The sequence below is a fragment of the Callospermophilus lateralis genome, chromosome 10 (genome assembly GCF_048772815.1).
Source record: "Callospermophilus lateralis isolate mCalLat2 chromosome 10, mCalLat2.hap1, whole genome shotgun sequence".
Lineage (NCBI taxonomy): Eukaryota > Metazoa > Chordata > Mammalia > Rodentia > Sciuridae > Callospermophilus > Callospermophilus lateralis.
Window position 1 is genome coordinate 5380936 of NC_135314.1, and position 133028 is coordinate 5513963.

At 45.5% G+C, this 133028-nt stretch overlaps 1 protein-coding gene, 1 non-coding gene and 1 pseudogene across 2 annotated transcripts; 2 read left to right on the top strand and 1 right to left on the bottom strand.

The window, feature by feature from the left end:
- Positions 1 to 54191: 54191 nt before the first annotated feature.
- Positions 54192 to 106669, bottom strand: Sh3bgr (SH3 domain binding glutamate rich protein). The gene is made up of 8 exons (XM_076867898.1): positions 106529 to 106669; positions 97663 to 97848; positions 82378 to 82458; positions 65519 to 65593; positions 64844 to 64933; positions 61086 to 61115; positions 56500 to 56628; positions 54192 to 54621 (listed from the first exon to the last, which is right to left on the bottom strand). Exons 1-7 carry the CDS (start codon positions 106571 to 106573, stop codon positions 56533 to 56535), a joined length of 603 nt encoding a protein of 200 aa, XP_076724013.1. The 5' UTR covers positions 106574 to 106669; the 3' UTR covers positions 54192 to 54621; positions 56500 to 56532.
- Positions 66581 to 71124, top strand: LOC143408675 (large ribosomal subunit protein uL23 pseudogene; annotated as a pseudogene).
- Positions 82147 to 82249, top strand: LOC143409026 (U6 spliceosomal RNA). The gene has a single exon (XR_013092545.1). It is a non-coding gene; the product is annotated as a U6 spliceosomal RNA (small nuclear RNA).
- Positions 106670 to 133028: the final 26359 nt, after the last annotated feature.

The window sequence follows — 133028 nt, forward strand, 5'->3', positions numbered from 1 at the left end:
GCGGAGTGTGAGCGAGCTACAGTGACAAACACAGCTTGGTGGTGGCCCCAAACAGACACCAAGACCAGCGGAGCAGAAGACCCTGAGGCAACCCCACACTGACGTCATCTGACACCCCAAAAGGTGCCAAAAACATACGTGGGAGAAGAGACAGCTTTTTAATTAATGGTGCTGGGAAGACCAGATATTCAAACATCGAAGAAGGAAACTGGACCCCATCCCTCACCTTGCCCAAAAATCAACTCAAAATGGATGGAAGACCTAGGAATTAGATGAGACACACAGCAACGACTGGAAGAAAATGTAGGCCCAACACTGCAGGGAATTGGCACAGGAACTGACTTCCTCCTAAAGTGCAAGAAATAAAACCAAGAATCAAAAAGTGGGAAGGCATCAAATGAAAACCCTCTGCACAGCCAAGGACAGGAGCAGGAAGAGGGAGCCTACGCCTGGGAAAAGATCCTGGCCACCTGCTCCCGAGACAGGGGATTAAGGTCCTGAACACACACAGAACTCAGAAAACCTAATGCCCAAAACCCCAATTAATAAATGGGCAAAAGAACCAGACAGACACTTCCCAAAAGAAGAAACACAGTGGCCAACCAATCTAGGGAAAAAATGCTCAACGTCTGTAGCAATCAGCGAAATAAACTGAGATTCCGTCTCACTCCAGTCAGAATGGCAATGATCAAGAACACAAGCAATAACAAATCCTGGTGAGGGGGAGGGGGAAAGGTGCACTGTTGGTGGGACCGCCTACCACCACTTCGGAAAGCAGTGTGGAGATTGCTCCAAAACTACCACCGCACGACCACCAGCTATCCCACTCCTTAGCATACGTCAAAAAAACTAAAATCAGCCCATTACTGTAGCACTACAGTCCCGTCAAGGTTTGCAGCAGCTCATTCCACAATAGCCAAGTTAGGAACCAGCCCAGGTGCCCATCAACCGATGAGTGGCTTAAGGAAAGGTGGCATATATACACACTGGCATTTTACTCAGCCATAAAGCAGAATGACATTATGTCACTTGCTGGTAGCTAGAAGGAAATGGAGAGCATGCTAAGCAAAATAAACCAGCCTCCGTCAAGGGTCTAATGTTTTCTCTCCTATGGAAGCTAGACCAAAATAAAGGGGGAAATTAGAGGGAACCCCATGAAACAGAAGAGAGATCAGTCGAGCAGGGGAGGAAGGGGACTGAGAGGAGGAACCGTGGAATGAAACGGACGTTTGTGTCCCTATATAAATATACCACAGTGAATGGCACATTTACATGTGTCCATAATGCACTAAAGTAAAAAAAAAAAAAAAAAAAAAAAAAACTACAAACAAATGGGAGAAAGATGGGGGGATAGAGGAGAAGGGACAGAGCAGGGAGAAGAGAGGAAGGCCGAGCACTGAGGTGGAGCTCACCATAGTCCAGACACGTACGGTTACATCAAAATGAACCCGACAGCAGGCATCCCGCTAATGCACTATTAAAGGTTGTTGAAACAAAAAAAAATTTCCACAATGTGGCTCAAAACAATAAAGAGACAGAATGAGACCATTTGAAAACTGGAAAAGTAGAAAACAATCACATAATTAACCATAATGAATTCACATGGGAAAGATCAGGGGCAATCGGGAATAGTGACAAAGGGTAGGAGAGGCAGGGGGTCTGGAGGGGACTGGAGGGGACTGGAGGGGACGGGGGGGGGGGGGGACGGGGGGCACCAAGGATGCTCTACTGCTGCCTCGACTGTTAAAGGGAAGCAGAGTGGCGATACTGGGACTTACCAGAGCCGGGATGAGCTCCCCGTGGCTCGGCTGTTACTCTCTGACTGTTCCACAGGAAACTCTTTTATCATTTGAAAAAAATGACTTCAATGCCTCCAAGCTACACCCTGAATTTAAGGGCAACGTGAAACCTGACTGTACCTTGAAAACAACTTTTAATTAAATTATAGGAAAAACAAGTAGAGTCTCAATTCACCAATAATGGTGATCCAGGGTGCCCAGGCGCCTCCCTCTCCTCATACCCTCGGGACGCAGAAAAGCGTTTTAACCATGATGTCCAATAAACAAAGCTCTGTGAGGAAAACAAATAAAACTCACATAAAACAAAAAGCAAGGAAGGACAACTCACTTAAACTGTCTCCAAAAGACCAGCCAAACATGCCCTTTTTAAATATATCCGGCAGCGAGAGCTGAGCAAATATGCAGAAAGACCTCAGAGAGGCAGGCGTCAGTCACCTTCCTGGGGCTGTGACAAAACGCCCTACAAAATCAGCTTAAAGGGGGACATTTGGGCTTGGGGCTTTTGTTAATTCATTCTTTTTAGATATACACAACAATAGAGTGTATTTTGACACACCCACACACACACACACACACGGAGTACAGCTTACTCTAATTAGGATCCCATTCTTGTGTTTGTTCAGGGAGTTTCACTCAGGGTATATTCATTTAGGAACATAGGAAAATAATGTCCAGTTCATTCTACTGTCTTTCCTATTCTCATCCCCCTCGCTTCCCTTCATTCCCCTTTGTCTAATCCAATGAACTTCTATTCTTCCCTCCCCTCCCCACCTTATTGTGAATCAGCATCCACCTTTGGTTTGGGGGGAGTGGTTTATTTCACTTAGCGTGACAGTCTCCAGCTCCATCCATTTAGCAGCAAATGCCATGACTTCATTCTTCTTTAAGGCTGAGTAATATTCCATCATGTATATATATACCACATTTTCCACATTTTCCTTATCCATTCATCTGCTGAAGGGCATATAAGTTGGTTCCAGAACTTAGCTATTGTGAACTGAAGTGCTATAAATATTGATGTGGCTGCATCACTGCTGATTTTACGTCCTTTGGGTATAGACCAAGGAGTGGGATAGCTGGGTCAAATGATGGTTCCATTCCAAGTTTTCCAAGGAATCTCCATACTGTTTTCCAGAGTGGTGACAGTTTGCAGTCCCACCAGCAGTGTATGAGCGTGCCTTTTCCCCACATCCTCGCCAACACTTATTGTTGTCTGTATTCTTGATGAGCACCCTTCTGACTGGGGTGAGATGGAACCTCGTCATGGTCTCAGAGGTCTCAGCCCAGGGTCAGCAGGCTGCACGGCTTCTGAGTGAGGCACAACTCAACAGTGACAGCCTGTGGCAGAGGAGGCTGCAGACAGAGAGGAAAGGGCGGGGACAAGAAGTCCTCCAAGGACATGATCTTGTCTCCCACCAGGCCCTGCCTGGAAACTTTCCACCTCGGCCCAGGAGCACAGGCGAGGGAGCAGGCCTGTAGCACACGGCAATGTGCAGGATGAAGAAGTCACTCTGGAAAAAAACCAGACTCCCAGAGTGGACTGAAAGTGTTCACAGTAGCTGGGCACGGCGGCACACACCTATAATCCCAGCACCTCAGGAGGCTGAGGCAGGAGGATCGCGAGTTCAAAGCCAGATTCGGCAAAGGCAAGGCGCTGAGCAACTCAGTGAGACCCTGTCTAAATAAAATACAAAATAGGGCTGCGAGTGTGGCTCAGTGCCCCTGGTTCAATCCCTAGTATCCCTATCGGCATCAGATCAATATTGGCGCCGGATCATACTGGCATCGGATTCACCATTTGGGGGCGGGATCCATTTTATCTAGAGGTTCAAAGTGCCTGCTAAAGGATCCACCCCTCCCAGCTTAGACCCCTGAGCAGCTTGTGAGATTCCTCCGGCGGGCTATGGAGCTGCTCTGAGGGTGCTGCTCTCCCCGGGGGACAGCCTGGTGGGTTTGCCTCCTGTTACCGACAATAAATCTCTTGCGTGGGATTCCAGTGCGTGGCATGGTCCCTGGACTTTGCGTGGACTCTGTGAGTGTCTTTTGAGTCCCCCCCAAAAAAGTGTTCACAATAAATGATTTGCTACCAGGAGAAATTACAAACACAAAATCGGCAAAACAAGAGATGACAAGGGCACAGAACAAGCTTTCAAAGGGAGCTCGCAGAGTTCCAATGACAAAAACACCTCTGCAGAGTGAATAAATAAATGAGATACCCTCAGAAGCAACCAAGACACAGTTGCAACCCCAAGGAATGGCTTCCAGAAAGCACGGAAAAGCTGCGCTTCATGACAGAGACAGGGACCAAAGCGGAGAGGCCAGCCTGAACACTGTCCCTGGTGATCATTCTGCCGGGCCTCAAATGCCCTGGGCATAGCTTTCTGGCAAAGGCTTTTAAAACCAAGTTTGTTTGTTTGTTTAGTTCAATAAAACTAGTTTGTGTCTTCATTTTCCCACCTCATTCTTGTTCAAAAGCAATATTATTCGGCACAGTGAAGTGCTTGGACAACAGCAGGGAAGTACCAACAGCAGTGATAGCCAGGCCTTCGGTAGCCCTGCCGCGTGGCTGCAGATACTCAGAACCACCTGATCCTACAGCCACCCTGATGAAACAAGGGCTGCTAGAGAAATAAGTGACTTGCCCCAGGTTACATAGCAAGAGCCCGGGTGCAGCGGGATTTGAACCAGGCATCCCATTCCAAATCCTGACGCTCTTGATTATGACGTGAACATTTAGGGAATGAGAAAATGAATGATCAGCTTTCCTTTACCCAATTCAGACTCAAATTCTAGCTCTGTGTCTCCTACTGAGGATGTGGGATGATGGTCAGAATTAGACCAAAAATCCCGCTCGATTGATCCACTGAGCCTCATTACATGCTGCTCTATCTCCTGATCCTGCTTTTCCACTGAAGGCCACACGAGTTTGTCAAAATCTCTGTCATCCCCCTAACCTTTGGCTTCCCTTGGGACACAGGCTCCGGGAACCCCCTCCTTGCACAGGCAAAGTAAAGGGTAGTCAAAACCCAGGGGCAGCCAGACTCAAAGCTGATGGAGGCAAAGGCGAAGAGCCTGCCATTAGAAGGGCTGGGAGGAGCCCTTCCTGAGCGCCAGGAGGGCGCAGAAGGAAGAAAGGGAGAAAGGAGAAAATTCAACCCACAGCAGTGTCCACAGGAAGTTGCACGGCTGAGTTGCCTAATTCTGGGTGGGGCCAGGAGCAATGTTACAGGCTCCTGGTGGCTAACAAGTACAGCCAGGGAGGGGTGTGGTAGTCCATGGTCTGTCAGGTTCCATGAAGACCAACCCTAGTCAGCGTCCACAGCAACCATGTGATGCCACGCTATTTTGGATCAGCTCAACTTTGCAAATTGCTCCTCATAGCATTATTCTTTGTTGTTCCCCTTTACAAATAAAGCCACCTTTGAATGGTTGAGATGCCCCCTGCTGGGGTCGACTCTTGCAGAATAAGGAAACAGACACCGGTTCCAAGACCTCCTAATCAGTCATCTTTCTTTAGTTTTCAGAGCTTGGGACATCTGATGGGTTTTCAGATAACATCAAAGTGTGATCCTCCGAGGACTTAGTAATCACATTCTTCAATTAAAAGTGGAATAATGTTTAACTTGCGGGGAAATAACATGTTTACCTTAAAGAGTATAGGGACTGGCCTAGGATACAAAAGTCAAGTGATTATCATAAGATTTTCCAGCAGAAGAGAAAACAGACCCTGGATAATGAAGACCCCCTTAATATGCATCGTCTTGCCCAATGTCCACAACACCTCCCGAGAAAGCCCTTTGGTGTGTCTGAGCACCTGACAATAGTCTTGTCCATCTTCTCAGGAGCCAGCCCTTGAATAAACTGATTTCTTCCCATCAACTCAGCTCCCAAGTATTGGCTTCCGAGCAGGAAGTACCCAGACTGGGTCTGCTAACACCATTCACCTGGCAAGACAGGCTGATAAACACCACACAGCTTCTTAAGGCCATTGGAACTGGGATTCAAGACCAGGACCTAGTCCTGGCAGAAAACCAAGTCGAAATCCGATCAGAAACCCAGTACAACGGACAAGCATGCACAAGAGGCCAGCAGGCTCCCATGGGACACTAGTGCCTGGGCTCAGAGAAGCAGACAAAGTTCATGCCCAGGAAGAGACAGAGGGAGCCTCTGAAGCACTTCCAGGACCCTAGGTCTGAACCAGCACTTGTCCTGTGCCTGTAGCGGAGGGTGGGGACTGAGGGGGCAGGCTCCGCCTTGCTGAAAGAATGAGGACTGTCACCTTGGGCATGCCTGGTGACAGCAGGTATGCAGAATCTCACAACATTTGATACCAAAAGTGGTCCTTGTTTATTCAAAGCACCTACCTAAGATCTTACAAAAGAAGGAACACCTGGGCTTAAAGAACCTTTGCAAGGACAGGACTCAGTTTTTGAGGTGACAGTGTAGGGGAGTGTCTACTCTTAAGGATGTACATCCAGAAGTTACCTTCCTCGGGCCTCACACTGGAATCCCCAAACATCAGACTTTAATTATTTTTTATCTCCCATAAGGAAAAAAAAAAAGACTTGAGAAGGGGAAATGAAAGGAGACAGAAAACAGGCCTTAATGCATAGGCATTCCTTTAAGAAATGATATGAGATGTTCTCTTTTTGAAACCAAATTTACATATCACACACAGCTAATAAGAAAACACCACAAAAGATGGGGCATGTAGATGGAACATGCACAAGACTGTATGTGTAGGTGGCACTGGAGATGGAAGCCAGGGCCACCGAGCTGTCCCCTGCCCAAGACTATAAATCAATTGAAATTGATGGGATGATCAGCATACATTTACCCACTAAGGCAACTAATTATTTCCTACCTCTGTCAAACCCTGGAAAGAGCACCCGTGCCACACTCCAGCACTCACTCCCCAGACCTCTCCTTATTAAATCCTACTCCTCCCTCTCTATAACCCAGGGCAACAGAGGAACGAGGGAAACGTGGAAACGGGAGATGATGTTGACAAGAAGTCGCATATACATAGCAAAGACTCTTAAAGTTTGTCAGGAAGAATGAAAAATAATTTCACCACATCTGATTACTGCAGATTCGCTTTTGGAATTTCAAAGCTGAATGTCTTCCCCCAAAAGAAAAAAAAACTAAACAAAGAGTGAAACCGAAATAGGACAAGATGGGGGAAAGTTGCTCAAATATAATATTTCCTGCACGTATTTAACACGCATATGATATCTGTGCGTGTGCACGCAAATACACACACACCTAGTACAGATGTTGTAAAAAAAAAAAAAAATGCTGATTGCCAAACCTGAAGGTACCTCTCTGTACTGAGAAATGACCTAAGAGCCTTCCTTCCGTCCTCGCGCAGCCAGCACCCCTCCTGTCACTCCTGGGTGGAGAGATGGCTTCTCACCATCTTGCCTATCAGCCCTCACCGCCCCCACTCGCTCTGCAGGGCCGCCTGCCGCAGGCTGCGGGCTGACTCGGTTTCTAGGATTTGGTTATTCTTCCTAACTGCCCTTTCGCCCCAGTGCGATTCCTTAGTGGCCCACGTGAATTCGCAGGGTGGCCCACCCAGAGACCCAACTTCCCAGCGTGCGGCGCGAGGAGTGAGGACACTCCATCGGCGAACACCCGGCGACACCAAGTTCCATGACCTTTGGTCTGGAACATATTGTTTTCTCCCTGAATTAAAAAATGAAGAAGGGGCGCTGGACCGCGCCTGCAGGGCGCGGCCCCCGGGGCGCGCGGTCACCTGCGCCGGCCCCCACGCCCCCGCGGTCCCAGCGCGGCCCCCACCGGCCCGGTCCTACCGTGCGTGGGCATCCCCGCGGCCCGCGGCCCGGGCGCCCGGCGACCTCAGCGCCGCATCGCGGCCCGCGGAGGCAGGGGGCGCGCAGCCGGTCCGCGGCGCGCCGGTCCAGGCCCGGGATGGGTTGCGGCTCGGCGCGGCATTTAGGAGGTGGGCGGAGCGGCGCGGCGATGCGCACGGGAAATCTGATAGGTGAGGAGGCCGCGGGGGCGGGCGGGGGCGCTGCGGCGCGGGGAGGGGGCGCCTGGGTCCCGCGGCCGGCTGGCGTCGGCGGCCTGACCACCCAGTCCGAGCCTGGAGAGGCCGCGGCGGGAAGCGCATCTTTGACCGAGCGCCAGAAATTCACCTCGGCGCAACTGCTCGGGCCCCCCAGGCCGGTTCTTTGAGTTTGCCGTCCTGCCCTCCCAGGGGACAGTCCCAAAGTTAACTTCGACAATACTCCCGGTGCAGAGAAGGCTGCGGGTCCGTGCGTCTCCAGAACACCTCCCTCCCCACCGTCTCTTGGAACAGAGACGCTACTTCCATGCAAAAGGCTTGGCCTCTGAGCACAGCAGTCAAGGTCAAGTCACCGAGTGCGGCAGTAATTCCCGGGGACAACAGTGAAGGAGGCGCTATTGCCTGTCCCGTTTTACAGATGAGTAAAGAGAAACAAAGAAGTTAAGGTGCTGGTCCTGGGTCCCATGGCCACAGGCAGAGCCCAAACTGAAAACGAGTAGCCTGTGGGGAGGCGGTAGCAGAAGATGATGCCAACAGGACTCGGTCTTTCTCTGGCAGGAACAAATGCATATATTTTATACGTATATAGGTATGTATTCATATATATGTACATATACATGATATATTCTTTTTTTAAGAGTTGAGGACTTACCATCTGATACAGTGGTCATCAGCCAGGCCCCTGGTAAAATTCCCTGGGACCAATGCTCAGGCCCGTACGCCAAGCTAAATGAACGTGACTTATTTTCCATGATATCCTATCTTCAATAGCTTCAGATCAGTGCCAGTCCTTGTTTCTCAGAGACTAACATGTGATCAGTTTTGCACAAATAAAGTGGGTTCGTGATGCTGTGGGAATATAGCAAAAATTCAGGGAGATCAGAATCCATAGTCTAAAACATGTAGGCTCATTTCAGAGAAAGGATGAGGCCGGGGGAGGGGTCGAGAGGTGTCTGATGGGGAGGAAGGAGGGCTGTAGTAATGGTGCGGCAGAATCAGGAGCCCGATTATTAGACTCCCACGCCATTCGGCACCAGGCTTCCTACGGAAGCTGTTTCCTGGGGTAACCAAGCGTGCCTGGCAGTCACAGCTGAGCAGACCTAGCAGGGTGCAGCCTCTGGCAGGGAGGAGGTGAGGTTGCTGCCTTGGCACCCCTGACCTCTCCCTCCCAGACCCTCAAGGGGGCCCTCCTGCTGCCCTGTCCACCTGGCCTGCCTTCCCCAGTGCCTGTCAGCTACTGTTCACAGGACTTCTGGCAGCTGAGGGACTGTGACATGGCGCAGGACCCAGAGGAAAGAGCTCTGCTCTGAGGGGCAGGGTAGAGGGATCTCAGCGGGGAGCTCAGCAGCCTGGCATGGAGCTGCCAGATGAGAAGATGGGCAGGTGAGAGGCCCAGAATGCTGGAGGGGCCTTCCAGGCAGAGGGCAGCAGAGGCAAAGGCCTGCCTAGAACTCAGGGCTCCTGGCAGACAGCCCACCGTGGCAGAGATCAGGTTGGTCAGTGTGCACTGATTGCTCCTCCCAGTGAACCCCGGGAGATGAGCTAGCCTGGCCTGGTCCTCCAGACCCCTGCCCAGAAAGTGGCAGCATCCCAGCCGGGAGCCCGTGGCCTAAGCACTGGCACTGTGCTTGGATAAACTATGAGGTCAGGTGTGGACTACGGTGTTCCTGACACTCTGAGGTGGGTCTCACGTGCAGGCCATGCACACTGCACCCCTTCCCATGTGTCCCCAACCCTCCCCAGAGCCTGGTACCAATGACAATTGATCAAAATATCACGGAGACCCGGAATGGGATTCTCTACCCCAGCTCATTTGACACATTGGGCCAAATAGTTCTTGGCTGAGGGTCTGTTCTGAGCAAGGTAGGAAGCGCAGCAGCACCTTGGTCTCTTCTCACTATGCCAGGAGCATCCTCACATGTGCACACACAGGTTGCCACCACCAAAACCATCTGCCGAAACTCCCCTGGGGAGCAAATCATCCCCCACTGAGAACTGCTGCAGTGGAAAGGCTTGGGATCAGCGCCCCACAGAAGCCACAGGAAACGGGGGTCAAGCCTGCCCCACGGAAGTGGCCACTTATCAGGCTCCAAAGGCTACGCTTCCTGGCAGGTGCTGGTCAGGGTCCTCTGCGCACTTGAGCAGGCCCTGCTCCTTCCCAGCTCGAGACCTCTGCATGCCTCCTCCTCTCCCAGAAGGACTCTTGACTTAGACACCCACTGCTCCCTCCCTGACGCCGTGGCTGATGCCGCGCATGCTCCCACACCTTGTCACTCCCCGTCCCTTTGCTATGACTTGGATGTGATTGGTGGTTCCCCAAGGGTTCCAGTGTGGCAATGTTCAGAGGTGGTGGGACCTTTGAGAGGTGGGGCTTAGTGCAGAGGTAATGAGGTGACTGGGGGCACTGGGCTTGGGAGGGATTAATGCAGTTTCCAAAGGTTGTTATGAAAGAGCAAGACTACCCCTTCCCACTCTCCAGCTTCCTGTTTTGCCCAGTGATCGCGCACACATGTGCTCTCACCGTGACACCAACCACCAGGATGCCATACAACCAGGGCAGACCTCAACCAAGACAAAATGGATTTGCCACCTATCTTGGACTGTGAGCCTCCCAAACTGTAAGCTAAATGAACCTCTTTTCTTGATAAAGTACGCACCCTGGAATTTTGCTATAGCAATGGAAAGCGGATGAATACAGCCTTTAGCTTCCTTGTTCAATGCTGCTACCTACCACTCCAATGGACAGTTGCTTCTTTGTGCTTCTGTGTCCTCGGCCAAGGAAACTCGGGAGTGCACTTCCTAGCAGAGGCCTGGCTCATGTGAATGCCCAAGAAATGCTGGTTGAATCAGTACGTAGGGTAGTGTCCAGATTGCAGCCATTGTGCTGCAGATGGGTGGGTAGAGAGGACAGGGGCTCTTTGCATAATGTAGGCAGTGTGGAAAGGCACAGCTCGGGCCCTTCCTCCGGCTCCCGCCCCAGGCTAGTGGTCTCGGTATGTGTGAGGATGGGAGCGGGTGCTTGCCTGCTTCTCACTCATCTCAGGGGACTCAGGCACTGCTGGCCAGAAACCCCTGCTTTTCTGATTCAAGAACCTGGGTGGCACCACCAGTCCCAGCATCCTCGTGCAAACTTACTTAGAATGATCAGTGTTCCTCTGGAGCCTGGAAAGCGGTTTTCCCAGGGAACCACTATACTAATTAGAGTGATGCGCCTGGAAGGCTTTGGGGCCCACAGCAGTTCTCTGAACTGTTAAACAAAGCTCTCGGTGGAGCAAGGTGAAGGGTCCTGGGAACCGAGAGGTGGTAGCGGGAGAGGCTGCGGCTTGGAGCCTGCCCTGTGTGTCGCTGTGGTGTGGCCACCGCCCTGGGCCCTGTGAGGCACACAGCTGCTCATGGGGGACACCTGCCCGTGCAGGCTGACCCACCCCACATGCACAGGCTGACCCTTCCCTGCATTCCGTGCGTGGGGCTTCAGAGTACACCTGTGACCCCTGCCATCCCAAGAGGACTAGGGAAACATCATCGGCCACGTCTGGATGGCCCTCAGGCTTTATCCTACCAGGTGTTCCTGGTAGAGACCAGGTTGGCATGTGGGTGGCACCTCACTCCTATGTGTAGAAGAACCACACTGTACTAGGGAGGCTGAGCGTGAGGACTGCAAGTTCAAAGCCAGCCTCAGCAACTTAGGGAGGCCCTGAGCAACTTAGTGTGACCCTGTCTCAAACTGAAAAATAAAAAGGACTGGGGATGTAGCTCAGGGGTTAAGCTCCCCTGGGTTCAATCCCTGACTTAAAAAAAAAGAAGAAGAAGAAAAAAAAAAAAAAAAACCACACTGCCCACATGATGCAGTGGAAAAAACCCAGTGCTGAGGAGTTTTTGATGCATGGAGGTCAGATTCACACTTGAGGAGTTTTCTACTGTGAAGGAGACGTCCCTGTACCCATGGCTCTGCAGACAGCTGGAAAGAGGCACGCGGAAGAGAGACAGGGTCTGGGCCACTTGCAGGAGATGGTAATCATTTGAAGCAGCTACATTTTGAGGTGTTGGCTTCCCACGTTCATCATTCTTTGAGAGGGACACAGAAAAGGCAAACTCTTCTTTCTCCTCGGGAGCACACAGGGGCAGGAGAGAGAGCCACTCCACAGTAACTGACCTTGCCAGGCTCTGGACAGGGATGTAAGGGGTGTACGGAGACTTTCTTCCAGAGCCCCCTTCCCACCTGCTGCAGAGAGAGCACTCTGCAGCCTTAGAGCTCTGACCACAGTTGCTTCCACGTCCCTGGATCAGTGGAGACGGAAGTCCCCCTTCAGTTCTAACCAACCACATTGGTCACTGGGACCAATGTAGAGAGGAAGGTATGGGATGTGGGCACCAGGCAGCTCCCAGCACAGAGCTCTGGGCACCCTGAAAGACTTCTGCTTCCCACTGCAGATTTCCCCTTGTGGTTGGCTGGGCAGTGTGGGTGAGCAGGCGCAGGCCACCAAGTGGAGGGATCCATCAGCAATGCACCTTGCCCTTCAACGGGGACAGCTCACACCTCAACCCAGGGCTAGAGGGAGGAGCACACCATCTCTGCAGCCTGCAGACGTTATTATTTCACAGACAAAACTGAGAGCATCCCCAGTCTCCACTGGGGACAGAAGCCTGTGGCCCTTGTCACCCCAGTGTCCCAGGTCTGCAGTGGGACAGCAGGACATGTGCTCTGACTGAGCCTGGTGCTTGGTACACCCTTGGGCATGTCAGTACCGATCCCTCGGTGAAGGACCCAGAAGCACAGCAGTAGGAAGCAGGTGCCGAGGACAGAACCCGGTCGTGGCCGACTCCCCCAGCCCCGCCCTCCCCCCCCCACTCTGCCCCCACCCCCCCCACCCCCCCACCCCACCCCCCACCCCCCCCACCCCCGCTCTGCCATCCCCATGTCCTTGGCGGTCTCAGTTCCACGGCAGATGCAGGTTTTTGTTTTTGTTTGCTTGTTTGACACCCAGCCATGTGATCACCCCGCGATCACTTCTGCTTTTCAGTAGCAGTTTTCATCTCCACAATAAATAAAAAGTGCCGGCAGTGCTGGGAAACACTGTGGCGTGAAGTCTCTTTCCCACCGTAGGTTTCACTGGGAAACGCCTGGGGAAAGGTTTGCCAGAGACAGTTGGAGAAAAGTTACTTAAGTATCTTTTTAGAAGTAAAGGTAATGGTGTCAACAGGTGTCCTCGGTGTTTGACGTCCACTCACTCATTTGCTTCTCAATGCAGCTCTGGGAGGTGGGTGCTCTTGTACCCATTTTACAGATCAGAATCGGAGCCCCAGAGAGGTGAAATCACTGGTCCAGGTGAAGCCAGCCGGACAGAGAGGACGGGCATGGAGCTGGGGAGTGGGCACATCGCCTGCCTACCTACCGGCTTCCTCCCTCGCTTTCCACCACCATCAAATCTACAGCTCAGGGACAGCATCAGGCCCACGGGGCACCAGACGAGGGAGCAGAGCCGACTGTAGTTGGCAGAGATTTATTTCAAAGGAGGAAACCCCTACAGCCATAATTAGCCACTGTGCTGGAAGCCAGATGAAATGCCTTTTAAAAAAAGAGAAGGAACTAATTACCCTACTTTCATCTGATGCAAAACATCAAGAAATAGGGTGAAAAGCAACAGAAAAGTGAACTGGAGACCAGGTAAAAATGGAAAAGGAAGACGAACACAGAAATGGGTGTGGGTGCGGTCCTCTCCACAGGGCTGGGGGCGCCCCGGGGGCTCTCTCCCGTGGCCCTCCACACTGTCCTCTTTATGAACCTACAACGTGACTTTCAAAGGTTTGCACAGTTTGTGTGTACAAAAGCCAGTCCCTCGATATTCAAAATCCATGTAGCAAAAAATCACGAAACCACACTGGGCACGGTGGCACACGCCTGTCATCCCAGCAGCTCTGGAGGCTGAGCCAGGAGGATCACATGTTCAAAGCCAGCCTCAGCAAAAGGGAGGCAACTCAGGGAGACCCTGTCTCTAAATAAAATTCAAAATAGGGCTGGGATGTGACTCAGTGGTCATGTCCCCTGAGTTCAATCCCTGGTACCCCCTTCCGCTCACACACACACACACAAAAAAAAAAACAGCATCCCAGGTCTCACGACCGAACCTGGGGAGACCCTGTCTGGACAGTGTTCTGCCACCGGCCTTCTCAGAGCCTTAGCTGTGAGCTGTGCATGCCCTGGCAGGGCGTGAGGATGTCACCTTTCCCTGACCAGTCTCATGCTGAAATGCGTTTTTTAGAGAAAGTGCCATATGGTAATGTTTCCGGAACCCACTTTGGGTCGTGGTGTTCTAAAACCAGATGTTTATCTGAAACACACGAGCCCGGGTTCAGGGCCTCTGCTCTCCCTGCCCTTACCTGGGATCTGTTTGGCATCGCGACACTCAAGTTCATGATCTCAGACAAGCTTCCTGGGGCCTCGGGAACCTGAGGGGGAAGCCCTGCACACAGCTGGGTTTTTGACGTTCCTGGAGCCACACCCCACTGTCCCCAGAAAACAACCGGTGGCTTGGAAATAAGTGTTTTCAGCAAAGCCAGGTACTGTGTCGTGTTTTTCAGGGACTGGGTCCCTCTCTCCCTGGCCCAGGAGGACCCCCATTCCTTGGCCCCTCTGTACTGCCTGCAGCCAGCAGCCCCCGGGGCACAGTGTCAGAGGCCCTGCCCAGGACACCGCAGGGGGAAGAGCCGTGCAAAGGCTGACTGTCCCCACCAGAGCCCAGGGTGAAAGACGGCACAGGTGCGGGCCTGTGGCCACAAGCCACAGCTCCTGCCCCAGTCAGGCGTGCACCCTGTCACCCCAGGCCCCACGCCTCCTCCTGACGGCGTCTCCTCAGGCCTGGGCACGCCGGGCGACCCTGACAGTGGCACTGCCTCCCTGTGAGGCTTCTAACCGTCACCAAGGCACAGAGCTGGGCAGGGGGCAGGGCGAGGGGTGGGAAGCACAGAAGGGGACGGGGCACTTCCCGCCAGCACCCCCACCGGCCAGAGCTCCCGCTGCTGCCTGGCTGGAGGCATCACCACCACCCACATGGTCCACCCTGACCCCAGCAGAATCCTGACGTCCCCTCACTCCCTCCCCAGGACAGCCGTCCTCGCCCAGCGTGTGTTTGGAGTCCAGCTGCCTTTAACCCAGCCCAGGCCTCACCGCCTGCTGAAGGATACTCTGCCGCTCCCAGGACTGGCCTCCCTTCTGGGCTCCGCTTTAGAAGGTTCTGTCTAATTAGGCCAGGGCCTTCCTTCAACCCATGATTCCGCCACCAGAGGCACACCCACGGAAGACGTCCACCTGCAGTTGCTCCCTAGCTCTCCTCTGCCGAGCTGGTCTCGTCACCAGCTCTGCCCACAGTCCACTGTTTGTGACACACCACTCTGTCACTATTTACTCCTGTCCGACCCTGTCTGTCCTTTCCCAGGTCCCTGGAATACTCCCATTCAGCTATCAAAACCCGTATTGCGTGCCACCTTCTCTCCCTGGCTCAGTTGGTGGCTGTCCTTGGGGCCCATGTGGCCCTGCCCCGCAGCAGGATTCACCACACTGCACTGTGGGGGCTACTCCATCAGCTCACGTGTCTGCCACCCCACTCAGGGGAAGGGACCTCCGTCACCTATGTCCCCAACTGTTGCGTGGCATCATTACCAGGTAGGTGTTAACCAGAGCCCACAGGGGGCCGAGGTCATCCCTGCCCGTGTGCAGTGCTCCCCGGAAGCCCGCCCTTGGCATCGTGTAGACTCCTCTTTGTGTTCTTTGGTTTTTCTGCCCCTCGGCTGGGAACTGCCAGCCTCAGTCATCCGGAGGGTTACGTGCAGAAGGAGGAGCTCCCAGCTGGGTGGTGCTGGTAAACCCGAAGCTGTGAGATGAGACTAGATTCCCTGCTTCGCCACTTTCCTCTGGGTTCTTGTCTCACAGATCTTGAAGACCACGGACCCTCACAGAAGGCAAGCGTAAACGGAGCAGGGTTTATTTAAGTGCCCTGCGGGAGGGGGCCTGAAAGCAGAAAGACCCATTTTGGAGTGCCAGCTTAGGAGATGGTGTACGGTTCCGGGCAGAGCGTGGAGCAAAAGCCGTGGTCAGCCGGTGTTGACAAGGCACCCTGACACCACCCAGGTTCACCTCCACCCTCCGTAATGTACCCAACCTCCTCCCATCTGGGATCACCCCCACTTTCCCTTTTCAACCTCTGGGACCAAGGAGTTGGCTGGAGGTGTTCCCGAAGGTGAGCCTTTTACATCTGGAATAGGCCTTGGGCTCTAGGGAACGTGTCACCCTGAATGCACCAGATCTCCTCTGAAGCAGGCCTTGGAGGTGCTCGGGAATGTGCCTCCTGGTTAGCCCCCAGGATGGTTGTACAGGGCCCGTCATCCTGACTGTCTGGCCCTTTTACTGTCTATGACTTTATCCTCATCCTCGGGGACTTGGGACAGGTGCGTTCCAATAGAGGGCAGAGGCTGAGGGTACCTGGGACAGCTGCCTCTGCCCTCAAGGGAGCTCCAGTAGTCCTAGGGGCAGCTGGCAGGACCTCAGGGAGGGTGCCAGGGACAGGGGCCCGGGCGGCGAGCTGAGTCTCTGGCTTTATCATCTCACTTCAGCCCAGGCCCTGGTCACGTGGAAGGACCCTGGGAGAGGGTAGAGCCTCTGAGTGATCTTGGCTCGCTGATCTGCTGAAAAAGCAGCACTGTGTGACGAGCACGTCAGCAGCCCTCCTGTGGGGCTTCAGACAAACAAGGCAGGCCCCTCTGTGTTCAAGCGTGTCCTGAAGGAAGTATTGCCAGACGTCAAAGAGCTCCTTGTGTAAGAAAGCGCAGCGCCACGCAGTCAGTGTAGAATGTTCTAGAAGGAGCTGAACCACCCGAGTTAATAAGTCCAGAAAGCCTAGGAAAACGAACAATGGGCAGGTGGGGCTCTGCGGAGCACATGTCTCGTGGGTGGAGGGTGGTGTGACTCACCTGGGTCCCCAGTGGGGTGATAACCAGCACTCGCCACACCAAAGGCATCCTGAATCTTTAAAAAAGCGATCATAAAAAAAAAAAAAATTCATCTTATTTTATAATGTGAGAAAATGGTTTAAGCAGTTAATGGCTAGAATTTCAAATCTCTATAAACACTATAAATTTCATGACAATCTATTTATTTATTTTTTTGGTGATTATAATGGCTGTTCTGGTATGCCCAGTTTCCCCACTAACTTCCTCTGCCCGATTCTTCCTATGGGACAAGCAAAGACAGAGCCCTCGTTTCCGTAGTCTTTGTGCTTGGCCTGACTCAAGAGCACCTAAAACATTGGAATCAAGGATGCACTTTGGGGTGTCCTCTGGAATCACCCAGGGCTCCCACCTCAGGTCTGCTGCTCCCACTGAACCCCAGTTGAGGGTTAAATCCCCTGCCACAAATCCTGCCTGGCTCCGCCACCTGCCAGTCATTCCACCAAGCCACGGTGCCTGATGAGGCAGAGCCAGGGAACTCAGAGCACCTCCTGGATTAAGTGTTGCTGTGTGTGGGCACAGTGCTGGGCCCCGGGGCTGGGGATGTGTGTCCTGGTGGTCCTTGAGAAACGAGCGTCCCCACCCACGGAGCGCAAGAGTGAGAAGGGAGGAGGGCCAGAAGGTGCAAATCAGGGCTCCAAAGAGCTCGGTAATGCCAGGAAGGGAGCAGCCAGAGGATTGGCCCCCAGGCTCTGCCCGTGGAGACCTACCTCCCTCCCTCCCGCACGGGGCTGGACAGGGAGTCCCTCCTGCCTCCTCTCCACCAGCCGGACTCTGACTCATCTGCCCTCTTGAGCCCAGCCTGACCTCTGTGCCTCTGGGACTCTGGTCACCAGCAAGCTCAGCCCTGTGGCTTCCCCTCAGGACCAAGTGAGGCAACCTTGTCCCCACCTGGACTGTGGAGATGGGGGCATAGTCACAGAGATGAGGGCGTCACATGGAGGGCAGATGTGGAGGAGTTTGAATAGAGCCACAGGCTGGTGCTAGGGCTGCCCGGGCTGCTTAAGGAACAAACTAACTGCTCACAGTTCTGGAAGCTAGAGGTCAGCAGTGGACGTGGCAGCAGGACTGCTTTCTTCCGAGGCCTCTGTTAAAAGGTAAATGGAGGCACAATAATATTTTTTTAGTTGCAGATGGGTACAATACCTTAATTTGATTTCTTGATTTTTATGTCATGCTGAGGATCAAACCCAGTGCCTCCAACGTGTTAGGCGAATGCTCTGCCACTGAGCTACAACCCCAACCCCACAATAAAATTTTAAGAGTTTATTTGAAGCCAGATGTGGTGGCACACACCTGTAAACCCCACAACTCGGAAGGCTGAGGCAGGAGGATCACAAGTTCAAGGCCAGCCTCGGCAACTTAAGGAGAGCCTGTCTCTACATGATAAAAAATAAAAGGGCTGGGGAAGTGGCTCAGTGGTAAAGTGCTCCTAGTTCTATTGCCAGTACAAGGGGGAAAAAAATAGTTTCTCTGAGCAAACAGCAATTCATAAATCAGGCAGCTCCAAACAAGAAGTGGCAGAGGGACACAGCCCAGTGAGGCCTCCTACGTGGTTTCCGTCTTACTTGACTTGCAACATAAGTCAAGGCTGATACTAAAGAAAAGTGGACCTGAGAACTAACGGGCAGAAACCGCTGCCTACCATAACTGGGGACTCCCGGCAGAGAGACAACCGGGCCACTGCACAACTGCAGCCGGCTGTGTGGTGGCTGGGGCTGCCTGGTGACCCACAGACACCAGCTCCACCAACGCCACACGTGTTTAGGAGGCACTGAGGAGCCTGCACACCACATGGAGACAGCTGAGGCCTGCCGGGCCCAGAGGACAACGTGAGCGCCTCCGCTCAGCCATCGGGAGGAGAGCTGCTCCGCAGGCGGCCGGGAAAGCCGAACCTTGCAGGGCAGGTGGAGTCCTCCCTGAGTGGACACAGAGGACAAGCCCTCCAGGTGCAGATCAGGGTGCACACGGCATGCAGTGGGGGCTGGAGGTGGGCGTCACTTGGTCCTGAGGACCACGGCTCTGCTGAGCCCACACATCCATGTGCTGGAAGAGAAGGGAACACAAGAGGCCTCAGGAAGAGAGGGAGCCGGAGCTCATGGGACGGCCCTTGCAGGACTCCTGGAAGAGGCGGGTGTGATGGGCGGCCCCACAGCAGCACTGAAAGGCCGCGGGCAAGGGAGTGACCACCTGAGTTCTGCATCCCCGGTGCTGGAAGGGTAGCCAGGCCTGTGGCCTGTGTCAGCGTCCCCAAAAGCCAAAGGAACGTGCCAGAGCAGCAGGCTGGCCCCCGACCTGTGATCCAGCGGAGAGACTGTCTCCGTGTCTTGGCTGGGGCACTTGGTACAGACAAGTACCAGGGACTGGTGGCTTCAACAGTGCACTTAATTCTACAGTTCTGGAGGCCTTCTGGGTTTAGGGTCAGGGTTAGGGTTAGGGTTAGGGTTGTTGGCGTCAGGGTTAGAGAGCTCTCAGGTTCAGACTGCTCTCTGAGCTCCGTAGCAGGGCCCCTCCATATCTACCCCACACATGTCACACAGAACTAACCAACGTCTTCATAATAGCTGCCATTCTGACTGGAGTGAGATGATATCTTAGGGTAGTTTGATTTGCATTTCTCTAATTGTGAGAGATAACAAACATTTTTTCATATATTTGTTAATTGATTGTATATCCTCTTCTGAGAAGTGTCTGTTCATGTCCTTGTTCCATTTATTGATTGGGTTATTTGTTTTTTTGGTGCTTAGCTTTTTGAGTTCTTTATATATCCTAGAGATTAGTGCTCTATCTGATGTGTGAGGGATAAAAACAACAATAAGTGTTGGTGAGGATGTGGGGGGGAAAGCACACTCATACATTGCTGGTGGGACTGCAAATTGGTGCAGCCAATGTGGAAAACAGCATGGAACCACCATTTGATCCAGCTATCCTACTCCTCGGTCTATACGCAAAGGATTTAAAAACAGCATACTACAGGGACACAGCCACATCAATGTTTATAGCAGCACAATTCCCAGTAGCTAAACTGTGGAACCAACTAGATGAATGGATTAAAAAATGTGGCATATATACACAATGGAATACTACTCAGCAATAAAAGAGAATGAAACCATGGCATTTGCAGGTAAATGGGTGGTGTTGGAGAAGATAATGCTAAGTGAAGTTAGCCAATTCCGAAAAAACATATGCCAAATGATATAAGGTGACTGACCCATAATGGGGTAGGGAGGGGGAGCATGAGAGGAACAGACAAACTCTAGATAGGGCATAGGGATGGGAGGGGAAGGGAGGGGGCAGGGGGTTAGCAATGATGGTGGAATGTGGCGGACATCATCATCCAAAGTACATGTATGAAGACATGAATTGGTGTCAACATACTTTGTATACAACCAGAGATAAGAAAAACTGTGCTCTATATGTGTAATAAGAATTGTAATGCATTCCACTGTCACGTATTTGAAAAATAAAATCAATTAAATATCTTTAAAATAAATAAGTAAACATTTATTTATTTATTTTAAAGTATTTAATTGGCTCACTTCACTTAGCATTATATATGTGTGTATATGAACTAACCAATGTCCCAGCTTCCCAGGGACCCCCATGCTGGTGGCTTAGGGACTTGGCCCACTGGCAGTTACCCGCAGTGGCCAGCAGGGGCAGCAGCAGCAGACACTTCTTGAGAAGTGGGCCGCTGTCCGGTCCCTCTGCAGGGTGCCCTTACGTTGTCATTGGAAACACAGACAAGAACAGGGGGAGCTTATCACTGGTCTTCCCTCCAATCCATCCACTTTAAAGAGGGTGCAGGCTGCAGGCCGTCAAGACAGCGGGCATCAACCAGGACTGAGTCCATTTCTGCTCAGATCCCATCACCCCGGGTCGGCCACAGGGTCTGAAGGCTGAGTGGCTCTCTTCTGATTGGAATCCCTTCTCCCTCAGAGACCAGCCTGTGGCCACCGAGCCGCTGAGACTGCTCTCTCCCAGATCCCCCACAAGCCATCCCTGGAGCCTGGAGTTCCCTGACTGTACCCTCCCATGGCAAGAAGCCAGCCTGAGCCGTCCTCCTCGGCGTTGTCTGGGCATCCAGCGGCCGGGTCCAGCGCTGACTAGGTGCACCGCAATGCTCAGCCCCAAACAGAGCCGCTTAGAGTTACAGATGTGTGAATATTACACTCTCCCCTTGATAAAGTGCAGGGAGTGTCGGTGGAGATAAGAATTTTTCAACCACCAAAGGAGATGAAATAAATATGGGTACCAGTAAAGTGGGAGGAGCCCTGTACGAAAGTCTAAAGGCAAGTCCCCTCCATAATGAGTTCACGGCCTTGGGCAAACCCTGGCCCATTCTCAGACCTCAGGGTGGGGCACAGACATAGGCCCTGCCCACAGTGGTCCTCTGCAGGTGATGAGCGAGAGGATGAATGAGCACATACAGGACAGGACGAGATGCGGGGCACAGGTACTGAAACTCAGGCCAGGGGGATTTAGATCCTTCACTGCTCACTAAAAACCTAAGAGGAACCACAACATACCGAGAGGAAGCAGAAAGGACAGAGGGACTGGCTTTCTCTCAGAAGACAGTGCAAATTGAGACCTGTCCTTCCGCTGGGGATCAGTGCCATGTGGAAGCCAGCCTCGTGCAAATGCCCTGGGGTCCTTGGGGTCTTGGTGAAAAGCCAAGTTCAGGGATTCCCACTTCCTTAGTAAGAGAACTATTTGCTCTTCTTTCTTTCTTTCTTCTTTTTTTTTTTCTTTTCTTTCTTAAAAAAAAAGTGTGTCCTGGATGCTCTCATGTGATAACATCTGAGAAGATAAACACGGATGAAAAGCTTCTAAATTTTAAATGAACTTGTACCTCCTGTTTCACAAGGGCCTCTGCACGTAAAATTTGCTCAAGATCAAAACACACAAGAGCAAGACACTTGCCCGGGACACTCGCTGCTGGGGGCGCCTGTTTGCAGAGCCCTTCTGCGGAGATTTCTGCTCCCCACCTAGAATCCTGGTGGAGTACAAATGTCCTGAACCCTGTCCAGAGAGTTGACTTTGAAGCTATTTTTCTGGCTCAGAGAATCTATATGACTTTAAGGAGTATATATGAACTTCAAGCCTTTGTTTTTTTGTCTGTCAACTGGGGTAATACTGATTCCACACTAATACAGAATAAGCAGTAGGCCATTTAGAACTTACTAATAGGCTTACTGTGCAGATTGAACCCCAAAATATAAGCAAAATGCCTGGGGTCCTCCTCTGAGCACCAATAACAAAACCCACCTGACACCATCAGTATAACTTAGAATTTTATATCAAAATAGTCACCAGGGAGCTGGGGTGTGGCTCAGCGGGAGACCACTTGCCTCGCACGTGTGAGGCACTGGGTTCCATCCTCAGCACCACATAAAAATAAAGGTTTCACTCTTCCCTCATAAATACTTTAAAACGATAATAATAATCACCAGGCCCATCAAGTTCCTCCACGGCCTGCTCCCTGGACTCGCATGGAAACCACGCTTTCTCTTTCTGTCCTTTTGACAGTCATTTTCAAGTCTGGCGAGGTGTGCGTGGCGGAGTCCCCAGCTCACCAGATCTCCCCCATGCTCCTGTGGACTCCTGTCACTGCCCGTCCATGGCATGGCTGCGGCATTCCCTCTCATCTTTATTTACTGTCCCAAACTCGTCTCGTGATTCTTATGGCTTCCTAGAGACTGGGCTTCCTTTAGCAGTCTTTTCTGGGGAAGTCTGCTAGTTTCCATTTTATCCATCTGCAAATGTCTCTCTTGGGTGCTCACTCTTCAGTGATCCTGAGCTGGGTCTAGGATTCCAGGTGGATGGTTAGTCTCTCTCGGGCATTTGGAAATGCTTCCAATATGGCACAGACGTTGTAGACCCGGATGTGAATTCAGAGCCTCTGGGACCCGGCCTGGCTCTGTCCGTTAGTATCTGACTTCAACAAGGGACTCAAGTCTCTGTGCCTCGAGTCCTCGTTGGCAACCTGGGAAATGAAATCGGTCCACATCTCCCCGAGTTGTGACAATTGAATGACATCATTCATGTAAAGCACCCAGATCACAATAACGCCCTAAACCCCTCTGCCTTCTGCCTTGGCAGCTGCGGCGAAGTCCAAGGGCATCCAACGTGCGTTCTTTTCTGGGAGACCTGACGCTGCCCCTTGCCAACTCAGGGTCCTTGTCTTCTTGTCTGGGGCTTCATTCCCCTGTTTCCAGCTGTTGGCTTAATTTTTTTAACCTCTACTTTATGTATTTACTTCTCTGTGGTGCTGAGGATGGAACCCAGGGCCTGGCCCGTGCTAGGCAAGCACTCTAGCTGAGCCCAGGCCCTGCTGGCTTATTTTCACGTATATGCCTTGTGTCCAGAAGGTAAGGATTCGTTTCCTTCGTTGAGATGAGAAGATGCTCAGCCATTTTTCTTTCAACATTTGCCTCTATTTCCTCCATTATCTCTCTCTGGAAGTGCCATAAAATAACTGAGGGCCTCTCTCTCTCTCTCTCCTAAGGAATAGTTTCTAGTCCCTTTGTTAATTTTTTTTGCCTCACTCAAGTTTTAACTTCAGCGGCTTCATTGTCCAGTTATAGAAGTTCTATTTGGTTATTTTGCAAATCTTCCAGTTTTTTCATGTCTTTTCATCTTCGCATGCTTCGTTTTCTTTTTTCTTTGTCCTTGATCTTTTTTGGCTGAGTGCTTCATTGTGTGGAACTGTTCTTTCCCTGGGGTCTGGGGGGTTGGTCTTGCATGGTGGGTGTATGCCCACTGACATTCCTGCTATGAATTGATCCCATGTGCCTTTTGTCCTTTGGATGGTGACCTTGGTTCAAAGGGGCTCTACTCCAATCATGCCATGCAGTCTGACTGGAGGATGTGTCCCCAAAAAGCAGTCTACTTCTGCCTGACACCCCACAGGTGGGGCCTCCGGGAGGTGACAAGGTGGTGAGGTCGAGGGTGACATTTATACACGAGGGAGTCTTATTCAGCCATGGAAACGAGTTTATGTCATCTGCAGGAAAATGAATAGAGCCGTCATGGATCATCATGTTAGGGAAGTGAGTCCAACCCAGAAAGAGAAGCAGCACCTGTCTTCTCCCACGTGGAAGCTAGTGGGGAGGGAACCCATCATGCAAGTAGGAGAGAGCCCACCGGAGTGGTAGAGGGGGTTGGTGGGGCAAAGGGTGGCACTGGGGAGTGAGATTGACCAAACTCTGTTATATGCATGTGCCAATATGCCACCAGGAAACCCGCCATTCTGTGTGATTAACTGCACAAATTAAAATGTGATTTAATAAAACAGAACTGAGGGAAGGACTTGGGAATGGGAGGCATGGCACGAATGATTGGTTAATTTTTGTTTTTAAGATTAAGCAAATGAAAGTATGTTTGTGTGCTTCCGAGCTGAGAAGGAGATGAGAAATCAGGGTGCAGGACAGGAAGGGGTGACCTTCCCAGCTACATCCTTGACCAGGTGAATCTGTGTACTCCAGGAGCTCAGCCGGGTCTCCCCTGCCACAGAAGAGAAGCAGAGGGTGTAGGCACCCACACTGGCCGGTGCGTGTGTGCAGCAGAGGTCTGGAAAGATCCTCTACATTTTCCATGAGGAAGGAGAGTGAGGCTGGAGGAGAGGACGAGGGGAACCAGGGGACCATCCCCTAGCAGGAGGGACGTGACCTGAAGGAGAGCGTTAGTGGCTGCTGAGTTTCACGGTCATGAATCTAGGCGAGACCCCAGTGTGGTCACTTCTCCCGCCCACCTGTCAGAGCTCAGGCAAGCAGATGTGGCCACTGCCTTCCACGCAGCTCCCAGGCTGAGGGCTTGGGAAGTGAGCAGAGGAAACGGAGCACAGGAGGAGACCAGGACCGGAACACACAAGCAGGCGACCCTGACATGTGACTTCAACCAAGTGAGGAGGGGTAGTGGCTTCAAACCCAAGGGGACCTGGACAAACCCTCCAGCTGCACTGGCTTTTCATTGACTGTAAAAATCACCAGCTTTGGAGCCACACAGATGGGCAATGTGTCACAGCCTCCCAGTAGCTCCCTGGAGGGCACCCCAACATGTGGCCTGGGGGACTGAGGAATGTCTGCTGAGGAGGGATGAGGCTGCTGTCCAGGGACCTGACCACTTTTGTCAAAACCACCGACTTCACAGGGTTGTGCAGATGAGCGGCTTCTTTGGCACCAGATGAGCGGCTTCTTTGGCACCAGGAAGCTGAGGGCTCCACCCTCGGATCACGCAGATGCTGAGCATGGGTCCCCGCAGAGCCGTGAAGATTGATCCTAGTACACAGACCACCAGGAGGTCACCGTCCCCACGCTTCAGAAGGCCCTGCACCCCTAACCCATAAACATCCCCTAACCCGCCTTGAGGAGGTGGACTGGGGGTTCGGGACCCCTTTTCCAAGCTTGACCACCTTTGGAACACATGACTCTGCCAAATTTCCCACTTCAGTGAGAGGCACACCACACAGCAGGCAGGATGGGACTGGTTCAGTCACAGCTGCAGGGAAGACAGGGACAGGGACAGGGAGTGGGATCAGTAATTTGTGTGCAGGTTCTTGAAGGATCAGCCCGGCAGAGTCCTGATACTGTGATAGCCAAGCCAAAATGACTCCATTTTGTTTTGTGACTCCATTTTGTAAAACAACCAGGCCAAGTAGAAGGGTCATGACTGGGGCAAGATATTCTTTTCCTTTTGCTATAGAAACCTTTAAGAACACGGAACTACCTAACGGGGCATTGTTTCTGTAACTAGGGTAATGGGGCTCTGTTTCTGTAACTGGGGTGACTGGGCTAACTGTGATTGACTAAGCGTCCTTTCGCCTGACTGCACTGTCCCGCTTCTGTAACTTGGCTTGCTTGCATTTGGACCCCCAAATGTCCATTTTTCGGTTTTCAGGCTTATAAGGAGCGCCCTTGCAATTGTTTGGGGCTGATCAGGGGAACAGTCAGCCGCCACCAGAGTGCTTCAATAAAGGCTTGATTCTATTACATGTGAGTGGTCTGGAAGTCAGTTTATGAAACCCCGGGACGGAACTTTAACTACAACAATACCACAGAAACGGAAGAAAAATCCAGGAGATGGTGGGCAGGGATGGGGACATGCAGCCAAGACTGAAGAGGAATCACATGTTAGTAATGACAAAGCCCAGGGCAGGGCTAGAAAGTTTCAGTAGAACCACCTGTGATGTTGGAAATAACCTCATCTACAGCAGCCAAAATGGCAGCCTGGAGCCACTAGCACTTGAAATTGTAGCTGGTACAACTAAGAAGCCAAATGTTCACCTACTCTTAATTGTAATTTGGTTAAACCTCAATAGCCCCAAGTGGCTGGTGACTACCATATTGGGCAGAGCAGGTCTGGGTTCTTATGCACCATTTGGATGTGGGGTTTGGGGATGAAGAGGGAGGATCTTTGAAAGAGAGGGATTCAGGGAACTAGAAAAATCCTAGCTGGAAGAATCAACTGTATGTACTGAAGTCACAAGGGATTAAGCTGGATCCCTGATGGAGAGTGACCCTGAGCCAGGAGACAAAGTCACGGAGAAAAGGGGCGTCAGGAGAGAACGGCAATGAGAGGAAGAGAAGCAGGGAGTCTGTCGACAGGAGCCTCAGAGCTGGGGGGGTTGGATGGCTCCAGGACGGAAGGTAAGAGCAGGAGGGGCTCCAGGTCCAGAGGTGTCTCCCAGAAAGCACCCCGGAAATGGCCAAGGACTGGGGCAGGAATGGGAAAGCAGAGAACCGGGGTGCCCGCACTCCTGCGGATTAGGAATGAAGAGTGCAGTCCCTGGAACTCAGGGCACCAGGCGGTGACAAAGGTGGATAAAAGGGCCAGACTGAGTCATGGTGGACTCCGGCCAGCACATGTGCAGCCTGGGGTGCTGGGGCATGGACAAGGGGGGTGCCCTCACACCCCTGCAGAGGAGGGGAGAGACCTAGAGGGGGAGCCCCACCCCCAGCCCAGGACTGAGCCCCCTGGAAACCCTCTCTGATGGAGAAAAGGCGCCCGAGGAGGTGCGCTCCCCTCTGGACGCGGGAATACCCTGACCCCTGTTAGAGGAGGCGAAATCAAGGCTCCGTGGGAGAAGAAACTTCCACTGGAAGCAATAAAGCTGTATTCCCCTGTGCTCACCTGTAACGCCATCCACTGCGATAACATTCCAGTTAAGTGCTGTGGGGACTTGGTAAAAAGATCTATAAAGAGTTAGGTCGACGTCTTAAAGGCCAAGTGAAGTAGGACCTTTGTCCCACTAGGCCTTGAGACACACCTCACAGTCACGGGGATGGAACGGCTGTGTGAGCTGGTGTGGTGGCATGGGCCTGCAGTCCCAGCTCCGAGGAGGCTGAAGCAGGAGGACCGCCTGAGCCCAGGAGCTTGAGAGCCGCCGGACCACATAGCAAGACTCTGTCTCCAAAGTTAAAAACGAGGCAGTTTACATGGTACAGAAAAATGTGCCAAGGAGACAGAAGACAGAGTGCTGGGCGAACCTGTGCCTAGAAAGGGGTCTAACCCAGCAAAGATAGTAAGGCCTGTAAGGAAAGAGGGGAAGACAGTGTGGGAAAAGCCGCATCAATTAAAATATAATTGTTCTTCATCGTCCATAAATATTGGCAAGCTACAGATAAGCTCAACACTAACACGAGAAAGGGAGGACTACAAAGTTTTCAGAAAGAGATAAGAGAGAATATCTTCGTGGATTTGCAGGTAGGGTGGGGCTTCTCAAACAAAATTTCAAATCTAGAAAGATATTAATAAATTTGATTCTGTGAAAATGGAGGGTTTGTGTTTGAAAAGCTCACAGAAGACCAAAATGATCCCTGGCAGGCAGGAGGGGGGCTCCGCGGCAAGGCGAAGCAACATGGTACAGAAAGGTAGCGAAGGGATCCCCAAGAACCCACAAGAAAACACCAGCAACCCAATAGTTCCATGAGCCCAAGCAGTGTGCCAAGGAGCAGGCTACAGAAAGCTGTGTGGCTCCGAAGAAATGCTCAGACTCATTAGCACTCAGAGACACGCAGATTAATGCCACAGCAAATCATTTACACCTATTAGCCTGGCACACACTCAAAAGCCGGCTGGGGCCAAGAGTTGGCAGGATGTGGGAATATGGAACCAGGCCTGCTGGTGGGAGGCAAGGCCAGGGCCACTCTGGAGCAGTCTGGCCAGCTCAGCCTAATTAAGTCTCAGCACCCCTAGGACCCAGCAGCTCTGATACGGAAATAGAAATGTTTGCACAGCCCCTCATGGAGACATGGCGGACGCTCATGGCAGCTCTATGTGCAGCACAGGAGCTCAAGACATCCAGCGTCCCCCAGTGGGAGAGAGGACAATGGAGTGCTTCTCTGCAGGAAGCCACTGGGAGCAACCACAGATTAGCTGCACACATTAACACACATGGGTCTGACTTATCGCTTATTGAAAAAAAGGAACAGATTCATGAGGCAATAATTTGGTCCTTATTTTTTTTTTTTTACTTTTTTTATGACAGCAGAATGTATTACAATTCTTACTACACATATAGAGCACAATTTTTATATCTCTAGTTGTATACAAAGTATATTCACACCAATTTGTGTCTTCATACATGTACTTTGGATAATGATGTCTATTGCATTCCACCATCATTTATAACCCCGAGCCCCCTTCCTTCCCCTCCCACCCCTCTCCCTATCTAGAGTTCGTCTATTCCTCCCATCCTCCCACTTCCTATTCCACCATGAATCAGCCTCCTTATATCAAAGAAAACATTCAGCATTTGATTTGGGGGGATTGGCTAACTTCACTTAGCATTATCTTCTCTAACTGCATCCATTTACCTGCAAATGCCATGGTTTTTTCTCATTTATTGCTGAGTAATATTCCATTGTGTATATATGCCACATTTTTTATCCATTCATCTAACTGAAGGGCATCTAGATTGGCTCCACAGTTTAACTATTGTGAATTGTGCTGCTATAAGCATTGATGTGGCTGTGTCCCTGTAGAATGCTTTTTTAAGTCCTTTGGGTATAGACCGAGGAGAGGGATAGCTGGGTCAAATGATGGTTCCATTCCCAATTTTCCACGAAATCTCCATACTGCTTTCCATAATGGCTGCACCAATTTGCAGTCCCAATAGCAGTGTATGAGTGTACCTTTTCCCCCACATCCTTGCTAACACTTACAGCTCAGTTGATAGAGTGCTTGCCTTGCATGCACAAAGCCCTGGGTTCAATTCCTAGCACCACTAAAGAAAGAAAGAAAAAAAGTTACTGGTCCTTATATTTTTTAAATGACTACAAAACAATGATCCCCATTTTGTAAGAGCATGTAACAAAATGATAGACATTTAATTGAAGGTTACCAGGAGGGGAGGCAGTAGAGCAAGCAGGGCCCTGGGCTCAGCCTGACTCCCGGTGAGACTCAGCAAGTTCCCTAGGCTGGAGGCCATCTGGTAATGAGCTCAACGGGCTTCAGAGGCCATAAGGAAGGAGCACAGGAAAGGAAGCTCGAGGCAGCCCTGCCCAAAGGCAGCCCTGGAGAAGTTTATAAGTGCAAATATAAGTGTTACTGATATAAAGGGAATTAGATAATAAAATAGAAGGCGTGTTTGCACAAAGCAGTACTGAAAATGTGCCAAGAACTCGGGAGGGTGACTAAGTCAACCTTCAGAACCTGATGTCCAAGTGGGAATGAGAGAGAAGAGGAAGGGAAGGGTCGGAGGTGGGAAGAGGAAGGAGATCGATAGGTGAATCGGGTGGAGAAGGCAGCACATTCATGGAGCTGAAAGGAGCCCGCTCTGCAGGCAGGATGCCCTCAGTGAGCACAGATGACATCCTGAAGGTTTCCTCAAGGCTGGGGACGAGAACCAAACTCAGATTTCAGCACAGCAGGTCTCCTCCCATGGCAACAGGCGATTCTGATTGTTCGCGGGTCAGAAGCCCAGCAGTCACCCCTCCGTAGGAGAGCTCGGGGCATCCTGTCTCGGGACATGGAGGTGGTGCTGCCACACCTAAAGTTGTTGTCCAGCCGGGGGCCCTGCAGGTGCCAGCAAGCGCCCGCGGCTGAGTTACACCCCCAGCCCACACGACTTGCCTTTATCCTTTGCCAAAGGTGGCAAATACCATAAGGCCCTCCGCAGACCGGGGTGGGTAAAACCAAGAGCTGAGCCAGTGTGCAGCCACCACCCATGGTGCTGAGCTGCTGGCTGCCTTTCAACACCACCATTGAGGGGACATTCCACGGTGTGGCAGAGAACCTCAATGGACCTCAGAGGAGGACGAGGCCAAGTCGGGTATCTTTAATGTGCCCCCCCCAGGTCACCCAGCCTTCTCCCCCTGGTTCTCTGCCCTAGGGAGTTTGAGTTCTGAAGGGTCACTCACACACAGGCACCTGGTGACCAACGAGCTCCCTTGCTCTGTGGTTTCAAGACTAACTCACCAATGGACACCCCCTCCCCCAAGCAGGGGACCAAAAGCAGGAAGAACATGTAGCCCTGCCCCCCCCCCGCAAGGGGGGCTTTGGTCCCTGCTGTCTATCAGGCTCCTCTGGGGGTCGCTCCCCCCTCCTGACCTTTGGCCCTCAGGTGATAAGGGCTGCTTCCCCTCTGGGCTCTCCCTGTGACTGCAGTAACCCCTGCAGCTCCCCTATCCCCCCATCCCATCCTGCTGTGCTTGTGGGTCCCGAATTCGAGTGTGCTGTCTACTTCCTGTCAGGACCTTGATCCTGGTGCCCTGTGGGTACGGTAAGATCCAACCACCTCTGCTTCTATGATAGGGTCCTTATGCAGGTTCTTTCTATGATATTTTTTAAAGAAACACCTATATTTCTAATCATTTTGCTGTGTATACTGAGCAGGCCTCTTTTCTAAGCTCTTAAGGGTATTAAAGCTTTCTTTATTGAGCATTTACTATATTCCAAGAGCTCCGTCAGACACTGCAGGTGCACTTTCTTCCCAGGACTCCAGTAGATAGATCCTGTTGCCACCGCATTTTACGCATAAGGAAGCGGAGGCTCATGGCCAGCATTGCCCTCAGTCAGCGGCCTGCTCATCTAGGGGAAGTGTTGGAGAATCTTGGATGAAGGGCTTTACTGCCTTTGTGTCAGCATTTTGTAGGGAGTTTTGCTGGGCATCATGTTCCTCATCAAATGGCTCCAGGGGCTTGTGGGACAAGGTCAGACTTCAGCCTCAACACGTCAGCCCTGCACGCGCAGCTCTTGGGTGGCCCGGTGTTGAAAAGCAGTCTACCTTTGCCTGAAGTTTGGAGATCTTTTGCCTTAGTTGGCAAAGTAGATTTAATAAGCACCTCCCCCAAAAATCCATGTCCACTTGGAATGTTAAAATGTGAGCTGTATTTGAGCTGGGCACAGGGGCACACACCTGGGATCCCAGCCACTCAAGGCAAGTTCAAGTCCAGCCTCGACAACTTAGTGAAAACCTGTCTCAGAATAAAAAATAAAAAAGGCTGGGGATGTAGCTCAGGGGTAGAGCACTCACCTAGCACACACAAGGCCCTGGGTTCAATCCCCAGGAAACAATAATAATAATTATTATTATTATTATTGTGCAGGTATAACTAAGCTAAAGAGCTCAAAATGAGAAATCCCTGTTGTAGGGCTGGCACTAACCCAGGGTCTGGTGCTCCTAGAGGAGGAGGTGAGGAGACACAGACAGGAAGTTCATCAAGGTGGGGCCAGAGACCAGAGTGATGCTGGCACGTCTGGGGGACACCTGAGGCCACCAGAGGAAGGACCCTCCTGGAGCCCGGGCAGGGGGCCCTAGAACCGTGAGAGAACACATTTTGCTGTTTTAAGTCACCAGGCTTTTGGCGATGTATTACCGGGAAACTGACCAAGCTGATCAATCGACCCAGCACCAGCCTGCCTGACCAACACCGTCACTCCCCACCGGAAGCAAACGGTCAGTCCCAGAGAATAGCACAAGGAAAGCTCCAGAGATCCGCCAAGGAGGATGTGCGTTTGTGACCCCTCATCCCATGCTCAGCAGAGGTGAGCCCGCGGGGTCCCTGGCCAGTCCTAACGGGCACCCGGGGCTGACCCAACAGCTTCCAGGGCAAGGGGCGGGGGACACTGTGGTACTGCTGCCTCTGCACCTGTGCTTCTGCTTTTCACCCAGGAGATGGTCTGCAGAAAACTCAGGGGCTGGACCCAGCAGCACTTGCCCTGTCGCTGGGACCACCAGGCCAGGTCACAGGACACTTGGCGCATCAAGTGGGGTGTGTGTCCTTTGAGTAGGGCTGATAGCACAGCGGGAAGCAGTACCAGCATTGCGGTATGTGTGTGTGTGTGTGTGTGTGTGTGTGTGTGTGTGTGTGTGTGACAGATATATATATATATATATATATATATATATATATATATATATATCTGTCTTCCTGAAATGTCATAGGGCCATAAAGTGAGGGCAGCAGCCATTGTTCTTTAATGGCCCAACTGCCACCACTAAAAGCCCAGGTCAGGACACTCCTTGCTAGTTAATGACTCTGCTGATCCCATAAGCTATAAAGGGTTGATGATTGAACTCCATAACCCTTTGGAACTCTTGCATGAGGGGGGAAAAAAACACCTTAACCAAACTCAGAGAGCACATGCCAAGTGATTCAGGTTTTTTGAAATGCTTGACCATGTAAATAAGAGCCCGTTTCTTCACTGTACAAAGAACCTTCACAAACCAGCAAGGAACCGCCCCAGGTGGGAAGAACCAGCCCTGGAAACCTTAGTGCCCACAAAACGGCCGATAAGCATGGGAAAAGACCGTAAACTGGCTCGCAATTAAAGACACTAAGACAAAAATAATGAGTTACTTTCAATATTGGCAAATTTTAAAATTTAAGCATGGGAAACAGGAGTTCGCTCACTCACTGTGGACTAGAATACAAGAACATCCGAGGAAGGATTCGGTTCCATACATTTTAAGAACACAAATTAACACTGCTTAAATCCTTAAAATATTGTGGAAAAATTTACCTTCTGGATCTCTGCATAAATCACAATACTGTCTGTACAAAAATATTCAGGATAGCATTATTTGTAATAGGTAATAAGTACAATCTACCCCCAAGATGTATATAGTACAAGTCTGGAGATATCAGCTTAGTAATGCTATCTGGGTTTTCAGAAGAATAAGAAAACTCTGTAGATGCTCTGTGGAAAGACTGTCTCCATGTTGGACAGATTCGCATACAGAGACAGGAAAAGAGAGGAGGGAGGGAGAGAGAGAGACCACTGGCATCTGCAGCCCCAGCAGCTCTGGAGAGGCCCCGGGGGGGCCCCCCAGCTGGGACCTCGGAAGGTTTAGCACCCTAATAATGCTTCACCAAGTTAATTACCCCTCCCAAGTTGCTCAGGGCAACTCTTCACCAACTGATATGGCCCCGGGATGAGGGAGACAGTGCTACAGCCCAGAACCCCCACAGGTCCCCACAACTGCCCTGTGCCAGCACACAGGGAACTGGCCTGATTCGCAGAGATAGGACGGAGTGGGGCACAGAAGCACCGGAAGGCAATTAGAGGCCCCCAAACCCCATCAGGAGCACTGGGCCTGGTGGAACCAGGGCTTTCTGGGCACCCGGAGCCCTGCTGAGCACTGAGGCTGCATCTTCCCAGGCTCCTCCCCTCACCCTGCCCAGTGAGTCCAGCTCTCTTCACCAGAGGCTTGCTCAAGGTCACACAGCTGTGGAGCAGAGAGCCAGGGAGCCCTGCTGTTGGAGGCTGGATGTAAAACCACACAAGCCCCTGGCAGATCTCGCCTCTGTGGCTTTAAGGAACCAAAAACCAAGCCACCCACTGGAAGATGCCACCCAAACTTCAACTGCTTTATTCTTGACCTGAAGATCCCCCCAAGAAGCTCTGCCTTTGGATCCCCGTGACCACAGCTCAGGGGGGTCCAGAACCAGGGTGGGGATGGGCCTAGACCTGGTCCACAATCCCCTAGGCTTGGAGATCCTCCTTGGCATCCCTCTTCCCTGGGTCAGACCCAGCCAGGCAGCAGCCAAAGGAACTGGTTCACCTCAAGCAAAGGGCGGCTGGTAGAAGTGTCCAGATGCACACTCCTTCAGAGGGAAGAGAAGGGCCGTCCATCCCCAGGGCAGGATGCGGCTGAGTCTAGAAGTTTGTACCAACATCTGAACAACGTCATCCACCAGCCAAGAGTCGGGTGGCTCTCACTGTGACTCCAGTTCTTCAAACACATTCTATGCTGAGGCAACATTTTCCAAAGAAATACCTGCAGGGCCTGATTAGCTCAGCCATAACTGAGCCATCCAGTGGAGTCCTATGTGCAGGAAGCCATGCTAACTGTGACTGTCACAGTGCCCTAAGACCCAACATGAATTATCTCCTTTAATTCTCACAACTCTACAAAGTATAACTTTATCCCTGTTCAAGAACTAAAGAATCACCCCCAAAAAGGTGGAACATGCTTGGAAAATGAAGAGAGCGAGATCACAAAGCCTGGGATTTTTACCATCACAACCTCCAATGCAGCTGCTGACCTAAACTGTCACTAAACCTCCCAACCAGGCATTCCCCCTTCCCTAGAACCTTCCTGCCTGGAGCCTCTGTTTGGGCTCACTACTTCCAGGCCCAGACAACCTGGGATCACTTTGTCTTGAATTTTTAAGATTCAATGACTTATCAGTTGACAGCATCCCTGGCAAGATGACTGTTGTGACAGCTTCAGAGACCATGCATCTTGTGTGTGTGTGTGTGTGTGTGTGTGTGTGTGTGTGTGTGTGCATGTTTGGGGAGTGCTGGGGATTGAACCCAGGGCCTTGTGCATGCGAGGCAGGCCCTCCACCAACTGAGCTATGACCCCAGAGACCATGCACCTGGAAGCAACGTGCCGTTTACCTCCCGCTTCATTTCTGTGCAGGAAGCAGATGGCAAAGCCAGCAGCTAACCAGCAGCAGCACCGTGCTCTAGCCATAAGGGTGGCTCTGAGACAGGCTCCCAGGACAGGGCAGCTCTTATACTCTTCCAGACACCCCAGCCGCTCTGGTCACCGGGCCCTTTGAAGAACATGTAGAGAGAGACGACCCGGAGCTCGGAAGGCGCCGTGCAGGAGCCTGCAGCTGCAGCGAGGGCTCAGCCAAGGACAGGAGGCCCAAGTTACAGGGACATTCGCCAGCCTTGCCTGCATCTCATTCATCTGTTCACAAAACAATTTTTTGCTGGGAAGGGGCCACTTACATTCTCCCTGGTGAGTCCTCGGCCTGAAGGTCTGCCGTGGCCACTGCCACACCAGCGGCTTTCCTGCGCCCTCTTGAATACAGTAGAGGCTTTGTTGTGAGAATTAGCCTCCCAGCCAAGTGCAAAGGCTCGGGAGCCACTTGGTTGATGGCGATGCTGTTACCATGGTTACCAGGCTCGCCCTCTGCGGTGGGTCCATGCACCTCGCCATGAAAGCTTGGACTGGGGGGGCGGGGGCGGTGGAATACAGCTTCAGTTTGAGCCACATGCTAATAAGTTGGCCTGTCTGGCCAGTTGTTGATGTCGAATATAAAACAATCCTTTTGGAAAAGGAAAGAGATATGAAAAGAGAACTTTGGCAAAGCCATCTCTAACTACTAACCCTCAGATCTTTATTTTGTTGTTGTTATTGTTTGGAGGCTTTGGGGGTCTTTTAGTAGTGCTGGAGTTTGAACCCAGGATCCCACACATGTTGGGCAAGTGCTCTCCACTGAGCTACACCTCCAAACCCTTTTATTTTTTGACCAGGCTGACCTTGAACTTGTGTCTTCCTGCCTCAACACCCTAAGTCTCTGAGATCGCATGTCCCCCTGCCCCACCCACGTGGGTTTTTAAATTCAGTGACACAGCTCATCAGGGGAAGTGGGTGCTTCCTGTAGACCTTTGTGAAGAAAGTTTGTTTCTTGGTTTGTAGTCACACAGTCTTTGTTGGTTTTATTCTGAAATTCAAAACCACAACCCTCTGACCCTGGAAAGTCCTTGAGCAGAGTGTGGCCTCCCAGGGTCACGCAGAGAGTTTTGCTCTGTGAATGGAATTTGTGCCTCTACCCAGATACTCTGCAGTATTTGTCTACTTCATGTCCTGCCAGGATAATCCTGTGACAGGTTACTTAGATAAGAAAACTATCCAAACCTGAATCACTGATACAACAAGGTAAAATAAAGGTGACCGATTGAAAGCCACAGTTTACATTTAATAGACATAAATTATTTTTGAGATCAGAGTCTCTCAAGATGAAGTACAGCTGCACCTTCTCCGGCCCTGAAGGGAAGCAGTGATCTTGGGGGGATAGTAGATCCCTTAATAGCCCAGGACAGGTCTCCGAGAGTCTGCAGAACCTGGGCCCTGTAGAGCCGAGCTGGGCAGAGCCTGTGCAGAGAGAACCACGGGCCCTGGGTGAGGACCAGGGCCTGGGCTCATTGCAGAGGAAAGCCACCCAACCTGCATGCACACAGCCTGAGGCCAGGGCAGTTCGTATTTGCCCTGGAATTTAACAGGACCTGCAGGAAGCCCTGAGGGCTCGTCCACACCAAGGAGGAAACAGTACCTTCTCTGTGCCCTGATGTCCAGATAAGCAGATATCAAGGAGTCAGGAGCACCAGCTTTGAGGCCCAGGAAGCGTGGGGCCCAACCACAGCCCTCTGCTAGTCATGAGAACTTAGGGAACAGGCACCGTGGCTGGCTGTCATGGTAAAGCAGGCTCAATGACACCGCTGAGCCACCGTGGGTGGAGGGATCCACACGGTGTTGGATGGTAGACACTGAGTGAGTGGTCGCTACGATGACAGTGAGGAGGAGAAAGGAGAGGAAGAACAGACAGGAGAGAGAAAAGCAGAGAAAGAGAAAGAGGAGGGGGAGAAGGGGGAGAAAGGAGAGGTAGAGGGAGGAGGAGCCAAGGAGGCGGAGGAGGAGAGAGAGAGATGGAGGAGAAGGAGCCCTGAGCAGGAGGAGAGAAAGAGGAGGGAGGGAGAGGAAGGGGGAGTGGTGCAGAGTGGTGTGGCTATTTTGGATCAACACTTACAACATCCTGCTGTGTGCTATCAGGGACAGGGAGAATGAGCCGTGAGCTTTCCGCATGGCATGCTCTGGGTTCAAATCCTGACTCCAACATGGAGACACTCGCGGCCCCTGACATCTCTACCCGTTCCACAATGTACCACTGGGCCTTCCCTGCAGACCAAATTCACTTCTTTTTTTTTTTAATTTGGTTATTTTTTTTCTTTTTTTAAAAATTTTTAGTTTTGATTTGCTATATATGACAACAAAATTCATATTACACATACAGAGCACAATTTTTTATATCTCTGGTTGTACACAAAGTAGAGTCACGTCCTTCATGTCTTCTTACATGTGCTTAGGGTAATGATGACCATCACATTACACCACCTTTCCTACCCCTGTGCCCCTCCCTTCCCTTTTCCCCTTTGCCCTATCTGGATTTCATTTAATCCTCCCACTCTCCCCCACCCCCAGCATATTATGGATCAGCATCTTTAAATCAGAGAAACCATTCAGCCTTTGTTTTTTTGGGATTGGCTTACTTCACTTAGATTTATATTCTCCAGCTTCATCCATTTACCTGCAAATGCCATGATTTTATTCTCTTTTATTGCTGAATAATATTCCATTGTGTATAAATGTCACATTTTCTTTATCCATTCATCCCTGAAGGGCATCTAGGTTGGTTCCACAATTAATCTATTGTGAATTGTGCTGCAATAAATATTGATGTGGCTGTGTCCCTGTAGAATGCTGTTTTTAAGTCCTTTGGGTATTGACTCAGGAGTGGGATAGCTAGTGCAAGAATTAATATCAAGAATCAATAAATGGGATGGATTCAAACTAAAAAGTTTCTTCTCAGCGAAAGAAACAATCAGTGAGGTGAAAAGAGAGCCTATTAATTGGGAACAAATTCTTACTACATGCACGTCAGATAGAGCCCTAATCTCTAGGACACATAAAGAACTCAAAAATGTTAACACCAAAAAACACATAACCCAATCAATAAATGGGCCAAGGAATTGAACAGACACTTCTCAGAAGAAGATATACAATCAATGAACAAATACATTAAAAAATGTTCATTATCTCTCGCAATTAAAGAAATGCAAATCAAAACTAGTCTAAGATTTCATCTCACTCCAGTCAGAAGGGCAGCTATTAAGAACACAAACCACAGTAAGTGTTGGCGCGGACGTGGGGAAAAGGCACACTCACACACTGCTGGCAGGACTCAAATTGGTGCAGACAATATGGAAAGCAGAATAGAGATTCCTTGGAAAACTGGGAATAGAACCAGATTCACTTCTTATCACTGGACTAGAAGAAAGACTCTGCCGACCACCTCCCACTCAAATAGGAATGTGACATAGGAGACCAGGCTCCAGCCTGGGGTGGCTGCCACACGGCCACCTTCCCGCATCCCCTCTTAGTCTCTGCGGAACAGTCTTCCTGCTCTAGAGACCGTTCCCCAGAGCATGGCCAAGAAGAGGGCCTCAGAGGCTGGCGCGTTGCCCAGGGTTACTCACAGCCACTTAGCCACCACCTCACAAAACCAGTCCCTCCAAGTGCCACCGACCCACAACAGGCAGTAGAATTAGGAGCCATAGGAAATATCTGAGGTGAGGAAAAATCCACCATCACCAAGATCTCTGCCTGCTGAGCAGAGCCTGGGAGCAAGGAGTGAAGATCACCAGATAAACAAGACTCAGGGGAACAAAGGCCTCCATCCCAATGTTTTTTTTTTTTGTTGTTGTTGTTGTTGTTCTTTGTAGATATACATGACAGTAGAGTATATTTTGATATTACTACACATACATAGAGTATAACTTATTCTAATTAGGATGCTATTCTTGTGGTTGTACATGACGTGGAGCCACACTTGTCGAGTATTCAAACACAAGGCTGGGAAAGTTATGTCCAGTTCATTCCACTGTCTTTCCTATTCTCACACCCCCTCCCTTTCCTTCATTCCCTTTGTCTAATCTGATGGACTTCGAATCTTCCCTCCCCTCCCACCTATTGTATGTTAGCATCCCCATACCAGAGAGAACATTCAGCGTTAGTATTTGGGGACTGGCTTATTTCATTAGCATGAGAGTCTCCAGTTCCATCCATTTACCAGCAAATGCCATCATGACATCTTCTTTATGCTGAGTAATATTCCAGTGTGTATTTATACCACATTAAACCAAGAACAAGGTTATTTCCCTGATGACAAGAGCGGGTAACATTGCCACTTTAAGAATTTGGAGTGGCAGATCCAACTGTGAGTGTGTCTTTATATGTGTATATGCACACTCTCAGCATTTGAAGTACAGCCCACAGATTGCTAGAGACCAAGCCTCACTTCTCACACATATCCAACATTGTCTCCAGTGAAGACACCAACTAGCCAGGAGAAGAAAACGCTGTAGCCGTTCACAGCCTCCCATTTAACTTGAAGTTAGAGAACAACACCTGGGTATTAGCCAAAATTTTAGCAAGGAGCTCATAGTTTAGTTCAATCATTTTACAGTTTGCTTTCATCAGATAGCATTTAAGTTCCTGGGTACACTGTAGGCACGGCTGCATCAGAATCCCCATGTGCCTAAGGTCCTTATAGCCGTGATGATGCTGCCTGGATGTACCCATGGCTTTTCATCCATGCTTGGCTACCCCAAGGTGTGGGAACCTCTTCAGAGACGGCCTCCTGCCCACTCCAGCAGAACCCCTAACTATCTTTGTGTCTCCCAAGCAAAGCATTTCAACCTCATCTTGTTCCCAAGGTCTAAGATCTAGTACAATCTGTGCTTCGAGTACATTGGCCGTGTCTCTTGCCTTCTGTGTCCTGATACCTGGACATCTAGGACCTTGCAGGCCCTGGAGGGACTGCTCCTGTCCCGGGGGTGGTCTGCAATGTGCCTGAGAGCGTGCTGTTCCAATGCGAGCCCTCACCAGTCCCCCGGCTCTCACACTCCAGACCTCCGTCCCCTCACTCCAGGGCTGGGTCCAAACCACCAGGGACAATCCAAGCCCCAGAACGTGCTGGAATGACACACCAGCCAGTCCTGCGCTGCTCACCCCCTCTCCCGTTCCTTCCCACAGAGCCTGCCTCCCCTGCCTCCCTGCCTCCTGCCAGCCCTGTGCCCCTTGTGTGGCCTTCCTCTTGGGAACAGTAGTCCCTGTCATTTCAGGGGCCCGATCTGCTGATGGCGTGAGCCTTGAGTTTCCTATTTATGCTCTATTTTAAAACCTCAGAGAAGGAGATTTTTCCTGAAGCAAAGAAAGTGAAAGTTAGAGCAGTGGTGGGAGGGACGACACAGCTGTGGGCAAAGCTGCCCAGGGAGGGTGTGCAGGTGAGAGCGGCTCCCTCACCCGAGCCGCAGGGGGCGCGCGGCTCTCCATCCAAACCTGGCCCCACAAGCCGCCTTGTGTCAGTCTCCTGGCTTCCCCTAGAGGTCCTGGTGGCTCTAGCTGCCTCCTGACTTTTTCAGGCCAGCCCTGGGGTTATGAGTTAAGAGGGCGACATGGCTTCCACACTAACACATGAGCTGCCAGGACACGCTACCGGGAGAGCCGGGGAGGCCAGGGAGGGCGGCGCTGAGGGGTCGGCGTCTCCAGCACACTGAAGGACGAGGCTTTCCAGGGCATGGAGATGAGCAGGAGCTTCCAGAAAAGGGGATCGCAGGGACAAAGGCTCAGAGGCAGGAGAGAACAGGGGACACACACACAGGCCTCGCGTGGCTGCGTGACGGGGATGCAGGGGGAGCGTGGTGGGAGGAAGGGCCTGGGACTCAGAGCCCCGGGGGTCCAGGGAGGAGCCTGGGCTCTGGCTGAGTGCCAGGCAGGCAGCAGGGTCGCAAGCGCCACGAGGCATGGGATTGGCTGTGGCTGGTGGCAGTGGAGTGAGGTGGGCAGGAAGGGAGAAGAGGCCCTCAGACAAGATGCCCCTCCCCTCTGGCCTGGGTGCAGCATCAGGCCCAGCTGGGAGTGCGACCTTTTGGTATCCATTTTTGATTGACAGCTCTGCCATCAACTCTATTTAACCTAGACACTCGTCAAGACCACGGGAACAAGGCAGGGAGCCAAGTGGGACACCCCAGGACTCAGCAGTCCAAATTCAGCCGCGAGACTACTTCAAAAAAGATCCATGTTAAAGGGTGTTCTTCAGCTTTCCTATCCTTAATGGGTCTCTTCTTTCCTTCCTTCCTTCCTTCCTTCCTTCCTTCCTTCCTTCCTTCCTTCCTTCCTTTCTTTCTTTCTTTCACTTAAATTTATTTCAAACAAATGAATGAAATTACATCACACTCCACAAAGCCTGTCTCTTCCTCTTCCTGTCCTGGCATTTTCTGAATGAAGTTCCCCAGGCTTCTGTCCTTGAGCCCTGTGTGTTCTTTTGATTCAAAATACAACCTCATCAAGGAAACAGTCATGGCGAGGAGCCGCGGGTTGAAGATTTAAAGTCCAGGGCTCAGACTCTGAGGCCCTGCGGTGCGTCCTGCCCGGGAGAGCTGCCCACCTCTGTGCTAAGTCCACACCAGGCCCTGGGCGCCGCCTGCTGCCCTCTGACTGCACGGGTAGCAGGGCAAGGCCACAGATCCAAGCTCAGGCCGACGCTTGCTTTTCAGGTGGTCAGCCTCTGCTGGCTTCACTCCTTGCTATTTTAAATCAGCTGCTCCTTAGAGATAGAAAACAGGAAGACATGGAGCAGGCCGCATCCCACAGAAGGAGGAGGAGGAGGAGGAGGAGGAGGAGGAGGAGGAGCGGACGGAGAGGGGGCAAGAAGGAGAAAGAAGACAGGTGGGCGGAGCTGAAGTCAACCTGCTCAAAGTCAAGTGACTCTAAGGAACAAGGAAGCGCCTCTGGAATCCACAGGAGCATCTCAAGAAAGCAACACCCCGCACTGAGGAATCCACAAGAATCCGTCTGAAGCCTGGGACAGTGGCCCGCACACAGGGGACACTCTGCACCTATTAGCTCGTTTAACAGTAACAATGAGGAAACACATATCATCTTACCCACTTCACAGAGGAGAAAACTGAGGCCTGGAGAAGTTGTATGACCTGCCTTGTTTCACCAGGAACCAACCGTGCCAGGAAAGGGGCAGAGATGAATCAGACTTGAAGCCCGTCAGACCCCAAAATCACTGCTCATAACAGTTACATTATCATGTGTACTAGGCCGCAGCATGATCACAGTAGGAGTCCAGAATACCACTCCAAAATACAGCTCCAGGAAACCAGAACATGTCACCCCAAGATATGCCTTTTTGGCAAAAGGATTATTTTGAGAAACTGCAGTCACCGGAGAAGCTCTGAAAACCCAAGGAAACCCCCTCTCCAAGGGAAACCACCCACCGAGGGCCCGTCCCTCATGAGCGTCCATCCCTGTACAGGGAGGGGAGCAGACTCAGTCGCTGCACTCTTACCAATGGGGCAGGCACAGCCCGGCAGCAACCCCTCATTTGCTGCCTGGTTTGGGCCCTCCCCACAAATGCGCCCACAACACCCGCTTCTTGTTTTAGCTGAAGGTGGTCTTTAAGCCTGAACTCAAAGCCAGCTCTTCAGGGTCTGCTCGTTTCTCTGGGTATCTCCCATGTACACATGAGGTCCACGCATTGGCTTTTCTCTTGTTAATCTGTCTGTTGCTAGAGGAGTCGTCCCAACTAAGAACTACGGAGAGCAGGGAGAAACTTATCATCTCCCCTACTCCAGAAAAACTTAGGAATAGACTTTGGCTGAAATGCTTATGCTCCAAGAATGTGTATGAATCATGAAGAAAGATTGAAATGGCTTCTTCTAATACTAGAAAGTAGATAAGAATATGATGACGAGATTATTTTCTGCCTTTTGTTTTTATCGTTGTTTGTTTTGGTTTGGAGTTTATTGTTTTGTTTGTTTGTTTGCTATCACAGATTAAACCCAGGTGCACTCTACCATGGAACTACATCCCCAACCCTTTTTACTTTTTTTTTTTTTTTTTTGGTACTGTCAATTGAACTCGGTGGCCCTTAAGGTCCACATCCCCAGCCCTTTTTTGGTATTTTATTTAGAAACAGGGTCTCACTGAGTTTCTTTGGGCCTCACTAAGTTGCTAAGGTTGACTTTGAACTCGCCATCCTCCTGTCTCAGCCTCCCAAGCCGCTGAGATTGCACCACCACACCTGACCCTACTTTTGCCTTTTTGAGAGCCTTTTTGTTCCAGGCCCAGGCTACAACTTGCGATTCTCCTATCTCGGCCTCCCTAATAGCTGGGGTTACAAGTGTGTGCCACCACACCCAGCTTGTAAACTCTCAAGATAACTTACAGAGTTTTAAAGATAACATGTCCATTTAAAATCCAAAGTATTTAAAATCTGTGTCCTGAGGCCCACCAGGGAGACTGGATGGTGGCCAAGACTTTGGAACAGGGTCTTGGGAGTCTCTGCAGAGACGGATACTAATCCTTTCATTGCTGGCTCATGAGATGACAGAGGACAGTGTCCCAGGGAGGAGCCTGGACAGCACGCTACTCACCCGTGGAAATAGAAATATGTTGAAATGTTGCTGACTAACGTGGATACACGGGTGCACCTGCTGAGCACCAGCCCCTCCAGCCCCCGTCACTACTGCAGTGCTGAGCACCATGCTAACCTGTGTGCCCACTGCCCCGAGTTCCACACCCACTTGGAGGGATGAAGAGAGACCAAGGTCTAAAGAGTATTGGAACCCAGGAGGTTCCTGCTCTCCGAGAGTCCCACAGCTCAAGAAACAGGCTCCAGAAGAGCCTGTGGGTCTTGTGGAAGGTGGTTTGTGCGTCACACACAGCCCGCTGGTCAGCCTAAATTCCCACGAGACGGCATTGATTCTTGAACAGCAAAAGGTTGACATCATGGAAACTGTAGGTAAATGTTTTTAATCCAGATGGTGATTTTCTGCTTTCTTTCTTGGGTGGGGAGAGGTGGGAGGATGTTGGGATGGAGCCCGGGTCTCACGCATGCTAGAGGGCAAGCATTGTACCACTGAGCTACATCCCAGGCCGGGCTCTCTAACTTCCAACAGTGAAGGGTACAACAGAGCAGGCAGTGTTCCGAGTAAGGACTGACCCTCAGGCTTTGCCACTGCAGGATCTGACCACTTCCCTGGCCAGAGAGGCTCTCCCAGCACACACACACACACACACACACACCCTCACACATGTTCATGGGAGAAGTTAAGATTCCCCACAAATCTAGTCAGCTGTTTGGGTGTGCAGCTTGACTCTTTTAACTTGACTTGTTTTAACTCTGTTTTCAGCAACAAAGACAAAGACAACAGGAAGGAATCAATCTGGCCCGTGGCATTAAAGAGAGGGTCTGGGTCCTAGTCCCAAGGCCCATTGGCTGCGTGCTCCTTGGCAGGCAACTGAAGTCTTCTAAACCAGTACCTCTCCAGCTAGAAATAAAATTCTGTAAAAATAGCATTTATGCCTTACAGTTGTTAAACAGATTAAATGCCATCAGCCCCGTGTGTCCCCAGATTCAACCAATGGCCATCAAATTGTTCAGGAAAAACATTGCCTCTGCGCTGAACCTACCCAGACTCTTTCTTGCCATTGAGCTCTGAACAACCCAGCACACCACACAGTGTTCACATCACATTCAGTATCCCAAGTGTCTAGAGATGATTTAGAGTATTCAGGAAGATGTTGGGGAGGGGGGTGGGGTATGTCCATTTTAGTTAAGGGACTTCGAAATCCAGGGATTTTAGGATCCCCAGGGCTCCTGGAACAAACCCCCATGGAAATGACAGTAAAGAGAAACCTCTTAAGGAGCACCTAGCACATGATAGATATTCAGTATTTAGTCCCTTCTCTGAGCAAGAGGTTCCTTTGAACTTTGGCTTAAGTCACAAAAATGAATGGAATGTGATTCTGTCCTCAAACACCTATCCTCTCAATTCTCTACTTGGTATTTCTCCTGAGAAATAAAAAGATAATTATGCACCCAAAAAAAAAAAAAAAAAGTCTTTTCTGCAGATGTTTGTGACAGTTTTATTCCAAATACCCACAAATTGGTATGGATCGCCTAAAAATAAAAATGGATATCAGTAGAGGAAGAGGACCCAGGGAAGGTGGTAAGGAGGGGGCAGAGGCCGGGCTGGGGGTGTGGCTCAAGCGGTAGCGCGCTCGCCTGGCATGCGTGCGGCCCGGGTTCGATCCTCAGCACCACATACAAACAAAGATGTTGTGTCCGCCAATAACTAAAAAATAAATATTAAAAAAAAAAAAAAAGAAGGGGCAGGGGAGTGATACTGACCAAATCATACCGTTCTATTGTGCGCATGTACAAATACCAACAACCAGTCCGTCAGTATGTACAACATCATGCACCAGTGAAAATGTGGGAAAATAACTAAAGAAGAACCTTGAAGAATAAAAAGAAAGCTGGAGGCAACTCGAATGTCCGTCAACAGCATGTAAAAAAACAAACTTTAATAACTCTGTTTTCAGCAACAAAAAGGAACAAGCTACTGTACCAGCAATACCATGGATAAACCTCAGAAACGCTCTATGCAGGGAAGAAAGTCAGCCACAAAAAAGTGAAAAAATCTAATCTAGAATGTGAGAAAACTGAGGATGAGTGGAGGCAGGGATTCAGTGCAAGGGAGAAGAGGGCTGTGAGTTAAGGTTATGATTCAAGTCCCTTGCCGTTCAGGGTCCGGGTAACTGCAATTGGAACAGTCTCCCTCTGTCTATTTTTTGCACTGGGGATCCTTTTGAAAAAATGCATTCAAAAAAGTTAAAAGCCACAGGCCCCAAGGAGAGGCTGACTGTGGATGTGATCCGTGCCGTGAAATGGACCTCCACATGGAGCTGAGATGCACACAGCAATCCGTCTGGAACAAGCGAAGATGTGGGTGGCATGGACCAGAAGGCACTGCATGTGTGACATTCCAGCGACAGTGTGTGTGTGATTGCTGCGTAACAAGTCACTCCACCCAAGAGCACGTTCACTGGCTCATGATGCCGTTTGGGCACCGCTCAGCAGGGACAGCCTGTCTCTGCTCCCCTCAGTGTCACTGGGGTGGCTCAGACACTGGAGGCCGGGGTCACCTGAAATCTCATCACTCACAGTTCTGCTTGGTGGGAGTGTCCACTGGAATCCCACGGACACCTCTCCAAGGACCTGGGCTTGCTCACCACATGGTGGTCGGGCCCAAGCTCAGGCGCTCTGGGAGAGGAACAGGGGACTGCACTGCATTCCTAACCTCATCCACATTATAGACACTGGGAGAAAGTCACTGAGGCCAGCCATTATGGAGGGAAAGGAACTAAACAGCACCTTTTCACAGCAGTTTCACAGACTATGGGCACACAAGAACCCCACAGGGGGAAGGAGCTCCCTTTGAAGGTAAGTGAGAGGAAACAAGAGAAAATGAGACACTGTGGAATCCAGTTACCAGGCCGTGATCGTCACTCTGCTGGGCCACAGTACCCAGAAATCTGGTCAAACATGGTTCCAGATGCTTCTGTGAAAATGTGTTGCAGACGAGATCAGCCGTTAAACCAGCAGATCTCCCTCCAGGGTGACTCCATCCAATCAGTGGAAGGCCTCATAGAAAAAGATGGCTCTCCCTGCAGAAGAGGGAATTCTGTTGGCAGATGGCCTTGGACCTTGGGGCGACATCAACCTTGTCCTGGCCTCCAGTCTTCCAGCCTCCCTGCTGACTTTGAACTCGACAGCCTCCTCAGTCACATGAACCAATTCCTGAAAATGTCTTCCTTTCTAGATATGTGTAGATTTAATATAATTGATGATATATGTCACACTATATAGCTCCTTATATAGAAAACCAATAAGATGTGTGCATATATGTGTATGCAAAATACAGAATACATCGTATATATTGTTATACGTTCACGTATGTAGAGAGACACATCCTGGTCTGTTACTTTGGAGAACCTCAGTTGATACATAGGGTGTGGGGAGTCGGGTAGCCTGGAAAGAGGAACTAAAGAGAATGCCAAAAAAGTAACAGAAAAAGACAAATACCAATAAGTAAAACAGGCAAATATATGAAAAGTCAATTGTCAAAGAAGGAGAATATCACAAACACACAATAAGCAAAAAGTACTCGACCTCCTTAGTAATTAAAGAAATACATATTGAAATGATAATAAAATATGTATTATCTCTCAAGTAAACAAAGGCATTAAAAGAATAGTGAAGGCAAATTAAAACTTTTACCCAAGAAATATGTACATGCCTTTTAATCTTGCAATAATTCTGCCTCTGGAAGTTCCCTCTGAGGAATTAATCAAGAACATAAAGAAATTTTTCATTATAGAGACATTCTCTGAGGCACGGTGTATAACCTCAAAAAGCCAATCTAAATATCCAATAGTTAAGAAATGTTTTAAAATTTCTGGTTCACGCAAACAATAGACTGTTATATAGTTATTAAATGTGATGTTGCTGGTTCAATGTACAGCCTTGGATGAGAGAAAAGTAAAATCTCAAAGCAATGTTTCTAAACAGGGGCAATTGGAACAGTCTCCCTCTGTCTATTTTTTGTACTAGGGATCCTTTTGAAAAAATGCATTCAAAAAGTTAAAAGCCACAGGCCCGAAGGAGGAGCTGACTGTGGAAGTGATCCGTGTCGTGAAATGGACTCCACATGGAGCTGAGATGCACACAGCATTTTAGCATGATTACATCTAGAAAAATGATAGCAAAGCACATTAAAATTATATCCATGGTTGTTCCTGGGCAGAGAGATTATGGGCTTTGTTTACCTTTTTACTTAACTATATTTTCTTTTTAAAAGTATGAATATAAATTAGTTTTGTCATAAGAAAAAAAAATTAAGAAAGCGCCAAATTTTCAAGAACAATGTCTGAAAGAATAGATATATTAACAGAGATATTGACACCAAGAAGAAAAATTGCTTTGGACTTAAGAAGTGAGCTAAATGCTCGGCTCACTGAGCTTGAGGCATCTGCAGGGGAGACAGCTAGCAGGTACTTTGGACTTTGTGTGTAGTGGGGTGCCTCCTGAGCCTGTGCCCTGGAAACTCCCCAGCACCTGCACATAAGGCCACCCCTCAGTCTTATTTGATTTTTATGGTCATACCTCCAAACTATTTTCATATTTTAAAATTACCACTATACCCATTAAACAACAATGGTCCCTGGCAACCAACATGGCTATTCTGTCTCTAATGTGACCATTCTAGGTAGCTCAGATAATGAAATCATACAGTATTTTTCCTATAATAGCTGTCTTCTTTCACTTGGATGATGTCCTCAAGGTACACATGTGGGAACGTCTGAAAGAATTTCCTTCTTTTTCGAGACTGAATATACAGATAGACTACATTTTGCTTATCCATTCATCCACTGATGGACATTTGGGTTTCTTCCACATCTTAGCTATTGTGAAAAAATGCTGCTAACAACCTGGGAATACTCTTTGATACCCTGCCTTCGATATATTTTTTTTTTTTTTTTAGAGAGAGAGAGAAAGAGAGAGAATTTTTTTAATATTTATTTTTTAGTTTTCGGCAGACACAACATCTTCGTTTGTATGTGGTGCTGAGGATCAAACCCCGGGCCGCACGCGTGCCAGGCGAGCACGCTACCGCTTGAGCCACATCCCCAGCCCCTGCCTTCGATTCTTTTAGGTCTATACCCAGAAGTGGAGTTGCTGGACCATATGAAAATTCCATTTTTAGTTTTTTTGGAACTTCCATATTGTTCTCCACAGCTGCTGGACCACTACCATTCCCAGGAACAGCGCACAAGATCCCAGTGTTTCTGCATCCTCAACAATGCTTATCATTATTTATAGCAGCCATCCTAATGGGGAAAGGTGGAGATCACCTTTTTCTAAAAGGTGGACAGAGGGAGGCCCCATTCTTTGCAACAGTTTGTGTAATACACACAGGACTAGAGAACCATCAGAATTTGTAACAAAACTATAAAAATGAAAGCAATTGCCAAAAGAGAAAATACAGATGGAAAAGAATAGAGAGCCATGGACTGGCCCTGCAGAAATTTATTGAGAGGGTGAAAAGAGAAAGAAAAGGCAGAGAAGCAATGAACAGTGAGGCAGGAAAATAAAGCCTCACAGAAACTGAGTGTATGAGTGTCCTGGTGCTGCTGAAACAAAGAACCCCAGACCAAGTGGCTTAAAATGTATTCTTGGACACCTCCAGAGGCTAACAGTTTAAAATCAAAGTGTCCAGCAGGACCATGCTCCCTCTGAGACTGACGGGAATCCTTCCTGCCTCTTCTAGTTCCCAGTGGTGCCCAGCAGTCTGTGGTGTTCCTCGTCTTGCTCCTGCACCACCCAGTCACGGCCTCCATCATCACCTGGCCATCCTCCCAAAGCCTCTCACTTCACACAGATTCTTCTCTCCTTAGAAGGACACCAGTCGTATTGAGATAAAGGCCACCCTAACAACCTCATTTTAGCATGATCACATAGGCAAAGACTCTGATTCCAAACACAGTCATAATCACGTGCCAGGGGTTGGGATTCAACACTTCTCTTTAGGGAACACCATTCAACCCATAATACCAAGAAGCAGCTTTAAGAATGTGTGTGGAATGCTGCAGAGAGAACCTGGGAGGGGCACTGGGCACCAAGACAGCGGTCAGGTAGCAAGAGGTACGTCCAGTCCGTGAACTCTCAGGAGCCATTTTAAGTATGGTTTGAATATTACCAGCAAATCTGTAATGAATTCTACAATGCATTGTTAAGTGAGAAAAAGCAAAATACAGAGAAGTCTCATAACAACACTCTCATTTTGAAAAATAAATAAATGTCTCCTGGGTAAGAAAAGAAGTAACCAAAAAACAATGTTTAGAAGTGCCCACCACCAAAATATATAATGTGTGTCATGTGCTTAAAACTCTGAGCACGTGCATGTGTGTGTGTGTGTGTGTGTGTGTGAGAGAGAGAGAGAGAGAGTGGGTGTGAGTGTGTATGTGTGCATGTGTGAGTGTGTGAGAGAGTGTGTGTGTTTGTGTGTGTGCATACACACTGAAGGAAACTAATGATACTTTATCTGGGTGATAGAACTTCAGATTTTTTAAATTTAATCTGAATTGATTAAATGTTTCAAAGTACTGTATTTTTTGTTTTTTATTGATTTTGTTATTTTTTTAAATACACGACAACAGTGGAATGCATTACAATCCTTATTACACATATAGAGCACAATTTTTCGTATCTCTGTATATAAAGTGAGTTCACGACAAAGTACTGTATTTTAATTTACCTTCTTTTACAGTAAATGACACTCAACTCTTTATCACTTATTTCCTGGTGATCCTTGAGTTAACATTCATCTACATAACTTAGGGTGACTGTCACTTTAACTTGATCTACAACTTCAAACACCTAATGGCCTGGGTGCACACATCTCATTAACATATATTTAAATCTTATTTCCTCAAGATGAGAACCCTTTGGGGATGTTTTAACATTTGCTATGATCCAAGATTTGAGCTCATTCTTATCAAAACAACTGCCTCTTCTAACTGTTTTGATATCTGTGGAGTATGTACACTAACATTAGCTCTAAGTACATCATGAAATTTAAAAGGGGGTTTGGTGAATGAATGAAGTCTTGCCTAAATAGATATGCTTATTCCAGATTCCCATAAGGTATAATATCTCATCTCTTTAAGTACATCTCAGTTGTAGCTCAGCCATTTCCAGGATGCGTGACCTTACACAAGCTCTCAAGTCCCCTGCCCCAGGTCCCACTCTGTCAAGTGAGGATGGTATCCACCTCCCGGGTTATTCTATTTTAACCCTGTGAAATCCTTGCTACAGATTCTGACTCACAGAAGGTGCAGAATCAACGTTACGAATAAAACAAACAAGAAATATAGTAGCCTGACTAACCCTAACCAGCAGCTAGGTTCACAAGAGTCCATGGTGATAAGGCTTTATGTTCCTGTGCTGGCAAGATCCAGGAACTGCAACCTAGATGCCAATCAACAGATGAATGGATGAAGAAATTGTGGTATATACACACAAAGTACCTACACAAATTACTCAGCCATAAAGAAGAATGACTTTATGGCATTTGTCAGTAAATGAGTGGATCTGGAGACTACCATGCTAAGTAAAATAAGCCTATCCCAAAAAAACAAAGGTCAAATGTTTTCTCTGATATGTGGAAGCTAACTCACAATAAGGCAGTGGTGGGGAAGGGGGGAGAAGAATAGAAGAACGGATTAGACAAAGGGGAATGAAGAGGAGGAGAGATGGAAACAGGGAAGACAGTGGAAAGACACTGACACGGCTCCCCTCATATGTGAGTACACCACAGTAAGTCTCAACATTGAGTACATCCACAAGACTGGGGTCATAATGAGATGAGATACATTTCATGAGTGTATAATTTTATCAGAATGGACTATACTGTCATATATAACTAAAAAGAATCAATAAAAAAAATTTTAAAAATAAGAAAGGAGAAAAGCAGAATCAATGATTTAAATATATATATATATATACCCAGGCACTGAGTCTCCAAACTGTAGACTTGAAAGGGATCCCCCCAAGTGAGGCCCACATGCCTTCCACGCTACTCCCACCAGAGCCCTCCAACTCAAATTCCTACCCACACAGGAGAATGCTACCACATCTGGACAGTGCAGATGACCCAACACTCTAGTGCACTATAAATATTTGCAACTCCATTTCTCTATTTGCAAGAACCTCCCATAGGCTGGGGATATAGCTTAGTTGGTAGAGTGCTTACCTTGCTCGCACAAAGGCCCTGGGTTTAATCCCCAGCAGCAGCATCACCACCACCCAAAAAAAAAGAAAGGCAGAAATTCCTTCCAAACCAAAGTGGCAAAAATATCAAGCACCCCAGAAAAACCAAGGAATGTTCTGGCTAGAATCATGACTATATTTCCAAATATTTGGACATATGTTCTATTGAGACTAAAAGGTTGGGGACAGGGAAGAACAATCAAAGTCTTCAATAATCGTGGCTGTTTATACTTCTACGTTAAGACAGGACCATTTACAGAAGAACTTGTATCTTTATCAAACATGCAATCAACATGCAATCCACTGTTGGCTAAGTTTAGACTGCTGCGTGATGTTAAGGTGGTGCCACTTCAAACAATCATTTGCCCATTTTTAAAGCTTTTAAGAATGCACAACACTTGGCCAGAAGCAAATTATGGAATTCTCTTAAATCATAAATTATACACTAATCAATGCACCAATTGAGGTGGTGGGGCTTTTGTTTTTCCTCTGTCTGGCTGATAGATCCCTTCGGCCCAACCTTTGATTTCAATCTGCAGTTCCAAGATGACAGACACACAAGGCCAAGGCCTTGGGACCATGACACCACACCCAGAAGTTTGTCTTTGTCTCCACCTAATGGTCGCTCTGCGTTATTACAAGCACTTGAGCCACTGACCACCACTCCTGCAGGCTGGAAAGGGTGAAGAAAACATTGCTAAGGCTGCCCCAGGATCCTTTGCAGGCAGTACAGTTCCTTTTCTTCCTGAACCTTCACACTTAGTCAAGAAAACTAAGAACAAACCACCCCAATGCATGTCCTATATCCTTGCCCGGAAGGAAGATTCCAGTCCAAAAAAACAGAGGAACTGGGAAGGGGACCAGCCTACAGAAAGGGTCACATATGGATCTAGCTAGGGAACATGCACTGGAGATTTTTGGTGTTGCTTTTCTAATTTAAAAAAAAATTACTTTGAAGGCTCAAGCATCCTTTAGACGAACAAATCAAATGCCAAACTTCCTCTAGGAGATTTCAATTATAATAGAATTATTCCATTTCTCTATATTTCATTCTTTTCTCCTTTTTTTTTTTTTCTTTCAAAGTGATTTACTCGCTCACTGAGGCTTTGAATTTCTTCTGCATATCCATAATGCTGCTCAGGTTCTAGAAGCTTCCTATCTAGAGAAAGCAGGCAGATTCTGAACAATATTTTGAGATCAAACAAGTCATATTTGCAGTGTTCCTCACTGTACCCCTGGATCCACTGGCCACAGCAGGTTAGCATGGTGGGCAAGACCAACATGAGAAAAGACTTGAGGCTCTTCTTGGTTTATTACTGACCTAAATGAGTCTGCCTTTCAATAACACTTTAAGGAAAAATGAAGTGTGAATGAATTTTTAAAAAAAAAACTCTCCTAGAAAGTTAATTTTCTGGCTTACAAGCAACAATGTAAGAAAAAATTCAGTTTAATTAAGTGGCATGGTTTGTTATCTTTACTTACTATTGGCATAAATACTTATTTTCACTTAAAAATATAAGAACTAAGAGGGAAATTGGCACCAAGCCAAATCTAGCCCATCCTACTTCACCATGACAGAGCTAAAAGTCAATCCATGCAACAAAAAGCTCAAGAACCATTTGTTTGTGGAGTTGTTGTTTAAAAATATATGCAAGTTTTCTCATGACCTTAAATTAAAATATATATATATATATGCGCAGGTTTTTTAAACAGGACATACTTTAGTGCGATGAAATAAAATAGAATTTAATTTTAATTCTATTACTTTCCATGTCACTATAGTCTTTCACCTTATTTTTAGCAAAAGAAGAAATGTTTTTAAAGCAGACAATTTCAACAATTTGAACAAAATAACCTTAATTCTCTTCCAAACGTCTAGTTACTAGGGTAACAAGCAAAGAGCTATTTTCCTGAGTCCCTGAGTCCACATGCCTTCTGTAACCATGCAGTACATTCCCAAATGACACCTAAGATCCAGCAGCAAGATCCACAGGCAGGTTCAAAAGGGGAAACGTTTCTGGCCACTCAAGAGAAACTGCCACCGCGATCACGAGATAGGGAAACAGCTCAGCCAGGAGACCCTGCTCTGCTGACGTACAGTAGCAACGTGTGCTGAAAGAAAAATTCAGGGCACAGGGCATATGCAAAGAGGAGGGGCTCATCACAATCCTAGAAGAAAGAAAAGTGTCCACAGTGACCTAAGGTGGGCAGGTGAACAGAGAAATGCCATCCAACCTACCTGCTGCACAGTCACAGGGGCCAGACCAGCCGTTGGAACACACACATCTGGCGGTGGGAGGCTAAACTACAGGATAGGCTCCCCTTGAGGCAGCCCTGGCTGCAAATCAGCAGACAGCAGGAGAAACAGAAGCAGCTGTTCCCTGCAGCTCAGAAACGTGCACGACTTGGTCCCTACAATCATCCCCACACATGTCAATGGGACAGTTAGACAAGCTTCAAAGACAATGCACACAGCAGTTTGTACAACCCAATATATGACGTAACAAAATAGTCAGTGCAGTTTGAAAACATGGACCAAATAATCAATGCAACAAAAAACCTTCATCCCAGTGCAGACAGGATTTAGGCTCAGTAACAGACACACTGAATTCAAGCACCCACAGGAGGACTGCGAATAAAGGAACAACAGGCTGAGATGTTGGCTATCAATCTTTATTTATGACAGTTCTCTGGGAAGCCTTGCATTTTCAAAGCTAATCTCAGATAGTAGCGTAAGCCATGTACAACAAAATCTTCTGCTGGAACACAAAGAGAAGTTAGTTCTAGTCCCTAAAATCATTTTTTTTCAGAGTATTAATAAGAAGGTCTATTCGTGCATGCAGAAAAAGTTAAGCCAAGGCCAAGAACATCAGGCAAAGCACATGAAAGTATGCATACATCATCTTCACATTTAATTCCATATGATATGATTAAGTAGATACTCATGTACATCAACCATGTCAGAAGTACAAGTCCTCCACGAACCCCGGGCATCCTGGGACAGGTATGCTAGCTTTGGGCCAAAACACTTCATGGGGTTTATGGGGAGACATTTGAAATGTTGCTTCTCGGTGTGGGTTTTCTAAAAGAAAAGAGAAATATCAGGGAGAAGACTGTTAAAGAGACAGAGAGTGTTTACCACCACCTCCATTATACAAAACACATTACATTCCATGTATGTATTATATATCAAAATGCATTCTACTGTCATGTATGACTAAAAAAAAATAAATAAAAATTTAAAAATGGAAAAAAAAAAGTATTGCCTTCATTCTATAAACCACCACTTGGCATTTGTTCCCCAGCACAAGAAGAGGAAAATAAGTTTTGCTCATGGAAAATCAAGCCCAGGCTTCTATCCTCTCTCTGAGGAACCCCCTATATCACACCGTACGCAAGACAAGGTCTCCAATTAGTTTCCCCAAGTGTTCAGGGAAAACAGAAAGATTGAATTTAGAGCCTGATCCTGTAATTTACTCATTGCTATGCTTATCCAAAATTCAACTCTTCAAATAAAATATAAACTACCTGGCTGGGCACAGCGCCATGCCTCTATAATCCCAGCTACTCAGGAGGCTGAGGCAGGAGGACCACATGCTCAAGGCCAGCCTTCACAACTTGGCAAGCTACTCTCATCAGCTCTAAGATGCCCTAAAAATATGTTTTTTAAAATTAACTTCTTACTTGCAGGAAAATTAGGATGAAATAAAAAAAATAAAAAATGACTGGGGATATACTTCCACGATACAGAGCCCCTGAAGTTAATCTCCAGTACCAGAAAAAAAGAAATTATGTGTATACATATATCTATGTCTCTCTCTCTCTCTCTCTCTCTCTCTCTCTCTCTCTCTCTCTCTCTCTCTCTCGTCTATCTGTGAGTTATGAAACATGTTTTTCCTAAAGCCAAATGGTTTGCAGAATGCCTGATCACATCGCCATGTCACATTTTAAGAAACGTGATGGAATCTGCCTGGATTCCGGGGTGAAGTTTAAGGTGCTGCCAGGTTCACATCTTCCCTTCCAGGTAGTTCAATCTCACAAAAGACTGCTGTGGGCCAGATTCCAAACTAGCACCCATCAGAGGAACAGGCAAACTGTGCTAGACACAGCTGCACAGTTTGAATTTTTTTTTTGAATTGGCCTATAAAACCATCTGTCTGCACTAAGGATTCTCTCAGCTGCGCCACTTCACATTCAGTATCTTTTACAACAATCACAGTAAAATTGCATAATTTTTAAAGACCTTTACAAGCAGAGGGGATGCAGTGGATTCTCACAGCACTTGTGAGCCCCCTGCCATGGATTTTGCTTCCGGTAGAAGACCCTAGCACACTTTCATTTCCTACCACTCTGAAGGTAGAATTTCATAAACTTACCACTTTACTTTTTTTTTTTCAAAAATGGATCCCATTTCATTCCTTAGAAATTGAATCACTACGGATAAAAAAGCCAATTAGTTGTCCTTAAAGAAGAGACCTGTATGTCCCCAACATGAAAGAAATCAGCTGGGGAAACTTCAACCCCAGACTAGATTCGGTGTGTAGTTTAAGTGGATTATAAAATTTTAATGGTCCAATAAGAGACTGTGACAGCTATGCTCACCAGATCCAAGATGCCCTAAAAATATGTGTTTTTTAAATTAACTTCTTACTTGCAGGCCCAGACCAGCAGGGGCGTGGGCGCCAGAACCCAGGCAGCACTGGCCCTGGGCCGCCTGGCGCGTGCGGCCCAGTGGAGGCAGAGAGGCCCCGTGGAGGCAGAGAGGCCCCGTGGAGGCAGAGAGGTGTGTGCACACGGCTCTGCCCCGTGTCCTCCTGCCAATCCCAGCCGCGTGCCCAGAGCGCCAGCCCCACAGCTGCAGAAGGGCCTTGCAGAGGATGGCTTTGGGCTGGGACCCACGCCCCTCCTGTCACCCCTGAGGTGTGCAGATGCCTCTGACAGGCCAGGACTCCGGAGTTACCTGGGAGAGTCGAAGAACTAGGCAGGAAAAGGCCTAAGAGTCTTCTTCTTCTCCGGGCTCCTCTTCTCCCGCCTCAGCTTCCTCTTGCTCTGCTTCCCCTTCTGCTCCCTCCTTCGTTACGTCTGCGGCCTTATTTCAACAAAAATCATGTTATTACTGAGAAGCATTAGGGACCAAGACAACAATGAAAAAAAGTAAGGCAAAATCTTAAACTGGAGTTGTGGGCTTCCCAACGACACAGACACTGGCACCCATCACACACACACACACACACACACACACACACCACATACACACACAAACCACACACACACTAACCACACACACTGCCAGCAAAAACACACTGAAATATCATTCTTGTAAACACAGACTCCTTAATTTGCAGAAAAGTACATTGCTCTAAGGGATTGTGATTTCTCTCAAGCCCATGTAGACATCTGTCTCATCAAATTGCTTTAAAAATTCAGAAAGGCTACAGTTGGAAGAACAAAATACAAGAATTTCAGAAAATAGAACTTTGTCAGAAAGGACTAGTTACATTTTGTTATAACATGCTAATTTCTTCAACCCAAAGCTACCAACAGCCTACACATACATAAGACCTAGAATTACTTCTAAGTTAATGGGATGGTTTTTGTCTCCTTTTTAGATATCAAAAATAGCATTTTCAAAAACAAGCTTGCCTAGCAAGAGAGATACAAAAGAATAATTATTGGAAAGATATAAATAATGAAAAATCATGGTGTAGAATAAGCTAGAAATAATCTTTAGGTCCAAAATAGGGCTATCTTTGATATATTAAAAATAATAATGAATCAGCTTTATATTTATTGCCTCTGCAAAATACAGATATTGAAAAAGTAGATTACAAACAACCAATATTTGATAGTTATATATGTGCGTGTGCATGTGTTTGTGTGTGTGTAGCTAGTGGTTATTTCTAAGTAATGGAACTTTAAGCTTTTTTTATTGCCTCCCTTTATCTGCATTTCCTAAATTTTCTATAAAGATTGTAAATTATTTTGTAGTTTCAAAAACCAACAAAAGTTTGGTTTTTTTTTTGTTTTTTTGTTTTTTTTTTTTTTGTTTTTTTATTTTTTGCCATTTGGGACTGTCTTTAATATTGGTGACCTGCACTGAAACACCTAGACAACACACGTGCCTTTTGTGAATCATTCTCTCTACCCTTGAGTTTGCAATTTTAATGTAGTTCTCTGGTTAGCACTTTAAAATGATTAATCCTTAAGTGTCCAAGAATAATGTCCTTAAAACTCTTGATTAAAACCTAAGTAGCTGAGACTTGGGAAATAACGGGGAATGGTGTAGGAGAAGGGAGAATCTGAGCATGTCACTTCGGACCTAACAAGGCAGTTCTCCAAACTGATTCGTCCAGACATCAACTGTTACGTGCCGGTGACATTAGTGTTTAAACTTCCACATTCCAGATTCCAGGTCACAAATTGCAGCTTCAGCAAGCAGGCGCTGAAGAAGAATTGTGGTGCCTCCTCCTCTAATCAGGTGCATCCCCTCCACATTCATCAGTGACATAAAACAGCATCACCACGATGTTCCCCCCCACCCAGGGCCTAGGAGGATGTGCAACAAAATCTCTGAGGAAAAAAGATCTCTTGGGAGGTTTCAACAAAGCAGGAACAGATGGGAAGAGAGGATTCCCATGGGAAAACTTAAAACTGAATTTAGAGCTAGTGAAGAGTTGGGTTGGGTTGGGTTGGGTTTTTGTTTTGTCTGTTTACCAACCATAAGCTCCTAATATAAAATAAATGTTATAGTCTGTGAAACTAAATGAACTTTTAACAGCAGGAACTCTAGTAATCAACTTCAACTTGACCACACATCAAGTTATATAGGACAAATGATCTCAATCCAGTGGCTCTCCGACTTGCTTGGGCATCAAGATCACCTCCAGGGCTTGCTAGAACACTGCTCCACCTCAGTGCCTGACCCAGTGGATCTGGGGTGGGGCCTGAAAGTGTACACAGTGGTCCCCTCTGATCTGCAGGCAGTGCTCCCAGACCCTGGTGGGTGTGTGCAACCTCAGGTAGCAGCCAGTCCTGTATTCACTGTTCAGTGCCTTTCTGTCTTAGCTCATCATTTGCCTGTGGCTGTAACTTTTGCAGCTTGATGTGTGGCCACAAAGCTAGATTAATTTTTCTTTCCTTGTTCACAATTCACAGATAGAAAGTTCTGTTCCTCCAGCAGAGCTTAGTAACCTAGGCATATGATTTTTTCTCTTTCCTTATTAAGTCAAGAACTTTCACCTTTTCACTTAAGCACTTTATGATTGCTCTTTGGCCTAAACAAATTGCTAACCTCATCACTCTTAAGCTTTGGAGACATTATAAAATAAAATAAGGGTCTCTTGAACACAAGCACTGCAGTACCTTAACAGTTGATGTAACCGGATGACTGCTAAGTGACTGTCAGGGAGGTAAGATGCACATTGTGGATGCACCAGACAAACGTAAGATTCATAAGAAAGACAGCACAAGATTTTATCAACTCACTCAGAATAGTACACAATTTAAAACTTGTGAATTGTTTGTTTCTGGAATTTTCCATGTAGTATTTTTTGGACTGCAATGACAATGGATAACTGAAACTAAAGAGATTGAAACTCTGGACAAAGTCAACCATTGCATTTCTAAAGGTGCTGTTGCTGGTCTGGGGTCCCCATTTTGAGAACCTCTGCTATGGTTTGTATTCTCTAAAATAACATGTGAGCAGAGAACAATAACATTCATTCTAGTAGAGTTAGCACCAACATCAACCAAACCTGCATTTATCTGAATTGGTCATTTGTTCCCACATTTGTGTGTACAATTTATAACCTTATCATAATTCAACAACTTCAGCAATAATATGGAAATTAATTAAATAGGAGTAGGGAAAGAACTTTTTTATTATGTGGATTGAATGGAATACTTTGGAAAGACTCAATACATGTAAATCACCTTTAAAAATCTGTCATTTTAGGCGCTAATAAAGCCTGGAGTAGCAGGAAGTAATCATAAAATCTTTGTGAACCTAAATGGCTTTGCACACAGCTTTAAATTTCTGCTCTATTTTAAAGAAACTGAAACTAGAATTCCCTGAGAGACCAATGAATATGATTATGTTAGAAATACAATAGGACCTGCTAATCTCTGCATTCTTATTTAAAGAAAAAAGTCCTTGTTCTAATTGGTAAACAATTACTGAATTGTGCCCTAAATACACACATACAAATGTATACCTCTAATTAAAGTCAGTGTTTATGGCCTCCATGTTTTTGACATTTCTACTCTAATTCCTCAATTGGACAACCTCCAACCCCAGACATGGACCAGGAATTTCTCCCCTGTGCCTGGGATATGGTTGTGGCTCCCCTCTACAAACAATAATGTGCAATCACATGTCACAGAAGACAGACGTCCTTATACAGTTTGCCCTTAATGGCTTTCAAATATTGCCTTATCATTTTTCTTTCAATGTTTCAATTGCACTTGACAGTTCTATCCTCAGTACTCCTGATTTTTCATACTTTCTCCTTATTTTATACAATTCTTAATCTTCTCTCTTTGTGAAACTTTATTCTCTTCTATTTTAGTTGTTCTTTAGGCGGTGTCCTAAAGCATGACATTAGGGTTTCCAAGTGACACAATGTCCAGACACTTGATGATAAACAGCTGTTTAAAACTGCAGGTCAAGGTAACTCAGACAGAGACCTGCAGTATAAGTACTAAAATCAAGACTCAACATTATGTGCCCCCTTGACATCGGGTGAAGGCAAGACAGCTCAAATGACCTCAGCATTCGTCCCCGCCACACACTCACTCTGCTCCTGCAGACTTCATAAATAAGGGGACGTACTCTTCTGCTGCAGTCTCTCCCTCTTCTTCCTTAGGTCCATGAATTAACAGCCTGGATTAACAGCCCCGCACACAAGGGCCAGGTGCAGTGCCTGCCTACCCTCTAGCATTAGTCAACACACCAACTCCGACCTCCTGTGGCACCCACACCTTAGACACTGGAAAGCTAACTCCCAGGGCCTGCTCATCTGCCCTACTCCCAAGCCTGGCCCTGCACTGCCTGTGTCCTCTCCTCCAGTATGTGTGGGCACCTGGCTAACAGACGCTCACTGCAGGGTCCAGTACCTGCTGTTACATGTCCATCCCCATAGCACAGGGCAGGAAGCCCTCCCTCCTCAACAGGATGAACAGGAGGCCATCCACACCACCACCAGCACTGGGCAAGCTGCATGCACCACGCTGTCCAACAGGGTGGGAAAGGGCAAGATGAGAACGACTCTCCGCCCAGCGTCCTGGCCCGGCCCAGCCTGACCTCTGGACCTCTCATGGAGGCTAGAGAGGTTCCTCGGGCAGGTCCTGTTTCTCAGTCCACCTCCCTCATGTGAACTCACCTCCAACCTACTTCCCTTCTCAGCAGGTCACCAGCGGTTTTTCTGACTGTGGGGTTACACCATCTCCCTTATTTATGAAGGACAAGGGGACAGAGCTTCGACTCTGTCACCTAAAAATGTTTGTATCAAGCTGATGACACACAACTGTTGAAGGTGATGGACGTACCTCTTCTGCTGCGGTCTCTCCCTCTTCTTCCTTAGGTCCGTGAATCAAAGTGAAGGAAAAAATATAAATTCAAGTAAGTTTTAAGTTGAATCTCAAAATTGGGCAAATTATATTAAAATAGAAGCCCATCAAAATGAGCAACACATTCATTAATTCATGAAATATATAAGCAGTAAAGGCATGTTCACTGGGAGATCTCTACTGATTTCAGGTCATATTTCAAATTATTGAAACATTATGAGCTTAAAGATATTTTTCCATTAATCAAACTCCTTGACAAAACACAGTGGAGTAGTGGTGCTGCTTACTAATACGTACAGTTCTGTCTGCAGAACTCCTACAGAAGCACACCAGCGACTGCAGAGCTGGTTGGTAAATTCAAACCATATATGCAAGTGACCTAAAAATTTTAACAAAAATATGTCTCTTCTGCCTTCTGCCCTACAAGTATGCTTTTGTTTCAGTTTGAACCGATGAATAAAAACAGACCAAAAACTTTTTCTCTATAAGAACAAAATGATAGCATTTCTGAACCACTTAGTATTTAAACACTGATTTCCGGTTGAAGAAACTTGCGAGGGAAGAGAAGGTGGCATCACCAAAGACTCAGGCCCAACCTCACCAGCCCTTCTCTGGACAGATGAGGGTCCTGAGGCCATAGAGTCATTACCAAAGTCCCAGGACAAGTAGGTGGCATGATCAGGAGGCACTCCAGGTCTCCTGATTACTAATGTAGTGTCCTCCTCTTCTACCAGGCAGCCTCTCGGGGCCAGTAACAGAAAGAGCAAAATCACAGAGGGCAACTTATAGAGTATCCAGGACACTGCCACGTCGGCTGGGCCAGCCTCACGTTTGGGGCCAGTTCTAGAACAGACCTCCAGATCTCAGGGAGAGGCAGAGAACGCTAGTGCCTGACACAGCGGCCAAAGCTGAGTCAGACCAAGAGGATGGCTCAGCACCGGGGATCTCCACACCAGCCTCTATGTTAAGCACCCGTGGCGACATGTCAAGTGTCTGTGCAACAGTCACATCCAGGAATAGCGTCCAGCGTCTGCTGAGGCACCCAGGCGCTGCCGACAGGGCATTTGTGGGTTGCAGCCCTTGATGCCGCCTACTCCTGCTGGTGTCTCGTCCCTCCTGCCAGGTCTGCCAGCTTTGCTCACCTGGCTGCTGACAGGAGCCCCTGTGTGACCCTCAACCCTCGGTCGGTCATCCTCATATCCATCTGTTCTCCACACTGTGGCCACAGAGTTGGTCCAGACAACAAACCTCCTGTGCTGGCCTCATGTTTGGCAATGTGCATCACAAGAGGATCCAGATATCTTAGAAGAAGTCCTCTGCCCCTGGCTCCCCCCTCCAGCCTCCCCCTCCAGCCTCCTCCTCCACCTCGCCCCTCCACCTCACCACTCCCCACTCTCCCTTTCAGCCATACTTTCTCACATGGCCCCCAACAGGACAGGACACTGCTCAAAATGACCCTTGCAAGGCAGACTTTCCAGCCTGAGACTGAGTTAGGGACCCTCTTATCAGCTCCCACAAACACCATTTACTCATCTGTCTCCTGGTGGTCTGCAAGCCCTGGGTCATGACCTGTGTCTGTTCATTTTTGGACCTCCAGTGCCCGCCACTGTTTGGAACCAAGAGAAAGCCCCCTCAGTGTGAGTAAAGTGACTGGCCCGGTTCCTCGGCCACTAACTCTTGGCTCTCAAAGCACAGTCATTTTCTTCTTGTCTAAAGAGGACCAAAGTTCTGGTTTAATCTGACCTGGTTAAAAAAACTTTTAAGGGAAGAGAGGACAGGGTCACCAAAAATTCAATCAGGCCCAGCCTCACCAGCAGCACAGAACTATCGATTATTGTAGAGCTTTACAATTTCCTAAATCCAGTTATTTTTATTAACTGCATCCAGCTGAAACAATATATTATTAAAAGTAGGGGCACCCTTCGAACTGGCTGGGGGGGCAGTCAGGGTCCTACAGGAATAACTACTAGTCTCGACTGTTACAGGTAAACTGGCAGCAATACTAGGGACCTGGCACTCTTTACCAATATTTAAATGAGCTTTATTTTTTGAAAATTATGTTAAGTAGAGAAAGGAACTGATCACAGAACTGATAGAAATAGCTTCAAAAGGTCAAGTGAGCTGTAAAGGGCTTTGGATGTTCTCATCTCGGGCTCTGCCAGAACAGACGCTGGTGGGGGCAGGGCTCTGCTGTCTCACAGCCCCTCCCGGCCCCTGGAGTTCTGCTTAGCCTGGGACTGCACCACTCCATCTGGTCAGCTCACAGAACGTGGAGTGGGGGCTGGCCGTGGGCTCCTGGAGAGCCCAGCAGGCACAAGCCCTGGGTCCCTTCTCCAGTCCCCCCACACAAAAAAAATGTGTTGGATGAATGCATGTATGTGTTGCTACTCCTACCTCTGACCCCATAGGATGGGGTGGGATATATTAATTTAATAAATAAAAATAACCAACGACTAGCCTCAGCTCACAAAATTAGAAAATATCAGAATTCAGCGGATGGTTCTCTGTGGTCAAGGCATGAACTGACCTTTATGGTTGGCAAATAACTATACTGACAACAGCATTTTTTAAAAGAGAACTGTAATCACCAGGTCAATTAAGCCAACCTCGAAGAGCTGGAGTCTCTGTGAGCTGTTAATGTGGGAAGCACACAACAGAAACAGCACCTCGTTGTTCTGAGAAGGCCTCCAGGGAGCTTCGGGAGAGGGACGTCTCAGGACCTTCCTCCTGCAGCAGCTATTTTTGCTGGGAACCTGGCCAGGGACCAGGCTGCTGGTGGCGGGTAGCCAGATGGAGGCCAGGTGTCAGTGGTGGTGAGTGTCAGGAAGAGGTGGGGAGGAGGGAGCAGGCCTGAGGGGGCAGCCGGGTTCAGAGGGCCAGGAGGGGCAGCAGCCGCTCTCGACCTGGCCCAGCCTCAGGCCAGGGAGCCCACCAGGGTGTTCAGGTAGGACCTCTGGGAGTGGCAAAGAATGAACCTCCAAATAATGTTACCTTACAATAAAATAATTTCACCTTGATAAATGCCAAACCCAAATGTGGACAAGTTACTACATTCCCCACATTTTAGAAAGTTCTCATGATGTCCCCCTGAAATTCTAGAGGGAAGCTCACCCCGAGGCCCGCACCCTGCCTCAGCTGCACTAGGCTCCATCTACAGCCATGGCCACCCAAGTCACATGTCCTGAATTCCTCAAATAAGTGTCCTATGTGGTCCCCCATTATCTGCTCTAAGCCCCCACCCCCACTCCCCATCCCATTAGCTCTGACAAGGAAACCTGTGCCTTAGATTTGCTGGGACCTTCTATTCCCTTGATTGGACCTGAATTGAGTTTCAGCTTTCTCCCAAGGCCCCCTTTTATTCTCAAGTTCCTCTAGGTACCCCACAAATGCACCCCACCTTGGCTCTTAAGGAGATATATGGTAGGAGCAGGAGCTAAGGATGTTCATTTGACCGAGGACAGGGACCCAACCCACCCTCACAACACAACACAGGATCAAAGCCTTGACCGGCTGGCGACCTCCAGGCCTGCTGCAGGGTCCTTGTCAGCCACTCCGCACCTGGTCCCCAGTGGCCAGCACTGGAATGAAAATGGCCTGCTTCCTCCCAGCTCCACACTCAGCTCTGCACTAGCCACTGTGTTCCCAGAGTGCAGCACAATTCCTGCTCCAGGCAGAGCCCAGTAAGAAAAGGGCAGGACTGAATCCAAAGACAGACCCACAAAGAGGCAAGCCCTCACCTTCTCCGGGGACTCGGGGAGCTCGCCCGCACCTTCAGCGCCCTCTCCTGGTGCCTCGCTTTCTCCGCTTTCTTCAGTCTTCTCTGTCCCCTGGTCATAAGAGAGGCCCAGCGTATCACTGATCTTAGGTAAGCACCTGAGGAAAATCCAGGCCACCCCCAATGCGGTTTTCTTATTTAAATCACAATACAGAAATGAAGCAGAGAGTCCTCCTAGTCAGGAGATCACTTCGCTGCGAGAGCATGGGCTCACCAAACACCAACACTGCTGGCTGGGTCTGTGGGCAAAAGTCGAAAGACTGATGGACGTTACAGTAATAAGCTGCCTGAGGAAGGAGTCTCAATTCACCGGTTTAAGGATCATGAAGATAACAGGTATACAGATGGATTGATATAATCAGGTGGACAGGTGGACAAGATGGAAAATGGATGGATGGATGGATGAATGGACAGGTGGATGGACAGGTGGATGATATATATGATGGATGGATGGATAAATAGATGGGTGGATGATGGATAGACTGATATGATGGATGGATGGATGGATGTACAGATATGATGGATGGATAGATGATAGACAGGTAGACAGACACAGAGAAACATTAAGACCAAGCAGCCATTCTGAGGACACTGGCATGGGAGAAGATGGTTCCATATAACAGCCCACAGCCCTTACCTCTGCTGTGCTCTCTGCCTCTCCCACTACATCACCATTGGGAAGGGAAGACGCTTCCTCCGGTGATTTTGCCACCTGCATCATATAAATTGAGAACATTTCAGAATTTTCTTGAAGACTATAACTTCATTTCAATGTCTTTTAACTCTTTAAGTTATATTTATCTGCATCCTTCATTTTATTCACAGCAATGACACTTTGGCCTGAGGAGGTAGGATGGTCATTACCACACTTGCTTCAGAGATAAGAAAATAAAGGCAGAAAATGTCATATCACAAGTTAGGGACAGGCCTAGATCTACACCTCCTACTTGGTGCTGTATTATGAAGTGGTTCCCAGCCTTTTGAAATATCAGGTTATTTTTATTAGAAACACACTTGGAGCTCATAGAACAACAAGCCATATACATACCTGCCATTCCCACCCTCCTAAGATAACCAGTGTTCAGGGAAAGGGAGGAGCTGCAGAATGAAATTGATAAAATCATGCTGCAAGCATATAGGAATACGCCACAGTGAATTCCACCTGTGTGTATATCCATAAGGTACCAATTTAAATAAACAAATAAACAAAAGGAACAGCAGGAGAGTAGAGGAGGGGAATCGGTGGGAGGGAAGAGGGAAGGGAAGGCCCTGGGGACTGAGCTGGAGTAAACTGCCTTCCGTGCCTGTGTGGCTGTGTCAAAATGAGCCCCACTGTTATGGGGAACTATAATGCACTTATAGCAGTATTTTTAGATGAAAATTTCCCAAATTTGGTGAAAGATATACATTCACAGAATCAATAAGAATAAATACAGGGCTGGGGCTGGGGCTGAGGCTCATGATAGAGTGCTTGCCTGGCATGCATGGGGCACTGGGTTCAATCCTCAGTACCCCGTAAAAATAAAATAAAGGTATTGTGCCCACCTACAACTAAGCACACACAAAAAAAAAAAAAAAAAGAAAGAAAGAAAAAGAAAAAGAAATAAGTACAAAGAAACCAGGTTCAGAATATCATAACCACATGGCTGCAAATGCAGGATAAATGGAAAGTCTTGAGAGCAGCAAGAGAAAACCACAAATGACGGCCAGGGAACAGGACTTCCAGTCATCATGGCTCACCAGAAACTATGCAGACAGGAAGGCAGAAGGGAAAAAACACTTGGAAGGTGCTGTCGGGAAAATAAGTAACTGTCGACTAAGAATTCTGTGTCCTGTGAAAAAGCCCCTCAAGAATGAGAGCAAAACCAAGACAATTCAGGTAAAGAAAGCCACAAGCTCGGGCGGCAGCCTGCTCCACAGGCAGGGCCACGGGGCGCAAGGACACCATCAGGATGAAAAGAAACTTCCCTGTCTCCGCATCAGAAATGAAAAGCATCTGGGAAACAGAAACGCTTCTCTTTCCTCCTGCTTCCTTTAAAATACACAGGACTGCTTGATGCAAAAACACAATATTTAACAGAGGGGAAGGGAGGCATCAGTGGGCCACACAGAAAGATGGGGAGCAGTAAGTGGGCATCGCCGTGGCGGTGCTTCTTCCTGATACCTGAAGTGTCATAATATTAACCTAACTAGGCTGTGAGACAGCACGAATTTACGTTATAACACCAGAAGAACCACCACAAGTGTGCCAAGCTAGAAAGACAATGCACAAATTAAAAGCGAACTCTGAAATACAGCCAAATAACCCAAAAGAAATAACACAAAAAAAGTAAAATGGAAGAATATAACAAGGCACAAATAGGAAGCTAAAATTAAGTGGCAAATCTAAACACAGTCACAACATCAGGTGTGGTGGTGCAAGCCTATCATCCCAATGACTCGGGAGGCTGAAGCAGGAGGATAGCAAGTTCAAGGCCAGCCTCAGCAACCTTTTCTAAAAATAAAACAAGACCCTTTCTCAAAATAAAACAGATGGGATGTAGCTCAGTGATAGAGCACCCATGGGTTTGTCCCAGTACTGCAAAAAATAAATAAATAAACAATCAAACACAGCTATGTCAATGATTATTGAAGTGCTCAGAAACCAAATATGCCAATTGTCAAAATGAATAAAAGTGCACAAAACCTAACCTCTGTTGTCTCCAGAAGACACGCTATGAAAACAAAGACACCGGTAGGTTGAAAGTATACAGATGGTGGGGCTAGGATTGTGGCTCAGTGGCAGAGCACTTGCCTGGCATGTGTGAGGCTCTGGGTTTGATCCTAAGCACCACATAAAAATAAATAAATAAAATAAAAATGTGTGTCTACCTACAACTAAAAAATAAATTTTTAAAAAAAAGTATATAGATGGAAAAAATATGCCATGCAGACAATAAACCTAAGAAATCTGGAATAGCTTTACTTATGCACAATCCAGATATAGACAATACTACAGAGACAAAGAGGCATACACCAAACACAAAAGAGCCAGTCCGTCAGGAAGCCATAAAAACCATAAATATTAATATGCCGAACAACAGGGCTTTAAAATACATGAAGTATAAATTGACAGGATTAAAGGGAGAAACAGAAAATGCACAATCAGAGTCAGGGATCTTAACACCCTCTCGTCGATTGTAGAACAACAGTGTAAAACTCCAAACTGTCTTTCCCCGCCTAAGAATTTTAGCCTTTTCAGATGTATTAGAACAACTAATAGAGTTGGCCCAATTCCTCTGCTGCGTTGATCCAAGGCAGCCCGGCTGTCTTCCCTTAGTGTTCCCTTTCCTCATTTCTACTGGAGTAAGTATTTTCCCAGCTCTGCCCCAGCCTTGTGAACATAAATGTTCTGGAAGGCTTTTCTATCCCAGTGTTCACCTCCTGTTCAAAATGGTCATCATTAAACTAATCCCGCATCCCAATCAAATATGGTCCCCACCCAGAGGCTTCACCTGCCCACCCCAATTGAGATGAGCCCTCCAGGGCACCTACATCCCCTTTCGTTTCTGCTTTTCTGCAGTCCAAAAAACGACATCCTCAGTGTGAATATCTCACAGATCTCACAGATCCCCTTCCAAAATTCTTGTATTTTTCTATTATGTCTTTTCATTTATAGAAGTAGTCTTGACATCGGCAAAGTACTAAATTCACTTGGGAGCTCCCTATGGGAGGTTTTCTCCTAACTGACCTTGGATGTGGCATTTCCTAGTTCTAACAGCTGCCCAGTGCTTCTAGGGTGCAGCCAGGTGGAGGCTAGCTGCCAGGATCTACCCTCCTCCCTGCTCCTCATGAGCGAGGTCAGCTCCCAAGGGCTGCTCTGCCCAGCAACAGGCACCTCTGTTGACCACTGCTGGGACCAATGGCGGGATGGAGGGGGATCGAGAGGGTTCCACCTCCAGGCTGCTCCAAATCAGTGCCCAGGCCCCTCCTGCAGCTGGGACACGCCTCCTGAGGGCCTACCAAACCCTCAGCACCACTCTGCCTTTGCCAGTGTCAAGGAAGACGCATCTCAGTTGAGGTGAGCAGTTGAAGCCTCTTGTTCTTCTGGAACTCCTACTACTCACACAGCAGGTCCTGCACCTGACTGCAGACTGGCCTTTCCCCATGATTCATCTCTCCTTGCTTTATGTCAAGGTGGATATACTTCTCCTTCGGTTCTTCCTGGGCCATAACATGGGCATCTGTGATCTATTGCTCATCTACTCTGGTTCAAATTAACAAATTCCAGAACACATTTTTGTGCTGCAAATCCATCTCTCTGATGCGTCACACCCAGCGTTCACCGTTGTCTCCTGCTTCTGCCATTTGTACTATCAGTCCAAGACATCTGAACGCTCTGGTTAGCATGGCTTCCTTTAGGTGCCTGGGAATCACTGCATTTATTTAGATAGTTTGCCATTTGTCAAAACTGCTTTCGACAGGAAATCAATAATCATATCATAAATTAGTATTGAAACTTTTAATCACAAATCACTTTGGGCCATAAATCACATTGCCTCAAAATATCACTGTGTCCTTCTCGTCAGACGGAGATGTGACCTCAGAGAGGGATTTGAAAGTTCTTGTGAGTGATAATGGTTCAGCTGTTGGGAACATTATTAGGACTTCATGAGGTGGCTCCATGGGGACAGCACTTGCTGGAACATAAAAAAATGCTGAGACTGAGCCGTCACCCCACCAGCATCCTGTAAATGCCATGCTTCAACATTGCTATGACTGCTTATCTCTGCCAGCGAGGGGAATCTAATTACACACAGACCTGGATGCTTTCCCCTGCCATCTTGACAATGTTCCCCCAGTAAAATAACACAGGAAGACACCCCTCCCAGCACCGCTCTCCTAATATCAGACACCCATGGTACAATTATCAGTCATAGTTACTCATTTTAAATGTTAACCAGGTCACAGGTCTTCTTCTTTAATTTGAATCTAGCATATCTCAGGTCGGTGCTTTTCATTTGGGGAGTCCATTACCTACTTTTATTTTTTAATACACAGACATTCAGAGCCTGCTCCAGCCACACTGCATCTCATTATGACCTATTCCTTCCAAATGCTTGGTATCTTTGTGACACATTATGTCTCTGAGTAATTTGATATTTCCTCTGAGTTCATTCATTCTTAAGAAACTAGATACAGTGTTTGTGTGTTCTTTGAATATAGGCTCAATGATTAGGTTCATAACTCATTTTTCTAAAACTTCTTTGGATTGACATCGTTGTTTTGTTTACATGCCACAGAGACAACCAAATTTTCTCATCTAGAGCATTATTCTTTTCTAACTCTAAAGTCTTTTCCTTTTAAAAATCATCAGTAATAGCCTTTTCACCAAGATGGCGCCAAAAGTAAGAAGGAAGCTCCTGCCCCTCCTAAAGCTGAAGTCAAAGCAAAACCTTTGAAAGCCAAGAAAGCAGTGTTGAAGGGTGTCCACAGTCACAAAAAGAAGAAGATCAGCACGTCACCTACCTTCCGGCGACCCAAGACATTGCAGCTCCGGAGGCAGCCCAAATATCCTCCTCGGAAGAGCGCCCCCAGGGGAAACAAGCTTGACCACTATGCCATCATCAAATTCCCTCTGACCACTGAGTCAGCCATGAAGAAGACTGAAGACAACAACACACTGTGTTTATTGTGGATGTCAAGGCAAACAAACACCAGATCAAACAAGCTATAAAGAAGCTCTATGACAAAGGGAGAGAGAAGGGAAATTGCATGGAAATGGAAGGAGACCCTCATTGTTACACAAAATTATATATAAGAGGAAGTGAGGGGAAAGGGAAAAAAAAAAACAAGGGAGAGAAATGAATTACAGTAGATGGGGTAGAGAGAAGATGAGAGGGGAGGGGAGGGGAGGGAGGATAGTAGGGGATAGGAAAGGCAGCAGAATACAACAGACACTAGTATGGCAGTATGTATAAAAGTGGATGTGTAACCGATGTGATTCTGCAATCTGTATACGGGGTAAAAATGGGAGTTCATAACCCACTTGAACCAAATGTATGAAATATGATATGTCAAGAGCTTTGTAATGTTTTGAACAACTAATAATAAAAAAATAAAGAAAGAAAGAAGAAGCTCTATGACATTGATGTGGCCAAGGTTAACACCCTGATCAGGCCTAATGGAGAGAAAAAGGCATATGTTCGACTGGCTCCTGATTATGATGCATTGGACGTCGCCAACAAAATTGGGATTATTTAAACAAAGTCCAGCTGTAAATATAATTTCTTTTTTCCAACAAAAATAAATAAATAAATAAAAATTTTTAAAAAATAAAAATCATCAGTAATAAATAAACCACACCCATTTTAAGTCTTTTATCATCTAAGATGTTTTCCTTAGCTTGTTTTACTTTGATACTTCCCTGGAAGTTTTCTGTGATTGGCTACAGGTGTGAATGTTTCCTCTCCCGGGAAGAATGACAGCTCAGAGCCCTGCAGGAAAGGATCAGGTGGCAGGTACCTTGGATATAAGTTTGTGAGGGTGTCACATAAAGAACGTGGGGACCACACCAGAGGAAGCGTGACAAGCCCAGCACACTAAGAGCAGATGGGCCCCCGAGACCACTACCCCAAGACCCTGGGGAATAAGAATCAGTCACTCAGATCTAAATGAAGCGATGATAAGTGGGAGGAGTTTTTGTTTGGAATATTGCTGGTGTTATTTTAATGCTCAATTTTCTGGATATGTAAATCAAAATGAAACATATGACATCTTATTCTCCCTGCCGAACCCTATGGAATTCAAAATTTTTTATTGACTCTACTTGTCGAATTGGAATACATTTTATGTTTTGTGGCAGTACAGTTATTTGCATAGCTTTAATAGGAATCTGTTTTCCTGCTTGCCAGGGCATAACTTAAAACCCTGCTTATGCAACCAAGGCTCTTCCTGAAATAGCATATCAAGAAGGGTGTTCATTTGATCAGCTGTGAACAGGCGCTTTTAAAGAATGGAGGTAAACTTTATGGAGCAAACACTAGCTTTCAAAGCTTCCTGGGAAGCCTTGCCTGGTACTTGACCTGGGGCAGCCCGCTGGAGACAAGGAGATTTTTCTAAAAGCAATAATGCTGCTTACAACACTCTGTATCATTTTCTAGGTATGTGTTTCTGCATAATTGTCAGGAGTTCCTCCATGTGACCTAGCAAGATGATTTACCCTCACTGACTCTTCTCTACAGTGTGGTTTATGACAATATGACACTGGGACAAGCCATAGCATCTTCATAAATCAAGTGTCCGCCTTTCCAAGGGCACCTGAAGTACCTTCCCAAGTGAACACCTGTAACCCTGAGCCACGCTAACAGCAGCAAGTTCAGCACAGGCTGCGCTGTGATCGGAGGGACATCTCCAGACAAGTCACCTCCGCCCCTGTGCTTCATGATCCTCCTCTGAGGAAAGAAGAATCTGGACTAGACAGCCTCTGAGGTCCCTCTAGGCTGGGTTTCATCCTTTGGCCACCCCTTTCTTCCCTGTGAAGAGAATTCCATGAAATACCACGACTCCAAGTACAAATCAGGATGGGAGCAAAGACTGAGATCACTGCAATAACATGGAACCAGGAAGCAGAGGCCATCATGTTAATTGAAATAAGCCAGGCACCTAAAGACAATGCCTCGTGATCTTACGCAGGAGAAATTTTTTAAAGTAGGTCTCATAGAAATTGAGAGTAGAACAATGGTTTCCAGATGCTGGGAAAAGGAGGAGTGAGGGAGGGACGGTCAGAGGTTGACCATTGGGAACTTAGTTAAAGTGAAGACAGGAGCAGGAAGTCCTGGGGTGCTGCTCACAAGGGGCTGGCTGTAGACAGTGATAACACACTGCACATTTCAAAAAGCCCCAAGAAGGGAGTTTGAGTGTTCTCACCATAAAGAAATGACACATATGTTTAGCCTGATTTAAACATTACACAATGTACTGAAATATCACAGGGGCTGGGGCTGGGGCTCAGTGGTAGAGCATTTGCCTCGCATGTGTGAGGCCCTGGGTTCAATCCTCAGCACCACATAAAAATAAATAAAGATATATTGTGTCCACTTACAACTAAAAAAAAAAGATTTAAAAAAACAGAAATATCATAGGTATCCCATAAAAATTGTCAGAGGAAAAAAAAGATATTAAAAGAAAATGGGAGGGGAGAGGCTAGGGCTATAGCTCAGTGGCAGAGCGCTTGCCTAGCACATGTGAGGCCCTGGGTTCAATCCTCAGCACCACATACAAATGAATAAATAGAAAAAAAAGGTATTTTTTTTTAAATGGGGTATACAACCAGAGATAGGGAAAATTGTGCTCTATATGTCTAATATGAATGGTAATGCATTCTGCTGACACATATAACAAATTAAAATTTTTAAAAGTACTTTCCAGAAAAAAAGGAAAATGGGATAAGATGAATCACAGCAGAGAATGAGATGGATTTGCATGCATTAGTACGGATAGGTCTCAAAACATAGGCTGTTTTTTTTTTTTTTTAAAAAAGGCAAGTTGCAATAAAACTGTCCTACCAACAACTTGAAGAATGGTGCTTAACAGCTCTGGAGTGTTTCACTGACTTGGTTTGTCAATCTTTGCCTCCAGTCTCAGGGTTGAGCCCCTGCTCTGAGTTGTGAACTGCACATGGCTCTGAGGGTGTAAACTCGGTCCCATATCCGGTGTCTTTCTCTAACAACGTCTACACTGCTGTCTTGAGTCGTAGGCTCTGCAAAACACAAACCACTCTGCACTGAGCTGTGTGAACAGAAGTTTGGGGAGTGGAAGGCCCAGTGCAGGACTGCTCCTGCCTCCTTCACTTGCCTGGCTCTGGTCTTCACCCACCTGAGACCCCAGGTTCTATCAAAAGCTCCGCATCCTACCCCGAGGAGGACCCCCCTGCATGGCCACATGCTCTTGGATCCCACTGTCTTCCAGGCCTTCCCTCTTCCCAGAGTGCCTTCACTGTCTTTCTGCCTACTTAGCTCCTGCTAGATCTTCAAGTATCAAGCAAAATTCAGACTCTTTTAAGATACTCTCTTAGACCATTTCTTGTCACTGTAACGGAATAGTGGAGACTTGGTATTTTATAAAGGATGGAGACTTATTTGGGCTCAAAGTTTTAAAGGCTGGGAAGTCCAGCAGCGTGAAGTCAGCTGGACCTCTGGCTGCTTCAACTCATGGCAGGAAGAGACGGGCAAGCAGGCACATGCAGAAAGGAAAAAATGGGGTGGAAGTAGCTCCGTTTTATAACCCTGCCCTAGAGGTGGTTAATCCAGTGCCACAGGAATAGAGCTCACTCTGAGAGAAAGGCATTTGTCCTTCTTAGCAATCTAATAGCCCCTTGCAGGCCCCACTCCCACACCACCACAATGGCAATCAGATTTCAGCATGAGTTCTGCAAAGGACAGGCCACCGTCGAGCCACAGTGGAGGCTGCTCTGAAGCCTGAGATTGGCAGCAGTCTATGTTCACATTCATGCAGACAGCTGTTACCTCTACTGTAGGTGCTGACACAGAGCTCACCCCTCAACCATAAAACCCACGGTCAGCTGGGCCAATGTCCAGCCAGCATGTGCTCAAATAAATATTCCTGAAAGAACAAATTATTAAAGAAACTGCAGGACACCTGGCAGGTGAGACTGTGTACTTCACATTCACAGCACAGCAGATGGTGCAAGGTGTTGTGGGTCAGCAGGGGTGATGCTGGGTGTGACTACTCTGTTAATCAATAGAGCAATAGATCTCTGTTATAAAGATCAGTCTCCCCTTTGAATCTGAAAATGATATTGGGGTTGGGTGGAGTGACTTTTTCTAGCATAGGAAATTTATTCAGTTCACCCCCCCAAAAAAATGCATCTAATGCCTTTTACCAAAAGAAGAAATACAAATGGCCAACAAATACATGAAAAAATGTTCACAATATTAGCAATTAGGGAAATGCAAATCAAAACTCTACTGAGATTTCATCTCACATCAGTCAGAATGACAGTAATCAAGAACACAATAAATGGTGGAAAGGATTTGGACAAAAGGAACATTTGACATTGTTGGTGGAACTAAATTACTACAATCACTGTAGAAGTCAGTATGGAAATTCCTCAAAAGTCTAGACATGGAACCACCATATGACACAGCTATACCACTCCTAGGTATTTGTCCTAAGAATCAAAGTAATCAAACAACAGTGATACATACCCATGTTTATAGCAGAACAATTCACAATACCAAACTATGGAACCAGCCTAGGTGTCCATCAATGGACGAATGGATAAAGAAAGTGTGGTGCATATACACAATGGAATTTTATTCAGCCATAAATGAGAATGAAATTACAGCATTTGCAAGAAAATGGATGGAACTAGAGACCATCATGTTAAGCAAAATAATTCAACTCAGAAGATATGTTTTCTCTCATATATGGAAGCTAGAGAGGGAAAAGGAGAACAAAGTTGGGGTAGATGTACTAAAAATCAAAGGGAGATCAATAGAGGAAAGGGTTCATGGGGTGGGAGGTGGGGAGGGAGGGGGGGAGTGCTGAGGAGTCGTGTTGGCCAAATTATATTGCTCTATCGTGTGCATGCCCAAATATGTAACAACAAATCTCACCACTGTGTACAACTATAATGCACCAATAAAATAAGTGGGAAAAAATATATGTATTTAATAGAATCAGAGTTTAGAAAAATAATGAATTTATCTGACAAAAACAGAAAGCTAATTAATAAGAAAACATCCAGAGAAAACAAAGAGTTCTCAAGAAGTAAAAATATGATAGGAGAGATGAAAAAATAATAACAGAGGGAAGAAAAAGGGAATATCCCAGAAGGTAGAAAAGACACAGAAAATGGGAGACTGAAGATAATTAGAGGATTGATCCAAGAGGTCCAACATTCAAACAAGAACACTTCCAAAAAGGAAAAATGACCCCCCCCCAGAAAGACTCCCCAAACATTCATTTTCTAGAACTGAGGGAGAAGAATTTCCAGAATGAGGCCCAGTATACCCAGGACCCATCAGGCATCTCATCTGCAACCTCAAAACGAAAAAGAGGGCCCCAAACCTCCCAGAACTGGGGAAAACTAAAACGGACAGGTACAAAGGATGAGGAGGCAGACTGCACCAGGCTCCTCGCAGCAGCTCTGGACGCAGGGGTCACATGGGCAGCCCCTGCATGGCCCTCCGCACCCCAGCAAACTGTGAAGGAAAGCAGGGACGCTGCAGCATGTTCTGACCAGGGACAAGTGAGCAGGGCCTCCTGTTTTTATAAAAATGCTACAGGACTCTGACCTTGACATATTATACTTGCATTAATTTGATAGAAAATCAATTCTGCGGCTGGGATTATAGCTCAGCAGTAGAGCACTTGCCTCACACATGTGAGGTCCTGACTTGGATCCTCAGCAACACATAAAATATAAATAAGTAAATAAACAAACAAACAAACAAATAGAAGCTATAGTGTCCATCTTCAATTAAAAAATATTTTTTAAAAATAAATTTTAATATTTAAAAGACTGTCTTTTCAGAGATAAATAAAAATACATATTGCCAGGGCTGGAGATACTATGAAGCTAGTATCACCCTGATACCAAAACCAGGCAGAGACACATCAAGGAAAGAAATTTTCAGACCAATATCCCTGATGAACATTGATGCAGAAATTCTCAATAAAATTCTGGCAAAGCACATACAAAAACATATTTTTTTAAAAAATAGTGCACCAAGATCAAGTGGAGTTCATTCCAGGAATGTAAGGTTGATGCAACATACAGAAATCAATAAATATAATTCATCTTATCAACAGACTTATAGATAAGAATCTTATGATTATATCAATTGATGCAGAGAAAGCATTTGACAAAATACAGCACCCTTTCATGTTCAAAACACCAGATAAACTAGGGATAATAGGATATACCTCAACATTGTAAAAGCTATGCTAAACCCAAGGCCAACATCATTCTAAATGGAGAAAAACTGGAAGCATTCCCTCTAAAAACTGGAACAATTCAACAGGGATGCCCTCTTTCACCACTTCTATTCAACACAGACCTTGAAACTCTAGCCAAAGCAATTAGATAAAAGAAATTGAAGGGCTATGTATAGGAAAAGAAGAACTCAGACTATCATTATTTGCTGATGATATGATTCTATACTTAGAGGATCCAAAAAACTCTACCAGAAAACTTCTAGAATTAATTAATGGATTCAGCAAAGTAGCAGGATATATAATCAATACCCATAAATCAAATACATTTCTATATATCAGGGATGCATCCTCTGAAAGAGAAATCAGGAAAACTACTCCAGTCACAATAGCCTCAAAAAGTAAAATAAAATACTTGGGAATCAACTTAACAAATGAGGTAAAAGACCTCTACAATGAAAAATACAGAACACTAAAGAAATAAATTGAAGAAGACCTTGGATGATGGAAAGATCTCCTATGCTCTTGGATAGGCAAAATTAATATTGTCAAAAGGCCATACTACCCAAAGTGCTGTACAGAGTCAATGCGATTCCAATTAAAATCCCAATGTCATTCCTTATAGAAATAGAAAAAGAAATCATGAAATTCATTGAAAAAATAAGAGACTCAGCCATCCTTAGCAAGAAAAGTGAAGCAGAAAGCACCACAATACCAGACCTTAAACTATACTACAAAGCTATAGTAATTAAGTAGCATGATATTGGCACCAAAATAGACATGTAGACCAATGGTACAGAATAAAAGACACAGAGACAAACCCACATAAATACAGTTATCTCATTCTAGGCAAAGATGCCAAAAATATACAGTGGAAAAAAAGCTAGCCTCTTCAACAAATGGCATTGGGAGAATGGAAATCCATATGTAGCAAAATGAAAATAAACCCCTATCTCTCACCATGCAGAAAACTCAACTCAGAGTGGATCAAGGACCTAAGAATTAGTCCAGAGACCCTGTACCTAACAGAGAAAAAAGTAGGTCCGAATCTTCATCATGTCAGATTGGGCCCTAACTTCCTTAACAAGACTCCTAAAACACAAGAAATAAAATCAAGAATTAATAAATGGGATGAACTCAAACTAAAAAGCTTCTTCTCAGCAAAAGAAACAATCAATGAGGTGAACAGAGAGCCCATATCTTGGGAGCAAATTTTTGCCACACACACATCCGATAGAGCACTTATCTCCAGGATACATAAAGAACTCAAAAAACTTACCACCAAAAAAACAACCCAATCAATAAATGGGCTAAGGAGCTGAACAGACACTTCTCAGAAGAAGATATACACTCAATCAACAAATATATAAAAAACATGTTCAACATCTCTGGTAATTAGAGAAATGCAAATCAAAACTACTCTGAGATTTCATCTTACTCCAATCAGAATGGCAGCTATTAAGAATACAAACAACAATAAGTGTTGGAGAGGATGTGGGGGAAAAGGCATACTCATACATTGCTGGTGGGACTGCAAATTGTTGCAGCCAATATGGAAAGCAGTATGGAGATTCCTTAGAAAATTTGGAATGGAACCATCATTTTACCTAGTCATCCCACTCCTCAGTCTATGCCCAAAGGACTTAAAATCAGCATACTATATATGGTAAGGCAGCCACATCAATGTTCATAGCAGCTGAATTCACAATAGCTAAACTGTGGAAGCAACCTAGAGGCCCTTCAACAGATAAATGGATAAAGAGACTGTGGTATATATATACACAATGGAATATTACTCAGCATTAAAAGAGAATAAAATTATGGCATTTGCAGGTAAATGGATGGAGTTGGAGAATATAATGCTAAGTGAAGGAAGCCAATCCCAAAAAAACCAAAGGCTAAACGTTCTCTCTGATAAGTGAAAGCTGATCTATAATGGGAAGCGGGAAGCATGGGAAAAATGGAAGAACTTTGATTGGGCAAAGGGGAGGGAGAGGAAGGAAGGTACCTAGAGGCAGGGTGCCTGGGGGCAGGAAAGATGGTGGAATGAGATGGACATCATTACCCTAGCTACATGTATGACTGCACATAGGGTATGAGGCTACATCGTGCACACCATAGAAATGTAAAGTTGTGCTGCAATTGTGTACAATGAATCAAAATGCATTCTGCTATCATATATACCTAATTAAAATAAATAAATTAAAGATATTGTGTCCATCTGCAACTAAAAATATTTTTTTAATTTATTTTTTAGAAGGAGTTGGATACAGTACCTTTATTTCACTTATTTATTTTATATGATGATGAGGATCGAACCCAGGGCCTCACACATGCTAGACAAGCACTCTACCACTGAGCCACAATCCCAGACCCTAAAAAATATTTTTTTAATTCTTTTTTTAAATATTTATTTTTTAATTGGATACAATATCTTTATTATTTTTATGTGATGCTGCGGATCGAGCCCACATGCTAGGCGAGCACTCTACCACTGAGCCACAATCCCAGTCCCAAAAAATATTTTTAAAAAATTAATTTTACTACTTAAAAGAGAGTCTTTTCAGAGAAAAATTAAAATACATATTTCTGGGGCTGGGGATACAGCTCAGTTGGTAGAGTGCTTGCCTTACATGCACAAGGCCCTGGGATCTAATGCCCAGCACCAATATATATATATATATATATATATATATATATATATATATATATATATATATATATATATATATATTTCGCCTGTTAGGTAGGAGGAATAAGTTCAAGAGATCTATTGTTCAACATGATGTCCACAGTAAATGAAAATATTATATTTTGAAAATCACTAAAGGATTAGATTTTAATTGTTCTCACCACAAATAAAATGATAAGTATGTGAGGTGATGTGTATGTAAATTAGCTCAATTTAGCCATTCTACAATGTAAACATTTCAAAACATCCTGTGTTTTTTTTTAAAGAAAGAGTGAGAGAGAGAGAGAGAGTGAGAATTTTTTAATATTTATTTTTTAGTTTTCGGCAGACACAACATCTTTGTTTGTATGTGGTGCTGAGGATCGAACCCCGGCCACACGCATGCCAGGTGAGCGCGCTACCGCTTGAGCCACATCCCCAGCCCTCAAAACATCCTGTTGTATATAATAAATATTAATTTGTCAATAAAAAATATAAAATATCAAAAAAATACATGCTGAGTTACAAAACCATACTTAAGATGAAAATTCATCAGACTAAATTCCCTTCATAGCATAATAAAATCAAAAGCAATTTTTAAAAATAGAACCTAATGTTCTCAGATCAAGGAGATTAAACACACTCATCTCTGAACAGTGAGGTTGATCTACCATGGCATAGTAGGATAAATAGTATAATCCTCTGACGGAACAATTTGGTGGCTCATTTCAAATCCATAATAATATTTATGCACTTTGTCTCACTAAAAGGGTTACTGGGGATTTATCCTAAGGAAATACCCCAAAAGAAAGAACACTATTTCCCTGCCACAATCACTGCAGAGTTATTTATAATTTAAAAAATCAAAGGTTCAAAATTATAAGCAGAGAACAGAAAATTATGTTTCATTTACACAATAAAGTGTTTTACAAACTATTTAAACAATAGTATGAGCTTGTAATTGCATAAACAAATTTATGATACATCAATAAGTAAAAATAAAAATTATAGGAATGAATAAGCCAATTATGATACAATGTGATAGAGTATTTGAGGAAAGTTTTAAGTGTCATGAAGATTAGAGCCATACCATAAAAAAAAGAAAGAAAGAAATCCTAATGCTATTAAAAAAAAAAGATAATAGGAAGAAGAAACATTGCAAAGGGAAGAAATGCAGAAATGTGGTTCCTGGGATTGGCCGTGAGTAGGGAGAGAATGCATTTTTCTACTCTGACTCTCTCCCTTTGAATCTAGGTGCAGAAGGTGGCTCTGAGAATTTGACCTATGACCTAAGGCTTAAAAAAAAAAACTTTCTTTTCAAAGTTTTGCCACTTTTTTTTTTTTTGTTTTGTTTTTTGTTTGTTTGTTTGTACCAGGTATTGAACCCAGGGGCGCTTAACCACTGAGCCACATCCCAACCCCTTTTATATTTTATTTAGAGACAGGGTCTTGCTGAGTTGCTTAGGGCCTTGCTAAATTGTTGAAGCTGGCTTTGAACTGACGATCCTCCTGCCTCTGCCTCCCAAGCCACTGGGATTAAAGATGCACACCACCATGCCTGGCCTTGTCACATTATTATTGACCTGGGACAGCAAAGTCACTTTGTTTAGAAAACCCTCTAACAGGCCTTTGGACATAAACCAGACTCTCCCTGGAGTCTGGGAAGTGGTGGGAATATGGGAGATAGATGGCTATTGAGAGAGAGAACCTGGCAGAGAGGAGAAGGGAGAACCATCTAGAAGGAAGAGAGGAGAGGGGAAGCCAGTTCTGGTGGCAGGCAGGCACCAGAGGGACTCTCGAACTTCCCAAGTGGGAACTGAATTCAGTGAATGAGTCTTGGCTGAGGCCAGGGGAGCAGTGGCCACCCCCACCCAGGTGAAATGGGCAATCCACACAGGACATCCAGATGGTGGCCACTAGAGTGATTTCCTATTTAATTATATGTGTTCAAAGATGAGACGACACTCAAGGAAACAACCTGATGGGACAGGATCTGGCTTGTGCTTGAGTCTAGCTCTTGCTTTTCCCTTGTTTATCCACTAAAAAGCAAGTTCAGAGCAATTTTTTTTTTTAAAGAGAGAGTGAGAGAGAGAGAGAGAGTGAGAATTTTTTAATATTTATTTTTTAGTTTTTGGCGGACACAACATCTTTGTTTGTATGTGGTGCTGAGGATCAAACCCAGGCCGCACACATGCCAGGCGAGCACACTACCACTTGAGCCACATCCCCAGCCCAAGTTCAGAGCATTTTAAGTAGAAATGATTAACCTAAGGGCATCTATTATTATGAAATTAACATAAGCTATATGAGAAGCAAATTCATGACAAAATAATTTCATAAACACAAGCTATGAATTCTTAGTTTCACATATTTTATGAATACACTTAAGATTATTTTTTGTTTTTTGGTTTTGGTTTTGGTTTTGCAGTGCTGGATCAAACCCAGGGCCTCACAAATGCCCGGTATGCTCTCTAGCACTGAACTGTATCCTCAGCCCTAACATTTCTTAAGTTTCTTAAGTTTTATAAAATTTACTATAAAATGGTGAGAACATCAAAAATATAAAAAGCATAACTTCATTTTAGCAAATATTCTGCATTATCACTAAGGGAAAGAATCTCTCAGAATATGGTATGCTACAATCATGTTAGCTCTTGCTTTGGCAACACATATACCCAAACAGAAACAATATAGAAAAGACTAGCATGGTCTCCGTAGGAGGCTGACAGGCAAATTCATGAAGCATTTCATAAATTTCACAAAATTTGGAAAACTTTTGTGATTTTGTAATTTGAAGATCACCATTTACTAACCGGTGTTGTTTGCCGATTTCTGTCTTCCTTTATCATACCCTGCACTGAGCCCCAATAGGGGACCAAGCTTACCTTTGAGCCCGGAGGGGGAGCCAAGCCAAGGAAGGAATAGATAATATTCTCTTCTTTTGCAGAGAAGAAGGAGTCAAAATCCTGGAAACAAAGAAAGGAAATGTTTAAACCCACTGTACACTGTGAGCCAATATATTGACATAAATGTGTCCTTTTAATTTATTATCGTTAGTTAGAAACTAAAATATAAGGTTATCCCAGATTGCTTTGTCAAAGATGACTAAGCCCAAAAGTTAAGAAATTTAAGCATAAACTTTACATCTGCTTTCACACAGATGTGCCAATATAGCACAGTGAAAATTCACACACACACACACACACACACACACACACACACTCACATACACAACTGTATGCTCAGGAATTGCTGGCAGGATTCAAGTACATACAGTAAGTGGCTTTTCCAAAAGTCTTACATCTTTAACTGGTTTAGTTCTCACTTACTTGTAGCTTTGGACCCCAATCAGTCTCGACAGACCACACAGGATTTTCCTCCTGCTACCATGGGGCTCTGAGAGCCCAGACCCAACCCTTGGCCCCAGACTGAAATCTGATGCTTGTGAAGCTGCACCCACCCAGGCCCCAGCAGGGTCAGTCCTTGGCGCAGGCCCAGCCCTGCACCTACTCTCCAGCAATGGGATTGTCAGTAGCTCAGAGGAGGTTTTCAGTGATTAAAACATAAAAGATACCCTCCAGACTGCTTTAGTTCTACCATCTTTGTCATCAGGGCCGAGATGCCATCTCAGCAGCATGGCAGAAGGACTCAAAGTCCCAACAGGACAGGGCTCAACCAGCTCGGCTACAGCTTTGCCTACCCCACTCTTACGGTGTGTCAGGAAGCTTACAGCCAAATCCCCACCACGGTTAGAGGGAAGAAACTGTTACATATTCCTGTGTATTCATCTCTTCCAAAGCGCTGTCACTCTCACTCAATTCTTTTATACTGAATGCACTTTTGGGAACTGCCTCCATTCTTGGTTGAAGGGAATAGAGTATCGTAGTGGCCTCCAGCCCCACCCACCAAGCCCCAACCTGCGTGCTGGTGAGTGCACTGGCTGGAACTGTGGCCCGAGGCAGGGCTTATGTACCAACTACAGTTACTCTGACCTGAAGATTTGGGTGTTTGAGGCATTAAGGTAGGAGCCTTAGCTGTCCATGTAATTGTCATTGATATGTCTGGAACCACGAACTACAATGACAGTAATCGTGGAACTCTGTTTCTGAAAACACTAACAGCTGAACGCCTGCAAGGAGAATTTTGTGCTGTTGCAGTTGTGGCTGATGACATGGAGTTCAGAGCACGTGTTCTCACCCTCAGCAGCGCCTATGTACAGCGCTTCCCGTGAGGCGAGGGGCAGACAGGGTTTCAGAAGAGGAAACAGATGTTCTCCATCCTGGTATATCCCAAGAGGTCCTAAGTGACATGTATACACCAAGGCCTAAAAAGCCACTAATTAATGATGTCATCATCTGTCCTATCTGGGGAGATTCTTGGTATCCAGAAGTTTTTTAAATAAACTCTCTTCTCAATTCTTTGTATCCAGAGTTTTTTTCTTTTAATAAACTCTCTTCTCAGAAGTATGATGTGTCTAGTGCTGATGGTCAACCAATAAGAAAGCATTGTCTCAAAATGCATCACCCCCTTGGAGGTGCTGCGGATACCCAGGATGAAGAGTGGAAGAAACCAGACATCAGGATGACAGAGTACACAGACATCTATACGCCAGAGCCAGGGGGACCAAAATTGTCCTGGGACAAAGCTCAGGAGGCAGGAAGTGATTTGAAAGAGCTGGGGAAAGCCAGGCATGGTGGTGCACACCTATAATCCTAGCAGCTTGGGAGGCTAAGGCAGGAGGATCACAAGTCTGAGCTACTTAGTGAGGCCCTAAGCAATTTAGAAAGACCCTGTCTCAAAATAAAATATAAAATGGATGTGGATCAGTAACTCAGCACCCCTGGGTTCAATCCCTGATACCAAAAAAAAAAAAAAAGAGAGAGAGAGAGAGAGAGAGAGTGAGCTGGGAAGCAAGAGATTTAGAAAAGTACACTGATACAGGCAGGACGTAGAATCCAAGGTGCCCTGAAATGAGCAGGCCCAGGGTGCAGACCCTCAAGCCCTGACACTTGTGATGAGCAGACGTGAGGTGCCTGATAGCAGCCAGTGACCGAAGGTGCAGTCTGGCTTTCTGGTCACCCTCAGGAGCAAATGGGAAGATATCTCCTGATGAAGGCAGGTTGAAGAAGCTTAAAAACTCCACAGGGAGGACAGGCCATCTGATTGTGAAATGTGCCAGAGCCCACTGGACGAACACCTGACAGCCCACCTGACAGTGGTGCATGTCCCCAGACACCACTGATCAGCATCTCAAGACGGAAGGAAGCATGGAAGAAGCCACAGTGGTTTCCATGCCATCCATGCTCATGCCCCAGGACCAGACAAGAGGTCCAGAGGGAAAAGCCCTGTGTGGCCCCCGCACTGAAGCACTTGCCAAGGCTTCTGACCCAAACAGCACAGGGACCACAAGCTCAGTGAAAAGAAGCAAGTTCCCAGGGCCATCCAGGGACAACCCCAGGCAGAGCAGCAGTCAGAAAGAGCCCGTCACTAGAACAAGGGGAAGGAGCGCTGAGTTGCTCAACGCCATTGCCAAGGCTGGCTTTGAACTTGTGATCCTCCTGCCTCAGCCTCCGGAGCTGCTGGGATTACAGGCCTGCACCACGGTGCCCGGCTCGCTGTTCTGTTTTTAACTCCTCTGCACTCACCATGCTGGCCAGCACGCTGTGCCAAGTAATTGCTGAGGAAATTGATTTCATGTGACTGTCATCAAAACTGTTTTAATAACTGAATAAAAGCACTGCCCATAGATACAGAAAACATTGGTGGGTGGTCGATCAAGAACACGGCACAACTGGGAAATGCAGAATGGTATCAAAGTTATATTTGACTTGTCAATGTTTTACGTCACTAGTTTTCATAGTTTTGTCAACAAATCATAATTTCCTCACTGAGGTGTTTCTTTGTACATTTTTTCTCTCCTCTTTTTTTTAAAGCCAGGCATGGTGGCACACTACTGGAATCTCAGCTAATCAGGAGGCTGAGGCAAGAGGATGGCAAGTTTGAGGCCAACCTGAGCAACTCAATAAGACCCTGTCTCAAAATAAAAAACCAAGAGAACTGGAAATCTAGCTCAGCAGTTCAGCATCCCTGGGTTCAATCCCCAGTGCCTGGAAACATTACTTTTAACTGACAGATAAAAATTGTACATATTTATGGGTTCCAGTGGGACATTTCAATTACATATAAACAACGTGTAATGCTCAGATCAGGATAACTGGTATATCTGTCACCTCAAACAGTCATCATTTCTTGGTTGGGAACATCCTCACTACCATTAACTAGCACAGTGGCAATCGCCTCTAGTCCCAGCTATTCAGAGGCTGAGACAGGGGGATCGCTTGAGCCCAGGAGTTTAAAGGCAGCATGGGCAACATGGCAAAACCCCATCAAAAAGAAAAGGGAAATAAGGGAACAGAAAAGGGAAGAGAGGGAAGGAAAATGCCATTAAGCTGTCAACCGTACTTACCCTACTGGCTATGGAACACGGGAAATTATTCCTTCTGACCAACTCACCCCTGTACCCATGATCCTCCTTCTCCACACCTCCCCCACCCCTCCCAGCCTCTGGAAACCACTGTTGTCACTACTGTGAGGTCTCTGTCCATGCTGGCGGCCCCTGTGTCTACCCTGAAAGCTGCAGTCACATACCAAAGGCGAGCACACCCACCAGGATGCGGGAGGTCTAGGGGCTGAGATGCTAGGTCCCCCTTACTTGGGGCACTGCTACTGTGCCCCAGCAGGGACCTGTGGAGTGGACCAGAGAGAAGCAGGGTAGAAAAGGCTCTCAGAGACACAATTCTCACATGTGCAACAATTCTAAGACTTTCTGGATCTAAAAAACCCTTGATTGATTTTGAAATTGGATTCGTGTTTAGACTCAGAATTAGGGCATGAATAGAAACGCTTCTTCAGATGCATTTATGCAGATAAACAATGTCATCAGGCTTTTGGGCTCTCCGAGACTCATCTCTAAAGCAGATGTGCCGGGCATGGTGGCGCACACCTGTATTCCCAGCAGCTCAGGAGGCTGAGACAGGAGGATTGCGAGTTCAAAGCCAGCCTCAGCAATTTAGCAAGGCCCAAAGCAACTCAGTGAGATTCTGACTCTAAATAAAATATTTTTTTAAAAAGGGCTGCGGATGTGGCTCAGTGCCCCTGTGTTCAATCCCCAATACCAAAAAAAGAGAGAGAGAGAGAGAGAGAGAGAGATCAAGTATTTCAAGTAAAAGCAAACAGCTGTATATGGGAGGCAGTCTCGCTGAATGACTGGCATTCTCCTTCCCGTGATCAGAAGAGGCTCTGTCAGTCACTTTAGTAGTGACCTAGACATTGACTGCCCCATCCTCGAGGTAGCGGAATGTGTTTTCCTTTATGCATAGGCGCGCCTTCCTGCAACCCCATGGATCGAGCTACACTCACCTGTTCCTTTGTGATATTACCCCCTTGCCCTGTTTGGGATAGAATGTTGCATGGAAACGCCCTTTGTGTGTCCCCTTCTCTTGCTCTGCCTTTGGGTGTGGCCTTCCTAGATGTCAGTCAACCTGCTGACAGTGGACATCATGAAGCTAGACTCTGCCCCCTGAACCCTGACCACTTGCCTCATTTGAGTGGCTTCTCCTCAGTAAAAGGGGTCAGCAAGTGCTCTCTTGCTCTCTTTTTCTTTGGATCCTTAAGGTCAGAGGAGCCGTCACAGGACCCAAAGAAAAAAGTTTCTCTGTCTCTTGTGTGGTTACTTTGTGCAGCCCACTCCCCTGGAGTGACCCTGAGTATTTTTGTCATGAGGAACACGACAGCTTTACTTCTTTTGCACATTGGATGAAAATAATTTTCATTGGCAACAATCATTAGACTCTTCACCAGTATTAAAGACAGTCAGACCAAATGTTTGTTTTTGAGGTATATTCCATCACTGAGTATAGTTTTAAATAGAAGTTGCCCTTTTTAGCAGTAAATCAGAATTGTAAGCCCTGTTCCCATTTTAACATACTAAATATTCTTTTAACCATTTCTTCAGGAATATATTGAAATTCCAACAATAGTATGAGTTGTGTTCTATAATGAAGTGTCACTCAATTATTTTAAGATATCCGTAATTATAGAAAATTCAACTTTCAAAATTTATTTCTGGTTGCTAGGGGTTTTTTTTTTTACATAAAAAAGAATTTCGTTTGGTAACTTGTTGCAGTAACACCTATCATTACCCTGTAGAAAAATTCTGTTTTTTAAATTGGTACCTATGTTAACCCCAGATCATAGGACAAAGATGCTACCTTTTAAGAAATGTATTTATTAATAAAATATTTAGCTTTGTTTAAAATTAATTTCTTTCCTCCATTCCTTCTGTATAGAGACTGGTCCTATCCCTGTGTCTGCCCACTGGTATTGGAAGGAAGGCTGGCTGCTCTTACTGGCTGTTTGAACCACAGCAAAGGAAAAGCGGTTAACATTTTTCCCACAGCTACTACAACAAACCATACTTTGAGCTTTCATTTTCTATATAAAAGAAAATGTACTTCCTATTTTTCATACCTTTATTTTATTTATTTATTTATATGTGGTGCTGAGGATCGAACCTAGGACCTTGCAGGTGCCAGGTGAACGCTCTATCGCTGAGCCACAACCCCAACCCCACTTCTATTTTTTTAGGGAAAGATTACATGAGACAATGCACTAGTACTAAGGAAATGTGAAAAAGAAATAGATACCATTTTCCAAAAATTCCACAGATAGAAGATCTGACAACTTCTCTAGCTTGCAGCTAAGTAAGGTCTTCTCATGGTTGAGTGAACTGTCTTTTGCTTCAATTTAGGGCCATGCAACTTCTTCAGAATTTTGTGGGGATGAAGAACAAGTGGTATTGTCTTCTGACTTGATGCTGGCCCACCAGGAAACCCTGAGTGTAAAAGGGCTTTGACTTCCGGTTCTGCTAACATGGAAGACCAGATGCCCCGAACACTGTCTCAAGAAAACAACTTTTTTTAAGCCAGATTTAGGGGAAAAGTACAAATACGTTGCTGAGCTGGCACAAAAGGAAGGATGGCAGCCATTCAAGAGTATAAGCAGAGCTCACCACCCAAAGGGCAGGCCCCACCTTCCCAGAGCCAACCAGGGAGGGGGAGGGGAGGGAGCCAGAGCCAGCAGGTGGGGAGTGTGTGAGACACGCTCACACACACTCCCTTACCCTTGCACACACCCACACACACTCACACGCTTCACACATGCATACTCATTGATACAGACCACACACTCATATCTATTCACACACCTACACTCACATGTTCACAATTACACTCACACTCACGATCACATACATCCACACACTCATACACTTATGCCCATACTCACACCACACACACACACACACACACACACACACACAACACTGTTGTCATCGCATGATAGGAGGAGTAGCACAGGGCATTTCACACACATACACACTCAGACACACACACACCCACATTCACACACAACACTGCTGTCACTGTGTTAGCGGTAGCAGCAGCAGACCATATGGGTGGGTGGGCACCAGGAGCTGGGTGGGCACCTTGGCCCCACAGTGTCCCTCCAGCACCCTCTAAGACAAAGCTTGGCCCTGCGCTCACAGTAAAGGAGGACACCACCGAGGATCCTGCTCCACCATGACAGGGGAGGGATCAACACTTGGAGTTAGAGCACAGAAGCAATAAATCAATAAATCAGTGACTGGCCACCAAGATTAAAAAAGAAGCAGCATTCCCCAGCTGAGTTAGGAGGCCAGCCTATTCCTCCGGACACCAGAATCAGAAAGACTATGACTGCACACGATTCCCTTCAAACACGGAGACAAAGAAACCGAGCTAGATTACTAGCCCAAACCTGCCACATGCAGAAAGTCAGCACATTACAACCAAGCCGAGTTTCATCAGAAACAAAACGATTTAACACCAGAAATCCACGGGTATAGTTCATTCCATTTATAGATTATAAAGGATAAACTATTTAGATACAAAGAAAAAACTATCAGTAAGACTGAATATCTATTCTCAGTAGGTGTTGATGTTTTAGTAAACTAAGTGCAGTGTTTAGATCTTAAATGTGCCCCAAACACCAGGAGGTAAAGGCTTAGGCCCCAGCTCAGCACTATCCAGAAGTGGTAGGAATTTTAAGAGGTGGGACCCAGAGGGAGGTCTTCCAGTCATTAGGGGTGTGCCCTTGACGGGGAGAGTGTGACCCAGCCCCTCTTCTACGGCTCTTGCCCATCATGGCCATGACGTAAGCAGTTCACTCCACCGGCACTCCCTGCCATGATATGATGCTTTGCTGGTGGTCCAAAAGCAACAGGGCCAACTGGCCATGGACTGAAACCTCTGAAACTCGGAACCAAAATACTTTTTAAGCTTATTATCTCAGGTATTCTGTTACAGTAATAAAACGGTGACTAACACACTAGGGAAGTAATCTGATAAAGGCAAGCTATACAAAACTTTATAAAAAACAATCATACCTAATGGGGAAATACTGAAAACATTCTTCAAAATGAAAAACAAGTCCTATTATGATCATTTCTGTTCAATATTATTTTTAAAACCCCTCTTTAGTATAGTAGGCCAAGAAATGAAGGGAATAATTGTAAAGAGATAAACAAAATTGCCCTTAAATAATATATATACTTATTTATTTACATATGTATTTACTAATCTACAGATGAATTATTGCAGCTAAGAGTTTAGCAAGGTTGCTGGATAGAAATATTAATATGAATTTTTTTTTGTACTGGAGATGGAACCCTGGGGCATTCAACCACTGAGCCACTGTTTTGTATTTTATCTAGAGACAGGGTCTCCCTGGGTTGCTTAGGGCCTCGCTAAGTTGCTGAGGCTGGCTTTGAACTCGCAATCCTCCTGTCTCAGCTTCCCCGGCCACTGGGATTACAGGCATGTGCCACCACTCCTCACTGAAATGTTGTTTTTATATAGCAACAATCAGGAATAAAATGTAATTTGAAAAAAAAAAGAGATGGCATAAAAAATGTGAAGTGCCTCAAAAAAAATGAGAAAATGTCAACATTACAGAAGATATAAATAAGTGATGCTACATAGACATGCCCTTGGATTGGATATGTCTGTAAGTATCCTAAATACCAATTCTTCTCAAATTGATCTTCTGAAGTATAGATTCAATACTTTTTCAATCAAAATTCCAGCAGGAACCAAACAAGATAATCTAAAATGACAAGGCAAAGAGCTAAGAATAACAAAGACAGGCAGAAGAATTGGGTGGCAAGTCTCATTTAAATTTATGATCATCAAGACAGATTGCATTAGAGCATAAACAGACATAATGTTCAGGAATAGGCAATATGCAATATGAAAATGATTATGACAAAGTTAGTATTGCAAATACATAAAAATAGATGGATTGTGGGTTTTTTTCTTTTCTTTTTTTTTTTTTTTTCTTTTTTTTGCTGGTGGTGGTGGGGATTGAACCCAGGGCCTTGTGCATGCAAAGCAAGCACTTTACCAACTGAGCTATATTCCCAGCACCAGGATGCATTGTTTAATAAATGTGGAAATGGGAAGGATGGGGTAGAGCTCAGTAATAGGGTCTTCCCTAGCATGCAGAGGACCTGGGTTCCTTCCCCAGCACAGAAAAAAAAAAATGTGGATGAGACAAATGGTCATCCAGATTTAAAATTGCGGTTACATTTCTACTTCATGCCACTCACAAAGAATACTAATTTTAAGTCCACTGAAGAAGTAAATATAAAACCAAAAATTATCAAAATTTAGAAAACAGTCCAGGAGAACATAATTTTGGTTTCAAGTTAGAAAAGAGTCAAAAGGCGAGCCGTGAGCAAAGAGAAGACGTGTGCAGCACACAGGCAACAGGAGACACGCTGCACAGAGAAGCTCTGCCCGTGGCAAGCGAAAGTCAAAACATACCAAAGCTACACAGAAGGGGACATGGAATAAGACACATGGCTGCTCACTCCTTAGTAACCAAGGAAATCAAAGCCACTCCACACCAACCAGGTTTCCAACAATGTCAAAGCTGGACAGTGCTACCCGTGGCGAAGGCATGAAGTGCTGTGACTCTGACCCACTGCTGGTGGGAGTGCGTCTGGCACATCTGGCAGATCCAGCTAAGAAAACACCTGAAACCATCTATCAAGGCCAAGCATGCGGTAGCAACGACCCAGAGGACACACTCCTACTAAAGGACCAAGAGAAACACGTCACCAGCAGCACTGTAGAACAGGCTTGTGTAACAGGTGTAACAGCCAAAAGCTAGAAAGCACACCAGGAGCCTCTCCAGAGCAGAGACAACGAAGAAACCAACCACTAAGAAACACAGAGGCACTTTAAAGTATGTGGGGGAAAGAAAATGGCCAAAGAACACCCAGAGTATGAGTGTGTGTGTGTGTATAAAATTCAAAACTAAATAATACATCCTTTAGGTGTGCACACCTGGGAGACAGAGGAAAGGAAGGGAAGGCAGACACACAGTCCCTCGAGTGGCCACATCTGCAGAGGGAGGGGAACGCCAGGGGCCTAGGGAATTCAGTGGGCCTCTACATTTTTGATGACATCACATTTCAACTGAGTAATGTGTTTTTTTGTTTTTTGTCTGTTTCTTGGTACCGGGAATTGAATTCAGGGGCACTTAACCACTGAGCCACATCCCCAGCCTTATTTTGTATTTTATTTAGAGACAGGGTCTTGTTAAGTTGCTTGACACAATATCTTTATTTTATTTTTATGTGGGCTGAGGATCGAACCCAGTGCCTCACCCATGCTAGGCAAGTGCTCTACCACTTGAACCACAACCCCAGCCCAGCACCTTGCTTTTGCTGAGACTGGCTTTGAACTCACAATCCTCCTGCCTCAGCCTCCAGAGCCACTGGGATTACAGACATGCACCACCACACCAGGCTGTCTCATTTTTCTTCAAACTACATGTTTTTATCATAGATGGTAAATTTCAAAATAAATTCTTAAGAACATAAAATCATTTGTTCAGTAACAATTGTATGCTGAGCAGCCCTCTCCCCACCCTAATTGGACATGCTTTCTGTCCTCCTTACGTCCCTGATGCACAGTGATGCTCCCCTCTCAGCTCAACGGCTGCCTTGGAGCCAGGGAGGCATACCAGCCCTTTCCTGGACTAAGGGTGCGGATTGTGACACACATCTGCTACTTACAGCAGTCCTCCCTGCAAGGTGACCTGCCCCTGACGGTGCCTGCTTAACTCCTCCTGTCCCCCTTCTACAACAGTTGTCTGCCTCAGCTCCCAGATAATAAATATCCTCATCTGTTCTGCTGAGAGGAGCAGGAGTTCAAACGCAGGGCACAATGATATTCAGGATTCTCCCTGACATCCAGTCCCCACATGTCCCTGGGACAGAGAAATCCACCACTTGTCCCTGAGTCTCCTTCCTCTGATGCACCATCAGCCATGGCACATGACTGACAAAGAATCCTCAGGAATCAGAGATACAACTTATAGTAGTTATTCTTATGGTATCTACTCCAATCATGTGGAAGGACCCATCAACGGACTCTCCAGATTTATGCCATTTGAAACCTGACATAGCCTTCGAAACTTCTGAGTCTCCTTTTAAAATGTGAACCAATAATACAAATAATCACTTTCACTTACTTTCTGAAACCAGAGCCCTCTGCTTCATTAGTTAACTTTGTTAAGAGTAGCCACATATTGCAGAAAAGCAAACTTAACAAAAGTCTCTCTTAAGAAAAACTACTGTGTTAGTTAGTTTCCCATCACTATAGCAAAAATAGCTGAAATGACCACCTTGGAAAAGAAAAGAGCAAAGTTTTAGAGGTTCTAGTCCATGACTAATTGGCCCCATTGCTTTGGGTCTGTGACAAGGTAAGACATCACGGCAGGAATGTGGTGCAGAGGAAAAAACCCTCACCTCCTGGCCAGGAAGCCAAAGAGAGGAAGAGGAAGGGGCTAGGGTCCCACTGTCCCCTGCAAAGTGTCTCCAGTGACCTCAAGACCCCTCACTAGGCCCCACCTCTTAAAGTTCCTACCACCTCCCAAGAGCACCACGCTGGAGAGCAAGCCTTTAACACACAGCTCCTCAGGGACATTCCAGATGCAGATCACAGCAGCTACTGAGACCTCCCCAGAGGCAGGACTGAAAAGAACCTACGAAAGTTGAATAAAATAATTTGCAAACTCACTGGATACATATTAGTAATAGGAAAACAGATTTTAAAAATGGAAGTCATTATTTGGGATAATTTTCTTCTTCACAATTAAATCTTTTTAAATGCTAGACCACAGCAAAATGGGATAAGAGATGTCTTTGAGATTTTATTTTTATAGCACAGAATAACTGCAGAACTTTTACCCTAGTAGTTAATATAGACAGAAAGTTGTATGCTTCAATAATGTCTCTATGTAAGAGTCAAAATCTTAAAGGACATTTCAAAATCAAAAGTAAGAAATTTTAAATCCTAGCTTCACTGGGAAAGTATTAGAAGAAAACATCAAATTCTTCTAATTTAAATGAAATGTTTATTTGGTAATTTTAGAGTACATAAAGCTTTCTAAACAAAATTTAAAGTATGGAACCCATACAGAAAAAAATGATAATATATTTGTCTATATGAAACATTTAAAAGTTCTGCATTACAAAAAATGCCCCTTTAAAATTTCTTATTTAAAATATAAATAAGAAATGTGAGTGAAATGTTCACTAGATCTATGGTAATCAAGGGGCTATTTTCCTTGATATATGAAGAAACTTATAAAAACTAGTACACATAGTCTATAGCGCAATAGAAAAAGGACAAAAAATATATACAGGAAAGTCACAGAAAAATCTCAAGTAACTGATAAACAAATTAAAAAAGATGTTCAACTTCATCCATAAAGAATGAAACCTGACGGGCTGGGGCTGGGGCTCAGCGGTGGAGCCCTCACTTAGCACATGTGGGGCCCTGGGTTCCATCCTCAGCACCACATAAAAATAAATAAACAAAGGTATTGTGTCCAATTACAACTAAAAAAAAAAAAAAAAAAAATATATATATATATATATATATATATATATATATATATATATAAAAAAGAATGAAACCTGAACCAAAGCAGCAAGAACCAATTTTTCATCTACCGCAGAGCCGCAGCCCCAGCCCTGTAGAAGTGTTTTTAACGGCACAAGACTGAAGACAACGCGAATGCTCTCCATTAGAGGGCTGAGCCAAAAATTTATGACATGCATAAAGAAAAACTTACAGCCATAAAACTAAGGAGCATGTGCAGCTCTGCAGTGACCCCCAAGTACAGTTATTAACTGAACAAAACAGAGTGTAGATAGCATATCCCCTTTTTGAGGTGATAGACAATTGGTGTTTGTTTGTTTGTTTGTTTGTTTTGCAGTGCTGGGAATTGAATCCAGGGCCTTGAGCATTTTAGGCAACCACTCTACCACTGAATCACACCTCTAGTCAACAACTGTTAACTATACACAGAAAATTTCTGGAAAAGTCAAACAAGAAATCGCCAACATTTGGGGCCTCAAAGCAAGATCACACTGAGAATTTTCCTGTACAAAATGAAAACTCAGGGCCCTGGGTTCAAACCTTGCTAAGAATTTCAAGACATGGCAGCAGAGCATTAAACCAGGCACAGAACTTCATGAACACGGGCACCATGAGACATGCTGATGGCAGCCTACGGAGCCAACCTGGCTCAGGGGAAGGCAGCTAGAGTGACATGGTCAGAAAGGGCAGAGGAATCATTCTCACTAGAGACCCTTTTGAACCATATTAAGTTATCAGCATGTGCCTGTGCTGTGCTGATTTTCCAATCATTAAAAGAAATTACTTTAGAAAAAATAAAACTAAATTGTTTACCACTATCTCGCGCGCGCACACACACACACACACACACACACACACCAAAAACAGCCCTCATTATCCCTTTCTTATCTAATAAGAGGAACAATCCTAGAAATGTAGGTGAGGAAGAGGCAGGGTGGGGTGTGAGGTGGAACAGATGGGCTCTTCCTCTGGAGGAATTGTGCTGCAGCTGGGAAGCCCCAGGTTAGACCCACAGGGAAGTTGAACTGGACATACATTCCCTTCAGTGTGCACTGAGCACATTAAGACTGTCTAAAAACATCCTGTGCCCACAAGACGAGGAGCTCAGCTGTATATAAGTCCATCCAGCCCCACACAGGCTAACAGCATCCCCCACACATTCACATCCACCGGCACCTCAGAAAGTGCGCACGTGTTTGCAGTTGTCATCAGTCACGATTAAGGGCAAGTCCTACTCCACTGATGCTGTCCCTACAGGAAGGCTGTTGAAGACACAGAGGCCTCACGGAGACTTGATGTGAGGATGGAGGCAGGGCTGGGAGCCCCATCTCCCCAGCCAAGGAGGGACAAGGACTGCTCACAAAGGCAGGAGCTGGGAGAGACAGAGGCAGACTGTCCCGCAGACTTGCAGAATGAACCAACCAGCAGCAACATCTGGATCAAACTCCTGGCCTCCAGAACTGCAGGGAATACATCTCTATTGTCTAAGCCACCAGCCTTGGGCCACTTTGCTACAGGAAACTAACATAAGCCCCACAAACCAAACAATTTGTGCTTCAAGTCAGAGGTGTGAAGACCTTCTGTGAAAAGCCAGACGATGAACACTTGTCTCACTGCTGTGCAAACCTGTCCTGGTGCGAAATCATCTGTGGGCAATTGGCAAGTGAATTCCTGTGGATGTGTTCCACCAAAACTGCCCTTACTGAAACTGACAGCGGCAGAATGTGGCCCTCACCCGCTTGATGACAGGTGGTTTCGATGAAAAGCGTGATAAAGAAAACCTACACCAAGAACCAGCAGCTCTATGCAGCATGAGGAGAAGAGGGGTTCAGATGCCTACCCTGGCTCCAGCTCCCAGAAGCAGCACACTCTGAACAGCCTCCTCCACTAGGCAGACCTTGTCCCCATCCAAGAAGTGACCGAGGTGGCTTAGAGGTAATTTCCAGTCCTCACATTCTAAAGTCCTTTGATTTGTTAAGTGTTCCTTTTCAATAATTCGATTTATTAAGCACAACCTGTATACTCTGATTACAGTTTATTTTCTGAAATAAACTATTAATGTATAAAATAAAATTGCTATTAAAAATCAAAATGTTCCAAACAGTTTTTAAACTAACTATATTCACACAAATTTTTCTGTTACCTACAGTAAGGTTGCAGTTCTATAAATCCCATCTTTATAAAAGTGGAAACTTTTATAAAATGCATATGGGTGCACTGCCGCAGTCTGGCTGGGCACAAAATCAGGAGTCACTCAAGCAGGAACAAACTTTATTTCTGAAACTCCCGCCAATGCCACGCATGCTCCAGGGAAATATGCCGAACCGCACACCCAGCGTTCTCCCAGGCCACACTATACCAACCGGAAAAATCCCTCCTCCGGAAATCCCTCCTATCACATTTCCCCAACCAATGGGAACTCTCCGGGAGTCCGCTAGCGCTCCAAAGTAGCAGGCTGAGGCAGACAGCAGGGGTCTAATATCCAATTGAATACAGATCTTAACATAATCATATCATCTCAATGGCTTGCTGGCGTCACCTTTCAACCAAAAATGCCATGCATCATTCCTACTTGGCTATGGCTCTCAGCAGTGCACACTTATCAAAGTAAGATAGAATTCCTTCTAACTAAATGCACATTTTAGTAGAATGAATTGGACATCACTTTCCCACGTTCATAAATGAATACAAGACCAGTGAAACTCCACATCATGTGCAACCACAAGAATGGGACCCTACCTAGAGTAAGTTACACTCCATGTTTGCATAATATATCAAAACACACTCTACTGTCATGGACATCTAAAAAGAACAAATAAAATTTTTAAAAGCTTCAGAAAATAAATGTACATTCTGTTTGAAAAAATGACCTCAATTCTTCAAAATTAAATAAGGAACCTAAAATAACCCGAAAAACCTTCTGAATCATCATGCATGCTATTGTTTCTACCATTTTCTAACTCAGTCTTAAATATGGATTGTTCACAGTGGATCTGACACTAGGCAGTGGTTGGTAGAAATAGACGGTGAATTGACCATTGGGAATTGACCGTTGACCATTGAATGATTTCTGATAAACACGCACAAAGAAGGATTTCCACAAATCCAAATACTCACCCCACAATACTGCTCTTCATTGAAGATCTGGGGAGGCAAAGGAATCCCATTCTGAGGTTTTTTCTCCCCAGGAACATTCTCTCTCATCCATCGCCTGTTGTCTTCGTCTCCAGCTATGTCTAATTCCTTAAAGTCGATTTTATTCGCCTCCAAAAAGCCCACCACTTCTTGCTGTTTCTTCCTAATCTGGTCAAGAGTAGTGAAAAATATTTTTAAATTGTTTTTTAAAAAATATTTTGATGATGTTTACCTAAAATAAATCCTTTCTCTAGCTACCCAGACAACACCAATCATTTTATAAAGTATTGAAATGAGGAAAACCAAAAATCACACCTCTGCATTATAAAGGATCCATGGTGACTGTTTAAATATTGAGGTTTTAATATCATCAATGTTTAAGTCATTGTCTAATCAACCTAACCGGAACAGAGGTGTTCTCATATCTCTCATTTGCTGTATTTCAAAATACTTATAACTCAAAGCTTGAAATAGCCAAAACCATAAACAAAAATTAGCTAGGAAGAGACCTGAATGGGAAAAGAGGAAAGAGAATACGGGGGCTCGGTGGCTCAGTGGCAGAGCGCTTGCCTAGCACTGGTGAGGCCCTGGGTTCAATCTTCAGTACCACATAAAAATAAATGAATAAAATAAAGCTATTTTTAAAAAATAAAATGGAAAAAAAGATAATTTACTATGAAATGCAAAATCACACATTCTACACTAACGTGCATTTCGTTCAAAGTTATGAAAACAGGAGTGTGAGTCACACTGAGCTGGAAGTAACATTAGAAATGATACCAGAAATTGAAAAGCCCATGTGGAGCTGGCTGGAGGGCAGAAGGCAGGACAGAAAAGCTGGAGTATGTTTCTCCCAGCCCATGAAAAGGTGGCGCAAAAGAGTGATGCTTTTCTCCCACCCTGTGGGACACGCTGTTCTCTAACACTGGTGTGCAATAACTGTGTCTCCCAGCAGCTATTTCTTGTCAATGTGGCCATCTTTAAAGATCAGAGCTCCTTCCCCATAAGTAATTACGACTATTTCTCTCTTCAGTCTGAGAAGTCACTCCCAGAAATGAACGATACCATTTTTTATGAACACTGTAAATAAATTACAGCTGACTCTGTGGACCCCATTTTAAGAACCCCAGGCATAAACCTCCAGCAAGGGAGATCAATTGACAGTTATCAGCTCTACTCTGCACAAGATGCTGTGCCAAGCCCTTCTGGTAAAAAGATTCTTAAACTGCTTATTTAGGAGGAAAAAAAGTACAGAACTAATTTGTACACTGTAGATGTAGAACACACTCAAGATACTACAGAGGCATAAATATGGTCACTTTTTAAAGGAAGATTAACATTTAAGTATGAATTTTCTTTGACACAAAAATATCTAATATCTGAATTTTTGTAAAAGTCTTCTGAATAGACTATTATCTCATAATGAAAACAAGTCATTAAAACTGTTTTATAGGACACAAGGGCTCCTCATCACCTTCATGTGAGTTGTTTATCAGCAGGAATAAATTTGGAGGATTCGAAATAAATGAAGTAAAAGATGAGGTAAATCCAAACCTGTTTTTGTCTAAGCCAAAATCCTTTCTTAAAGACCTATATACCTGTCCCCCCTCAAAAAAAAAGAAAAAGAAAAAAACACCAATTTTATTTTTTCTTGCCAACAATGAAGGACTATCAATGACTCCTGGATGGTGTACTCCTTATTTAATACAAGAAAAGTAAGGCACATATAGATGCTTAAGCCCTGGAATAAAATCACCACTAAAACAAATTATACAAAGTATCATAAAATAATTTGTATACAGAATTTGTTTGGGATGGTCATTTGATTTTACATATAGTAATATAAAATATAGATGAATAGTAAATAATATTTTTTAATTATTAGAAAGTAAACATATACAAATTATATATAAATTGTCATGTATAAATTACACATATAAATGTGCATTTATATGTGTAATCCTGCGTTTAATTTTTCATTAATATCTGTACCATCAACATAATAAAGATATTTGGACTAAAAACATTACATTGATAAATTAAAGGCTGCTATTAGCTACAGCACAATACCTACAAGCACTAAGACACGAGCCAAGGTAGATTTCAGTTGGGGACAAGCATGGAAAAAAATTGAGAGAAAGTGTTAAACAAAGGAATTCCTTTTAACCTATCTGTATAAGAAGTCTGGAGACTCCTGAGTGACCCCCCTAAGGACAGGGAGGGAGCTGCCCCTACCTGCCTCTGGGCTGCAGTGACCCTGACCTTCTCCTCTGCAGGGAAACTGTGCTCCAAGCTCCACGGCTTCACAGCTGGATTTTGGGATATTACAAAATCCCATTGGACCTGATGACAGGTTGTTAGTCTAAATCATTATTTTAATTAATTATATTCTCCGTACATCCTTTCCAGCCTGTCCATAATTGTGCCATTTTATGAATATCCCTCAGATATTTTCAGAGATAACTTTGCTGTTTGAAAAGTAGAGATGTCTTCACTTTAGGCAAGTTTGCTTTTAATAAAACACACAGAAGGCAATCTCCTTTACCCAGACCCTGCCTGCCCTTCATCTGAAACCCCCTCGCCAACATTATCTCCCTGATATTTTACCCCGTGATTCCTGAGTAGGTGAAGCATTTCCAAAAGTCCTGGCTTCCACTTCTCCAAGAAAGGCGATGCATGGAGTAGATGAAGGGGCAACCATGCTCACTGTCCTCCGCAGGACCAGCAAGGGCCTCCAGGAAAGTTAAGTGACAGGCAGAAACAGCACTCTGCACTAAGTGCCATTTCTTAGTACCCAGTCCCCGCTCCCCCAAAAACAAGAAGAAACTTGAACTGTTTGGCTCCAGACTCCCTAAACACCATTTAAACTGGCTCATGAGGCTAATAGGAGCACTGGAGTTGTGCCTGGGCTGGCAACCTCTGGAGAAGGGTCTAGCTCAAGCTAGGAGGGATAAGGGGAAGGGGAACACGTGGGGCCACCTGGCTGGCTCTGTCCCGTCTCCCACAGCCCAATGCCCTGCCTCTAGGGTGGGGTCCCTCTCCCCGAAGGTCCCTGATGGAGGAGCCCCAGCAGCCTTCCCAAAGTGGGGCTCTTCTCATACAGCCTCCTGAGCTGACCCCAGAGGCACAGCATCATCCCAGAGGGCTCCTCCCCATCACTGCCTCTAGGGGCTCACTATTGGGCCATGAGCACAGCAGTTCAAGAGTTGTCACCATGGACCCTCTCTCCCTTTCCACTTCTCTCCACCCTTCAGAGTGCCATGGTGCTGAGAGCCATTAGCCAAGTAGGTATGACAATTTCCTTGCCAGCATACCCCATGTTGCTTACAGGAAGGACTCGTGGTAAAATGGACTTGCTTTGGACATTTTGCAGTGACATTGCATGTAAGGTGACCTTACTCAAGGACCAGGGAGGATCCGGGTTTAGGGCGGATCAGGGTTTAAGGCTCTCCTTGGATTTAGGGCGTTCCCGGTTTAGGACAGTCCGGGTTTAGGGCAGTTCCAGGTTTAAGATTATTCCTGCTGGGAATAGGGCGTATCCTGCTGCCTGAGTTCCCCTTGAATTCTCCCGGGATTCAGAGAGTATTTGGGAGGCAGAGGAGGTGGATTTGGGCAGAGAACGTGGATTTCCCCAGAACGTGTTTGTAGAAGGCCGGTGTGAGTTCGGGAATAAAGAATTGCTATTTGAATCTACAAGCTGTGTGGTGGCTCGTGATTTTGTGCCCAGCCAGACTGCGGCATTTGGTGGCCCGTACGGGGAACATCTGAAGCTTAGAGGTAAGTGAAATTTCTCGCCCCTGAGGGAAGGCAAAAGAATGGGTGACCATTTCAAAAAACAATGTGCTCTTGTTTTGATTTATTTTGTTTTTATTTCAAGTTGCCTATTCCTAGAACTTTCTCAGGCAAACTGGAGAAAATGGTTGACTCAAGGTTTGAAGTTGTTTACCCCCGAGGAAGAAAAAATTGTTAGAAGAAGGAGGCACCCCAGTAAGACCAAGAACAGTTAAGGCATATGTTGATACAATACAAAAATGTAGCCCATGGCTTTTTAAAGACGAGTTATTAAGTATTTCAGTGGGACCATCATGGTATCCTGTAGAAGGGTTTTTCTTCAACAAGAAAGAGATGGCTAGTTCTGTTTACTACAATTGTCTAAGATCTTGGTTTTTACAGACATCTGATTAATTTACAAAGCTAAAGTGTTAAAATATCAACCACTAAATATGAAATCAAGTACTCTTTACTTATTAAGTTACATAAGGTAATATATTTAAACATTATGTGTGTTTTCATAAATTGGTAAATGGAAAAAAATGTTTAATATTGCTTTGGTCTGTGTCTTTGCCGAAACAAGGTTACTAAGTGTTAGATTCTATCATGTGTAATTTATATACAAAGAGTATAAGAAGTTTCAGTTGGGTTTCAATTATAGTATTATAGTACCATAAAAAAACATGAAAGTATTTCATCTTATTAAAGTGGAGTAATTAGTCTAAATCAGAAATTTTATGAGTTGTCTCAGAATATGAATTTATAAAAAGGGGTAATGGCTAGAAAAGAGATATTTAAAGATTGAAAATGTGAAAATATATTTTAATATGGAAGGTTAAAAGAAAAAGAAATGTTTCTAGATGAGATAATCTCTGTGTGGTAAAGTAAAAAGTTGTACCATGGGCCGATGCTGGTTCCACAGGCTGTGCCATCTGTCCTGGGTAGCAGCTTTCAGGACCCGGGGATACCTGGGGCCAGTGTCATTACTTGAAGCCTTTAGCAGAGGCTGAGAGCACTGTGTTCCTAGCATGTCACATGTACTCATAAGAAAGGTCTGTTCTCCGTCCTGAAGACTTCTGCCACCACAAGTCAGCTAATGTGCTGGAGCCATCTGACTGCGGCACCTCTTCCTGCCACTCGCTTGGCACCTCCTGCCTATTGTCTTGTACAGTTAGGAGCCTTTCCAATGAGGTCACTGTACTGTAGTAAAAAGCCCGCTGAGTTTGAGTCACAAAAGCCTGCGTTGCCATCCCAGATAGACCAGAAAGTGGCTATCCAAGCAAGAACTCAGGTCTGTAATTTCCTCACCTGAGTGTGGGGAGCCATTCTCACACGTGACTGGGTGACTCCCGGTTTGGGTCTGAGGCTTCTGGCTGTGTCGGAGCTTTCCCGGCCCTCTCCTGATGAGAGAACCCGTCCGTGTGGGGGTGTGACTGACCACTGACCCCCGGGGCCCAATCACTGACCCTGACCTTGGAGTGCGGCCCCCCTTCAACCTTCATTGGATGGAATTCTCCCCTGAATTTCTTGTTCCCCAATAAAAGGCTACTCCCTGGCGTGCTCCCTCCCTCTCTCTCCTGCTAGCCCTGAGTAATCCTTGCTGCCCTACCGGGCAGTTAAACATGGAAACCAGAGAGGGGAGCTGTCTCGGACCTGGTCATAGAAAAAGGTAACTGAGTCTGTGTGTTTATTTTGATCTCACTAGCTAACTTTTATGCCAAGAACCTCATTAATGAAACCAATGCACTGGCCGCATGGTGGACCTGAGAATTGGGGTGACTTGGAAAATCCTTGAGGGGTGCTGCTGGTGGATCTAGTAAGATGACACATGGAAAAGCACCGAGTACTGCAGGTGTCACACCAAGGCTCCATGAGTCAATGAATTTTCCAAGGTTTACACCCAGATCGATCTAATTCAAGAGCCGTGTTTCTCCCACCGTATTTGCACTATTGATTTAGATGCAGATTAAAAAACCCAGGAGTCCCCTGGAAGATCTACCCTTAAAGACCATGATTCCAGGGACTGTGCACCTTGGAAATAGTAGGGAAAATCCTCTCTCCTTTTGTCCCCATGCCCCACCGAGGCCAAGACCTTCAACAAGAGAAGAGGTCACACAAGAAGACACCCGCCTTCTGCTTCCCCATCATCCATAACCCAAACCCCTTCAGGATGTGATAAAGCATGTCACAGTTCCTTAGAACCAACCATTAAAATGGAGCTTTAATACACAGTGGCACGAATTCAATTCCTGGAAGAGACTGCAGTTTGGTTTTTCCTTCTTCATTATTTCATTCATCCAGCAGAAGTCAGAATGCCCTGACTGACTAGGTGGGAGGCAAGATCCGTTGTTTAAACTCCTGTGTGGGAGAAGTGAGTGCAGGCTCTGCAGAGCGCCCAGCCCACGTGCAGCCTGAGCACAAGGACTGCTCCCGGGCTCTCCTGCCAAGCAGTGTTGGGGGGAATTCCCTGTCCACAAAAGTCCAGCTGCACCTACGCTGGGGTAACAAGTTCTCACTCTTCAGGAGAATATCAAATGTCTTAACCGATCATTATAACAGCTGTAATACTAATTAACTAACATTAATTAATAATCACAAAAATTACAGCAGTAATTAATATAAACTAGCAGTAAGGATATCATTCACCAGTAATCACAGTACTTTTTGAGCACTGATGGAGCACTTGACACCATGCCCGGCACGGAGCATCTTATTTCAGATGCTCTCATGTTGACGCCATGAGGTGGGCACTATTCTTATCCTCATTTAACAGACAAGGAAGTCGAGGCTTAGCAAGGTTAAATGACTTTCCCAAGGTCACACAGTGGCAAGTGCACTGAAACATTTGCCACTCTGGTGCCCCAGAATTCACTTGGCTTGTCCAAGATCCTGGAATGAATGGCACTCCTCCAGGTCCTCCAAAACTAACTAAATTATGCTGCTGAATTTCATGAATGTGAGACATCAAATAAACCTAAGAAATTCATAAATTTAGCTGGACGCTGTGGTGCACACCTGTAATCCCAGGCACTCAGGACCCTGAAGCAGGAGGATGGCAAGTTTGCCTGGGCAACTTGGCGAGACCCATTCAAAATAAAATAAAAAGGGATGGAGCCAGCTGCAGTGGCACACACCTGTAATCCCAGCAGCTCAGGAGGCTGAAACAGGAGGATCGTGAGTTCAAAGCCAGCCTCAGCAACTTAGCAAGGCCCTAAGCAACTCAGTGAGACCTTGTTTCTTTTTTTTTTTTTTTTTTTTCTTTAGAGAGAGAGAGAGAATTTTTTAATATTTATTTTTTAGTTCTCGGCGGACACAACATCTTTGTACGTGGTGCTGAGGATCGAACCCGGGCCGCATGCATGCCAGGTGAGCACGCTACCACTTGAGCCACATCCCCAGCCCAAGACCTTGTTTCTAAATAAAATATAAACAGGCTGGGGATGTGATTCAGTGGTTAACGTGCTGGAGCCATCTGACTGCGGCACCTCTTCCTGCCACTCACTTGGCACCTCCTGCCTATTGCCCCTGGGTTCAAACTGTGATACCAAAAAAGGGAGAGGGAAGCAGAATATAGCTGAGTGGTAGAGCACTCCTGGGTTCAGTCCCCAGTACCAGAAAAATAATCTCAGAAAATTAAAGAAATCCTTAAATTTACCCCTTGTCTTTTGAATAATACACAGGGCCACATACACCAATTCTACAGAATATATAGATGATGGCAATTAAGTGGTAAAAGTTTTCAGCAGTGAACATGAATACATTTAAAGCCCACCAAAGACATTTTCCTCAAATATTATGTTTTATCAAAATAATCCAAAATGTACGAGTGGGCTGGGATATAGCTCGGTGTTAGAGCACCTACCTAGCATGTGTGAGGCCCCAGGTTCCATCTCCAACATCACAAAAACAAATAAAACCATACTCATTTTATATCAACTAAAAGTTTCCACAGTCATCAATGACAAAGAGTTACTTTTGGAACTTTCTATGTGTAATCTTTATTCTTTTTTCTGTCACCTGCTCCAGACATCACTGAAACAACTGTAGTGATCTTTGGGAGCTAGCAGGCCCTTTTCTCTTGCTTTCCTCTCACCCTCTTTGAAACCCCAATGATTCCCCAGGTTGGGAGTGGGGCTGTGACTCCAGAAATCCGAGCTGCAACCAAAGCTCCTCCAGGAACTAGATATAAAAGGAAACAGCCCCCTCTTGGGGCTCTGACTCTGGGGACTATAAAATGATTTCTTCCCCCAGCCTAATTCCTGCTAAAACGCTGGTAGAAAGGTCAGTCGCAGACAGACACTGCAGTTCAAGCCTACGGTCAAAGCCTGAATCATTCTCAAGGAGAAAGGTGTCTGGGGTGACGCGTGTTTCTTAGGGCAGGTCTACAGTCCGAGAATGAAGGCACATGGGAGGCAGGTGCCTGGACTCTCGGTACCCAGACCAGGCCAAGGCAGGGAGGTTGGCTCCTATTCCCATATGTGGGCCACTGGAACTCCTAGAGCATTTAAAACTGTGGCCTCGGAGACATTTGCTCTTGTCACCATGACATCATTTTCCTCAAATAATAGTATTACACTAACTCCACACTTTCTGTGCGGTAACTTCACATATACAAGGAACAATGCTCAAGGAGTTGATTTAGCAATCTGGCCCACCAGACGCTCCAAATAGTTACACAAAGTATCATTATTTCTAACTTTACATTCCTCCAAGTCCTGCAGAATTAATAGCAGAAACACTCCAAAAAAAAAAAAAAAAAAAAAAAAAAAAGCTCATGATTCTATAATCTATGCAATGGCAACGCACTTAGACCATGTCACCAATTCTAGCATCCAGGGCTCCTCCTTCCTGGAATCCCCACACCTATCTGGATCACACATTTTACACACTATTTTCAACACTACAAAAACACACACAGAAAGCCATCGGCCCTCAATGCAGAATGCAGTTGACTTACACGCAAAAAAGAATTTAAGGCCAATGCTCGTCCATACCAGCTCCTTCTAATTCCAACCCTGATTTATCCAGAAAATGGTACAGAAAGAAGCACACCCCACAGGTCCCACCGGACACCTACCGCTATGGACCCAGAAGATGTGGCAACAAACACTTTGATAACCATTTCGACAGTCAGAAAGAGGACTCCCTCCAACACACCCCTGTCAGGGAACCGTCGCTAGACAAATCCTGACAGTGACAAGGAGGAGCAAGTGCCAGGTCCAGCTGGCGACTGCCCAGGACTCCCCTTCTGCCCTCCCTCCCCCAAGAGGCTCTGCCTCCCAGAAGAGCAGACAAGCTCTAGGGCTTCCCCCTCCATTGGCCTAGGAATATTTTGGGATCTGTCAAGAAAATGTTTGATTGGTTGATAAAAGCAGCCAGGCCAGACAACAGTCCCTAAAAGGTCAGGCTGTGCCCTGCACCAATCAGAGACCAGTAGAGAAATGCCTGGGGGGAGAGGGTGGGGGCCAGGAACTGGAGAGCCGGGGAGGACAGAAGCAAGGGAGGAGCTCTTTGGAGCCACCAGAAAAGCTCTGAAAACTCGCTCCATCTCCGCCCAGGAGGAGGCTGGGCTCACCAGGCTTTTGGCAAACAAACCAACCAGAAGGGTCAGAATAGTCACAGAGCCCTGTAAATAAAAAGCAGCTTCCCTATTTTAAGATTTTTCTGGCAGATTTTTAAAAAACTCAATAAATTGTCACATAGTAGAAACTCCATGAATGGCTCCTTTACAGCTCTCTCCCGTCACCACCTGTTTGGCCTCGTAAGGTTTCCTGACATGCGGAGGCTGGCTTGTCAGCAGCAAATTACCTTCCCTGTGTTAAAGACTTTGAGGAAAAACAATAAGTAATCTGTTTACTACAGGCTCTATACCACCTTATTTACGAGGATAATTTGGATTTTGTTAAAAATCAGAAAAATACAAAAGCTAGTGAAGAAGCCCAGGTTAGTGGCCCAAACGCTTTTGATGAGTTTCAAAATCAAGATTAAGTTCATTAGGGACGAAGTGCTCATCTTTCAGGAGGCAGCGGGGGTATTCACCCGTTTCCAAAGCCCTGCTGCTCCTGGTGGAGGAGGAGGCCCTGACCAGGAGCAGGAAGGCAGGCCCTGCTTCCGCGCCTGCCCCCCACAGTCCCAGAGGACCTGGGGCCTGCTCCCCTCCCCTCAGGTAGGAGCCTGGGATCAGCAACGACCCTAGGCCCTGGAATCCTGCCCAGAATGATTTCCACCACAGGCAATCTTTGAGGTAATTCTAACAAGACTTAACTTTGGCTTCAACATGCAAAGTTAACTACTCCAAAAATTAGGTCTTTGGTGAAAATGATCAATGAATTCTCCAACTTAAGTCTCTAGAAATATAAACTTTATCTTAAATTCTACCAAAGATTATAGATCATTTTTACTTTTCTATGTTTTCCAAATTTCTACAGTATCTACTATTTTTTCCATGCACACAAAAAATTCCAGGTATTCATACCTTAAAGTCTATCATATGAACATGGTAATTCTTCCAAGTTTATTAAGAAAGTAGTAAGTTAGGTTTGTTTCCTAATGGTCATGTAAATTAGTAATGTAAACTGGAAGACTGGAAGACGCCACCAGGTTTCTGCTTTATTACAAAAGGCTGTGTGTTTATATAGGTCTAAGGAGAGGTCTCAGGGCTGAGGTAGATAACAGGTCGCCCGTTTATTGGCAAGCTCTTCCATATGTCAGTTCCGGAGCCCAAGAAGTTAATTCTAATTGGGGCTAAGGCTTCCCACCAGCAGGGTTTGAACATTGGCGCCGGTGGGAATGTTTCGCGCCAGTGAAAGAAACAAAGAGGAGAAAGAGGGTCGTTAGACGCCATGCTGGGGTTTTTCTCTGGGGTGCTGCTGCCGTTATATGTTTTCCCAACATAAACTATGGTTAGTATTAGTAACTGTAAGCTATTAGTAATGTAAACTATTCTCCTTCTCTAAAGAATATATATCTCCTGCTCATATTGGGTAAAAGTGCCTTCAGTAATAACACCCCTCCATCTGTCATCTGCGAGGCTTAGGGAAAAATAAATTTCCTTCTGAAATTGGTATATATATACATAATGTTCCATTATGTATATATATAATGGAACATTACTCAGCATTAAAAGAAAATTTAAAAAATCATAACATTTGCAGGTAAATAGATGGGAGTTAGAGAATATAATGCTAAATGAAGTTAGCCAATCCCAAAAAAACCAAAGACCAAATGTTTTCTTTGATATGAGGATGCTGACTCATAATGGCAATGGGGGAGGGGGGCATGGGGGGAACAGAGGAACTTTAGATAGGGAAAAGGAGAGGAAGGGGGAGGGAGGGGCAAGGGGGTGGAATGATGGTGGAATGAGTTAGACATCATTACCCTAAGTACATGAAGACATGAATGATGTGAAAACATTTTGGTACAATCAGTGACTTGAAAAATTGTGCTCTATATGTGTAATATGAAATGAATTGCCTTCTGCCATCTTGTGTAACAAAATAGAATAAATAAATAATTTAATAAAATAAAATAAAACTTGCTCTCTGTGCGTTTCTCAGGTGTTTCACTCTTCAACACCAGGGAACAAGACCCATTCCTTATCTCCAAAAACAGCTATCAATATTTAGGTTCTGACTGTGTGCCAGATCTGCTCAAATTACTTTGCATAAATCACACCCTTAAGCCCTAAAACTGCTTTCCATTATTATCCTACTCATAGGATTACACATCTAGAGACAATGGTGTTAGACCAGGACGCAAGAAAAGACCACTGACTCCAATTAAAATCAGATTAAAGCAAGCTTATTATTTCGACCAGCCGGGCTGCCTCTCCTACCCAAAACCACGGGAACAAGGCAGCAGCCGCAGCTTTCCTGCAGCCCAGCTTTATAGCCCAAAAAGTTACACAAAGTGGGGGGAGTTACAGATGACAGAACTCTGACGAGCATAACACAAATGCTAGTTTACATTTTTGCTGGTCCCAACATCAGAATTTATGAAGGTCATTAGAGCCTCAGAGAGAGTCATTATCTGGCCAGGGAAGGCCAAGATTTGTGAGGCATCACTAAAGTTTCAGAGAGGGCTGCTATCTGGTCAGAGAGCCAGGCATGGGTGAGTTCAAGGCTCGGCAGGCATTCCAAGCAGGTTCAGAATTTGCAGTAATTTATAGGAAAGCCAAAATTAGCTTTCATAGCTTTGTGGCGAGATGGCTCCCAATTTTAAGAGAAAATCAGGCTGGGTCTATCAAATGGGAAGAGTAATGGTATATTTCAGACTTGGGCCCAACATGGTTCTCTCTACACTACACTAGAGCAGCTTCCAAGATGCCACCCGCAAATTCCTAGTGCTCCCTCTCTTCACAATAAATTATGTTTATCTTTTTAAAATGAATGAAAATGTGAAAATTAGAAATTTGAAAACTCTAATTGCCATATCTCTTCTAATTTATTACATTGACACCAATTCAAGTTAATTAGTAGGAACACCAAACATTCCACAGAAGTCCTAAAGCTCTTTAAGTCTCTGATTTACAAAACCACTTCAGAGGAGCTGTGTAATCCTAAGCATGCAGAGAGCTAGCGGTTCAACGTTTCTAGTACACTCTGTGATCAGACCTAATTTTGATTATAAAATTATGAGGTATTGGCTACAAACTTCATAGAGATCCTCAAATGATCTTATGATAATACCAAATATTGTGTTTCAATTTACTTTATGGGTAAACCAAAATGACAAATATAGACATATGTTTTTCTGTGGAATGATGAAAGGGGTTGTCATAGTAAATATAATGCGATGAAAAATTCATGTTCACCCAAAACCTCAGCATGTGACCTTATTTGGAAATAGGGTCTTTGTAGACTAATGAGTTGGGGATCTTGTGGTGAAATCATCCTTACCAGAAGAGAAGGTGCACAGAAAGACAGAAAGAACAGACGAGAGGACAGAGATGGAAATCAGTAATGCTGCGTAAGTCAAAGAACACCAGGAACCGCCAGAGCTGGGAAAGGAAGGATTTTCCCTAAGAGCCTTTGGAGGCAGCATGAATTTTCAGACACCTTGATTTAAAACTTCTGGCCTCTAGAATTATGAGATGAATCTCTATAGTTCTAAGCCACCAAGTCTGTGGGGATGTGCTATAGTATCCCTAGAAATACACAGAAATAAAGGCACAAGTTTTTTGTGCAGCCTGATGGAGATGAGCAGCGTAATAATTAAAAGGCCGCTGCTTCACCAATACCTCCAGGGGAAAGAAGACCTCCTCTAAAAGCAGGAAGCAAAGGCTATTCATTCTGAGACAGAAAGATTCAAATGACGATTTTCAGAGCACTCCAGGAAAGAGAGGGGACCCCTCCGACGGGAAAGGCAGCTCTGAAGACTCTCTCCATCTTCCACATTCTCCAGTTCTGAGCAAGGAATGGGATGTTCTCTTCATGAGAAACTTGCTCCAAATACTGTCCTGTGAGCTCCACCAACCATCAAGGATTGGCCCATCTTTCTGTAACTATCACATCTGAGGTGACGCTTGTCTGTCCACCTGGGGATGCTGCCCAGCTCACCACTACCATCAAAACCCACCATCACCCATCATCTACAGATAACTCATTACCTAAGCTTCTAGAATTGAAGGTGGGCACTCTTCAATAGTGGACAGAGAAAGGGATGGTGTCATGGAGATAAGCTTTGTCCCAGTCTATGCCCACGAAATTGGAATTAAACAGCCTGTGTGAAAAGGAAATATGCACTGCTCCTCTCACATAAAAACCAGAGGCAGAAATTCTAAGGGGAAAATGTGATGTATTTGACTCCTAAATACCAAAATACATTGCAAACAAAGTTAAAGGTAATTGACACTGGAGGAAATATTCACCACACATATCACAGAAGGAGTTTTCGTACATCTAAAGTTCTTCCAAGTCAGTATTACATTTACACTAAATTTCAGTCTAAAAATGGGCAAAAGTCCTGAACATGGAGGCCCATGCCAGTAGTCACAGCTACTGTGAAGGCTGAAGCAAGAGGATCCCTTGAGGCCAGGAGTTACAGGCCAGCCTGGGCAATTTTGGGAGAGCCAGACTTAAAAAAGGGGGGGCGGGGACAGAGGCAAATCAATAAAGCACAATTAAAAAAAAAATAAAAACTATCCTTTCTACTAACAAAGAAGTGAATACAATTAAAAATGTCAATAACTGATAAAATGAGCAGTCATTAAAAATCAACTGTAGCCGGGGTTGGGGGGCAGGGTGCACGCCTGTAATCCCAGCGGCTGGTGAGGTTCAGGCAGGAGGATCATGAGTTCAAAGCCAGCCTCAGCAAAAGTGAGGCTCTAAACAACTCCGTGAGACCCTGTCTCTAAATAAAATACAAAATAGGGCTGGGGATGTGGCTCAGTGGCTGAGTGAACCTGAGTTCAATTTCTGGTACCCCTGATATGAGTACCAGAAATACTATAAGATTATTGACTGTTGATTCTATTAATTAGTGTGTGTGTTGGATAAGACTTTATGTGCCCATAATGTAATGTGAACTGCAAAACTTGGCTACTAACTGCAGAACTAGACTTGTTAGTGATGTAGTCTACACCCGGGGATACACCCCAGACCTCACTCAGTGATATCAGCTACAAGCACACCTGAACTAGGGTTTAAAAACCCAGACTTCTGGGGGGGCGATGGGACTAACAGGACCCGGACAGAGAGACCCGTCGCTGTTATCCCCCTTCACCAGACCTGGACTTAAAGACACGTCACAGGTGAGCATCTGGGACCCCTGGGTGTAGACTCAGTTAGGACTTAGAATTAGGACGTGTCTGAAGTGTAGCGAGCACCAATAAAATAGGTTTGATGGAATCTAACTTCGCCTCAGACTGAGTCACTAATAACCGCTTGTGTCACGCCCTCCAAAAAAATCATCACTGGGTGATTTTAAATTTCTCCTTGTCCTTCCTTGTCTGTCCATATCTCAATTTTCTACACCAAAATGCACCCTTCTGTGATCAGACTGTGGAAACACCCATGCGTATCAAAGAAGCTGTAAGGACACCGCTCTCGGGTCACCCGCTTCCGCAGGGCAAAGGCGTCCACACCGGCGGGAGCCTCGCGCTGAACCCAGGTTCCAACCCGGCGGCGAGCGGGAGAGGCCGCAGCGTGAGAACGGACGCCGGGCCCGCCAGCTCGCTCCCAGTCAGGCGGGACGCAGGCCCGAGCGCCGCGCCGGGGCGGGGGGGCTGCCGGCGCCACCTCCCTGCTAACTGCTGGCCCAGAAGAACTCGCGAGCTCCCGCCGCCGAGCCCGCGACGCCCCTCCCCGCCGCGGCGTCGGCGGGCGCTAGTGCGCATGCGCGCACCTGCCTGCCGGCCCCGTGGTCCCAGCGGGCACCGCGTGGTTTCCACGGCGACGCGCCGGCACCCCAGAGAGGCCGGGTTGGTGCAGCCGCTTGAGCCGCGGGGAGCTGGCAACGGCCCGCCGCCGCAGCCTGTCGCCCGCCCGAGGCGCCTGCTGAGCTCTTCCCGGGTCCCTGTCGGGCGGGCCTCGAGCGCCGCTCCGCTGGTAACGTAGCCCGGCGCCGAAGTTTCCTTTTTGCCAAGCGCGGCAGGTGAGCGGCAGCCGCCCTGCCAGGACAGAGCGACCAGCGCCCGCAGCGCGAGTGCAGCCGCAGAGCGGCGGGGCTGCTCAGGCAGTAGGTGGGGCACGGCCCCCAGGGAGCCCGGGCAGCTGGGCCCGACCCGCTGGCCTTCGCCCTCCTGCGCGCGCCCTCGCTTGCTGCGGCTCCCTTCCGACCTGGTCGCTGACGTTGCCCCAGGCTCCGCACCCTTTGAATAGTCCTCTCAGCCTCCGGGCTCTTTGTGCATAGGTTCCCTTGAGGCGTTGACGTTTCGTTGCCACAGTTACGCCAAGAGTTGATGCTTCCAGGCAGCTTCCCACGGGCTGAACACGACCTTGAACCTGTTTTCCGTGTACACTCCCTAGATGACTGCATCCAGTCTCATGGGCTCTCCATGTCAATGCCAGTGAGCCCCGAATGCCTACGTCCACCCCAGCCCTTCCCCTGAACGTGACACTGGTGCACCCAGCAGCCTACCGCGACCCTAGGTACGTGACTAAGGCATCCCAGAGGCTGTTGCGTCCAAGACAACTCCTGATCACTCCCCAACCCTGCTCTTAAGCCAGACCCTCAACCTGAAGAAACTCCATTCTTCAGGTTGCCCAAGCCTTGGTGCTTTCTATTCTGTCTGCACATCCTCCAAGATGTACCCAGAAGAGTCACAGTTCCACCATTTCTCCAACCCCCCACTGTCACCACCCTGATCCAGGCCACCATCATCTGGTGCTTGCATTATTTCAGTAACCTCTGAACTGGTTTCCTGGCTTCTGCCTTTCCCCACTTGAGCATAGGCAGTCATGTTAGTTTCCTTTTCTTGGTTATTTTATGGAAACAGTTTTTTTTTTTTTTTTTAAGGATTATATGAGTTTTTTACTTCCCATAGATAAAAAATAAATTCTTTAGTACACACTTAGAGAATTGCAGCTGTTTAGCCAGATAGACAAGACTAGATAAGAACTATACTGTTAATAAGCTACAAATTGAAAGATGCCCTTTAGCTTTCTTAAAGGAATAAATATGAGTGTCCCTGGAACAGAACTTTAAAAAGCCCTGGTAAGACCTTTAAAATGGACTGCAGGGAAGAACAAAAGACCCCCCAACCCTTCTTACAAGTGAGAAAAAGGAGGATGGTATCAGGTATCCATTCTCTCTAATATAATCGCCTCCTCCATCTTTTTGCTGTGTTTACTCACCCCCACCCCATGCCCTCACACAGGGCTTTTAAATATGCAAGTCTACTATCACAAAAGAAAGAGAAAAATCCTTTATCCCCCATTCCCCTTCAATTTCCAGTTATTGTTTAATCCTTTATACCCTTGGATAGGTCCACTATTTAAAGAGTTGCCATATTTCAATACATCTGTTCTGTATCTCTTTCCTCAACCCCTTCAAGTCTCAGTGTGGCTTCCATCCTGTCCTTATGCAGAAAAAAAAAAAAAAAAACGACCTCTAATGAGATATTTGCAGGCTCAGTCTCTGAGCAACATTTGACACTGCTGCCCCACCTCACTCTTGAAACACACTTCCTCTGGCCTCTGCAGTGCTTCTTTTCCCCTGCTCCTCTGCTCTTCTTGCTGCCATTCTGGCTCCCTCTCCTCTTCCAGGCTCCATAATATTGGAGTTATTTGTAGCTCCATGTCTGTTCTCCCTTTTTCTCCCTGTTCCCCCTAGTCTTTGAGACTAGTCATACATCCATGCCTATGGCTTTAAATGCTAGGTATGTACTTGGCACCCAGCTTTCTTCACAGTGTCCTCTTCTGAGCTAGACCAATATGTCCAGCTAGCTGAATGATATTGCTTCTTTTTTTTAATTTTTTAATAGTTGTAGATGGACAGTATGCCTTTATTTGTTTAGTTTTTTATGTGGTGCTGAGGATTGAACCCAGTGCCTCACACATGCTAGGCAAGCGCTCTGCCACTGAGCCCCAACTCCAGCCTCCCATGATATTGCTTCTTAATATCACTCATACACTTCCAGTTCAATAGCCATGAGACCAAACAGTGTCCCACCAAGCAGCCCTAACTGGAATCTCTTCCATTGTAAGTTGGGGTTCTTCCTTGGCCTTTCTCTTTACCCCGCCATCCAGTAAACCATGCAGTCCTGGTGATGTCCCCTGGGCATTTTTTTAAATACCTCTATTTATTTATTTATTTTAGTGTGGTGCTGAGGATTGAACCCAGTGCGTCATGCATGCTAGAAAAGCACTCTGCCACTGAGCCCCAGGCCAGCGCTCTCCTGAAGGCGCCTCTCACATGCCTTCATCATAAGCAGCACCTGAGTCCAACCCGCTCCCTTGTGTCAGCTTTCCATAACTAAAAAGTATGTAGAGAAAGGTTTATTTGGGCTCTCAGTTGTTGGAGGCTCTAGTTTATTGTTGGTTGACCTATTTGGGGGCCTGTGGCAAGGCAGCATGTCCTGGCAGGGAGGGCATGGTGGAGCACAGCCTCTTCCCTCCTAGCCAGAATCATAAAAGAGGAGGAGACCAGGGTCCAGCAATCCCCTTCAGGGCACACCCCAGTGACTTGAATCCTCCCACGAGGCCCTGCCTCTTACAGTTCCCACCACCTCCAGTAACAGGGGCTGGAGACCAAGCCTTGAACCCGGGAGCCTTTGGGGCTAGCCTTGAGTCGGCCTGTTTCAGGCCCTGCTGTCTGGTCCCCACATCCTTCTGACTTCGTTCTGTTCTTCACACTCAGCCAGCCTCTTCCCGAGGCAGGACTGGTTAGGCCAACCCTCCCAGCACTCCTCTAGTTCACTGCCAGCTTCCTTCACATTCTGACACGTGGCCTTCCCACGGCCCTGCAGCCGCTCACCCCACCCACCTCTCCAGAGTCATCAGGACCCACTGGCCCTTCCACTGGACCTTAGCCACATGGGCTCCTGCACCCTTCAGGCCTTGGCACTGTTTTCTGTCTGCCCCTCATCTCCCTCCCTAGTTACAGCCCACTGACCTCCTGTCTCCCCTCAGTGCTTCCAGCGGGGCACTTGTCAGGATGCAGTCTGTTTGTTATAAAGCCTGACAGAACTGCACCTCCTCTAAAACAGAAGTCACTCCTGTCATTAGCTTGCCAACACACAAGTTCCTAAGAAACAGCAGCACTGGTGTTTGTTTTCATCATGGATTCCCTGAACTCACAGTTCCTGGCACAGTGAGCACTCAAAGGTGTGGAAACATGTGTAAGAAATATTAAATTTCTAGTATTTTAATATAATTTATTGAAATAGATGAAAATTCTAGTTTAGAAAATAGGTAAACATTGAAAATTTTTAAGTGTGGTCACAGGGGAGCTAAAAATAGGCCCTGGTAAAACCCACATTAAATTTTCCTTTGGGCGGAAGAGTCCATTGCCTTTGTCACCACTTGGGGGAAGTAGAGAGGCACAGTCTCTCTTCCTAAAGGCGCAGCTTCAGGATGTCAATCTGGTAATGAATTCAGGATTTTTGTCAAAAATAAAATGTCTGAAATTATTAAGTGACCAAAACCCACACAACTAGTCTATAACCATCCAGTTGTTAAACATGATACATTTTCATATTGTCAGCTTGAAATTGCTGGTAGATCCAGGTCGGTTTCACTTGAGGATTTGAGTGCTAGACTGGGCCTTAGAGGTCCCTGGGCAGTCAGCTGATTTCTCACCTTCGCTACTTGAGGCCAAATAGCTTGTTTCACTGGTAGAGCTGGGAAGAGAATGCAGATCCCTCGTGTCACAAGCCCCATGCCTCCTGTCCTGACCAATAATTCCAAACTTCCTCTTTTGACTTCCAGAATGACCAAGGTTCTGAAGCAAAAACTAGGACACATAATCTTAGAAGTAGATAGTGTTTGACATGGTGTCCTTGAAAACTCTAAGGTGCTGATGGTCTTGCCTGCAAAGTACCGAGTTCGTAAGCTGAAGGAAGCGCTTTCTGTCCTTTCAACATTCTGCCCGATTGTGTATCAGAGAGTGCACGTGAAGGAGTCCCGGTCTCCTTCTCTAGGAGAGCCCCAAACTTTGTTCTGGTTGATGTTGCCCCTGCCCAGACTCAGGCCTGCTCCTGGTGGGGAGGCCACAGAAATGTCAGTGCCCTTCTCAGTACCCAGAGACATGACCACCCCCTGCTGACACTGACCTTGATCACCTGTTTCCGCAGGTGTCTCCTGGTCTCCACAACATCACCTGTGTTCCCTCTGTATTTTACTAGTGCTGGGGGAAGAGATGTTCTAATGTTGTGGCAAATCCTGCTCCTTGTCAGCTCACATTCACTAACCTTTAGCATTCATTGGCAACCCCTGCCTGCGTGAGCTTCCTCTGTGGAAGTTGTCAAGTAGCGATTCTCTTTCCACCACTCCTGCACACCTATCAGTTTTACTGTAGCATAAGACAGAGCTTTGTCATTTATTCTTTTATGTCAGTGTGGACTCTGTTTTAATCAGTGAGCTGTGATCCTCTATCCTCTTTATTGAATGTTCAAACTGTCCTAGATTTGACTAGTGAGAATTTCAAGCTGCTCCTGTGTCTTTTTGACACACACGAAGCTTTATCTTGTACTTTGCCTGACCTAGGCTTGGAATTGTCCAAGATGCCCCAATTTCTCCAAGGTACCCTGATTCCTTGTGGAGAATGGAGCCCAGCACTCATTGTTACTGAAGTGCCATTGTTTTAGAAAGCAGAGTTGGGGGATATACACATTTTATAGATACTTATGCACATATGTCTATAGCTATATATATACAAAACTATATATTCCTGTGTATAAATGTGTGTATATTATATACAATATAAAATATATATTAACTCCAAATTTCCAATTGTAATCAAACATCCCAGGGTTCTTTCCAGCCCTACCCCTTTCTACGTAAGCCTTTTGGGAAATAAGAAGCTTGTTTTCCATAATTCAAAATATATCCACTTATTTCCTAAGTTAACTTATTCTCTGTGTATTTCATTTCTTCACCTTGCCAGCTACTTGATATCTTTTGTCACCCCTCCCCCTTACTGCCTCTGCCCTGCCCACCCTGCTTTCTTTTTGTAAATATATTTTAAGTTGTTGATGGACCTTTATTTTATTTATATGCAGTGCCAAGATCAAACTCAGGGCCTCAACATGTTAGGCAAGTGCTCTACCACTGAACCACAACTCCAGCCCCACATCCTGCTTTCTGAGACTCCAGGTACCCTTCCACCATTGCCTCTTCACAGGGGCCTTCTCCTTGCATTTTTTTTTTTAAACTATCCATCTTGAGTGTCTATAAGAGAGTCGGATGTTATCTTTTGCTAGTTTTCCCAAGTAAACAATCCCATCAACTTCCTGGGGTTGAACACATTTTTTTTCCTGGATATAGTACAGATGCAGTAGAGCAAGAGAAATTCTAGAAACATTAAGATACTGTACCAAGCCAGGGCGCAGTGGCACATGCCTGTAATCCCTGTGACTCAGGAAGCTGAGGCAGGAGGATCACAGGTTCATCAATTTAGCAAGGCCCTAAGCAACTTTAGTGAGACTCTGTCTCAAAAAGTGAAAAATAAAAAGGGGTAGGGACGTAGCTCAGTGGTAAAGTGCCTCTGGGTTCAATCCCCATTACCAAAAAAAAAAAAAAAAATGATATTGTCCCAAAGCATTTTAATTACCTTCTTCTTTAACTTCTTAGAATAGTGTAGTTCGCTTATATCTTAATAGCCTGCTTTTAGCCATTTTAATTCATGATGTTTTTCAAAGCACCTGTATTATTAGTTTCCTGTTGTTGCTATAACAAATCATCACAAACTCAGCGCCTCAAAATAAAATATATTTATTCTCTTATAATTATGGAGGTCAGAAGTCTGAACTGCCTTGGTATGAAGTGTACAACAATCCATAATGCAGATGAATATATATAAATTAATATTTGTTCAAAACTTTTGTTCTTATATGTTCTTTGTGAGATAGTAGTACTTTTGTAATAACATTTTAGAATTTTTGAAATAATTAGAGACTAAGATATTTAAAAAAACTCTACCATGAAAACTTTCTAAATTCTACAGTGTGACGAACCCACTGCTCGGAATATAGAGTTTATCCTCAGATATCTTAGGGAAGTTTGATTAAGAACAACAGGTACAGGACTGGGGCTGTAGCTCAGTGGTACAGCACTTGCCTCTCATGTGTGAGGCATTGGGTTTGATCCTCAGCACCACATAAAAATAAAGATATTGTGTGTCCATCTACAACTAAAAATATATTTTTAAAAAACCAGATACACGGGAACTCATTTTAAAACATTTTAGCAGATGCTTTCTTTTGTCAGCCTTAATTCAAAGGATGGAATTAAGGATGGAAAACCTGACTGTAGTATTCAAAGATGATTCAGATGTACCCCTTGATCTAGAACATTCTTCTTTCCTGTTCTTTAATAACACCGAAGCTTACTTTCTCTTCAGCATCCCTCCTTTCATCATGGTGCATTCCAGAAAAACACATCATCAACCAGGTCACATTAGAACAATGGAGAAACGGACCTCATTTTAATATCTTGAAGGCAGAAGTTTGCCTTCATTACCCAGTCAGTACTCAGCAGACACTAAATAAATGTTCTTCAATAAAACATGTTAATTAATTGATTAGTTAACTAAAAACATTCAGTGGTTAGCCCAAGACCTAGATTTTTCCATTATGTGCTGCATTATCAGAACTCCATATATGTGTAATTGCAGGCATTTTTATTGATAACAATAGCAAGTATTCTGATCTATAGTAACACAAAGACACTCTAAAACAGTTTAGTTACCTTAAAAGCATTAATAGAATAGGCCTGATGCTAGTCATCAATCAATTTTTAGCAGATCAGTGAGAAAACTGGTATTTAATAAGTTGAATATTCTAGAGAGCTACTTTGTATACGTATTCAGGTTACTTCTCATTGCTAACTGTGGTCACAGCCAAAAACAAACTTGGTTTTTCTTTGGTTTATACAGCAGATAATATGTCTCAGGCTGAGTTCCATGAATAAGAATGAACTCTTGTGGTATATCCAGGAGAACCCAAAAAGACCCAAGTTCAGGATACAGGTAGAAATTTTAGAACAATCTTAGGGTCCCAGGAATTCCAGAAAGCTAAAGGTATTGTTTTTTTGGCAGGTCTAATTTATGTTAAGGTCAAGTACAGTTGTGTTCCAATAAACCCAAAAATGCATTTAATACACCTGACCTAGCCTAGCCCAGCCTACCTTAAATGTGCACAGAATACTACTTACATTGGCCTGCAGTAGGGCAAATCATCTAACAGAACCTATTTTACAATGAGGTTTTTGAATAACTTATGTGATTTATTGAATACTTGTATCAAAAAAAAATTGATGGTAAGACTGTAGAGTACTGGGCATTTGCATGTTGCAGCAGGAGCTGCAACTCTCTGCCCAGTGCTGTGAGAGTATGTAACCCACAAAAAGACTAGAATTCCAGGGCTGGGGATGTGGCTCAAGTGGTGGCACGCTCACCTAGCATGCGTGAGGCACTGGGTTCGATTTTCAGCACCACGTAAAAATAAAGATATTGTATGCACCTAAAACTAAAAAATAAATATTAAAAAAAGGTTAGAATTCCAAATACAGTTTATGCTGAATGCATGTAGATTACAGGCCACCTTAAAGTTAAAAAAAATGTGAATTCAACCATTATCAGTCAGAGGCATTCAAATTTTTTTATTTTGGAAACTTAAGTACCCTAATAAGATCCACCTGGCAGGGGGCGTGGCTGGGTTGTGGCTCAGCGGTAGAGTGCTCACTTAGCATGTTTGAAGCAAAGCGCTGGGTTCAATCCTCAGCACCACACAAAAATAAATAAATAAAGATATTGTGTCCAATTACAACATATATATATATATATTAATATATATATATTTTAATATATCTGTATATTTTTTTTAAAGATCCATGGGGCTGGGGGGGGCGGGTTTTGTAACTCAGTGGTAGAGCACTTGCCGAACACGTGAGAGGCCCCGGGTTCGATCCTCAGCACCACATACAAATAAATAAATAAACAAATGTCCAACTACAACACTATCATCTATGCCCATATGATAGTTATCCCAAAACTTAAACCAATAGTGTGGTTGGCCATCAGTCAAAAAATGTTTTGATAAGATCATTGTTAAAATTAATGGATCAGAGATGAAGAAACTATAGCATCACTTAGGTTGTTTTCAAAGTTAGGTAAGTAAACATTCTAGAAAGCGCCTATTATAAGTGAACTAAGTCTTTTGTTCTTCCATTTTTCTGAAAGATCACTGCTAACCATACCCTCCCATAGTCCACACAGAAGTCTTCTATTCTGCAAGTCTCTCTCCAGTTTTCAAATTAATATTTCCTGCCTGGAAAACAACAAGCATTTATTACGCCATGGGTCACAAGCACCGCTGATTCCTCCTCTCAGGATGTCTTTTAAGACTGAAATCAAGAATCAGTGGGGGCTGCAGTTATCTGAAGACTCATCTGGGAGAAGATCCAAGCTTTGTGCCCACTGGAATGGTTGCTGGCAGGATTCCATTCTTCATAGGCTGTTAGACTGAGACTCAGCTCCTCACTGGCTTTTGGCTGAAGCCTGTGTTTCTTGCCCTGTGTCCATGAGTCAGCTCACCATATGGTATTTGGCTTCCATCAGTGTGAGCAGATGAGAGGAAAAGAAGGTAATTAAGACAGTAATGAAGCCATATGCAGTGGTGCACACCTGTAATCCCAGTGGATGTGGAGGCTGAGACAGGAGGATCATGAGTTCAAAGCCAGCCTCAGCAACTTAGTGAGTTGCTAAGCAACTCAGTGAGACCCTGTCTCTAAATAAAATACAAAATGGGACTGGGGATGTGGCTCTGTGACCGAGTGCCCCTGAGTTCAATCCCGGGTACCAAAACAGCAGCAATGAGTCTTTTAATTGCCTAATCTTAGAAGTGACATCCAAATCAAATCAAGGGGAGGAGGGACACACATGGGCATGTAAACAAGAAATGAGGGCAGTTGGGAGCTACCTTCAAAGGTACCTACACACAGTGTGCATTCTACCAGCAGTATCAGAAGAATGAAGCCAATGTGACTTGTACCACGACTTGGCTCTTTCTCCCTGGACTGGAGGTGCTGGACTGCCCAAAACCTGAGGGAAGGAAAAATGACCTGACCGAATAGAAGCGGAATGGACACCAGGTGACCCTCGCCACCCACAAGCCATTGGTGGGGTGTTGCTTCTGCTGCTTGTTAAAATGATCAGCTAGAAGGCCATCAGACTGGAGTGGCTAATGCCCTGGGTTGCTACCCAAGCAAACCAAAGCCTACCTCAGGTGCATTTCTCATAATCGACAAATATAGAGAGAAATGAACAACTTTAACCAATTACAAACGGCCACCCAACCTCTACTTACTTAAGTAGGACCTTTCCAACTGAATAGTCCAAATAAGACAACTACATAACTAACCTTCTATTTTTTCTGTTGTTTCCTCATTCACTTTATAAAAGGCTTTTCTTAGAGCCCCTTTAGCAGTGCCCCCAAACCCAAAGCAGTTTGGGTTCTGCTTGATTCATGAATTGATGTTTACATAAATAAACTTTAAAATTTCTCATGTGCTTCAGTCACCCTAACAACCCCGGCCCATTCCTGGGGATTGAACCCAGGAGCCCTCTATCACTGAGCTACATCCCAGCCCTCTTTTTAAATTTTTTTGAGACAAGATCTCACTAAATTGCTAAGGCTGGCCTCGAACTTACAACCCTCCTACCTCAGGATCTGGAGTCACTGAGATTACAAGCATGCACCACCACACCAGCTTCAATTTGATTTTTAACCCCTTTGGTAAACAGCTTGGAGGCCTTCTGGTTTTCCAGACAGTGTCTATCACCCTTTCCTAAACTCAGCAGAGAGTTCAAGAGAGTTCTATGTAGTTTCAGCAAGAATCAGAAATAAAACAGGCTTGAGAAAGTAAAGCATCATTTGTTCTTCCTGTGGCTCCTCCTCATCCCGTGCCGTGGGAATGTCCACTGCCACAGCTGCCAGAGAAAGGGACTTCCAGGTGGGCATTCTCTAGGCCTTCACCAGGTGCCCCAATGACTTTGCTTCTTTCTTGGTTCTCTTCCCTCTTCTCTGTTCCCTCTCCATCTTGAAGTCTTCTTATTACCCACTTTTTCCTAGGATTCACCCTACTTCCTCTAAATAAACCATGAATAGAAGGCCACTTCCTCAGCCTGGTGAAGAACAGTAGGAAAAAGCCATATCAGCATCATCCTGAATGTTAGAGACAGAGTGCTTTCCTCTAAGAGCCAAAGCAGCACAAGGACATCATTCTCACCCCCGCTCCTAGTCAACATTGTCCTGGAGATTCTGCCAGAGCCATCACACAAAGCAATGAAATGTGAAAAAGAAAACCAAAGTCTCTTTACTCACGGATGACATCATCAAGTATAAAAGTCTGATTGAAGCTACAAAAAAAACCTACTAGAACTAATAAGCAAGTTTAGCAAGGTTGTAGGGTCCAAGGTTAATATGCAAATACCAATCAGATTTCTATATCCTAGCACCAATCAGAAATTGAAAATAAATTTTAAAAAATACCACTTACAACAGCAATATTAATTAACACCAAAAATATAGAACACTTGGGGATAAATATGACAAAAGTTATTTAAGACTTTTACACTAAAACTGCAAGACATTGCTGAAAGAAATCCAAAGAGATCTAATAAATTGGAGATGTAGTGTATTCATAAATCAGAATCCTCAATATTGACAGGGTGTGAGTTCTCCCTAAATTTATCTACAGATTGAGCACAGTCCCAACCGCAATTGTATTGGATTTTTTTAGGAATTGAAAAACTTATTCTACTATTCAGATAGAAATTCAAAAGGTCCTAAAATAGCCAAAACAACTTTGAAGAGGAAGAACAGAGTTAGAAAACTAATATTGCCTCACTTTGAGGTTTATAAAGCTACACTAACCAAAAACTAGAGAAATAGATCAGTGCAATTGAATTCATATGTACATATATCAAAAAAAGTGAAGTTTGGCCTGGCACAGTGGGGCACACCCATAATTTCAGCAGCTCAGGAGGCTGAGACAGGAGGATCACGAGTTGAAAGCCAACCTCAGCAATGGTGAGGCACTAAGCAACTCAGTGAGACCCTGTCTCTAAATAAAATATAAAATAGGGCTGGGGATGTGGCTCAGTGGTTAAGTGCCTCTGGGTTCAATCCTTAGTACCAAAAAAAAAAAAAAGAACTTAGACTGTATTTGGCATCACATGCCTATAATCCCAGCTGAGGCAAGAGGATCTCTTGAGCCCCGGAGTTCAAGGCCAGCCTGGCCAACAGTAAAACCCATCTAAAAAAAAAAAAAAACAATAAAAATTAACTCAAAGTGAATAACAAGACTTAAAGTAAAACTTAAAACTATAAAACTTGTATTAGACAGCAAGGAAAAAAGTCTTTGTGACCTCAGGTTGTGCAAAGTCTTCCTAGGTACAATACCAAAAGGACCATTCTTAGAAGAACAAATTGAAAACGGGGTTCATGAAAAAATTTTAAATATCTGCTCTTCAAAATATACTTTTAAGATAATGAAAAAGCAAGTCTCAGAAATTATTTGCAAAGCAAATAATTTACGAACAACTCTGAAAATTAACAACCCAATTTTTTAAATGTGCAAACATCTCACTGAAGAAGATATAAGGAGATTATTATGGTTTGGGTGTGAGGTGTACCCTGAAAGCTCCTGAGTTAACGCAGGGATATTCAGAGATGAGATGACTGCATTGGATTGGATTGTGAGAGCTAATCAGTCCATCCTGGTTTGAATGAACTGAGTGATAACTGTAGGAGTTGGGGTGTGGCTGGAGGAGGTGGGTCACTCAGAGCCGGCCCTGGAAGGCTGCATCCTCCCTGTGACCCTTTCCCCCTTTGCTGTACCTCTCTGGTTCCTGGCTTCACTAAAAGCTGAGCATCTTTCCTCCACTGGATCCTTCCCCCTGGTGTGCTGCCTCACACTGGGCCCAGAGCAATGGAGTCAGCCTTCTACAGACAGAGACCTCTGAAACCCCGAGTCCCAGATGAACTTTTCTACCTCCTCAGTTATTCTTGTCAGGTATTTTGGCCACAGTGACCAAAAAAGCTCAATAAAACAGATGGCAAATAAGCACACAAAAAGATGTTCAGCGTCATCAGTTACTTGGCAAAGGCAAAGCCATATTATAACTGCACAAACCTGTTAGAAAGACTAAAGTACTATCATATCAAGTGCTAGCAGTAATGTAGAGCAGCCGGAACTCAGGCGCTAATGGTGGGAATGTAGCATGGTACAGCTACAGTTTTATAAAAAGTTAAACATACACCTATGCTACCATACAGCCATTATACTCCCAGGTATCAACCCTGGGGAAAAGTCTACATCCATGGAGGTGGTCAGCTTTCTGCCACTGTGACAAAATACCTGAGATCATAACTTTTAAGGAGGAAAGGTTTATTTACTCTGGAGATTTCAGTCTCTGGTTGGTTGTCCTGTTGCTCTTGGGCCTGGGGGAAGGCAGAACATTATGGGGGAAGCTGCTCACCTCAGGGCTTCCAGGAAGCAAAGGGAGACAGGAAGGAAGGGGCTAGGATTCAATATCCAGACTATAGCATCCATACACAAAACTTGTATGTGAATGGTTTTTAATACCCCAAAACCATAAATAGCTGAAATGTCTGTACATGGGCATATAGATAAACCAATCAGGGTTTATGCATACAACTGGATATTACTGAGCAGTTTTAAAACATGATTTTTTTTTCACTACTGGGAATTGAACCCAGGAGTACTTTACACACTGAACTACATCCCTGTCCTTTAGTCTCTATTTTGAGACAGGGCCTCATTAAGTTGTTTAGAGCCTTGGTAGGTTGACAAGGCTGGCCTAGAAGTTGCAATCCTCCTGCCTCAGCCTCCCAAATTGCTGGAATTCAGGTGTTCACCACCACAAAGCAAAAAATAAAGTGTTGATACCCATAGTAATGTGGTTGACTCTCTAGTTGGCGGAGTTAAAGAAACCAAATAAAAGTACATATTGTAAGATTTAATTTATATAAAACTAGAAAATGTAAACCGACCTATACAAACATCCCAGTTTCCTGGGATGGGGACGAGGAGCTGGGAGAGACAGCAGAGAGGAGTCACAGAAAGGTCCAGGGAAGCTGGGGGGTCATGGATAAGCCACCATCTCGGTGGTGGGGATAGCTTCATGGTGTGTAAGTGTGCCCCTGTGTGTACCCATGCACAATGTCTAATATGATAATGTCTAGTTTAAATCGTGCACTCTCAATATGTGCAGTTAGTAAATTTCATTCATACCTCAATAAAAGAGGGAGCCTTTTTCAATTAAAAAAATAATAATTTCATCCCAAAGACTTAAGAATTAGTTTTCATATAAAATGTGTATCCTTAGTAAGCCAAAGAAATTGACCTGTTGAATATATAAAAAGTTATCAAATGTTGGTGATTCACCTACTACATTCACTTAAGTGTTGAAATCATTGTCATTGAACTGCTTACTGTGAAGCCAGTTGGTCCTCATTTTTCTTATGATCTCATCTTGTCAAAGACTATGCTATTAGTAGTAAGAACAATGGTCTCTCTATTGTTCTAGCAAAAAGAGGCACAATAAATTTACCTAAAAATCTGGTTTTAGTGACACTAATGTTAATAAGTTCTGTTAAATCCCAGGGGCCAGCCGGCCACACGCTATTATTACCAAGTACACATTCTTTCAAAATACCTGAAATACATTCTTTCAAAACAATACAGTATGTCAATATGCTATCTAAAGCAATTATGTTAACTCTAAGTTTAGTAAGTTCCCCAAAGTACAATTTCTTATGATGTGAATTGAAATTATAGGTTTTGATTTTTAAATATTTGTGCCATTTCATTATAACAGAGTGATAGATCAGTGTACACAGCGATTAATTTCAAGTTGCTTATGGCATGAGATAGATTAGGTTATAATAGTGATCAACAGCAGAATAACTGCCTCCTACCATGTTTTAGAAATTTAATGAAACCAGGCCAACAGTGGAAATAGGATTCTCTACCACCACCCATCTTATGAAAGAAAAGGAAATGACTTTATAGTAAGACTCTTTTTTGGCTCATCTTGAGGAAACTACTTATAGCATTAGGTAAAGTGTGCCAGAAAGGCTGAGGACAATATTGCTAAATATTTCCTTGTTGGAATATTTTTAATTGTATGATTTTTTTTTTTTTGAGTATTTTAAGAGGCTTCAGTTACCAACTTCTTACTGTGCAGATCCTGCAAAATGCAGAGACCCACAGGAGACAGTACCTACCGGGACATCCACAGAGGCTTCTGGCTGCAAATCCACGTGGGGAGGGCAGTAACACCTTCAGCCCACCCCCGAATTCTAGATAAGTCACAAAGGCCTGCACTAGGGTACCTTTTCACATGGATGAGGAGTGAGGTTGTTTATGGAGTCTTGTTTATTAAGTCTTATGTTTGTTAACTCTGATGTATTTCCATTGGAATATTTTCCTTTCCTCCCCATTCTACCAGTTTTTAGTAGACAGAGAGACTAGGAAGGCTAGCTCTTTACTGTGGTTGAACGTGGAGCAACCAAACTTATCTTGTCTGTCAGAGAGCATGTGATTCAGAGGGAATCCTTTTAAAAACAGTCCATCTATAACTACAAAAAAACTTTAAAAAAAAAAAAAAAAAAGATAGTTGTGGGATACAGTCAACTCAGACCTCCATGTACTCATCTAGGAATGAAGTGAACCCCCTCTACCCTAACTGGTGACATCCATCATCTCCCGCTCCTACCATGTGAAATTCAGAGTTACACTGATAAACCTAAAAGATGAAGGGAGAGGGATTGTATTCAGGATAGTCTAGAATTTTTTTTTTAATAAATTTATTTATTTTAATTAGGTATAAATGACAGCAGAATGCATTTTGATTCATTGTTCACAATTGCAGCACAACTTTTCTCTGATTGTATACAATGTAGCGTTGCACTACATGTACAGTCATACATGTACCTAGTGTAATAATGTTCATTGCATTCCACCATCTTTCCTGTCCCCAAACCTTCTTCCCTCCTCCCCTTAGTCTAGAATTTTGAACACTAGAGTGGAGAGATAAACTAAGGAAGAGCATAATCATTGGTATTTTCCTTAAGCTCATCACAAATATTACTTGGTTTACATTTTAAGGCTGCAGCAAGCAAATTTGTTGGGTCAAATATGCAGTTTGGGGGAGGCCAGAAATATGGTGCAGCAAAAAGAGCTTTAAGGGCAAAGAGACCTGGGTTCAAAGCTCAGAGAATCAAGCTTTACTGGCTTTGTGACTTTGTACAAGTTAGCTGACTTTCCAAGCCTTATATTCCTCATCTATAGAGTTAACAATACCTTAGGTGTGGTGGCACATGCCTGAAATCCCAGCAACTCGGAAGGCTGAGGCAGGAGAATTGCAAGTTTGAGGCCAGCCTCAGCAACTTAACAAGGCCTTAAGCGACTTAGCAAGACCCTGTCTCAAAATTAAAAGGGCTGGGGATGTAGCTCTGTGGATAGGCGCCTTTGGGTTCAATCCCCAGTACCAAAAAACAAACAAACAAAAAAGGACCGACCTCATCATGATTAGGTAAGCTAATGAGTGTGAAACTTCTGCTAGGCATGCAGAAATATTATAACAGCACGACAGTAGGTCTGAAGCACACAGAGACAAGACAATGGGGTTGTTCCAGCAGCCATCCTTGGTACCACAATTGATGGGAAAGCAGGCTGAGTCTTGGTTGCAAATCTCACGTGAAGACACCAGCAATGACCTTGGCAGCCCTTGTGTTTGTCCCAGAATTCTCTTCCAACAGGGGAAGTACTTGTTGATGCTTGCCCTATGTGGGTATTTTCACAACCACACTCTCACTTCGCTCTGTGATGACCCTGTGAATTTGGTGGTGTAAGAAACATTTTACAGATGGCCAAAGCCCTTATGTGACAGACAGACCCAGGTTCAACCCAAGTCTGCCTGCCTTTATGTCATCTACCATCTTCGACTCCATCATACTCCCCACCACGATTTTAGCTATTGGGCAGTTTGTGAGTATAGCACGAAAAACTATCTTGAATTAATAAGACTTAATCTTAAAATGCTGGTGTGAAAAGACTGTGTGTGTGTGTGTGTGTGTGTGTGTGATGCTGGGGATTGAAGCCAGAGCCTTCTGAATGTTAACTATGTGCTCTACCCCTGAGCCTCATCCCAGGTCCAAGAAGAGTTTCTGAGGAAGGAGGAGGGAACCTTCACGGGGCTTTTGCCAAGACTAGCTCATGTCAGAAACAAGTGGCCCAAAACCAAATGCTTCTTGCAGATTACCAACAAGTGTTCGGAAAACTTGGATTTTTCAAGATAGAAAGGAACACGGGGTTAAGATCGTGAGCAGGAGGGGTGGGGGAGAACAGCTTCCAGGGACAAGGCCAGGCAAGGCTGTGGGGGCTAGAGTGGGCGTTTTTAGTTCCTTAGGGTACTAACTTCTGATTCTTCTTATTCCAGATGCAAAGGTCCATGAATCAGGGTCCTTGCCTCTACCTCTGCCCACATGGCAGAGTGTTGGCTAGAAAGAGGACTTCTCTGAGTTAGGGCTGTGCGGTGGTCCCCAGTGTGCTGTCCACTGATGAATGGAAAAGCATTGGCCCTGGCCCTAGACAGCCTGGACAGTCACTCAACCTTTGATCTTGCCTGAGCTTCCTCCCTCTGTGCTGCGAGGACTGGGTGATGTGAAAGCAGTTTGCACAGAGTATAAGCACCTGTGAGACGTGAAGCTCAGGCTAGTGTTACAGATAAGAGATTTGGGCTGAGATTCTTTGAGACTGTGAACTGCCCAATGTGTTTCATCTGCAGAGAAGACAAGTCAAGCAGAATGTGATTTAGGAAAAAAATCTCCTAGTTGAAAGAGTGAGATTAAATTTCTGTTGGAAAGGCTAATTTCTCTTTTGCTTCCTTGATGAAACAGGAGAATTGAGAATTAAATGAAAAGATAATCCTTTCAAAGTCCCAGAAGATGGATTTGTCTGTTTCTGTCTGCTGTTGAGCTAGTTGCTATGACCTGCCAGTGGCATTACCATGCCCTAGTGCGAGAGCGTTATGAAGACGTGCAGAATCCTGTTGTTTAACTAAAGGTAACCTCCTTCTGGGTGACTTCCTCTGCCTTCCATTTTAGATCCTCACTTAGACAACTAAGAGAGTGTATGGAAAGTATCACAAGCTTGTGTCCTCTGCTACCTGCTCTCCCGATCATCGGGGACAGGGCCCCTGCTGCTAGGAACAGCTGTCTTGAGCCAGGTGGGAGCTGGACTTGGTGTTCTTTAGGGAGACGACTTTCATGAGAAACCTTTGGGTTGTTAGGGAGCATGTAGACCACCAGGGCTGTCGAGAGCAGCCAGGCCTAGGGGACATGTTTGGGAGAGTGTGTGAACCAACAGGAGGGACAGTGCCCCCAACCTGTGTGCCATGCGGATGATTTAATTCAACCAGTGTCAAGAAGTAATGTCAAAATCTTTCTCCATGGAATGCTAGAATCCCAGCAGTGAAAAGCTGAGGAGTTGCTTCAGCTCCATGGAATCCTGGAGCCACCTGTGAGAGCTGCTTTGGGGAATCATTTGCTGAACCAAAACATTGTGAATCCACAAATGAAGAACTGCTACTGTTATGGTTTAGATGTGAGGTGTCCCCCAAAAGCTCAGTGTGAGACCATGCCAGAGGGTTCAGCGGAGAAATGATTGGGTTGTGAGAGTCTTAACCCAATCAGTGAATTAATCTCCCAATAGGGATTAACTGAGTGGTAACTGAAGGCAGGTGGGGTGTGGCTGGAGCTGGTGGGACTTGGGGCGTGGCTTTGGGGTATACATTTATATCTGGCAAGTGGAGCCCTCTCTCTCTGCCTCCTGATGGCCGTGTGAGCTGCTTCCCTCTGCCACACTCTCCTGCCATGACATTCTGCCTCACCTCAGCCCCGAGGAACGGAGTCTACTCTCTATGGATTGAGACCTCCGAAACTGTAAATAAATAAACTCTTCCTCCTCTACAATTGTTTTGGTCGGGTCCTTTAGTCCCAGCAATGAAAAAGCTGACTAAAACACTGTGTTTAAACCAATTTAAATTGTACTCAATTTGAAATGAGTCCACCCTAAGTGAAAGAAGCAGGACGGTAGGTAGGTCTGAATTAATTTTTTAGTCATGGCCTTTGGTTACAAGGACCTTTAACTATGTGGTAACATATGCTCCTTATTATACCATCAAATTTTATTCATTTTCTTTGAAGTCTACTTTACTATTTAATTCCCAAATTAGATTTTGAGTTTTCACATAAAAAGTTCATTTTGATTTTCCCAAACCCATTATTTATATAAGCTTCGTTTTGGTGCAGATGAAAACATGCTCAGTTCTTTTTGTTGTTGTTTTGTTTTGTTTTTTGGTATGGGGATTGAACTCAGGGGCACTTGACCACTGAGCCACATCCCCATCCCTATTTTGTATTTTATTTAGAGACAGTGTCTCACCTAGTTGCTTAGTGCCTTGCTTTTACTGAGGCTAGTTTTAAACTTGAGATCCTCCTGCCTCATCCTCCTGAGCTGCTGGGATGATAGGTGTAGGCTACTGCTGCGCCCAGCACTCTCAGTTCCATGTTAGAGAAAGGTCGTTTTCCATTTGTGCACTTCCTTCCCAGGAGTTCTAACTCCTAGATGATCTTCCCCTGAAGATATGCATGTTTTCCTGAATTGCTTTCTTTGTCATTTTGTGGTATATAATCATGGAAATCATATTCATGCTATGATAGTTAAATTAGGCATAGACAGAAAAGCAAATTTCCTGAATTAAAACATATAATCTTATGACCAGTAGATAAAGTTTATGTCACTGGAACACTATCACTCTTGATTTTATAGCAAATACTGGCTCTATAAAACTAGAAGATTAGTTACATTGTGCTCTACATGTTTAATCTCAAAACTGTGTGATCTTACCATTATTAAATGAAAGTGAACATCTTCATGAATATGTCTGAATGTCATGAGCTGCATTTCATACCAGTTAGCCAAACTTACTGAGAACTGTCATTTTCTTCAGTTCTAATGAAGGCAAAAATACCCAACAAATAACCAGTCTTTAGAAATAAGGATGTCATCCACTAATTCATAAACAATTGTCAATATTATTACCCAGTATGATTCTATCTCATATCACTTGTATATGGTACCAAAGCTTGGTCTCAGGCCTGGGGTTGTGGCTCAGTAGCAGAGAGCTTGCTTTGCATATGTGAGGAACTGGGTTTGATCCTAAGCACCACATAAAAATTAATAAACAAAGATATTTTGTCCTTGTAAAACTAAAAAAAAAAAAAAAAAAAAAAAAGCTTGGTCTCAGCAATCTTATAAATCTTATATTTTATGTAGAAATAACATGAAAACTAAACTGAAATTCTTCTGGAAAATACTCCAGAATAATGCCTTGTTTCATGTTCATAATTACTCATATAGTTACATAAAACATAGCAAAGCATGGTTCATTTGAAAGTCAATAGTCAAATTCAAAAATACCTTTCTATTACTAGGTTGCCTACTGTGTGTCTCTGGCTGGAACAACAAAAGTGCATACAGAAGAGCACCTCGCCAGCATGGCCCTGGAAGACAGCAGGAGGCCTGCAGAATGCAGAAGCCCAGGCCCTGACGGCTTGTCAAGGAACAGCAGGGCTTCCAGTGGGAGTGTCGACTACAGCAGGTCTCAGTGCTCCTGCAGGAGCCTGAGCTCCCACTACGACTATTCAGAAGACTTTGTCTCTGAATGTTCAGAAGTAGCTGCCAGCAGGAATTTTTTAGGGCAACCTATGGCAACAGAAAAGAAAGAAGAGAATAAAAAGTATACTGCTTCTAAAACCGCCCAGCCTACAGGTAAGAGGCAATATTTCTCAGCCAAGGCTGGATTCCTGGTTATAATGATGTTAT

Bases quoted from the DNA above. Each gene is read 5' to 3' on its own strand.
- Sh3bgr (XM_076867898.1), bottom strand. From the start codon at position 106,573: ATGGTTATCAAAGTGTTTGTTGCCACATCTTCTGGGTCCATAGCG. The intron at 61,116-64,843 runs GTGAGGGCTTGC...CACGGACCTAAG, and splicing joins TCCCCGAGTCCCCGGAGAAG to GAAGAAGAGGGAGAGACCGC. The intron at 56,629-61,085 runs GTACGTCCATCA...TGTTGAAATAAG, and splicing joins GAGAGACCGCAGCAGAAGAG to GCCGCAGACGTAACGAAGGA.